Source organism: Eretmochelys imbricata, chromosome 6 (assembly GCF_965152235.1).
Source record: "Eretmochelys imbricata isolate rEreImb1 chromosome 6, rEreImb1.hap1, whole genome shotgun sequence".
NCBI lineage: Eukaryota > Metazoa > Chordata > Testudines > Cheloniidae > Eretmochelys > Eretmochelys imbricata.
In genome coordinates this window covers 104,839,353-104,969,215 of record NC_135577.1, presented here as the reverse complement: position 1 = coordinate 104,969,215, position 129,863 = coordinate 104,839,353, and the positions used below count along the sequence as shown (strand labels likewise).

General features: G+C 45.9%; 3 protein-coding genes and 1 pseudogene across 3 annotated transcripts; all 4 read left to right on the top strand.

The window, feature by feature from the left end:
• The first annotated feature begins 46,641 nt into the window (after positions 1-46,641).
• Positions 46,642-53,059, top strand: LOC144266877 (alpha-1-antitrypsin-like). The gene is made up of 4 exons (XM_077820423.1): positions 46,642-47,314; positions 47,840-48,110; positions 50,780-50,927; positions 52,856-53,059. The coding sequence occupies exons 1-4, from the start codon at positions 46,642-46,644 to the stop codon at positions 53,057-53,059; spliced, it is 1,296 nt and encodes a 431-aa protein (XP_077676549.1).
• Positions 53,060-65,054: 11,995 nt separating this feature from the next.
• On the top strand, positions 65,055-72,547 carry LOC144266876 (alpha-1-antiproteinase-like; annotated as a pseudogene).
• Positions 72,548-86,320: 13,773 nt separating this feature from the next.
• LOC144266875 (alpha-1-antitrypsin-like) lies at positions 86,321-94,567 on the top strand. Its single transcript, XM_077820422.1, has 4 exons — positions 86,321-86,993; positions 89,287-89,557; positions 92,267-92,414; positions 94,364-94,567. Exons 1-4 carry the CDS (start codon positions 86,321-86,323, stop codon positions 94,565-94,567), a joined length of 1,296 nt encoding a protein of 431 aa, XP_077676548.1.
• Positions 94,568-108,422: 13,855 nt separating this feature from the next.
• Positions 108,423-116,692, top strand: LOC144266874 (alpha-1-antitrypsin-like). The gene is made up of 4 exons (XM_077820421.1): positions 108,423-109,095; positions 111,020-111,290; positions 113,267-113,414; positions 116,489-116,692. The coding sequence occupies exons 1-4, from the start codon at positions 108,423-108,425 to the stop codon at positions 116,690-116,692; spliced, it is 1,296 nt and encodes a 431-aa protein (XP_077676547.1).
• Positions 116,693-129,863: the final 13,171 nt, after the last annotated feature.

The window sequence follows — 129,863 nt, the reverse complement described above, 5'->3', positions numbered from 1 at the left end:
ACATTGTCAATTACTCATTTTTGCAGTTACTGAATAAAATAAATGTTGGGACCTAAACTTTTCACTTGTGCTGACTTTTAGAGAGTCTCCACTCTCTTGCCGTTATGTTTTGTACATCTTTTTAAGCCATGTGACAGGGTCAGGCCAGATGGCTACAGGAGAGTGATCCTACTGGGATCCAGGAAGTGGGCAGGCTTTCCTTCCACTGCTAAAGGATCTCCCCCAGCCTAAGAGGGGGATCCACAGGACCTGGACACCTGCTCTATCGCCGCATCCCTCTGTCGGCTGGCGCCCCGGGTGTAGTCACGGCGGAAGAGCCGGGTGCGCACCTTTCCCAGGTCCCACCACCGCCGCGCCGAGGCAAAGGCACGCTGCTGCCCTCGCCAGGCCAGCCAGAACTCCCAGAAGGATGCCACGAAGCCCACATCCTCCAACAAGCTGTTGTTGAAATGCCAATAGGCCGGTGCCGGCCTCTCCGCGCAGAGGGAGGCTGTCATGGTGGCTAAATGATGGTCAGAGAATGGGGCCGGCCGGATACTGGAGGAGTGGGCTCGTGAAAGGTGGATGCGTGATAAATAAATGTGGTCCAACTGGGAGTGGCGCGATTGATGGGCCTCCACCCGGACAAAGGTGAACGTGAAAATGTCATCCGGGTGGTGGTCGCGCCAGACGTCCACCAGGGAGTGGTGTTCGACTATCTCCTGGAGGACATCCGCGGCAGCCGGGCACTGCTCGGTCACCGAGCAGTCCCGCTCCTCAAGGGTAGTATTAAAGTCCCTGTCCAGGACCAGGCACTTACGAGGATCCAAGGTGCCGAGGAAGGCGGACGCCTGCTGAAAGAAACGCAGCCACTCCGGGCCCGATGTTGGGGCATAGACGTTAACGAGGTTGACCACGAGCCCCTCCATACGGACCCGGAGGTGCAGCAGACGGCTCGGCACAGCCTTGGTGACCCCCAGCACCTCGGGCCATAGGTCAGGGGAGAACAGGGTCGCCACTCCAGCCGTATGAACTGTGAGATGGCTAAAGGAGACCTGTCCCCCCATTCCAGCCGCCAGCTGTCTTCGGCGGCTGGATCCTTATGGGTCTCCTGCAGGAAAACCACAGAGTACCTCCCCTCCCGAAGGAAGGAGAGAACCTGGCACCTGCGGAGACCCATCTTACAGCCTCGGGTGTTCAACGTTGCGATGGGGAGAGGTGCCATGAGGAGGGCTGGGGGGGGATCCCCGCCGGCAGGGACACTCGCGGCTCCCAACGGGCCGCGCAACAGTCTGTGACCTACCCCATAGGTGAGTAAGGAGTCACGGAAGAGGCGGACCCGCTGGTAGGCCGCGGCAGCCTGCTTCCCGGTCCTTTTACCCTCCCCCATGAGGGCCCTCGTGGCCCGGAGGATTTGATGGAAGTCCCCCCATCGCTGGAGAGCGAGCTGCACCTTGTTACGGGAGCCACTGACGTCCCCAAGGAACTCCGGGAGCTCCTTTCTCAGCGTATGGGGGGCCGGGGTCACTAGCCCCCGGCTTTCCTCTGGAGGGATCACTGACACAGCCCCATGGCCCACCAAGACAGGCAGGCAAGGGGCGGACCCCCAACATGGCACCCGATGGGCTGGCGCCACGCAGCCCCCCTCAAACTCCAGCTCAATGGGGGTGGCGAGGGAAGATAGCAGCCCCTAGTGAGTAGGGACAGGGAAATAGAGAGGCCGCTCCCTGGAGGCTATCCTCTGGGAGTGAGGAGATGACAGCCCCAGGGGCGGCAATGGTATCACGGGAGGTGGAGGGGACAGGGACGGCATTGGCATCAGGGGAAGGGCAGGGATCGGGAGCAGAATCAGGGAGAGGGGCAAAGGCAGGATCCTGGGCCCCAGTAGCCAGGCTGCTGGGAAATGGCCCTTCTTGGTCAAGCTCAGGAATCTGGGGGGTAGGAAGGCGGCCCTCTGTGATATCAGGCTCTGGCTTCATGGCTGGTGTAGTAGCCACGGCATCAAAAGGTGGACAGCCTTCAGAGGGGTCCCCGCCCAGGAAGGAGGTCGTTGCCCCGCGCCCACGAGAGACATCCCATGGGGCTCGGGTCCCAGCCGCATGGCACCGGCGGTCGACTCGGTGGGCTCGGCAGCTGTCAGCAGGGTGCCACCCACAGCCGGGCAGATGGAGGAGCCCAGGGAATCCTCGGAGGTGGAAGCGGAAACAGCGTTTAGGGGGAGGAAGCATGGAGAAGGGGGGGCCAGAGTGAGGTCACTCAGATCAAGGCGCGCTGGCAGAGGGTTGTCCTCCCCCTGGGTGACCGGGATCAGACCCAGGGCCTCGATCTCCTTGTAGATGGAAGGGAACTCTCCTTCCACCACCCTGAAGTTCTCCCCGCCAGTGCCCAAAGTGACGCTTGTCTCGGGGCTCACAGGGGCTCCAGATGATAACAGGGCAGGAGGGGCTCCATCGGGGGCCTTGGAGGGAAGGGACTCCAAAGGAGGGGGGTACTGCCCTCCTGTGCTGCCACGTCTTCCCCAACCAGTACTGGTGGATGGAAAGCACCCGCGGGCAAGGCAGAAGGCTCGGCATCGGTGCCCCCCTTTCTGGTCTTCCGGGGGGTTTCTGCATTGGCGGAAAGGAGCGGAACTCGAGCCTTCCGCTTGCCCCGCTTCCCCTGGACTAGGGCCCAGCCCTCCATGGCATCATCCAGGGGCTGGCTAACAGGGGTCAGGTCGGCGGGCAGGGGCAATGGCTCAAGGACTGTGGGAGGCAGCGGTGGGGCGGCATGAGGGAGGGAAGATTCCCCCTTGGGCGGGCTCGCTCCCATGCTTGGCGGTATCCCTGCCACACCCTCCTCTAGGGGCCCTGCTGGATTGCAGACAGCAGAGGCGGGGCTCTCCCGCTCATCTGGGCGCGCTGAGGGGAGCACCCCTTGGGCCCGAGTGGGAGCACTGGTGGACTGAGTAGGAGGAGGGGCGGCTCCGGGCAGCCAGGGGCGCTGGCAATGATCGGGCCGGGACTCTGGGGGCTAGCGCCCTGCCAGGGCTTGGGGGTCCTGGATGCACCTCCTTGCCAGGCCAAGGGGCAGTCCCTCTGGACGTGCCCCATTGCCCAGCAGAGGTAGCACCAGGCCTCCCCCATGGAATAATGCCCCCGGTAATGGGCCCCTTGGTAGGGGACCAAGAATGACCCCTCAAACACCTCTCCGCCATGCGCCGCCGGCAGCAGTTGAAGCTGCACTTGCCAGCAGAACGAGAGGACGTGACAGAGGGTGGGTTCTTTGCAGCCCAATGGGAGAAGGCTCACAATGGAGATGGGTTTCCCCAGGGTAGAAAGGGCAGGTGACAGGGCAGCATTGGGAAGAAAGGGAGGGACAGATGTCAGGACCAGGAGGACACCCAGGTCCTCTAGTGGCTCTAGGGGGACGAACACGCCCCCCACCGCCAGGCCCTTCTCCACCGCCTCCTGGGTGGTGGCCTCCGATGCTGAAAAGAAGACAACCTTTCTGTACATTTTGGAGGCCACCACAATGGCCGTGGGTCCCACCACCCTCGCCTCCGCCCGCATGGAGGTCTCCACGTGGGGCGAGGCTGGCACCAGGAGGCAACGGACACCGTACTTCCTGGTCAAGGTCGGGAAGGGGCCCCAGCTGCTATAAATGGTAGCAGAGACGGTGGGCAGGAGAGATGATGTAGCGGCAGGCGGGGGGGGGGGAGCTGCCACCACTTGGGCGTACGCCCTGGGGGCTGGGGGAGGGACACCCGCAGAGCTGGTGGAAGGAACAGTGGGGAGGGACGCTGCGGCCAGTGGTGGCGCCGCGGCAGGGGGGCAGCCCCTACCATGGAGGGCCTGGTCTATTTTGCGGGGCTCTTACCCTTCTTTTTTCCCTGGCCTTTCCCGCCAGCTGGGGGGGTTCCCCAAGGTCAGAGGGGGCGAGGGACGTGACAGCAGCGGAGGTCATCTTGGTGTCCACTGCCGCCGGTGCCCCAGCGGGGGCAATGGCAGGTGGTTCGGCTGTGGCAGCGGAGGTGGAGGCTTGGGGGGGGCCAACGGGGTAGCAGGTAGGGAAGGGGCGGTGGGGTTTTCTGGAGGGGTCCCACCCATCTCGTCCCCCACCATCATGAGCAGGGAGGGAAGGGGAGACACCAGAAGGAAGAGGGGAACGGGGAAGCAGGTCGACCACTCCTCCCTGCTAGGCTTCAGGCAGGGAAGGAGGGCCCCAAAAGTGGTGGGCTGGATGGGGGGGCAATCAGGGGTTAGGGGTCAGTAACCAACACTGGGTGGAATTCCGGCTCCTCTAGCTGCACTAGGGGAGGGGGGATACAACAGCATTGGGGGTGCAGTGAAGATGGTTTAAACTAAAATGGGGAGTGGCACAAGGGCATGGGAGGGGGCATGGGCACATGGAGCAAAGGGGCTAAGCGGGCTGGAGGTAGGACAGGTAAGCCAAGGGGCTAGCTTCAGAGCCTGGGGCAGGGCAAACAAATAAAGGCTGCAGAGCGAAACGGGCGGGGCAGGCAAACAAACCAAAGCTAGTAAGGGGGGCTGAGGCAAAAGGGTGGGGCAAAAGGCTGCAAGGGGCAAATGGGGCAGGTAGCAAGGGGCAAAGCTGTGAGGTGGGCAGTCCGGGGGGGGGGGAGCACATGTGCCCACGTGCGCCTGCAAACAGCCTGCTGCTTCTGGCCCAAATCAGGGCATGGCAAGCTAAGCAAGCAGCTGAGTCCAGAGGCAGGAGCTGAGGCAGATGGTATACAGGCAGTGGGGGTGGTGGAGGGGGCGGTGGTGGTGGTGGTAGTGGTGGGGGTTGGGGGGGACACAGATGGATCGGGGGGGCAGCTCTACACCACACCCCCTGTGTCCCTACAAACACAATCAAGACCCCTACCACAAGAGCACAGTTTGAAAGTTACTCAGTTCCAAAGGCTCCCTCCACAGTGGTCTGCAAAGTCTCTAGGTGCTCCCCCACGGGTCCTCTTCTCCTCCTCAGGGCTTCAGCAGCTCCAGGCAGTAGACTCCGCAGCAGCAGCTCCAGGTAGCAGAGAACGGGGGGTGGTGGTGTCTGGCCTAGCCAGGGGAGTAGCTGGAGCAGCAACAGGGAGAGCCCAGGGCCTAACAGCAGCAGTATCAGCAGCAGGAGCAGCAGCCCTCTTTCTTCCTTCTCCCTCCAGGCCAGAGGGCTACAGGAGAGTGATCCTATTACGATCCAGGAAGTGGGCGAGCGAAGCCCGTCCAGTGCTAAAGGATCCCCCCGCAGCCTAAGAGGAGGATCCACAGGCCCTGGACACCAAATAAATCTGGGGAACAACTAATGAAATAACAGGGACAGGAGTGTGGTCAAAGGGTCAAACGAAGGGAACCGGACAGGGACACCGAGCAGAGAACCCCGGACAGCGCCCACTTCCCCCCAAAGGCGTCAAGGGAGTTGGTGGACGCCGCCCAGAGGAACTCTGCCTGGATAAGTGAAAGGACCAAGGATCGGAAATAGGCCCCACAGTCACAAGAGACTCCATCGGCCAACTTCCTCACTCTGGTTTTACAGATGGCCATTTTAGCTAGGGCCAGGAGGAGGTTGACCAGGAGATCCTGTGACTTTGTGGGGCCACAGATAGGGAGTGCATAACAAAGAAGCTGAGGGGAAAAGTGCTACCAAAAACGTAATAAAATATTGGTGAGGAGCCGGAATAGGGGCTGCAGCCTGGAACACTCCAGATATATGTGTGCCAGGGTTTCCCTCATGCTGCAAAAGGGGCAAGTGTCTGGGATAGAGATGAACTGTGCCAAGAACAGGCCCATGCTCACGGCTCCGTGAAGGAGCCGCCAACTGATATCCCCGTTACAGGAGAGTGATTTTTTTTTTGAAGCAAAAGATGTTTTTATTTGCGTAACATACTTACAAAGTAAAAACAGCAGCATATGCAATGTGTAACACAGCAACCAATCACAATTGTTTTCTCATTAGCTTCAGGGGAGGGAAGTGTTCAAGCTTGCCCGGGCCCAGAGCAGGGGGTTTCATTGACTCTCGTGGTCTTCCACCCCCTCGAGTTACCTGGCACCACGCCTGAGTGTCACCAACAATTCCCTCCTCTGAAAGCACCCAACAAGAGGGGCAGGCTGTGGGGTGGACAATCCGGGGGGGGGGGGGGAATCACATGCACCCACGTGTGAAAGAACCTCTCTAGGTTGGTGGTGTCCGCAGCAGCAATGGCTGGGGCTGGGGTCCCTTACTCTCTCCCCCAATCAAAGGGTCAGACAAAGGGACCCAGACGGGGACACCGAGCAGAGAACCTTGGACAGCACCCACTGCTCCTCAAAAGCATCAAGGGAGTCGGAGGACGCCGCCCAGAGGAACTACACCCGGATACATGAACAGACCGAGGATTGGAAAATGGCCTCACAGTCACAGGAAACTCCATCGGCCAACCCATTCTCTCTGGCTTTATAGATGGCCATTTTAGCCAGGGCCAGGAGGAGGTTGACCAGGAGATCCTGTGACTTTGTGGGGCCACAGATAGGGAGTGCATAAATAAGAAGCTGAGGGGAAAAGTGCAACCAAAAACGTACTAAAATATTGGTGAGGAGCCGGAATAGAGGCTGCAGCCTGGAACGCTCCAGATATATGTGTGCCAGGGTTTCTCTCACACCGCAAAAGGGGCAAGTGTCTGGGATAGAGGTGAACTGCGCCAAGAACACGCCCATGCTCACGGCTCTGTGAAGGAGCTGCCAACTGATATCCCCATTACAGGAGAGTGATCAAAGGGAGAGCTATTGGTCCCCAATTAACCAGGTCCCTTTTCCCTGGGTAAGGGAACAGAGAAGGTTTTTTTTTTTTAAAAAAAACAGAAAAGAATTTTATTGTGTAACACTTACAAAGAGTTACCAAAGAAAACAAAACAAACTATGCAGCAAAACAACGCAAACAGAAGGTATAACACAGCAGCTTTCAGGAGGGAGAAGTGTTCAGGCTAGCCTGGGCCCAGAGCGGGGGGGCTTCCTCGACACTTGTGGTCTTCCACCCCCTCAAGTTACCTAGTGCCGCGCCCAGTGTCACGGATTATCCCTCTCCTGAGAGTGCCCGGCAAGATGGGCACGGCTGCGGGGTGGGCGGTTTGGGGGTAGGGAGGGTAGACACCCATGTAGTATAGGACCCCCTCCTAGATGACAGGAATGATGGTATCCACAGCGGCAATGGCTGGGGCTGGCATCTCTCACTCTTTCCCTCAATCAAAGGGTCAGACGGAGGGAACTGGAAGGGGTCACCGAGCAGAGAACCCCGGACAGCGCCCACCGCTCCTTGAAGGCGTCAAGGGAGTCAGTGGACGCCGCCCAGAGGAACTCCGCCCGGATACGTGAATGTACTGAGGATTGGAAAAAGGCCCTACAATTGCAGGACGCTTCATGGGCCAACCTCCCCTCTCTGGTTTTATAAATGGCTGTTTTAGCCAAGGCTGGGAGGAGGTTAACCAGGAGATCTCACGATTTTGTGGGGCCACGGATGGGGAGTGTATAGATAAAAAGGTGAGGGGAGAAATGAAGCCAGAAGCGCAATAAAATATTTGTGAGGAGCTGGAAAAGGGGCTGCAATCTGGCACACTCTAGATATACGTGCGCCAGGGTTTCCCTCACATTACAAAAAGGGCAAGTATCCGGGATGGGGGTAAACCGTATCAAAAACATGCCCGTGCTCACAGCTCCGTGAAGGAGTCGCCAACTGATGTCCCCGACGGGCCTCGGGACTAAGGTGGAATACAGGCTGGCCCACCGAGGTTGCTCACCCTCCAAAGGTGGCAGGAGGTCCCGCCACTTTGTATCAGGGCGGGACACCAGGGTGTGGGCGTGAAGGATGTGAAGCGTGAGTGTGTATAAATATTTCCATGGTGCAATTTGAAAACTGACCAGCTGCAGTTCATGTAGCCGGCTTGCAGTGAAAGGGTGAGGGGTTTGTTGGGATCATCAGGGTAGGGGCCCAATGGAAAGGTCCGGCGGGCCTGGGGTAGAGGATGGGCGGGGTGCGCCCTCGGGCAAGGCTCGGGTGACATAAGCCCGAGTAGCAGGGGTCAAGGCGGCCTTCACCTCCTGAAATACGTGCCGGGGGATACGAGGGCTGGAGAGCCCCATGCACCGAGCGAGCATCAGGGGATCCAGCCAGTCTCTCCGGTCGTAGTCCAGGAGGTCTCCGACCCTAGTGACTTCCGCCAGGACCAACCTCTGGAGCACCGAGCGGGACTCCGCCACCTGCACAAGGAGTTGGGGATGGTGTAGCAGGGGCTCCATGAGGAGATCTGCTCCCACGGTGGCCGCCATGGACCTGGTCATTAGAAACAGTTTCCAGGTCCGGAGGAGGTCCTGGTAGAAGACCGGCAGCCCGGAGAGGTCTCGCGGAAAACCTCTCGGACAAAGATAAAAGAGCTGCCGGTCATATCGAAGCCCTTGGAAACGGCGCAGGAAGGCGTGCGCCAGTATGCTCCATGCCGAACTACTTGCACTATAAAAGAGCCTCTGCAGGGCCTGGAGGCGGAAAACGCGGACCTGAGTGTACAGACACTTCAGGCCCTGCCCTCCTTCCTTCAGGGGTAGATGAAGAACTCCAACAGGGGCCCAGTGCATTCCTGACCAGAAGAACTCTAGAATCAATCTCCGGAGGTGGGTCAGGAAACCCGGGGCCGGGGCCAGGGTGTTGAGCCGGTACCAGAGCGTGGACAGGACTAGTTGGTTAAGCACCAGTGCTCTCCCTCGGAGGGAGAGACATCGGAGTAGCCTCGTCCATCTCCGGATCCGCTCTATCACCCCGCCCTCTAAATTTTGCCAGTTCTCTGGCGGGGAAGGATGTGTGGCGGAAAGGTAAACGCCGAGATAGATCAGTGGACCCGCACTCCACCGGATGGTCTGAAGTGCGGGTGGGAGGGAGCTTACCTGCCGCCAGTCCCCCACCGCCAAGCCAGAGCTCTTGACCCAGTTGACTCGGGCGGAGGAGGCTGCCGAATAGATGGCTTGGCATGCCTCCACTCGCGCCAAGTCGCCCGGGTCCTGGACCACGAGGAGTACGTCACCGGCGTACGCCGACAGGACCAGCCGCAGCTCCGGCTCGCGCAGCACCAACCCTGTCATCCTCCTGCGGAGGAGACAGAGGAAAGGCTCGATCGCCAGAGCGTACAACTGGCCGGAGAGGGGGCACCCCTGCCGCACCCCTCGCCCGAAGCTGACCGGTTCAGTCAGGGTCCAGTTTAGCCTAACCAAACACTCCGCGGAGGCATACAGCACCCGGAGAAAACTCACAAACTGAGGTCCGAATCCAAACGCCTGCAGAGTGCTCAGGAGGTACCCATGGCCTACTCTATCGAACGCCTTCTCCTGATCAAGAGACAGGAGGGCGAATGACAGACCATCTCTCCGCCCGAGTTCCAAAAGGTCTCGGACTAGAAAGAGGTTGTCAAAAATGCTGTGACCTGGGACAGTATAGGTCTGGTCTGGGTGGATCACGTCCGCCATCACAGACCCTAGCCGCAGCGAGATTGATTTCTCTACAATTTTGTAATCCGTGCTAAGGCGTGAGACGGGACGCCAGTTTTGTAAATCGCGGAGGTCCCCCTTCTTCGGCAGCAAGGCGAGCACCGCTCACCTGCACGACAGAGGGAGGACCCCGCTCTGCAAGGACTCAACCCAGATGGTGACTAGGTCTGGGCCGAGGATGTCCCAGTACGCGCAGTAAAACTCCACAGTCAGCCCGTCCATGCCCGGAGATTTACTGGTGGGCATGCGACGGAGGGCTTCCGAGAACTTGGCCAGGGTGAGAGGCAGCTCTAGTCCGTCTCGGTCACCCACGCTGACTGTGGGGAGTTCCTCCCAGAGCACCCCGCAAGCGCCAGGATCGGTCGGATCCGGGGAGAAAAGGCTTGCGTAGAAGTCACGGGCCCTCCCACACATCTCCTCCGGATCCGTGATGGGGGAGCCGTCTTCCGCAAGAAGGCAGGTGACATGTTTCTTGGCCCCCCTCGTTTTCTCCAGGGCATAGAAGAAGCCGGAGCCGCGGTCCATCTCCCGAAGGAGGCGGATGCGGGACCGAACGAAGGCACCTCGGGCCCGGTGGTCCTCCAGGGCCCGGAGCTCCTCCCGCTTCTCCCGGCACGCTCCGCAGAGGGACGGGTCCTCGGGGTTGGCGGCCAGGCGCCTCTCCATCTCTAAGACCTCCCGTTCCAACTGCTTCTATCGCCGCATCTTGCCGTCGGCTGGTGCCCCGAGTGTAGTCACGGCAGAAGAGCTTGGCACGCACCTTCCCGAGATCCCACCTTCGCCGCACTGAGGGAAAGGCACGCCACTGCTCTCGCCAGGCCAGCCAAAACTCCCGGAAGGACGTTACGAAGCTCTCGTCCTCCAACAGGCTGTTGTTAAAGTGCCAATAGGCCGGCCCCGGTCTCTCTGCACGGAGGAAGACTGTTACGGTGACTAAATGATGATCGGAGAATGGGGCCGGCCGAATGGCGGAGGAGCAGGCCTGTGAAAGATGGAAACGGGATAAGTAAATACGGTCCAACCGAGAGTGGTGTGACCGATGGGCCTCCATCCGGACAAAGGTGAACGTGGAGGTGTCATCTGGGTGATGGTCACACCAGATGTCCACTAGGGAGTGATATTCAACTATCCCTTGGAGAATATTCGCGGCGGCTGAGCTCAGTTCGGCCCCTGAGCGGTCCCGTTCCTCGAGGGTGGTGTTAAAGTCCCCTCCCAGGACCAGGCACTCATGCGAATCCAGGGTGCCGAGAAAGTCGGACACCCGCTGATAGAATTGTGGCCGCCTGGAACTCATTTGCGGGGCATAGATGCTAACAAGATTGACCACGAGCTCCTCCATACGGACTCGAAGGTGAGGCAGGTGGCCCGGCATGGTCTCAGTGACCCCTAGCACCTCGGGCCGTAGATTGGGGGAGAACAGGGTAGCCACTCCAGTTTGCCAAGTCGCGAAGTGGCTAAAGTATACCCCGTCCCCCCACTCCAGCCGACACCTGTTCTTGGCGGTCGGGTCCGTATGGGTCTCCTGCAGGAAAACTACAGAATACCCCCCTTCCCAAAGGTAAGAGAGCACCTGGGACCTGCGGAGAGCCATCCTACAGACCCCTGGTATTCAGGGTCGCAATAATAAGAGGTGTCATGCGGAGGGCTGGGGTGGTGGGGGTTTCTTGTTGGCGGGGGTGTTCAGGGCCCCCGGCGGGTTGCGCAGCAACCCGTGACCCATCCCGTGGATGAGTAGATCGTGTCGGAAGCCGCAGGCTCGCTCGTAGGCCGCAGCACCGCGCCTTCCTTGCCCCCTGCCCTCCTGTATAAGGGCCCTTGTGGCCTGGAGAATGTGATCAAAGTCCCCCCATAGCTGAAGAGCCAGCTGTGCCCTATTGCAGGCGCCACGGGTGTGTTCCAGGAACTTCCATAGTGCATGCCGCAGCTCATGAGGGGGTGGGGTTACAATTTCCGGGGTGTTCCCTGGTGGGACTCTTAATATAACCTCGTGGTCCGCTAAGGCGGGTAGATAGGGTGCGGACCACCGACGGGGCGTCTGACACGCTGGGGTTATTAAATTCATTTCACGCCTTGGGGTGGAGGGGGATGGCAGGGAAAAAATTGCCACTCTTAATGGGTCACGGCTAGAAAGTGCAAAGACTGCTCCCTGGGGGGAATCTGTGAAAGGCGGAAAGGAAATAACCCCAGGGGCGGCATTAGCATTGCAGGAGGAGGGGACTTGGGCAGGGACAGGGGTGGGGGCAGGGGCAGGGGTAAGGCTGTGGGGTTCAGGAGGCAAGCAGCTAAAGTAAAGTGCCTCCTGAGCAGAGTCAAGGGTTAAGGGGTAAGGGAGGGGGCTCCCAATAATGCTAGGCACTGGCTCCATGGTGGTCTTAGCGGCCATGGCATCAGGTGGTGGACCACCTTCTGCAGGGTGCTCGCCCGGGAAGGCAATTAGGGGGAGGGAGCATGGGGAAAGGGGGGCTGGGGTAAGGTTGCCCAGCTCGAGGCCAGCCGGCAGTAGATCATCCTCTCCTTGGGTGACCGGGGTCAAATCTAGGGCCTCAATCTCCGCATACACGGGGGAGAGGCCAGCTCCTGCTACCCCGGGGGCCTCTCCTCTAGGGCCCGCCTCAACGGTCGCCTCGGGGTCCGCGGGGGGTTCGGGTGGTATCCAGGCAGAAGGGGCGTCCTCAGGAGTCTCGGAGGGGAGGATCTCCCGTGGAGGGGGGATTCTGCCCTCCAATGCCAGTCCGTCTTCCCCTCCCGACACCAGCGGATGGATCTCACTCGTGGCTGTAGCGGGAGGCTCAATATCAGTGCCTCCTTTCCTGGTCTTCCGGGGGGCTTCCACGTCAGATGGATTCAGCGGAGCTCGAGCCTTCCGCTTGCCTCGCTTCCCCTGGACTAGGGTCCAGCCCTCCATAGCGTCATCTGGGGGTTGGTTAGCAGGGGTCGTGTCGGGGGGCGGAGGCGATGGTTCACGGGTTCGGGGGGGTAACGGTGAGGCAGCATGAGGGGTGGGGGTTTCTCCTTGGGGCGGGCCCTTTCCTATACCCGGTAATATCCTTGCCACACCCTCCTCCATAGGCTCTGCTGGATTGGTACTAGCAAGGGTGGAACTCCCTTGCTCGCCCGGCATTGTAAGGAAGGTATCTCTTGGGCCTGGACGGGAGCAGCGATGGATCGAGTAGGAGGAGGGTTGGTTTCAGGTGCCGGGCAGCCAGGGGAGTTGGCAGCAACGGGGCCAATGTCCTGCCGGGTCTCGGGGGTTTTGGGTGCCCCTCCCCCCCCGGGCCAAAGGGCAGTCTCTGCGGACCTGCCCCGCTGAGCGGAAGAGGTAGCACCGGGCCTCTCCGGTGGAGTAAAAGACCCGATAGCGGGCTCCCTGGTAAGGGACTAGAAAAGACCCCTCGAGCGCCTCCCGTCACACGCCCCTGCCGGCGGTAGAAGCTGCACTTCCTGGCGGAACGAAAGGACGTGACGGAGGGTGGGGTCCTTGCAGCCCAACGGGAGAGGGCTGATGACAGAGACAAGTTTCCCCAGAGTGGAGAGAGCGGGTAACAGGGCAGCATTGGGTAAGAAGGGAGGAACGGAGGTGAGGACGAGGCGAACGCCCAGGTCTTCTAGGGGCTCTAGGGGGACAAACACCCCCCCCACCGCCAGGCCCCTCTCCACGGCCTCCTGGGCGGCAGCCTCCGAAGCTAAGAAAAAAACGACTTTCCCATACATCTTGGAGGCCGCCACAATAGCCGTGGGTCCTACCACCTTCGCCAACGCCTGCACGTATGTCTCCACGTGGGGCGAGGAGGGCACCAGGAGGCAACGGACACCGTGCCTCCTGGTCAAGGCGGGGAAAGGGCCCCGGCTGCTGGTGATGGTAGTGGAGGTGGGAGGGGTGAGATGACGAGGCGGCAGGCAGGGGGGAGCCCGTTGCCGCCCGGGCATACGTCCTGGGGGCCGGGGGAGGGACAATCACAGAGCTGGTGGAGGAAAACGCAGGGAGGGGCGCCATGGTTGATGACGAGGCCACAGTGGTGGGGGCAGCCCCTGCCATGGAGGGCTTAGTGATTTTAGCGGGGCCCTTTCCTTTCTTCCCGCCCTGGCCCTTCCGGCCAGCTGGGGGGCATTTCCTAGAATCTGGGGGGGCGGTGGGCGCAGCAGCAGCAGTGATCACCCCGGTGCCTCCTGCCGCCGGTGCCCCAGCCGGGGGGGGGGGGGTGGCAAGTATCTTAACAATAGTGGGGGGGGGGACCTCGGGCAGGGGGGGAGGTGGGGGAGGGACAACTGATTTTATTGGAGGGGCCTCGCCCCTCTCATTCCCCGCCATTGTGAGCAGGGAGAGAAGGGGAGACACCGGAAGGAGGAGGAGGGAGGGGGAAGTGGAGTAACCGCTCCTTCCCGCTGGGCTGCAGGCAGCGGGGGGGGAATGCCCAGGGGGTTGGACGGGGGGGGGAAGCAAAATCGGGGTCCGGTAATAGGGGCAAGCTGTGGGATAAGCAATCTGGGGGGGGGGGGTGCAGACCCACACACGTTTGTCCAAAGAGTCTCGGTTGGTCGGCTGTTATGCCCGGTCCGGAAGGCAAAGTTCAAAGCGAACAGCTGGATCCGAAGGGAGATGGCAGGTTGCCAGCAGGGACGGACGGCGGGGGGGGGCCGTAACAGTTGTAGTAATGGTGGGGGGGTTAGGGGCACCGATGGATCGGGGGGGGGGGCTCCGCACCACACCCCCTGTGACGCCACAAACGCAAGTAAACCACAGTCAAACTCCCCACCACGAGAGTATAATTCAGAAAATTACTCAGTCTTATGGCCCCCTTCATGATGATTTATAGCTCTCCTGGATTATTTCTCCTGTCTTCTGAAATCTTCTTCTCCAGCTGTGTTGGCTGTGTTCCAAGGCCTTCGGCATGCTGAGAATGTTGTAAAGTCCGAGCTGCTAGCAAAACGGCTGGGTCTGGGGGTTTCCACTCCCCGCTCCGGACAGCAAAATCGGCAATCTTCCCCCCCCTCCTCCAGGGGCTCAGCTGAGGCAAATAGCTGCACCCAAAAGCAGGCGTGGGGGGGCGGGTGCTGGCGGCAAGCTGAGGGCCGACAGCACATAGACGGGAAAAAAAAAAACAAAGAATAAAAAAAAAACAAAAAAAAGCGTCTGGCCCAGTCGCGGGGGGGACTAAGGCAGATGCAAAAAGAAAGAAAAATCCAGGTCAGGGGGCTTTAGGAAAGAATAGAAAACAGATAGCTGAGGAGCAAGCAAAGGACGTTCCGTTTCCCAACAGGGGAGGTTCCAGAACAATCAGGAAGCTTCTGGAGACAATTAAGACAGACAGGCTGATTAGAACACCTGCAGCCAATCAAGAAACTGCTAGAATCAATTAAGGCAGGCTAATCAGGCCATCTATTTTTAAAAAAGGAGCTCACTTCAGTTTGTTGTGTGTGTGTAAGGAGCTGGGAGCAAGAGGTGCTAGGAGCTGAGAGTGAGAACGAGAATGCGGACTGTTGGAGGACTGAGGTGTACAAGCATTATCAGACACCAGGAGGAAGGTCCTCTGGTGAGGATAAAGAAGGTGTTGGGAGGAGGCCATGGGGAAGTAGCCCAGGGAGTTGTAGCTGTCGCACAGCTGTTCCAGGAGGCCCTCTAGATAGCTGCATTCCACAGGGCCCTGGGCTGGAACCAGGAGTAGAGGGCAGGCCCGGGTTCCCCCAAACCTCCCAACTCCTGGTCAGACACAGGAGGAGTTGACCTGGACTGTGGGTTCATGAAAGTGGCCAAACTGAGGGCTACTGTGAATCTCTGAGGCGAGCAAAATCCGCCAATAAGCGCAGGACCCACCAAGGTAGAGGAGGAACTTTGTCACAGCCAGTTAAGCCTTTCAATGATGGTGACACCACATTAATATAGCAGCATCTCTGGCAAGTGTCTGGGTTTTTAAAAAAGAAATAGTGAGCGAGCAGATCTTTTCTCAGATGGAGAACGAAGAACAAGTTTTTACTTACTGGATTCTTTTCTTTATCTCATCTCCCTTTCACCCAGTCCCCCCATGAACTTGTGTTTATTAGGTTTACATATGTTTTCAACAAATATTTAGAAAGCATCCAAAAATATTGTGTTTGCAGATCATAAACTTTTACCGTAAAAGAACCTAAAGGCCCATGATAAAGTTATTCAGCTATTTTAGTATTCATAAAATACCCTGGCAAATTTTGTATTGTGCACTTGAAATCTTATGGAGACAACATAAATATAAAAGATTTTTTGGATTTTTTTTACACCAGGATCAGATTCTGGTATGACTACTCGTACTCTGATAACTGAGACAAAGTTTTCATGTTTGGTGAGTTTTCCTATTGGGAAATCTAAAATCATTGTAGCCAATTAGTTCTTTTTTTCATCCATTTATCATTGTATTACATGATGTTATGGTCTACTCTCATGCTATTTCCTATATAATCACTGTATGCTAAATAGATTTATATTGCAGGATTATAAAAGTATAGGACTGACAAGCATTTAGGAGTGATGAGTGTGCATTAGGTAAAGCATGGCTGAAATGCAAGGCTTACAGAAGGAGACCTGTAAGATTTTTAGCTTAGCCAAACCAGGCCATAGAGAATGCTTGACAGAGTGAGTGACCTAGGAATAACCCTGTGCCCAAAAGGTCACAAGGTTATTGCATAAGATGCGCCAATAGGTGATGTTATGGAAAAATGGATTGCAATAGGCTGCAATGTATTGTCCAAAACCACAAGACACCTGATTGTAACATCTTTAAATGTCTGTCTGACCGCAGGGTACATGTTGTGCATAAATGCTAATAAGAATAAGAGGAACTATGAACAATCTATGAAAAATGGGGCATCCCCATCGGGTGTGGAATTACAGTTAAGGGAAAGTGGGCTGACACCTTTGTGTATATGCATAAGGTGTTAGGCTTAGTTAGAATTACAATATATAAAAGGTTCGCCAGTTGGGTAAAAGTGGGAATAGCCACAGGAAAACCCCAGCAGGAACTATCCCTCTACTGATGACGGTTGGTGAGAGGTCCACTGGAGCCTAGCATATCTTTGAGGATGTGAATATGACTACACTGATGATTATTGTATAGGTTTTGTAGGATTTCTACATGGGTAATTGTAACTTTACTTATCGCTTCATAAAGTTTGTAGTACAGATCAGGCTTTATACTGGTGATTGTGCCTGTGGTCATTATCCTTGGCCTTTGTGTGTTCCTAGAGCCTCCAAATCTGAGAGAAGCGCCAGAGGCAATTTCACTCTGAGCTTGAAACTGTAGCAACCAGAGCCAAACCCATGATGGTGTAATACAATATCTTTAAATTCACTTTAAACAAAATAAAAGGCTACACCATATGCCACAGGGCAGGTATAAGGGATATGGGATATAACCCTTCCCCTCCACATCTTGTTTTCTTACTCAGATCACCACTCGTTGACCAGCGTATGGCTGGTTAATATACTTATCACATTACCAATAGGTATTATTCACACCACACACATTAATATGCATTAAGAACACTATCAACATATCATATTGTATATATTTATTTGTAGCAGTTGTATGGCCTGAACGGGCTATGTCCACCTGTAATTCTGTTCCCTTATGCTAAGTACCTCATAATTAAGGTTAAGTTTTAGTCACGGGTATTTTTACTAAAAAGTCATATACAGGTCACGGGCAGTAAACAAAAATTCACAGCCCGTAGCTTGTTCATGATTTGTACTATATACCCCTAACTAAAACTTGGGCCAGGGCTGCTCTGGGGGGGGTGGTGGTCCGGGGGTTCCAAGGGTGCACAGAGGGTGGCCTAGGACCCCCACTGGTGCTGGGGGGGGGACAGGTGGTGGTGCATGGCCCAGGACCTCCACTGGTCTGCGGGGGAACAAATGGCAGCGCATGGCCCAGGGCACCCGCTGGTGGGGGAGGGGGGGAAGGGATAGGCAGCAGCAGCACATGGCCTGGGACCCCTGCTGGTGGCGGGGCTGGCAGGCTCCCTACCCAGCTCCGCGCAGCTCCTCAGAAGCAGCCGGTCCCTGCAGCTCCTAGGGGGAAAAGTCCAGGGGAGCTCCGCGCACTGCCCCCACTACGATGCCAGCTCCACAGCTCCCATTGGCCAGGAACCATAGCCAATGGGAGCTGTGGGGGCAGTGCCTGCAGGCAGGGGAAGCACGCAGCGCCTCCTCGCCCCTCCGCCTAGGAACTGCAGGGACATGCTGGCCGCTTCTGGTGAGCCCCAGCCCCGAGGCAAGTGTTGTCCTGCACCTCAACCCCCTGCCCCAGCTCTGAGCCCCCTCCCACACCCAAACTGCTGCTGCTGGCCCAGGGGCTACCCGAATGCTCGGGCAGCCCTGGAGCCAGCCCCACCAGCTGCTGCCGAAGTCACAAAGGTCACAGAAAGTCACGGATTCCATGACGTCTGTGACAGACATGAAGCCTTACCCACAACCCCTTGCATTAACTGAAGTAAGCTTTGGTTTAAGTAGATAGGAAAACCATCAGGATCAAGATACAAGTGTTCAGTCCTGCTACCAGCCTATGAGGTGCCTTCATGCCCTTGGTACCTGGAATACATGTGTTCAGAACAAAGAACTAAGGGGTACACCATTGGTACCAGAAAAACAAGGTCAAAAGACCTTGCCTAGCCTCAGATAATACATACAGTGCCTTTAGACTTGTAAACAAATTGGGTACAAAAAGGATAGCTTTAGAGGTGTGACTTGGGGAGCACATCTTCTGGATAAAGTGCTTTAACAGCGCAGCATGAGATGGCTTCCCAGAAACTGGTGTCATATTGAACCTTTCTTCCCTGTACTATACATCGTTGACTTTTAGCAATAAACCCGACGGATATTGGGTTATTTGGTCCTTGAGTATATTTCATTACTAACCAAAGTGTGGTCACGCAGTTGGCTATGAAATATATTGACCCCCTGGTGAACATTTTAGCAGGAGATTAATTAGCAATACAGTTCAAACTGACCAGTTGCCTCAAAGAGCTGTATGAGTTGACAGAATGAGATGAACAGAAGACACTTTCCTCCACTGAATGTTCAGTCCCACCATGGAACCCCTGTTCTCATCCTGGCTTGCTACAGACATTCCTCCTCTATTATGGCGTCTACCCATTCCCTTTAGCCCTGTTGTCCACAGCAGGGGAACACACCAAGACAGTCCCCAGCTGCACATCTTCCTCCAGTCATCTAGTAGGGATTTCAGTGACCAGCAGGTAGGGATTTCAGTGTATTTGTTTAGCTAAGACCTTTATACCTGCACTGTTTCTCCCATTGCATGGGGAATGCATGCTGCACTCTTCCAAACGGGAGCAGAGCTACTGCTCGGGTATACACGCTGCAGATCCCCAGGGGGAATTCCACCACACGCTTCCATGGCCATGTCAGTCCCCCCTTGCCCAAAACACCCTACCAAGTGGCAAAAGACTTGGCCTGGCCCTAGAAAGACAATGACTCATATTTAATATGAAGAAAGGCACATGCAGGACATCCATAGACAGCAATGATTAGATCCAGCACATCTTTTTCCAAGGCCCTCTCTCCCCTTGGAGCAGGGCTGGTTCCCCTACTATGGTAGCAGTTCCTCTCCCACCATAGCTGCATGCTCTGGTTCACTCACTGGGAATTAAAGCTGGAGGGACATTTTTGCCACTGGATTTTAGTCCCTGTCTCAGGGATGCTGCTGCTCCTGATGGTACGCTCCTTGTTTCCACCGGACCGCTTATAACGTGCTGTTTGCATACAGAGGGTAATGCAGGCCTCAGGTCAACAAACAAGAAATTGCCATCTACACAGCCCTCTGTTTGCCTAGGAAGAGGCTCCATTTTGTACTGAGGGAGTGTAGTGTGGGAATATAACACCATCTATCCAGGGTAATCTTACTGCCAGGTATTGTTGGCAGCAACAAGGGCTGGGTTCAATATCTATTTTGAAATTACAAAACAAAACCAACTTGAGCCTCCATCCAGAAATTGGGATCGCTGAATATATCCCCTGGGTACCCTTAATGGCAACACCACTCGCAGCACTGAGTCTGTGTATCAAACGAAGACACCTTCTAGTGAGGGGAGAGGGAACAGCAATAGTTTGGGAAAACACAGCAACAAGGAATTGACAGTATGTGAATAATAAGTTAAACGCCCACCCCGCCCCCATAGTTACTCCATCTCAGTTTCCCCAGCGGCGAGTGGGAATGTCTAGTGAACAAATTCAGCACACCATGTTCCCTGGTCTGCCACTACACTCTTACTCTCAGTTTGTTGATGGGGGTTGGTGACATTCCAGAATCCAGGGGTGCCACCCTTCGCCCTGACTTTGCCTGTAGCTGCAATGCTGCCTTTGGACCATGTTGCTGCTCTACCTGTCCTGTCTGGTCTGTTCACATGGTTCCATGACTACCGAGCCCAACTCTTAGTGATTACAGCTCTAGGGTTGTTGGGCAGGGGGCACGGGCTGCTACATCATCTCTCACCACACTGTCTGTCTTCAGGTGGGATGCCACATATGGATTCTGTAGCTCTATCACCTAGCCCAGCTCTTAGTGATTTCACTGGGTTGTGGGGAGGTGCTCACAAAAACATCTAAACCCCTCCAGCAGAGCACCTATCCAGCAGCCACTTGGCCCCAGCAAGAGCCAGGGGAGAGCAGAGAAGGAGTAACGTCCTGCCTCCCCTTTCTCCTAGTTCCACTTTCTAGAGAGGTTTTCAAGAGTGCCCAGGAATAGTGAGAGCAAGAAGGAGCCACTAAACTAAACATGACTCCAGGACTTCCCCTTTCTGGCTCAAACCCGTCAAGTTCAAATGAAAAACATAAAATGGCCCAGCCATAAAAGCCCTCATTTCTATTGGCACTGGTCCCTAGAGCGCCTTCACGAGGCCAGGGTGCAGCAAACAAACTGTCCACTACTATTTTCAACATGAGCCCCATGACCCTGGCTTTAGACTCTGGTGCATTTTTACAGTGCATGGGCAAAAGTCGAGCAGCTAGCCCAAGATGTCAAAAAATAAAAATCTAACTTCCCTGTTCTTTGCTCTGCAGCCTCTTGGATGATTTCTAATTGCTCTGTTTAATAGAAACTATTACACTTAATACTATTTAGTAACATTAAGGATACATCTGTATGTGGTGCTGGGGGTGTGATTCCTAACGCACATGGCTCTATCTACATTAGCACTCTTGCAACTAGTTCACTGAAAATAGCACTGTAACTCTATCCATATGAACCCTAACCCTAGCTCCAAGTCTCCTACCCTAACCATTGGCTGGGGACCCTTCCCCATAGACACCCTAATGCTAGGGTAGGAAGCCCTAACCATAGGAACCCTATTCCTAGCATGGCATGCACTACCTATATGAACCCTAATCCAAGCTCAAAGTACCTTACCAATAGGAATCCTAACCCAGGAAGGTGAGCCTTACCCATAGGAACCCTAACCAATGGCTGGCAAGCCCTACCCATAGCAACCCTATCCCTAGGGGGGCAAGCCCTACTCATATGAACTGTAACCCTAGGGCAGGGAGCCCTACCCCTAGGACCCCCTAAGGCAGAGAGCCCTGCTTATAGGCATCCTAGCCCTAGCTCCAAGCACTCTAACCACAGAAACCCTAACCCAAGTGCAGGGAACCCGATCCATAGGAACCCTGACCCTGGGGCAGGGAGCCCTACCTATATGAATCCTTACAAAACCTTCAAATACTCTAACCATAGGCATGATAACCCTAGTTCCAACTACGCTAGCCATTGGAACCCTTATCCTATTGAGGGAACCCTATGCATGGCAGCCCTAACACTAGGTGCCTTACCCATAGGGACCCTAACCCTAGGGCAAGAATCCAAGTACCCGACCCCTAGAAATCCTAACCCATGAGCCACTAGGAACCCTAATCCTAGTGTGGAGATTCATATCCATAGGAATCCTAAACCTAGTGCAGGGATGCTTAACCATGGGAACCCTAACCCTAGCTCCAAGTATCATACCCCTAGGATCCCTAACTATAGTGCCAAGTACCCTAACCACTGAACACTAATCTTAGCTTGGGGAGTCCTACCCATAAGAAACCTATTCCTAGGAAGGGGTGCACTACCCATATGACCCGCCCCGCCCACCCAAGCGCCAAGCACTTGACCCACATGAACCCTAATCCTAAGGTGGGGAGCCCTAAATTTAGAACTGCCCCCCCAGCCAAAGCTCTAAGTAACCTGCCCACAGGAAGCCTAAGGCAGGGAGCTGTACCAATAGGAACCCTAACTCTAGGATGGGAACCCCTACCCATATGAACCCTAAAAAAGGCTTCAAATTTCCAAACTATAGGGACCCTAACTCCAACTGCAATAGGCATAGAAATCCTAACTGTAGGGCAGGGAGCCCTACCCACAGGCACCCTAACTGTAGGGTGGGGCCCCCATCCATAGGCAACCTAACCCTTGTTCCAACTACCCTAATCATAGAAAGCCTAACCTTAGGAGAGGGAGCACTACTCATAGGCAACCTATTCCTAGTACGGGGAGCCTTACCCTTAGCAATCCTCACCCTAGAGTGGGGAGCCATACCCATAGGAAACCTCAGCCTAGCGCCAAGTACCCTAACCACAGAATCCTAACCCTTGGGCAGGGAGCCTCACACATAGGAATCTAACTACGGGGTGGGAAACCATCTCCATAGTAATCCTGACCCTACGGTAGGAGCCCTAACCCTAACTAAAGCTCCAAATATCCTTATCATAGGAACCTAGCCCCTGCACCAACTACCTTAGCCATAGGAACCTTAACCCTAGCGGCTTCTTCTAGTGCTTGCTCATGTCCATTCAGCTTAGGCATGTGTGCTCTCCACATGATTTTTCCCCACAGCAGTAGCCAAAGGGGACCGGCTCCGGAGCCCCGTGGAGTGGCATGCATATGCGGCAGTATATAGGGCACCACCGGCTCCCCCTACCCACAGTTCCTTCTTGCTGCCTTGGTGATGGTGCTGGATCTGTTGCTGCTTCAGCTAACACAGTTGCTTTCTTGTTCGTACGAACGTGTTAATTCGTGTATATAGTTTTCTCTTAGTGTTAGTAAATCCCTAAGCTCTAGTTAGAGACTTCGGAGGTCCCAAACAGGATTTTGCCTCGGGACAGGGCATGCCCCGGACCCCAGGCTTTAATCCTTGTGATCGCTGCAAGAGGCCCATGTCCATTAGTGAGCCACACAGCAGCTGTCTGCGTTGCTTGCACAAAGGGCACATTAGTGAAAAGTGCAACATTTGCAAGTCCTTCCAGCCAAGGACTAAGAAGGAGTGCGATATTTGTTTGAGAGTGCTCCTTATGGAGTCAGCCTGCACCCTGGCATTGAGCACTGTGACCTCGGTATGCAGCACCCCACCAGGCCCATCCACTGGCCGGCGATGGTCCCCATCTGTGGCTCCAACCAAGAAGCCCAAGAAGACAGTGCGAGGTTGGTCTCCAAGCTCCTGCAAGGGGAAGGATAAGACTGGGTGCAAGCAAGGTCCCATGCCAGGAAACTCTTCATCCCAGTAGGGCTCTCGGGTCCAAGCTGTGGTTGAGCAGCATAGCCCAACGCGCTCCCCGCCAGCTACCCTGGATAGTGGCAGAGGCCTCCACCAGCTCTGGGTACCATCCATCCCGGAGGCCCTGCAGGCTGTGCAGAAGACCATGTCCCTCACAGTGCTGCCCACACTGGCTCCTGTGGTTCCCCGATCATGTGGTAAATCCACATTCAGACCTCCATGGTCCCCACCTCAGTGGCACCATTCCCCATCATGGGGGACATCCCACAAGCGCTCACCCTCCTGTAGTTGCCAAGCCTCTGACCGTGAAAGGCAGGTGCAGTGAAGCCCCATTTGGTCCCTGGTCCTTGGACATGGGCTGAGAGGCTTGAGGTGCAGCTTGCCAGCTCTGGGCACAGAGCTCTGGAGGCACGCACCCCCCAGGCAGGAGTACCGGTTCTGGCACTCGCTATCTCTGAGACCATGGTACTGCTCCAGGGACCCATCGAGGGATTGACTCTACCATTACTCAGACTGTCACCGATCCCCAAGGAGGGCATCACTGCATATGGGTGCTTCCTGGCACCGGGCCCGTTCTGACTCCCGGTCCTGTTCCTCATCCTGGTACTGTTTGTCAAGCGCGAGACGTAGATGGCCGGCTCCAGGCCGTCGTGGATCCATCAAGCGCCACCGGTCCCCAAGACCTTGTTCCAGATCGGTCTCCAAGTGGATTTATTGGCATTGGTTGGGGCACAGCCATCGTTCCGCTCTGTCCTGGTCGACTGGGAGTGACCGCTCAGGATCCAGCCCTGTTCGGAGTGAGATTCCTTGACAGTCGGCACCAAAACCGGCCCCGTGGCTGGAGTCATGGTACCCATGGAACCTGTCAGGGTTCATCCAGTCCTCCCAGGCCACCTTCTCAGCGTCAGGAGCCTCAGAGAGATCAGTTGCCTCTCTCTCCCACCCTTTTCCGGTGCATGAAGCCTCGGGCAGGAGGACCTCGCAAGTCCAAGAGGGAGTAGGGGAGCAAGCTACTGGGCCACTAATGGTTGTGGAGGACCCTACAACACCAGCATCCTCCACATCATCGCCAAGCAAGGCTATAACAGGGCCCCCCTCTTGGTTCTTCCGGATGACGCTAAAGCGCACCAGGAATTACTGAAATGGGTCACCACCAACCTGGGTCTTCAGGTGGAGGAGTTAGAGGAGCCCTCGGACTCTCTCTTCGATGTCCTCTGCTCCACGGCACCAGCCAGGGTGGCTTTGCCCCTTCATGAAGGGGTGTCAAAGATCACCAGTGGCCTGTGGCAAACTCCTTCCTCCCTGCGTCCCATCTCCAAGAGGACTAAGCACAAGTACTTTGTGCCATCCAAAGGCCACAAGTACCTCTACTCCCACCCAGCTCTCAACTCCCTAGTGATGGAGGCAGTTAGCCACAGGGAGCAACAGGGTCAACCCGGGGCTACCCCTAAGAATAAAGACTCCAAGAGACTAGACTTGGTTGAGCGTAAGGTTTATTCGTCCTCTAGTTTCCAGTGGAGGGTGGCCAACCATCAGGCCCTGCTGGGACGCTATGACTTTAACATGTGGCAAGCCATGCCAAGTTTGAGGGCTTACTTCTGAGGCTTCTAGGAAGGAGTTCCAGGCAATCATGGAGGAGGGCGATGCTATGTATCAGGCATCCTGGCTGCTCCCCTTTGGCTTGTCCACGGAGGCTCAGCAGTTGATGCAAGACCTTCCCTTCGATGGGCAAGCCCTGTTTACAGAACAGACAGACAATAAGCTCCATGGCCTCAAGGACTCCTGCACAACCCTTAAAATGCTCAGCCCGTATGTTCCCATCCCTGCCTGCAAGCGGTTCAAGCCGTAGCAGCCTCACGCCAGGGCAGCCCCCTTGCCAGGAGCCTCCCCATAAGAAATCCATAGGCTACAAGCAATGTCCTAGCCACTAGCCTTCGCAGGCTTCTCAGCTGAGCTCAGCCCGCAATAAGCAGATGGGCAAGCACTCATTTTGAGAGCATGCCTGAGGGCGACCTACCAGATTGTTCCCAGGATCCTTCCTCCCCTATTTTTGCCAACCGCCTTTCTCCTTTCCTCCCTGCGTAGGCATCTATAACATTGGATTGATGGGTCCTCAGTATGGCGGTGTGGGATTATACCCTTCAGTTGCTTTCCACCCCTCCTTCCTACTCCCCCCATCCCTCTTCAGGGACCCTTCTGACGAGAATCTCCTTGCACAGGCGATAGAGGAGTTACTGCAGCTAGGTGTGCTGGAGGTCGTTCCTTCAGAGTACAGGAATAAGGGATTCTATTCCAGTTACTTTTTAGTCCCAAAGGCCAAGGGGAGTCTGTGACCTATCCTGGACCTGCAAGAGTTGAACCGCTTCTGAGTGAAGTTAATGTTGCTCTGGGTAGAGGGCTTGGAGCTAGGGTTAGGCTTCCTATGGGTAGAGATACCCACAAGACAGTTACCTTTTTCTGTAACTGGTGTTCTTCGAAATGTGTTGCTCATGCCCATTCCACAACCCGTCCTCCTTCCCCACTGTCGGAGTTTCCAGCAAAAAGGAACGGAGGGTGGGGTGAGCCAGAGGCTCCCTATATACTGTGGCATATGCACACCACTCCAGGGGGCGCCAGAGCCAGTTCCCACGGATACTGCTGAGGGAAAAAATTGCCGGTACTGGTGCATGTGGCGAGCACACACACCTAAGTTGAATGGACATGAGCAACACATCTGAAAGAACATCAGTTACAGAAAAAGGTACCTGCCTTGTGTATATCTCTACCCATAGGAATCCTAACCCTAGCTCTACGCACTCTACCCAGAGAAACATTAACTTTGGCTCCCTAACCATCGAACCCTAACCATAGGGTCGGGAGCCCTACCCATTGAACCCCTAACCCTAAGGCGGGGAACCATACCCACAGGAACCTTAACCCAAGGGCTAGAAGCCCTACCCATACGGAACCTAACCCTAGCTCCAATACCTTAACTATGGGAATCCTAACCCTACTGCATAGATACGTACCCATAGGAATCCTAAACCTAGTGCAGGGAGGCCTACCCATGGGAACCCTAACCCTAGCTCCAAGTATTATACCCCTAGGATCCCTAACCAGAGCTCTAAGTACCATAATCAGAGGAACCCTAACCTTAGGGCAGGGAGCACAACCATATCAACCCTAACTTGAGCTCCAAGTACCCTACCCATAAGAACATTAACCCTAGCGCCAAGTACCCTAACCATAGAAACCTAACCCTGGGTGGAGGGTGGGGCGGGAGGGGAGGTGTGCTACCCATAGGACTCCCTAACCTTAGGGTGGGGAGCCCCACCTATATGAACTAAAGCTAACTCCAGTTACCTTAGCCAAAGGAACCCTAACCCTACGACAGGAAGCCCAACCCATAGGAACCTTAACACTAGGACAGGAAGTTCCACCCATGAAAACCTTAGGGCAGGGAGCACTACCCATATCAACCCCAACCTGAGCACCAAGTACCCTACCCATAGGAACCCTAATCTGTGGGCAGGGATTCCTACCTGTAGGAACCCTCAACCCCGGGTCCAAGTACCCTGCCCATAGGAACCCTAACCCTAGGGCAGAGAGTTATATCAATAGAAATGCTAACCCTAGCTCCAAGTCCCCTAACCCCTAAGAACGCTAACCCTAGCTCCAATACCCTAACTATAGAAGCCCTAACCCTGGTGCAGAGATTTGTATCCATAGGTATCATAATCCTATTGCAGGGAGGCCTACCTATAAGAAACTAAGCCTAGCTCCAAGCATCCTACCCCTACAATCCCTAACTATAGCTCCAAGTACCCTAACTATAGGAACTCTTACTCCAGGGTGGGGAGCCATATCCATAGGAACCCTAACTCCAAGAACCCTAATCATAGGAACCCTAACCTTAGCACAAGGTCCCTACCCATAGGAACCCTAACCTTTGCTCCAAGTACCCAGAGGACTCCCTAGCCTTAGGATGGGAGCCCTATGCATATGAACCCTAAAGCTAACTGCACCTAACTTAACCATAGGACCCCTATCCCTAGAATAGGAAGCCCTATTGATAGGAACCCTAACCCTAGCTCCAATACCATAATTATAGGAACCCTAGTCCTCGTGCAGAGATTCATACTCCTAGGAATCCTAAACCTAGTGTGGGGAAGCCTACCCATGAGAATCCTAACCCTAGCTCCAAGTACCCTATCCAATAGGAACCCTAACCCTAAGGTGAGGAGCTGTACCCGTAGGAACCATAACTCTAGGGTGGGGAGGCCTACCTATAGCAACCCTAATCCTAGAGTGAGGATTGGAACCCTTACCCTAGGAGGGTGAGCCCTACTCATAGGAACCCTATCCCTAGCTCCTATTACCCTAACCATTTTGTTAGCATGTGTTGCAGCTTCGGCTAGCCACCCAAGAACATACCATTGATTCTGGGGAGGTACATACTCAGGGCAGCAGCCCAAGCTGCCACCCTTTAGTGCGCTAGCTCGAGCAGATCTAATGCAGATATGTCTCTATGCAAGCTAGGAATCACATGACAAGCTACAGTCCAGACATAGCCTCAGAATAAGCAAGGAACAGTGCATATCAGATGGATGCAACAGGATCCTTCTGAGTTGCAGGCAGTACTGCCACAATTCTCCAGCATATTTATCCAACCCAGTCCTGGAAAGAGGATTTGGCCCCAAGTACACAGAAGTGCACAGGGAGAGGAAGTATGGTCTAGTGATTAGGGCAGAAGTCTAGGACTTGAGAGGGACCACAGACTTCTTATGTGATTTGGGCACATTACTTAGACTCCAACTCAGTTCCCCATCTGTAAAAAGGGGATAACAGCACTTCCTCACCTCACAGGGGTATTGTGAGGATAACTACACTAAAGAAAATACCATCCTGGCCACTATGGATGTAGAAGCCAACATTCCACACAAAGATGGACTACAGGCTATCAGGAACAGTATCCCGATAATGTCACACAAACTTGGTGGCTGACCTTTGTGACTTTGTCCTCACCCTCAACTATTTCACATTTGGGGACAATATATACCTTCAAGTCAGCAGCACTGCTATGGGTATCCACATGGTCCCACAGTATGCCAACATTTTTATGGCTGACTTAGAACAACGCTTTCTTAGCTCTCGTCCCCTAATGCCCCTACTCTACTTGCACTACATTGATGACATCTTCATCGTCTGGACCCATGGAAAAGAAGCTTCTGGCTTCTCAGCTTCTCAGCTAGGGACACTCAGAGCATGGGGTTGCATCCCTGACCATCCTGGCTAATAGCCATTGATAGACCTAGCCTCCATTAATTTATTGAACCCTGTTATAATTTTGCCCTTCACAACATTCACTGGCAACTCAACTACTTTGTTGATGGGGCCCAACAATTGTGTTAATAAACCTTGGCCAGCTGGTGCCTGAGCAAATGTTCATAACTAATCTCTTCAAATCTAATAATTGCTAAAGTAATTGAAAAGGATGATGAAATCCTTCCTCTTTCTGTGTTTGTTACTTGCTGGACTTCATGAGGTTGTCATCATTTCAATGGCCATGAAGATCATAAGGCCACAAATCCCAAGGAACGCAGTCCCCATATTGAAAGCAATGGTACAAATGAAAACATGGTCCATCTCAAACAAGCTCCTAGAATTGCTGACTTTGCATTTAGATGCTTGTGATAAATGAAAGGAGTGGGAAGTAGCTCACTTTTATGGACACCCAGACAGCCAGTTAGCTATAAATCCCTCTTGGTAGTTGTTCTCTACTTGCTTTACCTGTAAAGGGTTAAAAAGTCTCCCTGCACAGGTAAAAGGAAGGGAGTGCGCACTTAACCAAAAAGGCCAATGGGAGGGCTAGAACTTTTTAAAATTGGGGGAAAAAACACTTTCCCTTTGTCTGTCTGTGTTGTTCTCCTGAAGAGCAGAGACAGTGCTGGAACAATGCTGTAAAAAGCTTTGGGCCAGGTATGAAAAATCACCAGATCATACCTAGAAACTACTCATTTGGAACCCCAGATATGTAAGTAGATCAGGAAATGTCTAGGAAAATGCGATTAGGTTTAATCTCTTTTGTTTCTTTATGGCTTGTGGACTCCTCTGTGCTAACCTCAGGTGCTTTTGTTTTGCTTGTAACCTTTAAGCTGGACCTCAAGCGAGCTATCTTGATGCTTAATTGTTTTTTTTTAAATCTAGCAAAAAGCCTAAGTTCCAAATGTATTTTCTTTCTTTTTGTTTTTAATAAAATTTACCTTTTTTTAAGAACAGGATAGGGTTTGTGTGTCCTAAGAGGTTTGTGCATATGTTGCTTAATTAGCTGGTGGCAACAGCTGATTTCCTTTGTTTTCTTTCTCAGCTCTTCTCCAGGGGTGGGTGGGTGAAAGGGCTTGAGGATACCCCACAGGAAGGAATTCCCAAGTGCCCCTTCCTGGGTGCTCAAAGGGGTTTTTGCACTTGAGTGATGACAGCATCTACCCATCCAAGGTCAGAAAAAAGCTGTAACCTTGGGAGTTTAATAAAAGCCTCGAGTGGCCAGTATTAATTTTTAGAATCCTTGCGGCCCCCACCTTCTACACTTCAAGTGCCAGAGTGGGGAATCAGCCTTGACAATGCTACAAACAGGTTACTTCAGACCTAGGTGTAACTGGCAAAAATATTTTCTTTTCTCCAGTGAGCTCTCCACTGCCTTTGTGATGCTGACACTCGGAACTAAATCTGCTACATTGAGTCAGCGTCATGGAGGACTCACTTTTAACCTAACAGAGATTGAGGATCAGGAGATACATGAAGTCTTTCCTCATGTCATCCACAAGCTAAACCGTCCTGACAGCAAGATCCAGCAAAGTATGGAAAATGCCTTTTTTTGTAGATGAGAACTTGAAATTTCTACAGAAGTTTTTAGAAGACCTCAAAAGCTTGTATGAAGCAATTTTCTCCACTGATTTCAGGAATTCCAGAGAAGCCGGGAAACAGACCAATCATTACATAAAGAAATCTCAGGGGAAAACTTTCAAATTGGTGAAGGATCTTGATCCATTCACTGTAATGGTTCCAGTTAACTATAAACACTTTGAAGGTAAGATTTATAAGATGGATCTTGACTACAATGCAAGGTTTGGTGACTGATATATATAAAGGAAATGGTAATTTATTTTTAACAGGACACTGTTGAGATTGTTAAACCTATGTCTTCTCATAAATGATACAATAATGTTTTCTTTCACTTTGTTTCTTCATACATCGAGAATCAGGTGAAGAAGCAGAGATACAAGTTGCTGGGATTATATGTGAGATCAGGCCATAAGCCAATAAGTAATAAAATAGCGAGAGATGTCAAGAGTAACAAGAAGGGTTTCTTCAGGTATGTTGGCAACAAGAAGAAAGCCAAGGAAAGTGTGGGACCCTTACTGAATGAGGGAGGCAACCTAGTGACAGAGGATGTGGAAAAAGCTAATGTACTCAATGCTTTTTTTGCCTCTGTTTTCACTAACAAGGACAGCTCCCAGACTGCTACGCTGGGCATCACAAAATGGGGAAGAGATGGCCAGCCCTCTGTGGAGATAGAGGTGGTTAGGGACTATTTAGAAAAGCTGGACGTGCACAAGTCCATGGGGCCGGACGAGTTGCATCCGAGAGTGCTGAAGGAATTGGCGGCTGTGATTGCAGAGCCATTGGCCATTATCTTTGAAAACTCGTGGCGAACCAGGGAAGTCCCGGATGACTGGAAAAAGGCTAATGTAGTGCCAATCTTTAAAAAAGGGAAGAAGGAGGATCCTGGGAACTACAGGCCAGTCAGCCTCACCTCAGTCCCTGGAAAAATCATGGAGCAGGTCCTCAAAGAATCAATCTTGAAGTACTTGCATGAAAGGAAAGTGATCAGGAACAGCCAGCATGGATTCACCAAGGGAAGGTCATGCCTGACTAATCTAATCGCCTTTTATCATGAGATTACTGGTTCTGTGGATGAAGGGAAAGCAATGGATGTATTGTTTCTTGACTTTAGCAAAGCTTTTGACACGGTCTCCCACAGTATTCTTGTCAGCAAGTTAAGGAAGTATGGGCTGGATGAATGCACTATAGGGTGGGTAGAAAGCTGGCTAGATTGTCGGGCTCAACGGGTAGTGATCAATGGCTCCATGTCTAGTTGGCAGCCGGTGTCAAGTGGAGTGCCCCAGGGGTCGGTCCTGGGGCCGGTTTTGTTCAATATCTTCATAAATGATCTGGAGGATGGTGTGGATTGCACTCTCAGCAAATTTGCGGACGATACTAAACTGGGAGGAGTGGTAGATACGCTGGAGGGGAGGGATAGGATACAGAAGGACCTAGACAAATTGGAGGATTGGGCCAAAAGAAATCTGATGAGGTTCAATAAGGATAAGTGCAGGGTCCTGCACTTAGGACGGAAGAATCCAATGCACCGCTACAGACTAGGGACCGAATGGCTAGGCAGCAGTTCTGCGGAAAAGGACCTAGGGGTGACAGTGGACGAGAAGCTGGATATGAGTCAGCAGTGTGCCCTTGTTGCCAAGAAGGCCAATGGCATTTTGGGATGTATACGTAGGGGCATAGCGAGCAGATCGAGGGACGTGATCGTCCCCCTCTATTCGACATTGGTGAGGCCTCATCTGGAGTACTGTGTCCAGTTTTGGGCCCCACACTACAAGAAGGATGTGGATAAATTGGAGAGAGTCCAGCGAAGGGCAACAAAAATGATTAGGGGTCTAGAACACATGACTTATGAGGAGAGGCTGAGGGAGCTGGGATTGTTTAGCCTGCAGAAGAGAAGAATGAGGGGGGATTTGATAGCTGCTTTCAACTACCTGAAAGGGGGTTCCAAAGAGGATGGCTCTAGACTGTTCTCAATGGTAGCAGATGACAGAACGAGGAGTAATGGCTTCAAGTTGCAGTGGGGGAGGTTTAGATTGGATATTAGGAAAAACTTTTTCACTAAGAGGGTGGTGAAACACTGGAATGCGTTGCCTAGGGAGGTGGTGGAATCTCCTTCCTTGGAAGTTTTTAAGGTCAGGCTTGACAAAGCCCTGGCTGGGATGATTTAACTGGGAATTGGTCCTGCTTCGAGCAGGGGGTTGGACTAGATGACCTTCAGGGGTCCCTTCCAACCCTGATATTCTATGATTCTATGATTCTATGATTCTATGGATGCATGTGTGCTCTGGTGTTCATTTGTCCATCTGGTTATTATCTAGGCCAAATCAAACTTGATGGGAAGTCTTCTGCATTGTCCGAATGGTACTGAGCACTGGCACTTAAGAAGGGAAGAGGAGTGTGGTGGCTAAAGCATGAGACATTCTCTGGGACGTTGGGCAGGTCACATAATCCTCTGCACCTCAATTTCCTTATCTGTAAAGAGGCAATTAAAATACTTCCCTATCTCATTAAGCCATTGTGAAGGTTAAAGGTGACCCTAAAAATAAAAAGATACTGGACTTCTGCCCGTGTTTGTTTCCTTTTCATAGATAAAAATGTCCCGAAAGGGTTGCCTAATACAAAATATTCACACCTTGTCTCCCCTGGAAGGCTCTATGGATGATTGGAGAGCTAGTAGGTTTATAATTTCAGAGATACCAAGTTTCAGAGTAGCAGCCGTGTTAGTCTGTATCCGCAAAAAGAAAAGGAGTACTTGTGGCACCTTAGAGGCTAACAAATTTATTTTTAAATTTGCATTCGATGAAGTGAGCTGTAGCTCACGAAAGCTTATGCTCAAATAAATTGGTTAGTCTCTAAGGTGCCACAAGTACTCCTTTTCTTTTTTTAGAGATACCAAGGAAGTTTAACCTTAATAAATGCAGAGGAAAAGCGATACTAGGGCATCCTCCAACAAAAACCAGGGGAGGAAGACTTGACATCTCTGGTATTTCTAAGGTAAAAACTAAGGAGAAAGACAAGAAAAAGTACCTCTCAGGCCTTCTTTATGTAAGCAATGATGGTATCATCCTAATGTATTTTCTGTCATTTGTAGAACACCTTTAATTCATTAATGGTGCTAAAGCCTTTTGTTATCCTTGGAGAGAAGAGACTGTAGAAATGCAAAGTATTATTATAATTAATCTATTGAGTTTTTGTGGAGAGCTGCTACCTCTAAAATTACATACAAGAAATCACTTAGCCATTAAATTCTAAGCAAATTCCTCTCTCTTTTTCTCATGCAGAATCATAAGTAAATTTATTCCGATTTTAATTAAGCTGGCTATGCATGTAAACCTTATTTTACATACTTTGATTTATAAGATTATTCCCAGGTTCTAAGTGCTTTTTAAATTTCCTTAGAAACACAAAGATACCAGGATATTTTTTGAAATGGAAATTTGCTTTGTTTGATCTTATCATCCTTATCAGAGCTATGTGAATAATGGATTTTTTGGTTTGCTGGCAATTCTGAAAAATTGGGGAAAAAATTGTTTTGGATCAAACCAAAAATTAAATTTTTCAAAGTTGCTGGTAAATTGAAAAGTGTGTGTTTATGTGAGTGTGTAATTTTGGGTTCAATAAAATGTTTTATTTCAACAAAATCAAAATGCTTCAATTTTAAAGGAAATTTTGAAACAAAATAACATCATGGACTAAAAAATTGGTACATTTCATTTAGAAAATATCAAAATGTGTAAAAAATCATTTTTAAATTTTTTTGTTTGTCTTGTTTTGTTAATTGAAACATTTTGGCAAAACTGACATCAATTTGTGAATTGTTTCGATGTTACTAAATCTGCAATTTTTCCTGAAAAAACTTTTGGTTGAAAGATTTGGCTGAAAATCTTTTGCCCAACACTAGAGTGGATATCCCTTTTTAAATTTATAATTTGAGTAATCTCTCTGGAATCTCTGGGGAGCCTGAGCTGAACTTTTCAAAGGTGAATGTGTAATTTCTGATTCAACAAACAGTATAACTAATTTAGCAAAAAATCACACTCTTAAACGAAATACTTATGCCAGAACAAAAGCTGTATGTGTAGACCAGGCCTAAGAGGAGAATCAGGTACACTGTGCTTAACTCTTGCAGCATTTTAACAAATCTTTGACATACCAGTATGTACAAAAGTGTAGAAAGTAAACTGCACACCAGCAAAAGTCAATAAGACTCATGGCTGATCATCAAAACCAAATTCAGCACCACTTAAAAAAAGTTACCGCACATAAGCTTGTATATGGATTTAGTACCTTTTATATCCACTTAAGTAAGCATCTTAAACTCTGCTGTAAACAGAGCAATGCTCATACATACCTATTTTCCCCTCTATAAAAGGGAAAAACATATTTACAATCCTTAGGAGACAGGCACCAGAACTGAGAGCAGGGCAACTGTCTTTCTCGTGCTGTCAATATTTCTCCTGCTGGAACCCAGGCAGCATGTGGAAAAAGGAGGATGGAGCAGACATAGAAGGGTGAGGAAAGGAGCGGGGGAGCCTTTCATGCTTTGTCAAGGTATTGGATAATTATAATTTTGAAGACCTGTTAATTAAAATTACAATGTGCTACAAAACATAGATAGTTCCCCACACAGAGTTCATTAGATTTTTAGTACCAATCATCTCTTTGTACAATTTCCTAAAATGCATTAAAAATAGAATGTGAACTAACTGGTCGTGTGGACAACAATCTCTCTTTAAGGGACAAAACCAAATGGCTTCCCATTAAATTTAGTTCCCATTTCAGCCAGACGTCCTCTGTCAGAGAATTCAGTTCTGTTCATCCCCTGATGGCTGCCTCTGTCAGATTTGCTATACAGAATTGACTGTTTTCTATATTTGCCTCAAATTCACCCATAAACTAAACTGCATATAACATGAATTCAAAATTTCAGGAAAAATTAATCCAGTACTTACAGTAATTCAAAAGGATCCTGCCATGCCAGGTGATCTGCTCTTCTCTTTGCTGTATTATTTACTACTAAACAGTATTAAGCACAGTAAATACAATTCTTATCAAATAAAAAATATCATAAAGAATATAGAGTAAACAATAAGGCAGTTCGTTTTTTTGAACACCTAAAGCCAGATGCCCACTGTCCATTACAGAATGGAACCAATGCTAAGGGCATCATATAGACGGGAGCAGTGACTATGCTGTTTGCTGTTCCCCAGCTTTTCGGTTTGCATATGCGTAATTAGAGCTTCACTGAAATGAGAAACCCATGCACACAAGCAGCTGCCTGAATACTATGGTTCCCTGACATAGGCACTAAACTTAATTTCCGAAAAGCTACACAGGTGAGGATTGCTCAGATGAGCATTATCGTCCAGAAGACAGGATTGGTAGGTTCCGCATTGGGAGAAAGGGAGCCAATAGCATAGAATCATAGAATCATAGAATCATAGAATATCAGGGTTGGAAGGGACCCCTGAAGGTCATCTAGTCCAACCCCCTGCTCGAAGCAGGACCAATTCCCAGTTAAATCATCCCAGCCAGGGCTTTGTCAAGCCTGACCTTAAAAACTTCCAAGGAAGGAGATTCCACCACCTCCCTAGGCAACGCATTCCAGTGTTTCACCACCCTCTTAGTGAAAAAGTTTTTCCTAATATCCAATCTAAACCTCCCCCACTGCAACTTGAAGCCATTACTCCTCGTTCTGTCATCTGCTACCATTGAGAACAGTCTAGAGCCATCCTCTTTGGAACCCCCTTTCAGGTAGTTGAAAGCAGCTATCAAATCCCCCCTCATTCTTCTCTTCTGCAGGCTAAACAATCCCAGCTCCCTCAGCCTCTCCTCATAAGTCATGTGTTCTAGACCCCTAATCATTTTTGTTGCCCTTCGCTGGACTCTCTCCAATTTATCCACATCCTTCTTGTAGTGTGGGGCCCAAAACTGGACACAGTACTCCAGATGAGGCCTCACCAATGTGAGGCAACCTGATCTCGCCTGCCCTTGCTGATGAGAGGAAACTGTTCCCCGGAATCAATAAAGAGAGGCTTCTTCACACATCTGATTGGAGAGCCACATTACTGGGGTTCGATGTCCACCTGGCACTGCAATCCTCGTCCCCATTGTCTCATCTCTAGTTATCAATATCCACCCAATGAGGAGTCAATGGAGATGCACCACACTGAACCCTGTTCCACAAGAACTATTTGCCCCCTCCCATATGTTTTCACATAGAAGAATGTGACTGGGACCCTAAATTCCTGTTTCTGCATGTCCTGTATGTGATCTTGTCCATATTAGACATGACAGTCAAGCTCTTATTGTGATTTAAACTGGAATTTTAACTATTTCCTTTACACCAAAACTCTAACACTGGGCCTTCTGATTATATAAAATGCTACAACCTGCAGCACCACTCCAAGTAGTCTGCAACGAGCACAGATAAATATGTAAGCTCCAGTCCTGCAAGGAGTTACACATCTACTGAACTTTAAGCATGTGAGTAGTCTCACTGAGTAGTCATGTGCTTAAAGACAAACATGTTTTTCAATCTTTGCTAGATCAGGCCATAAGCCAATAAGTAATAAAAATAAAAAATTCAAAAGAATGACATTTCAAAGAAATGGAAATGTTTCATGGAGACATGTCAATTTGTTAGAATTTGTATATGTTTCAATGAAAAGTTTTGAATTTTTTCTAATATTATTTACTCCCATCTCACATTTTTTTGGTAAACTTTTTGCCAACTTTTTTTCCAGCATGTGAGGGGATAGAGGGAGCAGAAAAGTGAAAGAAAGTGAGATTTTTCTCCAGGAAATTGAAATTAAGTTTTGTGTATTCTTTTGAAAAAATTCTTTTAGAAAATTATCAAAAACCCCCAAAAATGCATACAAAAGTGAATGAAACAAGAAAAGTATTAGAGTATAATTAACTCCTATAGTTAGTTCATTATAGTCTAAGTACCCAGGCAGAGATGCACCAATCCTGCCAGGAAGAGTAATCATTTCAGTAATCTGAACAGAATAAATCATTGGGAATTGTTATTTTGGGTTATGGCTAACTGTAGAACTCTACTGGCAAGAGAAAGAGGTCTACAGATGCCTATCCCTGCCACCTTACTAAGGGATATGATGGATTAGTGTCCAGAGCCTCAGCTGATATAAACTGACCTGGCCCTATTGGTTTCAGTGGAGTGAGGCCAATTTACACCAGCTGATGACGTAAGTCTACTATTTAATGGAGGCTCAACTAAGGTTTTTATTCATACTATGGTTTAATGTAGTGTAAGAATTAGAGAGAAAAATATGTGTGTTGATTCTATCCCATCACATTTTCACCACTCAAACATATGCATACCATTTTTATTTGTCTATACCCACATGGAAAACTCTTGGATTGACTCACAAACAAGTCTCACACTCAGACTGATTCAAAGCTGACACTCACTGACTTACTACAATAAAGATAAAAGTGATGCAAGACAGAATTTTTTTGAATGCAGAAGTTCTGGTGTTTTATTTTTTAGATTGTAGGCTACTATGAATCATGCACTTACATGTGTCACAGGTCACATGACTATATTTTCATTCATAGTCATGGATATTTTCATCACCTTTATGCTCAGTCATACAAAAAAATGAGACTCATGCCATGTATTATCCTCCAATGTGAACCTAAAATATCGCTTTTATTTCATCATTATTACCTCTTCTTTTATGTTGTGGCCAATGTTTGCAAATTGTCATCACTTAGCAATTTTATATTGTTGGCCATGAATGATTAAATAACACTGTCAGAGTTGCCATACAAATAAAACCTGATTAATTTAGAAGTAAAATGATTTGATTTCAGATTGTTTAAAACTCCTTCGTACTCAAATGCCAGAATAAAGAGTTGGGTGAAAATTGTTGATTTGAATGGAGTTTGACCTAATGGTGTACCTAAGGCCTTGCCTGCACACAAAAATTGTACCTGTTTAACTACAGCAATATTCCTGCAGTTGATTATGGAAAAAAAACTAGACTGGTATAAGCACCTTTCGTACAGGTATAACTGCATCCATGCGAGGAGGGGTTAGACTGCTGTATCTATATTGCTGTAGTTAAACAGGTACAATTTTTGGGTGCAGGCAAGGCCTTAGTTACATCATTGGGTCAAACTCCATTCAAATCAACAATTTTCACCCAACTCTTTATTCTGGCATTTGAGTTAAATAGCTGTTAACAAAAGGAAACAGGTACAAAGGAGTTTTAAACACAACTCTGACACAAACTGAGGGTGAGGCTTTTCAACTCTTCAACTGCCTTTGCGGAAATCCTGGGATTGGTTCTACCCCAGCCTGGATCCTGCCATTGACTGCAGTATTCTCAAGGCTGCTCTAAACTCTGATGGCTGCAAATGGCCTCGATGGACTGTTCTGGTAACCTGGATGCAGAGATGCCCCAGCCATGCTCTGTACATTGTGCGGCTAACGCAGGAGTTACTACAGCACCTCTGTGCCACTCCCTGTATACAAGGAACAGAAATTAGGCCACTGAAGTAATGAGGGGGCATTTCTTCAAAGACAACAAAATCCATAAAGGAACACCCAGGCATTATGCAAAGACTCATCTCTTCCCAACATGTTCAGTCTTCCCCAAACACACTATTCACACAAACAAATGTAAACAGCCCTCAGTTGTTGCAAAAGCACTGTCAAATCTCACTAATCATGGAGCATGTCCTCAAGGAATCAATTCTGAAGCACTTAGAGGAGAGGAAAGTGATCAGGAACAGTCAGTATGGATTCACCAAGGGCAAGTCATGCCTGACTAATCTAATTGCCTTCTATGAGGAGATAACTGGCTCTGTGGATGAGGGGAAAGCAGTGGACGTGTTATTCCTTGACTTTAGGAAAGCTTTTGACACGGTCTCCCACAGTATTCTTGCCAGCAAGTTAACGAAATATGGGCTGGATGAATGGACTATAAGGTGGATAGAAAGCTGGCTAGATTGTCAGGCTCAACAGGTAGTGATCAATGGCTCCATGTCTAGCTGGCAGCCGGTATCAAGCGGAGTGCCCCAAGGGTCGGTCCTGGGGCCAGTTTTGTTCAATATCTTCATTAATGATCTGGAGGATGGCATGGATTGCACCCTGAGCAAGTTTGCAGATGACACTAAACTGGGAGGAGAGGTAGATACGCTGGAGGGTAGGGATAGGATACAGAGGGACCTAGACAAATTAGAGGATTGGGCCAAAAGAAATCTGATGAGGTTCAACAAGGACAAGTGCAGAGTCCTGCACTTAGGACGGAAGAATCCAATGCACCGCTCCAGACTAGGGACTGAATGGCTAGGCAGCAGTCTTGCAGAAAAGGACCGAGGGGTTACAGTGGACGAGAAGATGGATATGAGTCAACAGTGTGCCCTTGTTGCCAAGAAAGCCAATGGCATTTTGGGCTGTATAAGTAGGGACATTGCCAGCAGATCGAGGAATGTGATCGTTCCCCTCCATTCAACATTGGTGAGGCCTCACCTGGAGTACTGTGTCCAGTTTTGGGCCGCACACTACAAGAAGGATGTGGAAAAATTGGAAAGCGTCCAGCGGAGGGCAATAAAAATGATTAGGGGACTGGAACACATGACTTATGAGGAAAGGCTGAGGGAACTGGGATTGTTTAGTCTGCGGAAGAGAAGAATGAGGGGGGATTTGATAGCTGCTTTCAACTACCTGAAAGGGGGTTCCAAAGAGGATGGATCTAGACTGTTCTCAGTGGTAGCAGCTGACAGAACAAGGAGTAATGGTCTCAAGTTGCAGTATGGGAGGTTTAGGTTGGATATTAGGAAAAACTTTTTCACTAGGAGGGTGGTGAAGCACTGGAATGGGTTACCTAGGGAGGTGGTGGAATCTCCTTCCTTTGAGATTTTTAAGTTCAGGCTTGACAAAGCCCTGGCTGGGATGATTTAGTTGGGGATTGGTCTGCTTTGAGCAGGGGATTGGACTAGATGACTTCCTGAGGTCCCTTCCAACCCTGATATTCTGTGATTCTATGATTCTAACTGACACAAGTTCCTCAGTGTTATCTGAATGAGCTGTTTTAACAGCTTTTTTTTAAATTTTTTTTTTTGAACAGCGAAATAATCAGTATGGGACAAAATGTTCTATTTCCGGTACCTATGATAAAAAAGAGATCTGGGAATGGGCATGACAGAGGTGTTCACTGACCACACTGGTCTGTCTGGAATCACTTGGGAGCTAGAGAGCTGAAGGTTTCAAAAGTAAGTTTGTAATTTCTGTTGGTAAGAAGTGGATTTCTCTGAAGCTGTGATTATATTTTCATATTATTAAAGGGTCTGCTCCTACTGCCGTTGCAAATGTTGGAATTGCTCCTTCTGCATTTCAGGGAGCTCCAAGGGACATTGTGTCTCCATACATAGGTACAATGCCTCCTAGCAGGTCTGTTGGAGCTGTACAAATCCACACCATGCCCTACCCAGGACACATTATATTTGTCTGCTATGTTTCTTATACTGTGCTGTTCCCTATAGTATGAGTATAGTATCTTTTTCCTCAGTGCAATTGCAATTGCAAAAGTAACTGGCATTGTCTTTTCATGTTGTTGTGCCTGATCCTGCAGTCCTGATGTAGATGAAACTCCTATGAAAGTCCTTGAGAATTTTTCTGGACTAGTCTAGTGAGATCTATTTTCCACTAATCCTTTTCTTACCCTGCTCTTTCCTTACTAGTTGGCTTTCTGAAGAGCTTTGCTTTACAAAATTAGTTTATCCCTAGCCATTGTTCACTGATCTCTTCAAGGGTCTATTTGCTTAGGAGGTTGTCCACAACGTCCTGCTTAATGTTCTTCAGAGAGGAGCTGAGATGGCTGGAGCCACTATAGTGGATTTTAAGACTAATTCTCTAACTTTCTCCTCCTACTATTACATTCAACAGGCTCTTCCTAATGATGATTATTACCCCACATCCTCTTTGGGGATAAATCATGAGCCCTACTGACAAATAATGGATCAGCTTTTATATGTCAAGTGCTGACATTAATGGCTGGCTGAATTCCCATGAGCAAGTACAGACCATGATATGCTAATAACTATATCTAAATTTTATCAGATATTCCTCAAAAGTAAAATACTAATGTATAATACTAATACTCCTAGGGTATGTCTTCACTGCACAGTTAATGTGGGCTTTTACCTGGGTTTTAGCCCAAACACCCCAACTTCCACTCAGGAAAAACTCTGACCCAGGCTTGGATGTGCTTTAAGCCCTGAATAGCTTATGCTGTTTGACAATGGATTAGAACCCAGGCTCTGGTTTAACTTAGCTCACTTTGCAGTGGGGGCATAAGCAAAATCATTGGAGTGATAATAGTCCTCCAACACCCTTCCCACAATTCCCCTGAAGGATAGACAAGTTCTTCCACAGTCGACTGGGAAAGAACCCTGGAGTGTTTCAGCACAAAGAGCCCAGGGATATTCTCCCAGACACACACAGGGGATTTCCTTGACTGAAATCCAAAGCATACATTATAAGAGCCCCAGGTAAATCATCTACACTGGCAAGTTTCTGCACCACAAACGTACCAGAAATGCTGGAATTAAACCGCTATTGCGTGTCCACAGTGCTCCTTGTGACTCTGGAGCACATCCATTTTAGCAGCCCTTGCAACAGCAAAGACCAGTGCATTGTGGTAGCTATCCCACTATGCAGCTAGCCGCAGGGTGTTTTGGAAAGGGTTTTCAATGCCTCATGGGGCAGGCACAGCAGGTCTCCCAATCCCATTGTTCCATGGGCATCCTACTACATTGCCAGCTGCTTTTCAACTGAAGGCAGGTTGGTGGTAACAGGGAGTGTGTGTGGACGGGGGGATAGAGGCAGTGTGTTTTGGGGGACAGAGAGTGTGTCAGCATGCTGTCTTATAAGTTCAGACAGCAGCAGGAAGCAACCAGTGCTGAGGCAGGGGGAGTGGGAAACCCTGACATCAGCCCCTGCCTCCCTCCCTGGGCTCTCTGCACAGCAATCTCTCTCTCTCTCTCTCTCTCACACACACACACACACACACACACGCCTCTGTGTTCAACAGCACAAGCATTCCACATTAATGGCTTGCTGTGTGTCCCAGAGTAGATCAGCACAGCACACAAGGGATGTCAGAAATGGTGCTTTGAAAGGGGAGGGGCGAATGTCTCCAGGGCAGCCGAGTTCAAAACAATGAGCAGAGTGGGCACTTGAGGCATTGTGGGACAGCTCCAGAGGCCAATTACAGCACAGAAAGCAATCCAGTGTCTATATGGGCAATAGATGGAGACTCTGCACAAATAGCTTTACGACTCTCGTCGAGGTGGGTTTTTTTGCAGCGCTGCAACTGAGGAGTTTCTGCGCACAAAATGGCTTGGCCGTGTGTACACGTCTGCAGTTTGAGAGCAAAAACCTGCTTTCCTGAGCAGAAACTTGCCAGTGTAGACAAGCCCTTAATAAAGAGGCCTAATTTCGTCTCAGTTTTGTAATTTGGAGTCAACAAATATGTTACCCAAACTTCACTGGAAACTGATTCCTGATAAGGTTTCTGCAGGATTGTGGTTTAAATTGCAAAGTTTCTCAGTTTACTTGTGCTGTCCTCAAGTCCTAAATTTCGGGTTATTTTGTATCTACTTTATCAGCCCGTTCACCACATCAGTGGCTGTTCCAGGGCAGGTACTGCCAGTCTGTCTCTTGATATTGCCAAGTACTGTCCACTCCCTGTGCTTCCGGCCCAGCACCTGCTGCTGGTCTGGAGTTGCAGACTGAGCTAAGCTACCAAGCCAGTTCCTTTCAAGTTCTATCTCTCCAGCAGGTTCTTTCATACATTTGCTATTCTTTTCTACTAATAGTTCACCCCCATTTTCTGCACGCTCCAGCTTTCTGCTGGTCCCTCCCATAAAACAAAGGAAGTTCCAGAAAAAAACAAAGGAAGTTCCAGAAAAGCTCTCCCCGAGCACAAGTGGACTGGGGGACTGGTAAACAACAACTGAGGTCACAAACTTCTAAAATGTACCAACTGAGGAATTGCTTCATCAGGATGTTAACTATGGGTGACAGCTACTGTTATTGAATAAAGAAACATTGCAACCATTCCCCAGCTAATATGTTCTGTTCCCATTTTAAATACATGGTGCCAAAGAACATAATTCTAGAATACACATAGCCATAGCTTCAGCAGTCAGAGAATAGCTGGCCCTACCTGAAATCCTGAAAATGTTATCAAAGCTTTGATATATCGTAAATGTACTTATCTGTCACCTCAAGCCTGGGCTAAGCTAAGAAGGAGAATCAATTACTTTATAAGTCATTGACCTTCTGCTCTGTGCTTTGATCTGGAGTCCACATCACCTCGTCAGTAACCACTGAATTACCACTGCTTTACACAAGCAGAATCCCCTGGAATTGGGATCACTAGTGAAGGGCCTCCCCTCTTTCTCTCTCTCTCTCTCCCTCTCTCTCTCGTGCGCACGTGCACGCACACACACACACACAAAACCTACATTAAAAACCATTATTAAGGCTGCAAAGTCAAGGCCTCAGAAGTCAGATGATGCCAGAACTAAGGTTGCCCATGTAACCTTAATTCAGCCCCAATGTGAGCATGAATTATGCCACAGTTTTTAATTATGTGATTGCTTATTATTTTTACACTCATTCCTCGTCCTCATTCAGTCTCAGTTACTGTCCCTTCTCTGGTCCCTTGCCCCAGTCTCTTTGTCCAGCCAATCCCAGTTCTCCTCTAATCCCAGATCCTTGTCTCCTCTTCCCACTGCCCATTCTCCAGTGGTTCTTAGCCCCTATCTCCCCCTCCCACCAGTTCCTCATCCAATCTCATTGCCCCTCTCCTAGCCAACTGGCTTCCAGTCCTGCCATTTTTCTCACAGATTCCTAGTCTTGATTTTGGGCTCCCAGTTCCAGCCTCCTTGTCCTTCCTATATTTAAGTGATTTTTAATGAGCTAGAACAGTGGTTCTCAAACTTCATTGCACTACAACCCCCTTTACTACAAGACCCCTGTAGGGGGGACCGAAGCCTGAGCCTGCCTGAGCCCTGCTTCCTAGGACAGGGCCCAAGGACTTCAGCCCCAGGCAGGGGCCTGTAACCTGAGCTCTGCTAGCCACAGCTGAAGCCCTCGGGCTTTGGCCGCAGGCCCTGGGGCTTGGGCTGAAGCTTTAGCAAGTCTAACGCCAACCTTAGCACCCCCATTAAAACAGAGTCATGACCCAATTTGGGGGCCCAACCCACACACAGTTTACGAACTGCTGAGCTAGACAAAACTTTGTATTCTTTGTCCTCATTTGTCCACACATCTGGGCAGAGTTTCATTCATAGGCATTGGCTGACTCCTTAACTCCTTCATAGAGCAATAGACATTGTCTGATTGGTGTCTCATACTGGCACTCTTTCATTATACATTTAGCCCCGCTCTCCAGCCTTCCATCTTTGCTTGCTGTCTTCCACTTCCTCTATCCCTTTGTTGCCCCTAGCCTCCATTTGAGGGAGGGAACATTATTGTCCCTCTGTGGCCCTGCAGCAATTTGACTATGTGAGGAGCCACTGAGCACTTCTGAAAATCCCACCCAGGTGAGCAGTTAGGACCTTTCACATGCCTGTCCACGAGCACACAATCCTTTTAGAAAATGAGTCTCCAGAGAGTTATTTTAAAATAAACACGTGGGCAATGCAAACTACCAAACTGACCATAGAAAACCATTGGAAAATTCTGACACTGGTGTAAAGGACACCAGTAATCCTAGTTCTAATCACACTAGCCATAGATTTGCTCTCAGGTCTAATGTGAACAAGGTCCCAGGCAGGAAATGCGTGAACAGCAAAATCTGTGGAGGGGAGAAAAAAAATCACTTGTGAAAAGGAGTAAAAAAGGCCCAGACTGGGAGTTAGGCACCTAAATATCTTTGAGGATCTGGGCCAAAATGACCCATCTTACATTTATTGTCTCCTCTACCGTATGAGAATGGGGGATATATTAAAAAAGGAGAAGGATGCAGCTTGTAGTGCGACTCGGAAATTTGTCCCCAATCCGTCAGAGGCTTTCCAGTCAGACACACAAAGAAAGCTGTGTGCGTGGATTCCAGGGTACAATTTCCCCACTCCAGCATGGCTGTCTCCCATGATGTGCTGTCACTGAATTCCTCATCTAGGGAGCACATTCTGATCTCTCTGCTGGGAGTTTATGATCATCTGAACCCCAATAACGCGTTCAGCTTTTAGACCCTGGCCCAGGAAAGCATATTGTGAAGAGTGGCCACTCCTGGGCAAAAACACTTCAGTGCCGGTGGAGCTCCAATCACATACTGTTTGCATAGGGAGGCTTCTGCAGGCAAGGGGGCCAGCAAGAAACCCTGTTCCTTCTGCCCTCTGCCGTCCCTGGCTTGTAGCTCGAATCTGCACTGCATGGGTGAAAGGTGGGCAAAATGTCCCAGAAAAACAAGCTTCATCATTGTTTGCTCTGCATCCTCTCTCCTAATTTTTATTTGATCTGATTAATGATTAATGGCGAACACTGCTGTTCAGCAATAATTAATAGAGCAAGGAGCAGTCCAGATCAGATGGACCCAGTAGGATCCTTTGCAATGTACTGTGAGTACTGTCTTACTTTTTCCTTGGATCCCTTTGATTTCTGATTATCTGTATTATATGCACTTTAGTTTATGGAATTATTTAGTTTCCATGGGGGTGACTTTGCAACAGGTAAAGAGAACACCCTGTTCTGTTTAAAAAAAAAAAACAAAAATGCACAAAACACTCAAGGGGCCAGTATAAATTCCTCAAGGGGTGGAGGAGGGAGCTAGGACAAAGCAACTGCAGTTTATATTTTAAATGATGGGAAACTATCAACATTTTGACTAAAATGGCAGAAAAACATACTAGGAAGCCATGTAGACCTCTGCAGAGAGATTATTGCCAGAGATCCATTAATGACCCTTCCATTGTATTTGCCTTTTCGGAAACTGTACCAAAAATAGGTTTCAGAGTAGCAGCCGTGTTAGTCTGTCTTCGCAAAAAGAAAAGGAGTACTTGTGGCACCTTAGAGACTAACCAATTTATCTGAGCATAAGCTTTCGTGAGCTACAGCTCACTTCATCGGATGTCATGGGCAGTAGAAACCCAAGCATGAATTCTGTAGGGAACACTGCACCTTGTGTTTTATAGCATATTTTTATTGAATTAGCAGTTTATAATGACTTGGTAAACTGTGGAAGGCAAATATAGCAGCAACAGCAATCCTGAAGTGTAGATTATAAAAGTAAATTCTGTTTGTAATCCAAGTTTTACTGGGAAAAGGTGTTCTGAAAGTTTTCAGTCTTTTGCAAGTTTATATGAACCTTAATACGATCTAAGCTATCTCATTTGAGAGAGCATGTGATCTCATAACAAATTTATCAGGAAGCATATATTTCTTCTGAGAGTTATTGGCATCTGAAATGTGAAATCTTGAAAGTGAGCCTTTTACATTTTTGAGAAAGGAATCTGTTTCTAGATCCATGCCCTGCTGTCATTAGTCCTGGCTCTTTGTGACAGATTAAAAAGGCCATATACAAACATTTGTGTCTTGGAAAGGTGAGTTCTATGAACTGGCCTGGAATGTGATATCAGTGGGACAAATTCATCCATAGTGTAGCTCCAGTGGATTCCATGACAGGTGTTAATCACTGAATAGTAAGCAACAGATCTCATAGTACACAGGAAAAAAGGAATACTTTTCTTAACTAACTTCTGTAAATCTAAATATTTTACAGAATAAATCCAAAGGAAAATGAAGCCCACCCTCTCTGTGTGTTTGTTACTGACTGGACTTCAAGCAGTCAGTCATTGTCATCGCCAGCCTGATCACCGCAATGACTGGGATGGTCATAAAGATGCATCCACCAGGGAACACAATTGCCCTGTTGAAGAAGTTTATCCATGTGAAAGCAAGGCCTACTTCAAACTGGCCCCCAGCAATATTGACTTCGCATTTAGATTTTACAAGCAAGTTATATCAGAGGCAGCTGACAAAAATATTTTCTTCTCTCCCATAAGCATCTCTACTGCCTTTGCAATGCTGGCACTTGGGGCTAAATCAGCTACTCTGAATCAGATTCACAAAGGACTCACCTTTGACCTGAACAAGACTCAGGAAAAGGAGATACATGAAGGCTTTTGCCATCTCATTTGTGCGCTAAACCGTCCAGACAGGGAGATCCAGCTGAATATGGGAAATGCCCTTTTCCTAAGAGAGACACTGAAACCACTAAAAAAGTTTTTAGAAGATGTTAAAAACTTTTATAAATCAGAAGTTTTTTCTAGTGACTTTAACAATTCTACCAATGCTGTGAAACAGATCAATAATTACATTGAGAAGAAAAGCCACGGGAAAATTGTTGATTTAGTCCAGGATCTTGATCCACTCACTGTAATGATTCTCATTAACTACGTTTTCTTTAAAGGTAAGAGCTGTTATAACGTGGGCGTTTACTGCAACCATGAGCTATGGAAGGTTGACTAAAATCTAGGACAATAAAATTTCAATTTATATTTTAAATGAAGGGACCCTGTCATCATTGCTGGGCCTGTTAATTGCTCTATCTGGGAAATACTCCAATCTGGAAAGTCATTCTATAAGATTGCAAATGTGTTTTTTTCCTCACATAAGAGTGGAAGAAACTGATTTTGAAGCAAATACCTACAATTCTATGCAACATATATTAATCTGATGGATATATACAGGCTCAGTTTAGACATGATGTTCATAACTGTATCAGTTAATAGTGGCCTTTAATCATCTAAGAGAATAACACTAAAGCCTAGCTTCATAAAATCGAGAGGTGTATCAACTTATAAAACAAATTTGCTGTAAATAAAGGTGCAGGATCAGATCCTGTGGGCTTAGTGCACTTGAATTAGTCTGATTCATACTAATATTTCCTTTTTGCAGTATATTCAATTGCATTCTCTTTCTCTTTTGCCATAAGCCGATTGGGAAAAGCCCTTTAATTATTTTTACACAAAAGAAGAGGATTTTTTTGTGGATGGGGAAACCTCTGTTAAAGTTAATATGATGTACCGCAAGGGCAGTTACAAACATCACTATGATAAGGAGCTGTCTTGCTGGCTGGTGCAAATACCTTACAGCGGAAAGGCTGTCGCATTGTTTATTCTGCCTGATGAAGGAAAAATGAAGGAGGTGGAAAAAGCTCTCATGAATAAAACTTTGTCTAAATGGAAAAAGGCCTTCAAAGAAAGGTAATCTTTTAGCTACAGCTACATTAAGAAATGTTTTACTGCAACAAAGGAGGGCAACAAAAATGATTAGGGTTGGAGCACATGGCTTATGAGGAGAGGCTGAGGGAACTGGGATTGTTTAGTCTGCAGAAGAGAAGAATGAGGGGGGATTTGATAGCTACTTTCAACTACCTGAAAGGGGGTTCCAAAGAGGATGGAGCTAGACTGTTCTCAGTGGTACCAGATGATAGAACAAGGACTAATGGTCTCAAGTTGCTGTGGGAGAGGTTTAGGCTGGATATTAGGAAAAAACTTTTTTACTAGGAGGGTGGTGAAGCACTGGAATGGGTTACCTAGGGTGGTGGTGGAATCTCCTTCCTTAGAGGTTTTTGTTAAGGTCAGGCTTGACAAAGCCCTGGCTGGGATGATTTAGTTGGGGATTGGTCCTGCTTTGAGCAGGGGGTTGGACTAGATGACCTCCCGAGGTTCCTTCCAACCCTGATATTCTATGATTCTATGAAATTAGGACAGAATCTCACATGAAAACAAACTATTAAGAACAGATAGTTCAGCTGAAATCTGCAGACAGAGGGCCCCTTAAAGAACAGGCCTCCCTTTCCTTTCATGAAAAGGGGCAGATGGGAAGGATGATTTAGTGGATAGGACCTTGAACTATGACTCAGGAGACCTGTGTTCAGTTCCTGGCTCACCCACAGATTTCCTTGGGCAGGTCACTTTATCTGATGTTTGCCCAGGTTCCCCATCTGTAAAATGAAGATAATACTTCCCTCCCTCACAGGGGAACGGTGAAAATAACATTTATTCATTAATTGTGAGGCACTCAGGTAGTGTAGTGATGAGGGCCATACACAGTCTGTTGCTTCTGTGGCAGGATCAAGGTCTGCATGGGGACTAGGTGAGTTCTCACCAGGTGAGAAGCAGAATACTATGCTCTCCCAATGATCCTGTGATGATTATATAGAAAACGTACTAGAGCATGGGGGTTCTGTGATGGGCAGGGTATGGAACCTTAGTCCAAACTTACCCTCCAGGGCAGTGGTTCTCAACTGTGGTCCATCGCTTGTTCAGGGAAAGCCCCTGGTGGACCGGGCCGGCTTGTTTACCTGCCACATCCACAGGTTTGGCTGATCACGGCTCCCACTGGCCGCGGTTCGTCGCTCCAGGCCAATGGGGGCTGCGGGAAGCGGCGTGGGCCGAGGGATGTGCTGGCCGCCCTTCCCGCAGCCCACATTGGCCTGGAGTGGCGAACCGCGGCCAGTGGGAGCCGCAGTTGGTTGAACCTGCGGACACGGCAGGTAAACAAACCGGCCCGGCGCACCAGGGGCTTTCCCTGAACAAGCGGTGGACCACAGTTGAGAACCACTGTTCTAGAAGTATGTCTACACTGCAATAAAAATCCGTGGCATGGAGTTTCACATCCTGTGTCAGTGACTTAGGTTCGTGGGACTCAGGCAGAGCTGGAGTGTGGACTGTGACTGGACTGTGTGTGGACTGTGGCTGCAGTCCAGACTCTGAGACCCAACACCTTGCAGAGTCTCAGAGCTGACATATCAGCCTGAGGGTCTACCTGGGCCAGCTGCAGCCATGCTGTGGATCTTTTATTGCAGTGTAGACATACACTTAGGTTCCTCCCGTGTGTTTTACTTGGGGGGAAAGGTGACCCAGGTCTAAGTTACACACACCAAGTTGTCACTCTCTGTACTGACTGCAGAGGCAGTGTGGTCCAGTGGGAAGGCACTGAGCAGGGAGTCAGATGACTGGGGTCCTTTTCTGGGCTTTGCTACTCATCTGCTGTGTGACCATCTCTCTGTGCCCCAAGCCAAGTCTACACTTAAAACTTAGGTCGACATAGCTTTGGTGCTGAGGGGTATGAAAAATCCACAAAGTGCTGCAGCTATGCCAACCTAACCCTCTGTGTGGACACAGCTAGGTCAATGGAAATATCCTCCATCAACCTAGCTACCATCACTTGATGCGGTGGAGTTCCTACAGTGATTGACAAAGTCCTTCTGCCTCTGTAGGCTGAGTCTAACTATTGGGTTATAGAGCCATAGCTACAGTACCACAGCTAGGCTGCTGTAGCACCCATAGTGTAGACATGGCCTCAGTTTCTCCATTTGTAAAATGGGGCTAATGATACTGATACTGAGAGACTTACCAATGAATTCCCTGATAGTGGGGAGTATGCATCTGGCACAGGCACCTTTGCCACCACACCTTGCCACAGGTTTCCTTATGTCCCTGGACAGGGGACTTGTTGAGACTTGTATGTGGCATGGCCAGAATACTACTCCACTCTGGCAATTGCCAGGTGGCAGATGGCCTATTGGAGCACCTTAACCTGCTGCCCGAAATTAGAATACTACCAAGGCTTCTCTAATCTACACTAGGCCCCGGGCCATCATAAAATAGCTCCAGAATGTGTGAACTACAGTGGAATCTTGCATAAAGTGGTATAGTTGAGAATATAGGCCTTGGACAAGGAACTCTCTTCCATAGATACTCAGTCCTTCCTCAAACACACTGTTCAAACCTGCTGGTCAAATACAGCACGCAGACTCTTTAACAGTTTGAGAGGAAAATACAAGTGCCACCAACTTGACCCTATTCTGTAGTGGTCTCTGAATGAGACGATTTGCCAGAAATTTTCTGTATTTCTTTTTTAACAGAACAATATATCTGCACATTCCAAAATTTTCTATTTCTGGTACCTATGACATAAAAGAGATATTCCAGAAAATGGGTGTGATCGATGTGTTCACTGACCAAGCTGATCTGTCTGGGATCACTGAAAAGTCTGAACTAAAGGTTTCAAAAGTAAGTTTGTAAACAAAGATGGTAACAAATGGATTTGTCTGTTCCTACAAATGTTACATTTATATTTTATAACATTGAAGGGTTTGATCCTGCTCTCATTGAACTCATTGGCAAAACTCACTCCGACACCAGTGGGTACAAAGAAAAGGGGACAAAGAGAGTCTGTCTCTGCTAAAATTGAGAATTAACATGCTTAGAAGGGATTACACATGTGTACAGAGGCTGGAGGACAACAGGAAAAGACAAGTACAAAATAAAATAATATTTTGGCCATTATATAGAATTATTAAAAGGTAACAAATTGGACTTGGCAAAATATTCTCTAACTCTCATTAGAGATAGGCTTGGAAGTAGAGTCCTATGCGGATACAAATTTATATCCGCAGATGCAGATATCTGTGGATATAAATCTCTATCCGCGGAATCACAGAGCTCTCCCAGGAACTGCAGCAGCCAAAGGAGCAGAACGTGGGACTGCCGCTCCGAGGAGCTGGGGCCCCACACTAGCAGCTCCTCCGGTGTGGCTGTACTGCCTGCAACCCTGCCCCCATCTCTTCCACACAGCTGTCTGCATCTCCTGTCTGGGGGCGGGCATGCTGCTTGAACACAAGAGTGCAACCAGGGACAGCTGCCGGTGAGCCTGGTGCCCACTCGCAGTGGCCGAGACTGGGGGTAGTACAGCCGACCCAGAGGAGCTGCCAGCGCTAGGCGCTAGCTCCTGGGAGCAGCAGCCCCACGTTCTGCTCCTTTCGCCGCTGCAGTTCCCGGGAGAGTCCTGCAGTTCTGTGGATATCGATTTATATCCATGAATATCTGCATCCATGGATATCAGTTTGTACCCGCACATGGCTCTACTTGGAAGGACTACATTTTTATCAATAAATGTTGATTTAACCATAGTCACACAAACCAATGAAAAAAAAATTTCCATCAATGATAATCTAAATTAACGGCTAGGCAGAGTAAGAAAAAATGTTCCTTGAGAATGTATAAGAGAATGATTTAAGGATATTTACTTTGTATGTTTGGACATGTGATGTTGACGATTTGTGTTTCAATGGTTATAAAGGGATAACACTTTGAATCTCAACATTTACTGTCACTAAATAATTATTATCGGCCCCCCGCCCATAATTTCCTGCAACTGTGAAAATGTAAATGAATAAAAAGAAAAAAGCGTAGAAACTTGTAATTTTGCACAACTATGAAAATGTAAATAAATCAATATAGAAAAATGCTTAAAAATAAACTGATATTATCCATCAACATTATTTTTAAAAAATCTCGTATTCTGCCAACCATCAACATAATGCCTCACCAACATCTTTGAATTCTTTGGTGGGGGGCTCAACACACATGTACACAAGGGTGATCCAGTGGGTATAGTGTGCTTTGACTTTCAGGAAGCCTTTAACAAGGTCCATCACAAAAGGCTCTTTAGCAAAGTAAGCAGTCATGGGATAAAAGGAAAGATCCTCTCATGGATCAGTAACCAGTTAAAAGGGGAAAAAAAGAGTAAGAATAAATCATCCGTTTTCAGAATGGAGGGAGGTCCCAAGAATCTGGACTGGAACCAGTGATGTCCAACATCTTCATAAATGATCTGGAAAAAGGGGTAAACAGAAGGAGTTTTTCTGCCAGCATACTAACACCGCCTCAATGTTAGCTAAGCCAACAGAAGCACTTTTATCAGCTTAGCTACCTCTACACTGGCATTGCTATATCTGCTAGGAGGTGTGGGTTTTTCACATGTGCGGCCAACCTACCTATTCCAGCAACACACTTTGCAGTGTAGACTTGGCCTTACCCTAGCTGATTCTTAACAGTTGATTTTCTAAAGAACGGTGTTTTAAAAGTAAACAAGTTTATCTCTTGCTATTATTCAGGGCTCAATAGCCAATGTAATGTTTTGCTTCATTTCCTTGCAGGTCATTCACAAGGCTGTATTGAATGTTCATGAGAATGGCACTGAGGCTGCAGGAGTCACTGTCGTGGAAATTTCATGGAGGTCTGGTCAAATTTCTGCTCCTCCTCGAATTAAATTCAACAGGCCCTTCTTGCTGATGATTTTTGATAGGCATACCCGCAGCATCCTCTTCTTGGGGAAAATCATAAACCCTAGTGGAAAATAAGTGATCAGCTGCTGATCATGTGTGCAGTGCTTCCACGTAGTGCTGGCAAAATTCAGGTGATTCAGCAAAGGACATGCACAGTGCTAGGGACTGTATTTAGACCATTATTAACGTACATTCCTAAACCCACAAAACATGAATGTAGCATTTCCTTGCCTATAAACAGCTGATATTTCTTCCTTGCTGTGTACAACTTACATCATAACAAATCACCAATAATCTAAATAAATCTGATTTCCTTTCCCCTGTTTTGTAAGTAGTCCTTACTGAAAGGCTCCTGTGCGGTCTTTAAGATACAAAGGGCTTGGATACAAAAACAACTAGCCCACCATGAGCTAGGGTGTGAATCTACCCTGCACTAGCCTGCTGTGGACTTACTGTCAGTGTGCACCCTGCTGACATGCATTAACAGTTTGTTAATAAAAAGAAAAGGAGTACTTGTGGCACCTTAGAGACTAACCAATTTATTTGAGCATGAGCTTTCGTGAGCTACAGCTCACTTCATCGGATGCATACCGTGGAAACTGCAGCAGACTTTATATATACACAGAGAATATGAAACAATACCTCCTCCCACCCCACTGTCCTGCTGGTAATAGCTTATCTAAAGTGATCATCAGGTTGGGCCATTTCCAGCACAAATCCAGGTTTTCTCACCCTCCACCCCCCCCCACAAATTCACTCTCCTGCTGGTGATAGCCCATCCAAAGTGACAACTCTTTACACAATGTGCATGATAATCAAGTTGGGCCATTTCCTGCACAAATCCAGGTTCTCTCACCCCCTCACCCCCCTCCCAAAAACCACACACACAAACTCACTATCCTGCTGGTAATAGCTCATCCAAAGTGACCATTCTCCCTACAATGTGCATGATAATCAAGGTGGGCCATTTCCAGCACAAATCCAGGTTTTCTCACATCCCCCCCACCCCCATACACACACAAACTCACTCTCCTGCTGGTAATAGCTCATCCAAATGACTTTGTCCTTACCCATAACTATTTCACATTTGGGGACAATGTATACCTTCAGATCAGCGGCACTGCTATGGGTACCTGCATGGCCCCACAGTATGCCAACATTTTTATGGCTGATTTAGAACAACGCTTCCTCAGCTCTCGTCCCCTAAAGCCCCTACTTTACTTGCGCTAAATTGATGACATCTTCATCATCTGGACCCTTGGAAAAGAAGCCCTTGAGGAATTCCACCATGATTTCAACAATTTCCATCCCACCACCAACCTCAGCCTGGTCCAGTCCACACAAGAGATCCACTTCCTGGATACTACAGTGCTAATAAACAATGGTCACATAAACACCACCCTATACCGGAAACCTACTGACCGCTATTCCTACCTGCATGCCTCCAGCTTTCACCCTGACCACACCACACGATCCATCATCTACAGCCAAGCTCTGCGATACAACCGCATTTGCTCCAACCCCTCAGACAGAGACAAACACCTACAAGATCTCTGTCAAGCTTTCTTACAACTACAATACCCACCTGCAGAAGTAAAGAAACAGATTGATAGAGCCAGAAGAGTTCCCAGAAGTTACCTACTACAGGACAGGCCTAACAAAGAAAATAACAGAACACCACTAGCCGTCACCTTCAGCCCCCAACTAAAACCCCTCCAACGCATTATTAAGGATCTACAACCTATCCTAAAGGATGACCCAACACTCTCACAAATCTTGGGAGACAGGCCAGTCCTTGCCTACAGACAGCCCCCCAACCTGAAGCAAATACTCACCAACAACCACATACCACACAACAGAACCACTAACCCAGGAACTTATCCTTGCAACAAAGCCCGTTGCCAATTGTGCCCACATATCTATTCAGGGGACGCCATCACAGGGCCTAATAACATCAGCCACACTATCAGAGGCTCGTTCACCTGCACATCCACCAATGTGATATATGCCATCATGTGCCAGCAATGCCCCTCTGCCATGTACATTGGTCAAACTGGACAGTCTCTACGTAAAAGAATAAATGGACACAAATCAGATGTCAAGAATTATAACATTCATAAACCAGTCGGAGAACACTTCAATCTCTCTGGTCACGCAATCACAGACATGAAGGTCGCTATCTTAAAACAAAAAAACTTCAAATCCAGACTCCAGCGAGAAACTGCTGAATTGGAATTCATTTGCAAATTGGATACTATTAATTTAGGCTTAAATAGAGACTGGGAGTGGCTAAGTCATTATGCAAGGTAGCCTATTTCCTCTTGTTTTTTCCTACCCCCCTCCCCCCCAGATGTTCTGGTTTAACTTGGATTTAAACTTGGAGAGTGGTCAGTTTGGATGAGCTATTACCAGCAGGAGAGTGAGTTTGTGTGTGTATGGGGGTGGGGGGATGTGAGAAAACCTGGATTTGTGCTGGAAATGGCCCACCTTGATTATCATGCACATTGTAGGGAGAATGGTCACTTTGGATGAGCTATTACCAGCAGGATAGTGAGTTTGTGTGAGTGGTTTTTGGGAGGGGGGTGAGGGGGTGAGAGAACCTGGATTTGTGCAGGAAATGGCCCAACTTGATTATCATGCACATTGTGTAAAGAGTTGTCACTTTGGATGGGCTATCACCAGCAGGAGAGTGAATTTGTGTGGGGGGGTGGAGGGTGAGAAAACCTAGATTTGTGCTGGAAATGGCCCAACCTGATGATCACTTTAGATAAGCTATTACCAGCAGGACAGTGGGGTGGGAGGAGGTATTGTTTCATATTCTCTGTGTATATATAAAGTCTGCTGCAGTTTCCACGGTATGCATCCGATGAAGTGAGCTGTAGCTCACGAAAGCTCATGCTCAAATAAATTGGTTAGTCTCTAAGGTGCCACAAGTACTCCTTTTCTTTTTGCGAATACAGACTAACACGGCTGTTACTCTGAAACCTGTCAGTTTGTTAATGTGCTTTGAGCTCCTTCCAAAGGGAGCTAGATCAGAATGCTCTAATGAAGTGTTGACACACGTGAGCAGGGTATACATGGACAGTTAGACCACAGCAAGGTAGGGCAGGATAGATTAGCAACCCCAGTTTGCCATGGTCTAATTGTTCGTGTAGACAAGACTAAAGTCTCTCAGATGAGTTGATCTTTCCTGTACTCCTTAATTTTTTGGGGAAGGGGGACTAGTCTGTTTTATCAACGTGATTAACTGACTGGTGATGATTGTTCCCAGCATCCTGTTCTTCGATACGGCAAGGAATTCCTGGTCTGGTCTCTTCTACTGTGGGTCCAGGTGCTGGTCTGAAGTTGCAGATTCAGCTACTGGGTTAATTTTCTTTTGGGGTTTGTCTACACAGGGAAAAAGCCTGCAGTAGCTGGCGTACACTAGGTAATGCACACTAGGCACTCTGCACTAATTCCCTGTGTATAGACTCTTACTGTGGACCAAGATCGGGTCTACACTACAGACCTATGTCATTTGTAACTACATCGCTCAGGGGTGTGAAAAATCCATGCCCCTGAGTGACGTAGTTATACTGACCTAACTCCCTATGTAGATAGCACTATGTTGGTGAAAGAGCTTCTCCTGTTGACATAGCAACCGCCTCTCGGGGAGGTGGATTAGCTACGCCAACAGGAGAGCTCTGTCCTGTCAGCCTAGGAGCTTTTTCACTTAAGTGCTGCAGCAGCTCAGCTGCGTTGATACAGCATTTTAAGTGTAGACCTGCCCTAAGCATTCCTTTGTGGGCATTAGCTTAATGCCCTTTGGAAGCGTTCTAAGCTAACTGAGGGCACCCAGTGCACTGGAGGAGTGTCATTCCACAGAGAGTTAGAGAGGAGAAGACCGTGCACTTTAAATTCACACCCTAGCTTACTGTGCACTAACTTCCTCATATAGCCAAGCCCCTGGTCTGCACAAGAAAGGGTTTGTCGGTATAGTAGCTATTACTGGCATTTCCGCATATGCAAACCTCCACCCGCAGTGGAGACAGCGTATACAGGCAAAAGAGGTGGGTTTTTTTGGCCAGAATAGCTTATGCTACTTCCCCAAATGAAATAAACTGTAGCAGCAAAAAATTGCTGGTATAACTGTGTCCACACAAGGGCTTTTTGCTGGTATGTTATTAAATCTTATAAAAATTCACACCCTTAAAGGATATTATTATACCGCCAAAAATTTCCACTGTTGACCAGCCTTATTCTCTCCAAAAGTTCTCGTTTTGCCTACCAACAGTTCACCTCTGTCGTCACATATTCTAGCTATCTTGTTAGTCTTTCCTCTAAAACAGAGGAAGGTGGAGACAAATTATAACTCCACAACACCTGTTCTTGTGCAGCACACTGGGGCCATGGAACTTTCTTAGGGACTTCTAAACTACTTTTAAACTCACAGAAGTAACACAGACTCACATACAAAATGCAGATACTGTCTGAGGAACTGCCTTTCCAAACGTTAACTGCATTATTGCGACTGTTACTGACTAAAGAAACATTGGGACCTGAAATTTTGAGTCTGGAACCTGCCTGAGTCTAATTTTTTTGCTTTTGTGTTGTATCATTTTTCAGTAACTTTTAATCAATTAATGCCATTTTAAGATATTAGCAACATTACAATTTTCAGTGTCAAAGCCTCTTTGAGGTTCTCGTTATTCTAAAGCAATAAATTAATACTACTATTAATGAACTGTAGAGTCTGCTGATAAGGTGAGTCCAGAAATTTTGTACAGCAAACAAGGATCAAACATCGTCACTGAAAATTTTCTTTAAACTTTGAACAGATCAATATGGTCATAGATTAACACAATTTGTTGGGGAAGAGTCAACATGGCTTTTGAAAGGGAAGCCATACCTCACCAATCTATTAAAATTCTTTGAGGGGGTCAACAAACATGTGGACATGGGTGATCCAGTAGGTATATTGGACTTGAACTTTCAGAAAGCCTTTGACAAGGTCCTTCCGCAAAGGCTGTTAAGCAAAGTAAGTGGTCATGGAAGAAGAGGGAAGCCCCTCAGATGGACCAATAACTGATTAAAAGACAGGAAACAAAGGGTAGGAATAAATGGACAGTTTTCACACTGGAGAGAGGTAAATAGTGGTGCACCCCAGGTATCTGTACTGGAACCTGTGCTGTTCAACATATTCATAAATGATCTGAAAAAGGGGTAAACAGTGAGGTGGCAAAATTTGCAGACAATACAAAATTACTCATGCTAGTTAAGCCCAAAGCTGACTGCGAGGAGATACAAATGGATCTCATGAAACTGGGTGACTGGGCAATAAAATGGCAGATGAAATTCAATGTTGATAAATGCAAAGTAATGCACATTGGAAAACATAATACCAGCTATACATATAAAATGATGGGATCTAAATTAGCTGTTACTACTCAAGTAAATTTTTTGGAGTCATTGCAGATGGTTCTCTGAAAACACCCACTCAATGTGCAGCAGTAGTCAAAAAAGCTAACAGAATGTCAGGAACAATTAGGAAAGTGATAGATAATAAGACAGTAAATATCATAATTCCACTACATAAATCTATGGTACATCCACACCTGCAGGCAGTTCGGTTGCCCCCATCTCAAAAAAGCTATGAAAAGGTACAAGGAAGGGCAACAGAAATAATTAAGGGTGTGGAACATCTTTCATATGAGGAGAGATTAAAAAGCCTGGGACTTTTCAGGTTGGAAAAGAAACGACTAAGGCGGGAATATGCTATAGGGCTATAAAATCATGGATGGTGTGGAGAAAGTGAATAAGGAAGTGTTCTCGACTCGCATAACACAAGAGCCAGAGGTCACCCAATGAAATTAATGGCAGCAAGTTTAAAACAAACAAAACAAAGTATTTCTTCACACAATACACAGTCAACCTGTGGGACTCTTTGCCAGAGGATGTTGTGAAGGCCAAGCCTATAACAGGGTTCAAAAAGGAACTAGATAAATTCATGGAGGATAGGTCCTTCAATGGCTATTAGCCAAGATGGTCAGTGATGCAACTTCATGCTCTGGGTGTCCCTAGCCTCTGACTGCCAGAAGCTGGGAGTGGCCTTGCTTGAATGTATAGGAAGTAAGTTGTCATGGGAGACTTTGAATCCAAATTATCTGTGTTACGGGATTATTTCAGTCACGTCCGAGTTACCTTGTAGCAGCTATAGACAACAACAGCACTTTTCTGTATACTGATTTTGGAATCTTGTTTTACATGCCAAAACCAAAATTAAGGCAATGATCAAGCTCTCAGATATGACAATGATATGATTGAGAGATATACAGATAGTTAAGCTCTCAGAAATCACCAGAAGTGGAATGTACAGCCTTATCTGTACAGAGCCTGCACCCCCAGCTGGATCCCTCACCCTCTCCCACACTCCAACTCCCTGAGCCAGCCCAGTGAAAATGAGCGAGTGAGGGTGGGGAGAGCGAGCGACAGGGGAGGGGGAGAGGGGGCGGAGAATGGAGTGAGCTGGGGCGGAGCCTCGGAGGAGGGGCAGGACAGGGGGTGGAGGAAGGGTGTTCAGTTTTGTGCGAGTATAAAGTTGGTGATCCTCTATGGCTGACAGGGGATGAGTCACTCAATGATTGCCAGTTTTGTGTATTCCCTCTGAAGCATCTGGCACTGGCCACTGTCAGAAGACAGGACACTGGGCTAGATGGACCATTGGTCTGACCCAGGATGGTCGTTCTTATGCCATAACAACTGGAGCAGGGAGCTGGGCCCAGCCCTGCAGCACAACAACTGCTGTGGTGTGGGAGGCTTGTTCTCCAACCCATCCCCCACCACCTTTCCTCCGCACTGGGCCAGGATTAGGGTTGCAGCGCTGGGCCAGAGGTTACCGCTATGGATGGTCAATGCCCCTTCTGCCATTTAGTATGGTGCACCCATTGGCTCAGGAGGCTACATCTACCTTAATCTAGGGAGGGATTTGGGAAGGGGATGTCCCCACCACCTCTCATTGATGTACCTGGGCAAGTTCATCTTAAGCTGCTGCTCCCTGATCTATCCTCCGACTGTAATAGTTGGCTTACTTCCTTGCAGCCCCTTCACATGACCCTGCTGAATGCTCATGAGAATCGCACTAAGGCTGCAGCAGCCACTGCTATGGAAATAACATTAGAGGCTCGCCTCCTACCATTAAATTCAACAGACCCGGCCTGATGATTGTTGATCAAACCACCCACAGCCTTCTCCTCATGGGGAAAATCATGAACCCTGCTGAAAAACAATAATGTATCCATTGTTATACACGTTGCAGTGCTTCTACTAAGTGGTGAGTGAATTCCCATGATTCTGTGCATGTTCAGACCACTAGATACTAGTAATCATAACTGAACTGTAATTAACATGTCATCCTGGACAAATACAATATGAGTGTGACAATTTTTACCCCACAAACAGTTTGATATTTCTTCCCCTGTCAAAAAACAAATTGGAATAAGGAATCTGTTATTCCTGCTCCAAAAAGCTTTGTTGGCTTAGAAATTAGATTCGTGTCATGGAAAACTCAATTACCCAATCTCTGATAACCAAGGAAAAGGCCTGGTAAGGAAATGGTATTTGACATACAGTGCACATTATCAAAATAACCAGTCCTACTACCAGAGTCCCCCTGGCCTGCACAAGAAAATCCCTTCCACTTGCAACACAGAAATAAACACAGTGCACCCCATGTCCTCTAACTCACTCTCTAATGCAGCTTTACCATGAGATTATTAACAATATTGTTTTCCCACAGGGGGTATTTTTATTATCTATGTAAATGAGGAAATGGTTAGCACTAAAGAGGTGGGGTTATTTGGTTTATGTACTTTTTTGGCAAATTTCAGAGTAATAGCCGTGTTGGGCTGTATTCGCAAAAAGAAAAGGAGTACTTGTGGCACCTTAGAGACTAACCAATTTATTTGAGCATAAGCTTTCGTGAGCTACAGCTCACTTCATCGGATGAATACTGTGGAAAGTGTAGAAGATCTTTTTATATACACACAAAGCATGAAAAAGTACCTCCTCCCACCCCACTCTCCTGCTGGTAATAGCTTATCTAAAGTGATCACTCTCCTTACAATGTGTATGATATTATATTATGATATAATGTATGATAAGTTGGGCCATTGGCCCAACTTGATTATCATACACATTGTAAGGAGAGTGATCACTTTAGATAAGCTATTACCAGCAGGAGAGTGGGGTGGGAGGAGGTACTTTTTCATGCTTTGTGTGTATATAAAAAGATCTTCTACACTGCTGAGTTCTCACCCCAACAGACTCCTCCAAACCTCAGCCCAGGCCTTGGCAATGCCCTCTATATGAGGCTTGAGAGGAAGTTCTTAGAAGGCAACTTTAAGGCTGTTTTCTGGTATGTCTGCACCAGAAGAATTCATCCCCATCCGGAAACAGGAGTTTAGAGCTCTGTTAAGCCATTCTGGCCCTTTTACCTAGTTTAAGGGAGTTGGAGCAATGCTGAGGATGTCATCCATTAAACGTTAATCTCACTGATGCCTTGAAGTGGCAGGAATAGAGCTGTTTTAACTCTTCCCCTTGCCAGCAGCACTTTGTAATTAAACAGACACATAAACACTCCAAAGAGGTATGCAGTGTAAATTGGTCAAACTTTCTGTGCTGTCACTCATGCAGCAGAGAGTATGGTTTTACCCTTGCGCATTCGTATAAATACAAAATATGTTTGTCACCATTAACACCCATTGGAAGACACCTGATGAAAAGATACAAAGGGAAGACGAGTAAAGAAACATACTGATATGTCATTGTAGGGAAAGAAAGAAGTGAAACTGTAGAATAGCCAGTAGTCTGGTGGTTAAGGCCTAGGAGGTGAAAGACTAGAGATCAAATCCCTTCTTCAAACTGAGCAGATCAGGGAGTTGAGTATAGGTTTCCTCTATCCTATGTGGGCACACTGAGCTACTAGCTTATTGTTGTAAATCTAGTCCTAAGTGACTTACAAGCACAATGCCTGAAAACCCCATCCATAATTTATAACAACCAGAGTCATCATTTGAAATATAGGCCTGATCCTGCAAACTCTTCTCACTAAAGCCAGATAAGAGCTGGCCTAAAGTAGTTTTATTGAATTATAGTTGTTATTGTTCCAATGTGTTTGCTCTTGTTAATAATATGGGGGATTTCACTAATGAGTAAGCAGATGGTTGCTTTTATAAAAATTGAAGAGGTCCAATGTTAGAGATCTGGTGTAAAGGAAATCAGTAATTCCAGTTCTACTCATATTAATAAAAGATTGATTCTTACAGCTAACATGAGCAAGGATTCATGAAGGACATGCTTGCTGAGGATATTAGAAAACTGATCAATCCACTACAGTGGAAAAATTCGGCAGAGGAAGAGTCCATGTGAAACCTCAACAGGTTGAGGGTGGTGTCTCTTTTCTGCATCCTCCTTTCAGCTGCAGATTCATGTGAGAGAAGTGCAGGATGCAGCATGTGGTCCCAGTGTAAGACTGGGGATTCACAGGAAAGTCTGGCTTCAGCCATGTAGGTCTCCAATCAAGCCATACAGAAAAGTCCCTTGGTCCAGATTCCAGGATCCCTGAAAGAGTGGCTGACGCCTGTGCTGTCATTGGCTCCCCCACCACAGCTGTATACTCTGACCCCTGCTGGTTTAAACATGGTAATGAGCTTTATGGCTTTTGTGCTTTGGAAGTGCATGCTGGGATACTCACCTCCAACGTGTGTTTGCACAGGGAGGCTTACAGGCACATAGAAATATCATAGCCACAATTACCCTCTAGCTGGACTGCATGACCCTTGGCTTTAGTCTGCTCTTTGTGCATAGATGGTGGGCCCAGGAACCTAGATGTCCAGGAAAACTAGCTTCATCAGCATTTTGTCTGACCTCATTGATAATTTTACTTTGACCTATGTAATATTTAATAAGGGGGCAAGGTGCTTAATACTGTTCAACAGTATAAATAACGGAGCAAGGAGCAGTGCAGATCAGATAGATACAGCTGGATCCTTCTGAATGTACTGTGAGTACTATGTTCATTTTTCCTTAAAGACACTGTGTTCATGTTATAAGGAGTTTAGTTTATAGAATCATTTCATTCTCCTATGGGTGATTCTGTAATGGCCATAGAGAACAATCTGCTCTGAAGCATGGCCTGTCTTATGCAGTCACTCAGGGTAACAGCAGAAATTGGTACCCTTGTGAGATGGTGCTCTGACTAAAAGTCAAACACTATTTAATGGTAAATGTTGAAGAATAGTTCAGTGCAGTCCCTAAAGTGTGGCTATACTCTGAATAGTGACTGTAAAAAGACATTGTAGGGCCACATGTTTAGCAGACCACTGGCTCCAAATCCAATGTGCTCAGTTTACAAGCAATGTTTTTTTCCTTGTAAACTGCTAGCCCTGTAAAATCATACAGGCTGGAGAGTCAGGCTGAGCCTGCTCCCTGCTAGGGCTCTCTGTCATGCAAGCCACCCCAGATTGGGGAGGGATGTTTGGGAAGGATGTTGCTGCACAGATAAAGTACGTTCTGAAGCCCAAGGAGGGACACAGCTGTGAGTTACTCTCCTTGTACATCTTGGAGTTTCAGTAGCCACACCGTCTGATAACTGGTCAGGTTATTGAGGTTCAGGAGTGGGAAGGGGTAACTGCTTAAACAGATAATGTAATTGCTGAGCTGTGAGAGTGGCCCTGGAGTGACTCTGCCCCCTGTGCGGGAGGATTCCTTTACCATTCTTTTCACAGAGCTCCCCAGTCCTAGATACCAGTTTGTGTGATTGCATAGTAGATGTAGCCCTATAGATTAAGGCAGGTGGATAGGCCTTTGCAACTAATGCCTGTGAATTTTAGAACTCGGGCCTTTTTTCCCCCTTGAAAGAAACCTAGAAGTTGTGGGCTTGTTTCCAAAAACATTTCAAAGAGTCTGTGTGAAACTGCTGCATATGCCCACAGTTACTATGCTTTGGTTTGCAGAGAAAAACATTGAGAATTCATGTCAGTTTTGCCTCCCTGTTTCAGTCAGAAAAAAAAAAGGAAATGAGAAAAAAGATCAAAACGTCTTGTTTCAATGTTTTCTAAGCAAAACATTTAGATTTTTCAGTTTACAACAGCTTTGTTTCAAAATGTACTTTAATTTTATTATTAAAATATTTAAAATGCTCAAAATCAGACAAGAACATCTTGACTGGGAGCCATTTTTTACAATTTTGACTTGCTGAAAATTTAAAAAAAAAATTATTTTTGGTTTGAATTGCCAGTGAAGCACAAAAAAAAAAAAATCTGTTTATGCAGATCCAGTTGCTGGGGTCATGGATCTCCACTATTCCAATGTGACACTTGTATGAGATAAAGTAGCCCAGCTGCTACTCTAACCCATATGTTGCCCAAGTTGGTTCTGATTCAGGGAGCTGTAACTAGCTCCCCATGACTGTTTGCTTCATAGGTCACAAGTGGGGCTCAGGAATAGGGGAGAACTGAGCCCAGTATGGTTTTTATTGTTACAGAATCATTAGAAAGGTTTTGATATAGCTGTGCTGTTATAGAAAGACAAACATCATTTGATATGCACCTTTTTACAAACCTATTAATACTAACAAACATGATGGTTCTTAAAGACAAGGGTGGGTGAACTGTTTCAGAGGAAATAAACTGTTCCAGACATGGTCCCTCTCTGTCCACTCTATTCAGATTCAGATTAAAAATGTCATGCCTACCTCACTTGTTCCCTTTCTCTGACTTCAAAGATGGACATAGCTGTCTCACATCTGACTGTCTAATAAGGCCAATCCCCTTTCCTTTCCATAAGCCTCCAGTTTCTTGAAGGCTTACTGACTTGAAGGGAGGTGGGGAGAAATATCTGAGAATTGCAAGAAAAGCAAGGGGAAGGACCCTCTCTAAATGCATCAGTAATAGCAGAGTGAGACAACAGGAAAAATAATATCTGGAAAATAATCACTAGGTCTAATTTTACATGGAAAAAGAACAATTTCATTACACTAGTCCATAGATATAATGACTTTCATTCTTTCTTCATAGAGTTGTTCCAAAGGAAAATGAAGCCAACCCTTTATCTGTGTTTGTTACTTGTTGGACTTCTTGCTGTTGTCCATTGTCATGATGACCCTGACCACCATGATGACACAAAGGCCCAGGAACATCATCCCAGTGTTGAAGGAAATCCTAAAAGCAAACCACCAGCTTGTTCCAAAATAGCTCCCAGCAATGCTGACTTTGCACTTAGATTCTACAAGCAGGTTACATCAGATTCAGTTGAGAAGAATATTTTCTTCTCTCCTTTGAGCATCTCCACTGTTTTAGCCATGGTGGCTCTAGGTGCTAAATCAACCACACTGACTCAGATTCTGGAAGGACTCGCCTTTAACCTGACAGAGATTGAGGAGAAGGAGATACATGAAGGTTTTCATGATCTCATTCACTTGCTAAACCGTCCTGACAGTGAGGTCCAGCTGAATCTGGGGAAATGCCCTTTTTGTTGATGAGAAACTGATACTGCTACAGAAGTTTTTGGATGACATCAAAAGCTTATATGACGCAGAAGCTTTTCCCAGTAATTTCCAGAATTCTCCAGAGGCTGAGAAAGAGATCAATGATCGTATAGAGAAGAAAACCCATGGGAAAATTGCAAACTTAGTCCAGGGTCTTGATCCACTCACTCTAATAGTTCTTGTCAACTATGTTTACTTTAAAGGCGAGACATGTTATACCAATGACTACTTATTGCCAATATAAACTTTCAGTGTCTGACTTGTAATCTGAAACAAAACACAAAAATCCCCAATCATTTTAAAATGTATTTAACAGATTGTTAGGCCTATTGAAAATAATTATGTCTGGAAAGCTTTTCCAGGAGGATTATATGAAAAAATGTCAAAACTTGGTATCTGACATTAGGCCCCTTAAGTCATAATTAGGCACCTAAATGTAAGTGGTGACATTATTAGAACTACTAGACTCTCTTTGAAGTCAATGGGGGCTACAGTGCTCAGGATATCTGAAGACCAGGTCAGTTGTGACTGGCTTTATGTATTCACGTTCGAAAAATTTGTTCTGACATTCATTTCATGATCCAATATGAAATATGCAGAAAAATTAACGGCTAAGCCTCTTCGTGAATTGTTGTAATCACATGCACGTTCTCATTCTGGTAGGAGATGGTGGCCGTACACCTATCAGATTATGGTGACTTCTTGTGCTGTTATATAAGGAGAGAAAACAGCACCTATCCATTCTTTGCAAAAAAGAGTAGGGACATTTTCTTCAAAATCTTGCAGTGTCTGGAATCCAAATTGAATGTGTATTTGATAAACAACTTTACATAGTGATTTGTCAGATATGTTGAGCAAATGTACACAGAACACATGAAAAGGTGATTTTAAGGCCTGGAAATCAACCTGTTAAAATGGAATGGTATTCAGCTGAACAGTAACTACCTCCTAAATCTTGTTAAAGTTGTGGGAAAAAAAAACCCTGGTATTTTAGTTAATCCTATCAAGGGTGGGGTGATTCTGTTCTCAATATAGCAATGACTGAGTCATGATGATTTAAAAGTAAATTAGAAAACAGCGTAACCATTATCTTCTATGCAAGACCAGACTTGAGTGGGTGTCTCAGGCATTGCCCTGGTAATGTGTAGTGGAGGGAAAGGATGGTGCTATGGCTAAAATATGAGTTCTGATTCCACCTCTATCACAGACTCGCTGTGCAACCTTGGGCATGTCACATAAGCTCACTGTACCTTGGTTTCTCCATCTGTACTGTGAAGATAGTAATACCTCCTTTGCAGGGGTATTCTGAAGCTTAGTTCCTTAATATTTTTATAGCTCTTTCAGAGGCTCTAAGCTATGGAAATGCAAATAATTTTGTATTTAATTTGTGAGATTTAGTCCAAAACTACTTGTTCTAGAAATCACAAGAGAGAAATCATGTTAACAGCTGCTCTATTTATGGAGACACATAAGCTATCAAAGGAAAAATATTCTCCCTTTTTCTCTTCAAGAACCTAAATAATGATGCATTGCAACACCTAAATTCCCCATGTGAATCTTGCTCTAAAAGTTTAAAACTCATAGAAAAAAAACATTAATTACCTGTAAATTGTCAGAAAGCAGCCTCATGTGGAACTGCCTCAAAAATACAACTCAGAAGAAAATAACAGGATTACTTAATTTCATTTCATGGTTTTCTTCAGAACTTTTAACAGCCCATACAAAGTCTCAACACATTAGAGGTGCCCATTATACTATTGAAAGAGTCTTACTAACATGATGGGAAACAAAAATCCCCTTAGGAAAATTGACTTTGAGTTACCTTGAATCTATAAATATAGATTCATTATACTTGATTTAGTGTGGTTTATACTAATAAATCCTCTTTCACACTATAGTCCATTGCATTCTTTCACAGCCTACTGGAAAAATCCTTTCAGTGATTCGCTCACCCATAAAGCAGACTTTTTTGTGAATAGGAAAACATGATTTAAAGTAAATACGATGACCCGAGATGGATATTATAACAGTCACTATGATAAGGAGTTGTCTTGTCAGCTGGTGGAAATACCTTATAATGGAAATGCTATAGCATTATTTATCTGCCTGATAAAAGAAAAATGAAGCAAGTGGAGGATGCTCTGTTGAAAGAAACTGTGTTTAAATGGGTAAAATCACTTGAACAAAGAAAAGGAGTACTTGTGGCACCTTAGAGACTAACCAATTTATTTGAGCATAAGCTTTCGTGAGTTACAGCTCACTTCATCGGATGCATAAGTGAGCTGTAGCTCACGAAAGCTCATGCTCAAATAAATTGGTTAGTCTCTAAGGTGCCACAAGTCCTCCTTTTCTTTTTGCGAATACAGACTAACACGGCTGCTACTCTGAAACCTGTCACTTAAACAAAGGTAATGCTTATTTTCTGCTTGGATGTTTTACTGTAGATATAGAATAGAATCCAAATTGTAGACAAAATTAAACTAGGTGCCACAGTATCATTATATTGGCTCATTGGAGGTTTCAGGGATGCAATGGCCATAAAGAACTAAACAAAAATAAAGCTGTGATGCTTTTTACTTTCAACAAGTAGGCACTGCCATAGAAATCAGGATGGTCTTGTGGTTAAGGGACAGGACTGAGAGTCAGGAGATCTAGGGGCTATTCCCATTTCTGCCAGAGACTTTCTACTTATTCTTGAGCCCTTACCTTTACACTGCCACAGTTACACCATCCTTAAAAAGGTGGAGGATGACATCTAGCTGCCATTGTAAGACTTAACTCACTGATATTTGTAAAACACTTTGACACCTTGGCTGGGACTCATGCTTTTGTATCAAATGACAAGATAAAAAAACAGGGTAGGCCTGATTCTGATCTCACACCTATTTTACAGTGGTGTCACTCCATTGACTTCAGTGAGTTATTCCTGATTCTCACTGATGTAAGTGAGAACAGAATCAGGTCCAGGGAATGTGGCTATAACGTCTGCCTGGAGTTCAGCAGGCTATTCCACACAAAGACTTGATCTGGAAAAATGTACGCTAATTCAGCAGGAAAAAATAATCCAAGATACAGATGTTCAAAGGGAGGGAGGTAGCTGGAAATCAGTATTGCTGAAGACAATGTAGGTGAGAGCAGAAAGAAATGAGAAATAAATTTGCAATGTGAGGTGACAGCAAAAGTAAACCAATGTAATATTGAGCTGCATATGCAGAGATTCCAGGGGCTACAGAGCACTGCTGAGATTGCGTGTACAGTGAAACATAATTCAGTGCTGGGCACCTTAATTCCAGAACTATGTCAATGAGTCTTGGGAAATCAGAGAAGTCAGAAAAAATAAACAGTGATTGGAGAGAAGAATTTTAAGAGGAAATGCATAAATATGCACAATGCAGGCAAATGACGACTAAGGCTGATGACAGCATTGTAAATACCCATGGGAATTTATTGGGCCCAATACAAATTCTACTTGTTCACCATTTATCATGATGCAGGTGTTGATATTTTACTTGCACACCCCAAATTTCATTGCTCTGGGCACACAGAGAAATAGCAAACATCAAGCAGAGACAGGAATTGCTTAGTGATACAGGCTCTGGTCCAGCATCATTAAAATCAATGGGATTTCTGTTGTTGATTCAGTGCCTGCAGCAGCAAGTAGTAGGAGTGGTAAGCAAAGGAAAATTAGGCGTGAAATCAAGGAAAGGAAAATGTAATCCAAATATCATGAAACATTACTTAACAAAGAGGCCTGAGGAAGGGTCTCCCTAAGGCAGTGTTTCCCAAGCTTGGGATGCTGCTTTTTCAGGGAAAGCCCCTGGTGGGCCGGGCCGGTTTGTTTACCTGCCGTGTCCGCAGGTTCAGCCGATCGTGGCTCCCACTGGCCGCGGTTCGCCGCTGCAGGCCAATGGGGACTGCGGGAAGCGGCGCGGGCTGAGGGACGTACAGGCCGCCGCTTCCCATAGCCGCCATTGGCCTGCAGCAGCGAACCACGGCCAGTGGGAGCCACGATTGGCTGAACCTGCATACGTAGCAGGTAAACAAACCGGCCCAGCCCGCCAGGGGCTTTCCCTGAACAAGCAGTGTCCCAAGTTTGGGAAACACTGCCCTAAGGACATGACAGAATTTTAAAAAAGAATTAGAACTGGACAGGATAAAGAACTCAAATGTATATTGTAAGGTTGAAACCTTCATTGTCAGGGAGCAGGGCAGGGGGAATAGACAAGATGGCCAAAATGGGTGTTTTCCATCTCCAACTTCTTTGATTCCTTGCCATGAACAGTAATAGTCTGTTGAATAAAGATATTGATGCAACCTTATGGAATGGATGTTTTGGAAAGGAAGCAATTTCTCAAGTGTTCCTCGCTGCCCAGAAGAATGATCAGAGGGATTATGAGAAGTCTCATCTCTTCAATAGATTCACGATCCTCATGTACTATTCCAAAGAGGGAAAACCAGAGACTAGTATCAGGCTGTGTAACGGGTTTAGAGGCCGAGCCGATAGGAAGGTGGCAGATGGTTAGAACATCCCCCCTCTGTCCCATTGGGCTGTAGAATAGCTGCAGAGCTGCTCCATAAAAACACCTTTCAGACTCATGCTCAGTAAGCTCTTGGGTGCCCCCCCCAAAGGGTGAGAAATAGTAGAATCCATGCAGTGGCAAGTCCCTCCATCCCAGATGCTGCACCTCAGGAGGAACCCAATCCTCTGTACTGCTGTAAAAGGAATTTGCACTGAACGGGGTTGTTTACTATATAGAGGTACCACATCCCTACATGGCCCTCCCAATTCAGCCTCACGCTTCACGGAAGAATGGTGTCAGTTATGCTGACAAGGGTTTCTCTACAGCCAGAGCACTGGGGACTGGATTTGCTCCCAAAAGAATGTAAAAAATGCCAGTGGACTTCTTTGCATTCCCAAGAACTATTTCAGGCATCGCTATCTAGCAGGTACTCCACAGGGTTATCTTATATTGCCTTCAACAGAAGAATAGAACTGTACATTCCAAAATTTTCGATTTTGGGCTCCTATGACATCAAAGAGATATTCAAGAGATTGGGTGTGATCGATGTATTCGAGGACCATGCTGATCTGTCTGGAATCACTGAGAATCCCAGGCTGAAGGTTTCAAAAGTAAGTTTGTAAACAGAGGTGGTGTAAATGGATTTGTCTGCACCTAACTCACCCTCACCCTGGGCAGTGTCTAAGCTATGTTCAGTACAGCTTGGCATATGGTCATCATTACCCTCATGCTATTTTTAAACACTGATAACTATGGAGCTGGTAGATAGGTCATAAATATGGATACAATTTTGTCACAGTAAAATTATGCATCATTCACAGCACAGTCATGGTAAAAAATAGGTAATTTTGCACAATGGTCAGAGCAACAGTGTGGACCCTGCTGATGCACAATAACAGTTGTTCGTTCATCTTTGAAATGGGACGAAGTCGAAGCAAACTAAAACTGTTAACCCAAAGCAGTTGATCAAAGTGAATTAACCACCTGTTTGTGTGGACCCTGCTGCTGGGCATTGACAGTTGGCTAAATTACTTTTGTCAGCAACTGTAACATTAACAGTTCATTAGTTCACTTTTATCTATTCCCATTTCAAAGAGGACTAGATCAAACTGAACTAATAAACTGTAATGCTTGGCAGCAGGGTCCATATAAATGTTAAAATTCAAGGGACCACAAAACGTCATCACTGTCCTGGAAAAGTTGAAATAAAATGGCAAAACTCAGATTCCTTGACAGTGGTGACCAGAGTGACATAATCACATTCTTAGTCATAAACTAGAGCAGCCTGATGGTTGTTCAAACTCAGGCTGTCTATTGAGAGGCCCCCAAGGGGCCTTCCAATGTCAAGGGCTCACTGGGCATAGAGGAACTTTAGCCATGCCGCTTATCCCCAAGACTTGCGCCTTAGGACACAGGCTGGGAAGACTATCCTGAGATTCATCCATCAGCTGGTTATGATGTCATCAGTTGCTGAGGATTTGGCCCATTGTTTTAAAATGTGTATATTTTATAACTATAAATGACCTAATCCTGCTCCCGTAGAGATCACTGGCAAGACTCCCAGTGCTATTAATGTAGGCAGGAGTGGACCTGAGAAAAGCTATCTTTCCTAGAAAGAAGCAATAACTTGCTCATCACAGATAACGTTTGTTCATTACATCTAACACTGTGGTAAATTTTTAATATTTCCAGACACTATGAAGACACATGAGTGCACACAGAAAAAGAGTTTAACTATTACTGACAACTAAAATATAATAACCCACAATAATCTCCAATTTAAACCAACATTGGCAAAGAATATACTTTAGATCACATTAGGCACAATACAGAGAGTTCCAAATACAGAACTTTTTACAAAGAAATCAACCACTATTTGAACTTAGACATATGAATTGATACCTGGAGCTCAGCTAGCTGGTTCCTTTCCCTCTGAGGTCATCATTTCTCCTGAATCTAATCCAATTTTCTGCTGTAAATTAATTCTTCACTAGACATCTATTTCAGATTCTGAGAACTATTCGTCTGTGCTGAGGAGTAGTGAAAAGGAGAGTCCCTTTGTAGTGATTTGATTCTTCCAGCTCAGTCTTTTAATATTGATGCGCCTAACCCAGCAGTACTTACTTACACAGACAAAGCTCCCAATGAACGCATTGGGAATGCTGTCTGTATTTCTTCCATTGTGCTCCATCAGTCCTGCTCTTATTGGGCCCATGTCTTAACAGCTGATTTTCCAAAGAGCTCTGGTTTAAAAGTGAGCGTGTTCATTTTCAGCCACTGCCCACTTTTCTGTGCTTAGACTGTAACGTTTGCTTCGTTTCCTTGCAGGCTGTTCACAAGGCCCTGCTGAATGTTCATGAGAATGGCACTGAAGCAGCAGCAGTCACTGTCATAGAAATGGTTCCTACATCTCTTCCTCCGGTCATTCAATTCGACAGGCTCTTCCTGATGATGATTATTGATCGAAGCACTGATAGCTTGCTCTTCCTGGGGAAAATTGTCAACCCTACTGAAAAATAATCCGTCACTGCTGTACATGTCATACCCCTTGTACTTACGGCTGGTAAATTCTGATGTGCTCATGTACATCAGCTGACACTAGTAACTATATAAAAATGTTGATTAACATATATTTCCAAACAAATAAAGCAGGAATGTGATAACTCCTTACCTACAAACAGCCTGGTATCTCTTCATCCACTAGAAAGCGATTTGTGCAAAGAGTTACACTGTTACCCACCCCAAAGTCTTTGTTGGTTTAGGATTAAGTGGTTTTTTTTTAAAGTGCTAAGCCCACCCACATCCTGGAAAAACAAGGTAAACGTCCAGTTGAGGGAACCATATTTTAATACTTTACACAAATTAATTCCATAGACCACCTGAGGTTTGACTCTAAGCAGGAGAGCTAAGAACATAATTCATTCTGACTGTAGACAAGTGAGACTCACTGGTGTGGTGCCTCCTGCTGGTCGTCTCAGGAATTAGCTCTCCAGTGTACAGAGCGCCTCCTACTGGCTGGTGTCTCACCTGCCTCAGGCCCCCATGTCCCTCCCAGACCCGGCTGCCCCTTTACCTCAGGGTTCTTCCCCCCAGCAGTAACCCACAGTCTGGGTCTCCACTCCCAGGGGAACCTCCAACCCTCTATCCCCACCTCACCTTAGTGGCTACTGCCAGTCATCATCTAGCCCCTGCTCGCTGGGGCAGACTGCAGTCTGTCATGGCCACTCATCATTGGCAAGGGGGTTGGACCAGCTGCCTCTGCCTATCTCTGGGCTGCACCTCCCAGCCCCAGTCCCTGCAGAGGCCTTTACCAAGGCCTCAACCTGGGGAGTTGCCAGGCCGGAGCTCCCCAGCTCCTCTGGCCTTTCCCCAGCCCTGCTCTACTGCAGGTACCCTTTTCTCCCTAGCAGCTTGGTCCTACTCTCTCCACAGCTAGAGAGAGACTGACCCAGCTCCTCCCTGAGCCCTTATAACAGGGCCAGGTGTGGCCTGATTGGGAAGTGGCCCCAGCAGTGGCTCCTTCCCCAATCAGCCTAGCCTTTTTTCTAGGAGTGGGGTAACTGCCCCGCTACACTGATAAGGTGTACTCTCGCTAGCAATGACTCTGGAAAGGACTTTGGGGGTCATGGATAACCAAGTGAATATGAGCTCCCATTGTGACGCTGTGACTAAAATGGCTAATGTGATCTTTGGGTGTGTTAGGAGGGGAATATGAAGCAGGCGCAGGGAGGTGATATTACCTCTGAATATGTCATTGTTGAGACCACTTCTGGAACTGTGACCTGTTTTGGTGTCCACACTTTAGAAGAGATACTGAAAAGCTGGAGAGGGCTCAGAAAAAAGCTACAAGAATGATTTGAGATCTGGAAAACATATTTTATTATAAGAAACTTCCGCCTCCAATGTCCATCCAGGATCCCTCCTTATATTTGGAGAGGGCAAAGGGAGGGGGAGACTGGGAGCTTGCAGCAGTGGCAGAAGTCCAGCTGCCAACTCAGCTCCTCTGGCAGCTGCCTCAACCTATAAATCTTTTGAGGTCAATGAATCATAGCTTGTTCTTCATACTGGGACTTGCAGGCTGATGGCCAGAAGCTCAGTATATGAGCTGGAGCCAATAGAGTGTTACTAGAAGTTGGAGGTAGTAACAATAATGGGGCCATGAATGTTTGGGACTGTCATAAATATAAAGGGAAGGGTAAACCCCTTTGAAATCCCTCCTGGCCAGGGGAAAGCTCCTCTCACCTGTAAAGGGTTAAGAAGCTAAAGGTAACCTCGCTGGCACCTGACCAAAATGACCAATGAGGAGACAAGATACTTTCAAAAGCTGGGAGGAGGGAGAGAAACAAAGGGTCTGTGTGTCTGTCTATATGCTGGTCTTTGTCGGGGATAGACCAGGAATGGAGTCTTAGAACTTTTAGTAAGTAATCTAGCTAGGTATGTGTTAGATTATGATTTCTTTAAATGGCTGAGAAAAGAATTGTGCTGAATAGAATAACTATTTCTGTCTGTGTATCTTTTTTGTAACTTAAGGTTTTGCCTAGAGGGGTTCTCTATGTTTTTGAATCTAATTACCCTGTAAGGTATCTACCATCCTGATTTTACAGGGGGGATTTCTTTATTTCTATTTACTTCTATTTTTATTAAAAGTCTTCTTGTAAGAAAACTGAATGCTTTTTCATTGTTCTCAGATCCAAGGGTTTGGGTCTGTGGTCACCTATGCAAATTGGTGAGGCTTTTTATCCAACGTTTCCCAGGAAAGAGGGGGTGCAAGTGTTGGGAGGATTGTTCATTGTTCTTAAGATCCAAGGGTCTGGGTCTGTAGTCACCTAGGCAAATTGGTGAGGCTTTTTACCAAACCTTGTCCAGGAAGTGGGGTGCAGGGTTTTGGGAAGTATTTTGGGGGGAAAGACGCGTCCAAACTGCTCTTCCCCAGTAACCAGTATTAGTTTGGTGGTGGTAGCGGCCAGTCCAAGGACAACAGGTGGAATATTTTGTACCTTGGGGAAGTTTTGACCTAAGCTGGTAAAGATAAGCTTAGGAGGTTTTTCATGCAGGTCCCCACATCTGTACCCTAGAGTTCAGAGTGGGGGAGGAACCTTGACAGGGACAGAGATGGCCATGGCGCCTGCTCCCCACATAGGTGTTCATCCCCCAGATATCCTCCCCTCTGGCTTTCTTACTCTCAATGTCTTCTTCCTTCCCTTCTTAGGAGTGCCCCACAGAGGCACACATACTTCGCGCACCATCGCACTACCATCTGCTCTGAGCTGAGGCAGGAGCCCCAAACTGGCTACCCGCTATGCCATCCACACACCCACTTCTCTGCTGCCCAACTCCATTTCTCTCACTGGTTCCCTGCACCTTCTCTGTTGGTCAGTACAGCTCCCTGGCTCTGACAACTCTGTGCTGAGATAATGAAACAGCGTATAGCTCTGGAGGATGGAAGTAGCCTCCAGCAAATTATATTTCCACTGGCTTTCCATTCCAGAAAAGTAAACTGTCGTTGAGAGTCAGTTGCACTTAATGATCAGTTACAATATGTCTCTGGAGGTCACAAATGCTTGGCAAAGACACAACTAATCATTATATGAATTCATATTCAGCTCAACATAGATCTATGACTATATATGATATATAGATCACATGGTCTTAGCATGCAGAACTCTAGCACCAGAATAAAGACCTTTTCTTGCATTGCTAAAACATGCTAGCAAGATTTCTGTTGTCCACTGTGTACTTTATGTAAAGTAACATACATCCAAGTTTAACCATAACTTAAAAAAAAAGCATAAGTACTTTAATGCATGTCCCAGACAGACTCTTACATATTTTGCTGAAGTGGCAGTTGGAATACAGTGGCTATATCCCAGCCTCTTGATTGCAAGATTTTGCAGTTTAAAAATAAGAGTAACTTCCAAACAGGTGTGCAGTGCAAATTACCCCATCTGTCTTCCCAGCCATACTTGACTAGTGCAGGCATGCACACACTGGCAGAGCAGACACTCGGAGCTTACCCTGTACATCTGAGGTGTCCTAATAAGCACACTTTTGAAATCTCTTTAGGAAAATGTACACAGATGTCACTCCTGCAGAAAGGGGTTGATATCTTATTGTGGGAAAAGAAAGTAAAAAAACTGTCTAGAGCCATCCTCTTTGGAATCCCCTTTCAGGTAGTTGAAAACAGCTATCAAATCCCCCCTCATTCTTCTCTTCCACAGACTAAACATCCCCAGTTCCCTCAGCCTCTCCTCGTAAGTCATGTGTTCCAGTCCCCTAATCATTTTTGATGCCCTCCGCTGGACTCTTTCCAATTTTTCCTCATCCTTCTTGTAGTGGGGGGCCCAAAACTGGACACAGTACTCCAGATGAGGCCTCACCAATGTTGAATAGAGGGGAACGATCACATCCCTCTATCTGCTGGCAATGCCCCTACTTATACAGCCCAAAATGCCGTTAGCATTCTTGGCAACAAGGGCACACTGTTGACTCATATCCATCTTCTCATCCACTATAACCCGTAGGTCCTTTTCTGCAAAACTGCTGCCTAGCCATTCGGTCTCTAGTCTGGAGCGGTACATGGGATTCTTCCGTCCTAAGTGCAGGACTCTGCACTTGTCCTTGTTGAACCTCATCAGATTTCTTTTGGCCCAATCCTCTAATTTGTCTAGGTCGCTCTGTATCCTATCCCTACCCTCCAGCATATCTACCTCTCCTCCCAGTTTAGTGTCATCTGCAAACTTGCTCAGGGTGCAGTCCACGCCATCCTCCAGATCATTAATGAAGATATTGAACAAAACCGGCCCCAGGACCAACCCTTGGAGCACTCCGCTTGATACCAGCTGCCAGCTATACATGGAGCCGTTGATCACTACCCACTGAGCCCGACGATCTAGCCAGCTTTCTATGCACCTTATAGTCCATTCATCGAGCCCATTCTTCTTTAACTTGCTGGCAAGAATATTGTGGGAGACCGTATCAAAAGCTTTGCTAAAGTCAAAGAATAATACATCCACTGCTTTTGCCTCATCCACAGAGCCAGTTATCTCGTCATAGAAGGCAATTAGATTAGTCAGGCATGACTTTCCCTTGGTGAATCCATGCTGACTGTTCCTGATCACTTCCCTCTCCTCTAAGTCCTTCAGAATTGATTCCTTGAGGACCTGCTCCATGATTTTTCCAGGGACTGAGGTGAGGCTGACTGGCCTGTAGTTCTCAGGATCCTCCTTCTTCCCTTTTTTAAAGATGGGCACTACATTAGCCTTTTTCCAGCCATCCAGGACCTCACCCAATCGCCAGGAGTTTTCAAATATAATGGCCAATGGCTCTGCAATCACATCCGCCAACTCCTTTAGCACTCTCGGATGCAACGCGTCCGGCCCCATGGACTTGTGCTCATCCAGCTTTTCTAAATAGTCCCGAACCACTTCTTTCTTCACAGAGGGCTGGTCACCTCCTCCCCATGCTGTGCTGCCCAGTGCAGTAGTCTGGGAGCTGACCTTGTTCATGGAGACAGAGGCAAAAAAAGCATTGAGTACATTCGCTTTTTCCACATCCTCTGTCACTAGGTTGCCTCCCTTATTCAGTAAGGGCCCCACACTTTCCTTGACTTTCTTCTTGTTGCTAACATACCTGAAGAAACCCTTCTTGTTACTCTTAATATCTCTTGCTAGCTGCAACTCCATGTGTGATTTGGCCTTCCTGATTTCACTCATTTACTTACATGGAAAGATGGTTTCTGATAGGTGAGTGCTTTTAATCTAGTGCACAAGGTATAATTAGTTCTAATGGCTTGAAACTGAAGCTAGGCAACTTCAGATTAAAACTAAGTGTGACAGAGCTTCCTCTCCGCCTTGGTGGGTTCCACACTTCCTTTTAGAGGTGGGCTGGGTACTCCTCTTTTCCCCACACACCTGGGTAGAGGGGCAGGGAAGCCTCTCAGTCTCTGGGAGCCTGAGGTGTAGTGGCAACAGACCAGACACCCGGTTCGGTTTCTCCCCTCTGGCAGGCTCTCTTCCCTCAGACCTCTGGGGCCCAGAAGGGCCGTCCATCCTGTTGGGCAGGGTTCCTTCTGGCCTTCACCTCTGCACCTGTGTGGCTTCTCTCCAAATGCTTGTCAGCATCTGCACTGCCCAGCTCTCCAGTAGCTCACTTTCCTCCCTCAGCTCCTAACAGGGGGCCTTCTCTTGCTGGAGGGGAGGCTTTTAACAGGTTCTGGCAGACCCTTGATTGGCCCCAGGTGTCCTAATTAACCTCGAGTAACCCCTGTTCAGTTACCAAAGGGAAAAGGACCTTCTTATCCTGGGGCTAATATATCTGCCTTCCGCACTCTGCTGTAGTCATCTGGCCTGACCCCATCACATATCCCTCCCCCCTGCTCAACACCATGAGGTTGGGCAACTTGGGTCATCAGACAGTGTACCCGTGACAGGCCATTCGCATTGCTGTGGGGGCTTCCAGCCCTGTGTGGAATGCGGAAGTGGAACAATTGGAGGGACAAGAAGCACCTGTGGCCATTGCATTCTTCTCTTTGTTCCATTGCAGCCATTGGAAGGGGGCATGGTCGGTCACAAGGACAAATCGCTGGCTTAGCGTGTAATATCGTAGACTTTCCATGGCCCACTTGACAGCAAGACACTCCTCTACTACTGCATATTTCTGATCCCTTGGAAGGAGTTTTCTGCTAAGATAAAGGATTGGACGTTTGTCCTCTCTGACCATCTGTGACAAGACAGCCCCCAAAACCACTTCGGATGCATTCGTCTGTAAAATGAATTCTTTATTAAAGTCTGGGACTATGAGCATGGGGTTACTGCAGAGGGCTATCCGCAGGTCTGTGAACACCCCCTCCACCATGTCGGTCCATTTCACCACGTTAGGGACCTGGGCCTTTACCAGGTCCATCAGGGGACTAGCTCTGGTGGCGAAGTGGGGGATAAATCACCGGTAGTACCCCTCTACACCTAAGAACACTCAGACTTGTTTTTTCCGGTTCAGTCGGGGTCAGTTTTGGATAGCCTCCATCTTATTTAGTTGGGGTTTTACTATGCCTCTTCCTATGATGTATCCAAGGTATTTGGCTTCTGCTAGCCCTATGGCACACTTGGCCAGACTGGCTCTGAGGCTGGCCTGCCTTAGGGTGTTCAGCACTGCTTCCACCTTTCCCAGGTGGGTCCCCAGTCTGGGCTATGGATGATCACATCATCCAAGTATGTGGTGGTGTAACTGGCATGGGGGAACAACAGCTTTTCCACCATGCTGGAAGGTGGCTGGGGACCCATGCACCCCAAAGGGGAGAACAGTGTACAGAAATAGCCCCTCTAGTGTGGAAAAAAGCTGTCTTTTCTTTTGCTTGTTTGGCTGGGGGATCTGCCAATTACCCCTTTGTCAAATCCAGGGTGGATAGGGAACCAGGCATTGCCCAGTCAGTCAACTAACTTGTCTATGAGGGGTATAGGGTATGCATCAAACTAGGATACATAGGCTCTGCCAGTTCGGTGGTGTCGTGGTTGGTAGCAGCCTCGGGTCCCTCTTCTGCTGGAGCAGCCTCCCTATCTGCTGCCCATGTCTGTATGCCTACTAGGGCAGCCTTTTGGCCCTGAGTCAGGATCCGGATTCCCAGGGCCTTAGCTGCCCTCATTTCCTCCTTGGTTTTTCTGACCCTCCCAGGAACGGGGAACAGATCTTTAGACACCTCAGAGAAAATTGGCAGGTGGCATTCTGCTTTGGACAACTCATTAACTTCAGAATCCCCTCCTGCCTCCAACCCCTCTGGTGGGAGCAAGCTTCCAAACCCAAGGAAATCTTTCCCTATGAGTACGGGGTATGGGAGTTTAGGGACCACTCCCATTGTTACCCCAGTGATGCTTCCCTGGATCTCAATCCAGGTTGTCCGAACTCCTGGGATCGGGGCTGATCGTTTGATTTGGAACCTTCTCTGGGTGATCGGGAAAGTTCCCTGGCCATCATCTGTCTCTCCAGCAGTGCAACCACCTCATTGTAGGAGGAGGGGTCATTCTGGCCTACTCATGCACAGAGAGGTCCGATGGCAGTCCCTTCATGTACTGGTCTATGACCAGAATCTCCAGAATTTCCTCTGGAATACGGGCCTCAGGTCGCAGCCACTTCCATGCAAGGTGGGTGAGGTCGAATAGTTGGGACCTCAGAGGCTTGCTCAGTTGGGACCTCCACTCATGATACCTTTGGACCCACACCACTGCTGTCACCCCTGATTGGGCCAGGAACTCTGCTTTCAACTGGGGATAGTCGGCCGCTGCTAATGCAGGCATGTCATGGTAATCTTTCTGTGCCTACCCGGCAGTGTGCCCTGGAGGGGAGTTATGGACCATCCCGGGTCTTACCTCTCTGGTCACCCAAATGGAGTACAATGGGCCAGAGAATGTGGCCAAGGATCTGCCACGGCAATAACACTTTCCTCTACTGCAGCTCTAGTGTTACCATGAGGTTTACTCTTATTCTCACAGTCTTCTTTCTCTCCGCCCCACATGCTGACACACCTTTACTCTGGCTTATTCCCTCACTTTGGAGTCCTTGCAGCTCTGCTCCCCAAATCTCCCCCTGTGAAACTGTCCTTCACCAGGTCCTTCCCTGATCCTGTACCCTCTCCTGGAATGTCTCCCAAAGTTTCCCAGTTCCCCAGTCCCCAACAAGATCCTCCCCACCCAAGACCTCCCTGTGGCTCTGTCTCACCCATATTCCCTTTGACCAATGTCTCCACAAGTCTGGCTCCAATCATCCCCTCCTGAGGCTTCATCCTGCCAAAGTGTCTCCCTGAGTTCCTGTGTCTTCTGCTCCCACCACTGTGGAGGAAGGAGAAGGACCTGCTGATGGGAAGGGAGCCATGGCTCAGGTTCTCCTCTGAAGGCACTTCAACCCTCCCTGCTCTGCATTCAAAACCTGGTAGAAACCGAAATGTAGGAACATAGGAACTGCAGACTGGATCAGACCTGGGGTTCTGAAGGAATTGGCGGCTATGATTGCCGCCATTGGCCATTATCTTTGAAAACTCGTGGTGAACGGGGGAAGTCCTGGATGACTGGAAAAAGGCTAACGTAGTGCCAATCTTTAAAAAAGGGAAGAAGGAGGATCCTGGGAACTACAGGCCAGTCAGCCTCACCTCAGTCCCTGGAAAAATCATGGAGCAGGTCCTCAAAGAATCAATCCTGAAGCACTTGCATGAGAGGAAAGTGATCAGGAACAGCCAGCATGGATTCACCAAGGGAAGGTCATGCCTGACTAATCTAATCGCCTTCTATGATGAGATTACTGGTTCTGTGGATGAAGGGAAAGCAGTGGATGTATTGTTTCTTGACTTTAGCAAAGCTTTTGACACGGTCTCCCACAGTATTCTTGTCAGCAAGTTAAGGAAGTATGGGCTGGATGAATGCACTATAAGGTGGGTAGAAAGCTGGCTAGATTGTCGGGCTCAACGGGTAGTGATCAATGGCTCCATGTCTAGTTGGCAGCCGGTGTCAAGTGGAGTGCCCCAGGGGTCGGTCCTGGGGCCGGTTTTGTTCAATATCTTCATAAATGATCTGGAGGATGGTGTAGATTGCACTCTCAGCAAATTTGCGGATGATACTAAACTGGGAGGAGTGGTAGATACGCTGGAGGGGAGGGATAGGATACAGAAGGACCTAGACAAATTGGAGGATTGGGCCAAAAGAAATCTGATGAGGTTCAATAAGGATAAGTGCAGGGTCCTGCACTTAGGACGGAAGAATCCAATGCACCGCTACAGACTAGGGGCCGAATGGCTAGGCAGCAGTTCTGCGGAAAAGGACCTAGGGGTGACACTGGATGAGAAGCTGGATATGAGTCAGCAGTGTGCCCTTGTTACCAAGAAGGCCAGTGGCATTTTGGGCTGTATAAGTAGGGGCATAGCGAGCAGATCGAGGGACGCGATCATTCCCCTCTATTCGACATTGGTGAGGCCTCATCTGGAGTACTGTGTCCAGTTTTGGGCCCCACACTACAAGAAGGATGTGGATAAATTGGAGAGAGTCCAGCAAAAGGCAACAAAAATGATTAGGGGTCTAGAACACATGACTTATAAGGAGAGGCTGAGGGAGCTGGGATTGTTTAGTCTGCAGAAGAGAAGAATGAGGGGGGATTTGATAGCTGCTTTCAACTACCTGAAAGGGGGTTCCAAAGAGGATGGCTCTAGACTGTTCTCAATGGTAGCAGATGACAGAATGAGGAGTAATGGTCTCAAGTTGCAGTGGGGGAGGTTTAGATTGGATATTAGGAAAAACTTTTTCACTAGGAGGGTGGTGAAACACTGGAATGCGTTACCTAGGGAGGTGGTAGAATCTCCTTCCTTAGAGGTTTTTAAGGTTAGGCTTGACAAAGCCCTGGCTGGGACGATTTAACTGGGAATTGGTCCTGCTTCGAGCAGGGGGTTGGACTAGATGATCTCCTGGGGTCCCTTCCAACCCTGATATTCTATGGTTCTATGATTCTATGATTCCTGTAGTCCAATATCCTGTCTCAGACAGTGGCCAGCACCAGATGCTTCAGAGGAAGGTATAAGAACACTGCAGTGGGTAGATATGGGGTAATCTGCCCCCAACATTAGGACTCATCCTGATCTCTAGCAACTAGAGAGTGACTTAAACCCTGAAGCATTAGATTTAATATCCCTTCCAAATTTTTGGAAACATTTACTGTTATAATGCTAGCTATTCTTGTTATCTCTATAACTGTGCAATGCCATTTTGAATCTTGTTACGTTCTTGGCCTCAACTACTACTTGTGGCAGTGAGTTCCACATTCTAATCACACACTGTGTGACAAAAATATTTTCTTTTATTAGTTTTGAATTTCGTATCTTTCATTGTCAATCAATCTCCCCATGTCCTTGGGTTCTGAGACAGTGAAAACAAAAGCTCACAATCTACCCTTTCTAGAACATTCATCATTTTCTATATGTTTACCAGCCCCCCTCTTATTCGTCTCCTTTCTAAGGTTAACAGTTCCAATCTTTTCATTCTCCATATAAGTGGAATGTACTGCCTCATCTGTGCTCTCTGCATGAAAATCATGTTATTTCAGAGTCTGCATAAACCTAACACTGTAGTAATAATTGTATCATAGTATATTCTGAGAACAAATGTATTATGATCTGTCACAGGGTTCACTCACCACTGGTGACGCCTCCTGCTGGCTATCCTGGGGATTATCCAGCTTGTGCTCCCCCTTCAGCAGTGTCTTCTCCTGCCTTTTCTTGCTATGCAGCCCTCCAGGATCTGCAGTCTCCTCTTCATGGCTTGGCCCTCTGGCCAGGTCACTGAAGTCCTCCCTTTCCAGAGAATTCACAGTCTTTCCAGATCAGCTGTCTGGCTGACCTCTCCAATGCTCTGTGCCACTCCCCAGGGGCTGGTAGGGAATCCAGGCCTGCCCGTTATACCAAGTTCTAGCCCAGGGACCCTGTAATAAGCAGCCACAGTCCTTGTACAGTCCTACATCTCTGCTGCTGTTTACCTGGGTTTCTTCCTATATATATGGCTTCCCCCCTCTCTGGGTTGCCCTTCAACTCCTTCCACACAGGGACTGACTGCAGCCTTTCTCCCTGCAGTTTTTCCCAGCAACAGCAACCTCCCTACACTGCAGCCAACTTAAGTTGCATGAGGAAAATACTGGATTTATTAATTAAGTGTAAATTGTCAAGAAGCAATAATCTGTTCTGGAACTTTAACAGATACAGGGGTTTTAGTTAAACAGCACAAACTGCAAGAACTTGATTACGTTACTTTATTTAAAGATACAGATTTAAAGAAAACCTCAATATCCATTTATTTATTTGCTGTCAGGGTCCAGACCTTCTTGGAACAGGTGCTGGCCTGCACCCAGACCAGCCTCACTGTTAGGCAGCTAATGAGCCCAGCTGCACTGTCTTAGAATGGATGGAGTAGCCACAGTCCCTGAATGGCTGCTGCTTTAGCAGACTTGCTTATACGCTTGGCCCCCGAGTCAAGCGGGAGGTGCTCAATATATACCATGCATCTTGCAGCCTTGCTCCAGTTTGCTTCCAACCCCTGCTCTTGCTCTGTTCTAGCCCCTGTTCCTCTCCAGTCTCAGATATCTAGCTTCAATCCGCAGCTTTGCCTCTGGCTCTTGCTCTGGCATTTGGCTTCCGTCACAAGAGACACATTGAAAAGATCAGCTCTTCCTAGGCACACATGCCCCTCTTTCTATTGGTGCTCTAATCATGAAGTCTTTCCATACAGAGATTTCCACAAGTTTGGAGGTGTGAGGCAAGCAAACAGCACAGTCACCAGTGGCCCCCTGCTACCTCCTTCCATAAATATTGGCTCTATTCTCCATTTGACCCTCCATGCCAGAAAAGCAGTTTCATCACTGTTTGCTCTGCATCCTTCCTAATAACTTCTATTTGCTCTGTTTAATGTTTAATAGAGAACACTCAGCTTAATAATGTTAATGCAATATAAATAAAAGGCGAGGAGCAGTGCAGATTAGATGCATCCAGCAGGACCCTTCTGATTGTACTGTAAGTATGGCCATATTTTTTCAAAGAGGCTTGGAACTCCTATTAGCTGTGTGAAATGCAGTTGATTTTATGGGATTTCATTCAAGTATGGGTGACTGTATTCACTATACCTGTTACAATTTATCCTGTGAGTGGAGCCTTCCTTAAGACCCCAATGAGCCAGCAGAAATTGGTGCGCTAGTGGAAACGGTCTTTGAATGAAGGCATTTTTAAAAACAAATTATGGGGAAAATCTGGGACGAGATTAATCTAGTGCTTTAAGATATGGCCTGAGTACACCAAAAATGTGTGGGATTTCCTAGAATGTGTTAGCCAGCATTAGAGCAGTGGAACCTGGGATTTTCCCTTCTGCAGAAAATTCTGACATTAAAAAAAAAATCATTCTGAATCAGAAAAAGTCAAAAGTTTGAATTTTCCCATGAAACAAAGTTCCCCTACCCCCCAAAAAAATTCTTTTTGGTCATCTGAACTGTTTAATTTTGATAAAATTAAAAGATTTTGTTTTAATTTTGACTTTTTGGTATTAGTTTCTTTTATATTGTTTTTATTTTACCTTATATGGTTTTATAAAATAATATGAACATAAAATAAAATACAAAACCATTTTAAAAGCATAAAAGAAAAGAAAACAATGCAAAAATATAAATATAGACTAGAATAGAAATTTTAAAAACATTTTTTATTTCTTTTCTAAATGAAACTTCATTAGAGTTGACATAACCCTTTGGAACGCTTCTATTTTGATGAATCAGCATTTTGTAGTGGAAAAACATTCCATTCAAAAATTTCAACCAGCTCTAGCAAACACATTTTAACATGGTTTAAAACTCTCACATTAACGAAGCAAGTTGGTCTTTATATACTAGCTGGCTGAGTTGAAGCCTAATGGGAAACCCGTTTCCTCGGGACAGATAGAGAGAGAAAAAAGAGGGGACAGCATAAAAAACAAAAAAGGGCAAATCTATACATTTTTGACACATGAAGAACCTGTAGAGCTGATGTATTCCTGTTATTATGATGCTACAGAAAGCTCGGGACCATTTGATATCCTCTTTTGGTAAAGCTCACCAAATTACAGTACTCAAAGTCAGGGGTGGGTGACTTAGTTTTGATGTTCCAGACAGGGTCCTTCCCTATAAACTTTTTCAAGCTTTAGATAGCAGGCCATGTTGTCATTTGGATCCAGATTCTACTGCAACACATTGAAGTGTGTGCGTGTGTGGTGGAGTAGGGGGGGACTATCAAGGAACCGGTTCCAGTTCCCTGATTGCTGCTGTCAAGCCCTAGCAGAAGTTACACCTGCAAAAGTGCAGCACCAATTTGTGCCACAGGCATAAGGTCCCTAATTCATCTTACAGCAGCAGAGGAATATCATAGTGGATCTCCATTCTGCTAAAATCTCTCACAGCCTCCTCTCATCCCACCCTCTTTCATAACTTCCCCCATCAACAAAACACCTCTACTCTAGGGTGGGGGATGTCTGAGTGGCACAAAGAGGATGGTGCTAAATGAAGAATCCAGCCCAGAGTCTTCTTCTACCACCCCTCCCTTTTTCCTTTCTCTGATTCCCAACCTGGCCTGGGCTCCCAAGCCCTGTGACTCTCTGGTCAGCCCCACTCCCTTTCCCCTCAGAATCTCCCAGTTGCCATGACAGGAGAGAGAAAAATAACCAATGGATCACAAGTAGCACAGTGAAGGAGGGAACATTTCGATGACTAATGACTATTCCATTCTTTTGTTTTTCAAGGGAATAGTTCCAAAGGAAAATGAAATCCATCCTCTGTCTGTGTGTGTTACTTGCTGGGCTTCATGCTGTTCTCTTGTCTCATCATGTACCTGACCACCACAATGACCAGGATGGTCAAACAGATAATAATCCCCCACCGCAGCTTAGCCCAGTTGGAGGCAAAGTCGTAACTGAACACATGACCTTTATGAAAGTTGTTGCTAGCAATACTGACTTTGCATTTAGATTCTACAAGCAGATTAAATCAGAAGCAGCTGACAAGAACATTTTCTTCTCTCCTCTGAGCATCTCCACTGCCTTTGCAATGCTGACGTTAGGTGCCAAGTCAGCCACTTTGAGTCAAATTCACAAAGGACTCTCCTTTAACCTGACAGAGATTAAGGAGAGGGAGATACATGAAGGTTTTCATCATCTCATCCGCATGTTAAACCATTCTGACAGTGAGATCCAGCTGAATATGGGAAATGCCCTTTTTGTAGATGATCGACTGAAACTACTAGAGAAGTTTTTGGCTGACGTCAAAAGTCTGTATGAGTCTGAAACTTTTCCTAGTAACTTCCAGAATTCTGCCGAGGCTGAGAAACAGATCAATGATTGCATCGAGAAGAAAACTCATGGGAAAATTGCCAACTTGGTCAAGGGTCTTGATCCACTCACTGTAATGGTTCTTGTCAACTATATTTTCTTTAAAGGTAAGATGTTCTACAGATGGGTTCATGACGCACATACAGGCTATGGAATGCTGACTGGGATCCAAGACAAAAAACCTGCTTTTTTTAAATTAAGGGGCACTGTCAAGGTTGTTAGCTCTATGAGATCACCCAGGTTGACACTGGTCCCTTTTTAACTATGTTAAACCTTTCCATGAAAGTTTATAGCCAAAATGTCCAATCTGTGTAGTTAAAGTTAGGCACCATATTTAGTCACTTGAATAAAAGTGGCCTCGTTAGCAGGCAAGCTGAGCACTTGCTTATTTCTACATAGTCACTAGGAGCTGTGAGTGCTCACTACCTCTCTAATGCAGGTCACTTTAATTTTACCATCTAAATATGAAGTTAAAGAAGGACAGCGTATTCCCCAATTCTGTGCATAGTCTTTGGAGTACAGACTCTTTTCTCTGACATTTTGCAGTACCTGAGACACTCAGTTAATGGATAATGGCTGATCTGCTTTGCACATTTAGTTGCCAGATACTCATTCAAGTCTTCCAACTGAATGCTCTATAAATGGTATCCAGGAACTCTGAAAGGGTCTATTTCAGACCTGGAAATTATCTTGAATCAATATTAAGCTGATGAACTGAGCAGGAAGTTGTCCTGTGGGACACTGATGAAGTAGCTTACACAGAAGGAAATAGGCTTTATTCCAGAACCATAGAAGTCAATGGGAGATTTACAATTTCCTTCAATGGAAGCTGGATCAAGTCTATAATGCAGAGGAGTAGGCTGACTGACACATGTAGCGAGCCTTACGCTGCAGATATTGAGCAGGAGAAACTTAAGTTGCGTGAGGAAAATACTGGATTTATTAATTTAGCATAAATTGTCAAGAAGCAACAATCTGCTCTGGAACTTAAACAGAAACAGGGGTTTTAGTTAAACAGCACAAACAAACTGCAAGAACTTGGTTACTTTACTTTCTTTAAAGATACAGATTTAAAAAGAAAAGGAGTACTTGTGGCACCTTAGAGACTAAACAATTTATTTGAGCATGAGCTTTCGTGAGCTACAGCTCACTTCATCGGATGCATACTGTGGAAACTGCAGCAGACTTTATATACACACAGAGATCATAAAACAATATCTCCTCCCACCCCACTGTCCTGCTGGTAATAGCTTATCTAAAGTGATCATCAAGTTGGGCCATTTCCAGCACAAATCAAGTTTTTCTCACCCTCCACCCCCCCACACACAAACTCACTCTCCTGCTGGTAATAGCCCATCCAAAGTGACAACTCTCTACACAATGTGCATGATAATCAAGGTGGGCCATTTCCTGCACAAATCCAGGTTCTCTCACCCCCTCACCCCCCTCCAAAAAACACACACACAAACTCACTCTCCTGCTGGTAATAGCCCATCCAAAGTGACCACTCTCCCTACAATGTGCATGATAATCAAGGTGGGCCATTTCCAGGACAAATCCAGGTTTTCTCACCCCCCCCCCCACCCACATATACACCCAAACTCACTCTCCTGCTGGCAATAGCTCATCCAAACTGACCACTTTCCAAGTTTAAATCCAAGTTTAACCAGAACGTTCCGGGGGGGAGAGTTAGGAAAAAACAAGGGGAAATAGGCTACCTTGCATAATGACTTAGCCACTCCCAGTCTCTATTTAAGCCTAAATTAATAGTATCCAATTTGCAAATGAATTCCAATTCAGCAGTTTCTCGCTGGAGTCTGGATTTGAAGTTTTTTTGTTTTAAGATAGCGACCTTCATGTCTGTGATTGCGTGACCAGACAGATTGAAGTGTTCTCCGACTGGTTTATGAATGTTATAATTCTTGACATCTGATTTCAATATCCATTTATTTATTTCCTGCCCCTTGAGCCCTGATGATGCCCTGGCCTCTGACCCCTGAAATGTGCACCTTCAACACAGAAGCCATGCATGTGGACCAGGCCCACCCACGCCTCTCAGAGGCTGAGAAGCAAAGAGGCCAAACTTCTGGCATGTGTCAACACTGTAGGGGGAGCAGACACTTTGCCTTTAGATACCCTGCAAAGGTCAGACCAGCTTCAGGGTCAGGAAATGCCAAGGGCTATTAAGAGTTAAACGACATTTCAGTGCACCGGACAGGCTGCATGCTTTTCAAATGGTCTGGCTAGCATGTCACAGTTCAAACATATCATTGCTCAAATGAGTTTGTAGATGACCTAATCCTCAAAAATGAACTTGCCACATTTAAATTAGTCTGACACACATTAGTAATTCCTCTTTTCCAGTATATTCAATGGCATTTTCTTTGTATTTGTCATAAGCTCATTGGGAAAATCCTTTCAGTAATTTGAATACCCGGGAAGATGACTTTTTTGTGGATGCCAAGACATCTGTTAAAGTTAATATGATGAACCGTGACAAAGATTATCGCACTCACCGTGATGAGGAGCTTTCTTGCTGGGTGGTTGAAATCCCATACAAAGGAAATGCTGCTGCATTATTTATTCTGCCTGATGAAGGAAAAATGAAGCAGGTGGAGGAGGCTCTGTTGAAAGAAACTGTGTCTAAATGGACAACATCACTTCAAGAAAGGTAGCCTTGTAACTGCTGCTATATGCATATATGTCTTACTGTAGAATAGGGTAGGATCCCTCATCAAGACAAAACATCACATTAAAGGTTGGATTGTCCAGCCCTCAGAAAGGGGCAGTGCATAGCCCACTATCTTAAGATGGAGATTGAAAGGCTTGTTGCCTCAGACACCCCCCCACCCACGCAGCACAATGCCTCCCAGAGAACCCATCTTGCATGTGGAAGTAACTTGCTACACCACCTAGTTTATCTGGAACCTATTTTGGCAGAGCACTGCCTTTTCACCACCACTTCCAGTCCAACTACTTCGGGGAATCAGGGAAAGCATCTCCAATGTAGCCACTGCAGTGCCTGGGAGCTCTGATGGTGGTACCCTAGGGAGACCATATTTCCCTATGCTGAATATGGGACACCTGATAAAATTACTCGTATTCAAGCGAGTTCAATGGCAATCAGTCAGAACTATGCAGTACAAACATTCAAATTAACATCAAGTTGTCTGAGCCCCTATCAAAAAGAAATATTGCGTCGTTGGAAACTTTTTTATTTACTTTCTTATCTTTAAGGTTTTAGGGTTCACACAGGAAGGGTGACACACACACACTCCGGTACAACTCTTTCACATAGGAGGGTTGACCGACCGACCCAACCCTCCCTGCCCAGCGCTCTCTGCCATCCATGCCTGGCTGGGCCCCCAGGACAGACCCACCTCTCCTGGTACCTGGAACCCTTCCTGGGCAACACATGGGGGGGCACCCAGAGTCACATGTCCCCCCTCCCCAGATTTCTGCCAGGGTTCACATCAAATGTGGCCAGCAGCAGCCTTTTGGCACTGTGCAGGAAGGAAAGGACGGGAGCTGCTTCCAGCCGCAGGGCAGGAGGAGATGCGGAAGGGATGACCTGGCCCGTGTCTTTGCAGAGCTGATCTCTTCCACTATCCCCGCCGTTCCCTGTAGCTGGAAGCAGCTCCCGTCCCTTCCTGCCTGCATAGTGTTGAAAGGCAGCTAACACCTACAGGCTTCTGCTGGCCAACAACATAACCCAGCAGCCTCTGACAGGAAGGGGTTAAGCCTTACAGCTTCATTGTGCACCAGGGCCCAGGGAACCTGACTGCTGGGGCTTCAGCGAACCCAGCCAGAGAGGTGGCTCAGGAAGGGAGGGTGCCTAGGGGATGGAGCAGCCCCATGCTCCCTGGGGCCAGGACCCGGGGTGGGAGGGCAGGTGAAGAGGGTGCTGTGAAGCCTGCAGGGTCGGGGCATGAACAGGCTGGAAATCGCTTCCCCCTGCCACTCCAGAGCTTAGCCAAGGGTCAGAGAGGCTTCCCAGTGCCAGCACTGTGTGGGGCTTTGGCACATGCAGAGCTTGGCTCCTCCTGACCAGTGCCCCGGGCCAGAGGGTCTTGGGCTTTCCCGGGGTGCCAGCCCAGCCAGAGGCAGTGGGAGAAGGAAGGAGCCTGCAGGCCAGGCTGTTGGTGAGCTAAGGGCTCCGACCAGGGGCTGGTTCTCCACACAGCGCTGGGAGCAGGACGCACTCCTCCGGGGTGGATATGGAGGAGCAGCAAGGCAAAGCAGCGAGAGGACAGTGAGAGGGGAGCACGTAAAGGGGCGATGGGTGGGTAGCAAAGGCGACACATAACCGGCCACCGCCTGGCGCCTGCCTGCACACATCAGCCACTGCAGCTCGCAGCACGCAGCCAGTGCTGGCTGGAAACGGGATAGGGGGTGGGGCCCTGTTGGCTGGGGGCTGCGCCGATGGACCAGCAGGGGGAGCAGCTGGCCCCGCATGCTTCAGCTTTGCCCCACCACTAGCCTTGCACACCCACCCCCAGACTTGCACACCCACCCCATCGTAGGCCACTGGACCTCCCTCCCACTCACTGCTGGTTGGCGGACGGCTGGCGAGCAGGGATCTAGCCAGCAGCAGGACTCACCAGTACCGATGGGAGGGAGACAGAAAATACAGGACAATTTGCCTGTTTTTAAGAAAAAGTCAGGGCACTTGCAGGAGGGCTTAAATAGGGAACTGTCCCTTTAAAAACAGGATGTCTGGTCACCCTAGAGTACCCCTAATATGCCACAGAAGGTGCGGGAACCCTTGCTTCTCCTGGATTCCCCCATGCAGCCATGTTAGACGTAGGGACAATCCAGCCTAAATTAAATAACATGGTTTACTTTTCTCTATACTGGAGTCAATAATCCATCCTATTGTTTTCCAAAACTCACAGAGAGCCCATATGTAGCTAAACAAACAAACAAACAAAAAAAACCATGGGATTGTAATTTCTTTGTGCCTCTGATATTCCACCTGTAAAATGGGACAATAATATTTACTTTGCAGATGGTGGCATTGTGAAGCAAATTCACTGACATTTGAGATGCTCAAATAGAATGCTCAAGTTGCAGTGGGGGAGGTTTAGATTGGATATTAGGAAAAACTTTTTCACTAGGAGGGTGGTGAAACACTGGAATGTGTTACCTAGGGAGGTGGTGGAATCTCCTTCCTTGGATATTTTTAAGGTCAGGCTTGACAAAGTCCTGGCTGGGATGATTTAGTTGGGGATTGGTCCTGCTTTGACCAGGGGGTTGGACTAGATGACCTCCTGAGGTCCCTTCCAACCCCGATATTCTAATATGTGATAAAACTGCAAATCTTTAAGTGTCCAGCGATTTGACAACATTTTACCAGAGTTTTGTGTTTCTTTTTGAACAGAGAAATCAACCTATACATTCCAGCATTCTCTGTATCTGGTACTTATGATGTGAAAGAGCTGTTTCAGAAAATGGGTGTGATCGATGTGTTCACTGACGAAGCTGATCTGTCCGGAATCACGGAGAAAGCTGAACTGAAGGTGTCGAAAGTAAGTTTGTAAAATAGAGCTGGTGCTAAACTGGCTTGTCTACTCCTATGACTTATATTTTATCTTTGTAAATGACCCAGTCCTGCTTCCAAAGAGGTAATTGCAAAGAGACTCACTGCCAGCAACATAGAGAGGACAGGGCCACAAATTAGTGTATTTTCTAGAATTAAGTATTTGTTTGCCTATTACAGTTAATACAGAGGTACTCTGAGCACACTTCATCTTCTAGGATATTGATGTAGAACTAAATACCGTCCAGGAGGTGTACAGAGAAAAGCATGCCACATATACAAGTGCAATGTCAACTATTGCTAACATAAAATAATTCATGAGTAAAGATATATGACAGTGGTTTGCAAACAGGGACTAGAAACAGGACTGCATTACGGTGAACTAGGAACCTTTTAGCTCCTGTCTGTAGCCTCCACACAGGGGAGTTACAGTACAGCACTTTGGTGCAGACTGCTATTCATACCCCACAGTAATTTGACCTGCGGGACAGTGTAGAGAAGCCCCAAGTGAGTCACCCAAGGTCACAGAGGAGGTTTGTGGCACAATCCTTCCTCAGCGACCTTCCTGATACCTTTCCTCCCATTGAGTAACACTTTACTCCATGAGTAGCCACATGGACCCCAGATTGTGGTGCCACTCACAGTAAGTAAGAGTAGCAAAATCTCACGCTGAGTCAGTATAAGGAAAAATTCCTTTGTGTTTCATTAGGAACAAGGAAGAAAGAGTTCTTAGTGTATTTCAAAAGTCTCAAGTAAAAGGAACAAATTAATATTTGGACTATGAAATATATATTCATACTACCCAATACAAAAAACATATAAGGCAAAACCACACAAGAGGGGTCAATTACCTGGCTCCTTTGCCTCCTATATCATTAGTCACCATTCATCTTGAACTGTCTTCAGGTTTCTTCTGAAAACTAATTCTCTGCTGCATAATACTATTCATTATTTTTGAGTAGGGCTAGATAAACATTTTCAACAGAAACTTTTGGCAAAACTATAGATTTGGAAACACTGGAACATTTTGGAAATTTGTGTTAATTTTGCCAAACTATTCATTTGGGGGGAGGGAATTCTTATAAAAATAAAAACATTTTGTTAACTTTTTTTCTAAACCAAACCCTTTGGTTTGGGGATTTGTTTGTAACAAGTTTTTGTTTCAAAATTTCCTTTACTTTTAGCTTACAAAATATTCAGAATCATTTTTAAAATGGCCAAATCAGAAAAGAAACATTTTGATTTTCCTAAACAAAATGTTTTGTTCAACAAAAAATAATTATTTTCAACATTTTGATTTTGCCAAAAATGTTTGAATATTTCTTTTTAGTCCAATCCAAAATTAAACTCTTTCAACATTTTGAATTTGTCAAAAAACCAAAACATAAGAACATAATCACACCTATACTAGATCAGACCAATGGTCCATTTAGTATCCTGTCTTCCAACAGTGGCCAGTACCAGGTACTTCAGAGGGAATGAACAGAAAGGCAATCATCAAGTAATCCATCCCCTGTCATCCACTCCCAGCTTCTGGCAGTCAGACGCTAGGGATGCCCAGAGCATAGGATTGCATCCCTGACCATTTTGTCTAGCAGTCATTGGTGGACCTATCCTCCAGGAACTTGTCTATTCTTCACCCAGCTCTGTTTGTGAGGATGAGATAACTCTTCTGTTGTGCTCCACAGAGGCTAAGGGAGCCCCACTTCATAAGGTCAGAGAACAAGAGATGAGATTCATTCAGCTCCATCTGTAAAAAATAGTTGGACCTAACCCTTCCAAATATACATAGACAAAACACCCATTGAACTCAGTCTTGTAGTTATTCTGAGTTTGTTTCAATAGTCTATTTTCTTGAGATTTGGTTTAAAAGTTCATCTCCAGATGTTGCTCCATGTTCTATACTCACATTGTAATCTTTGCTTCATTTTCTTGTAGGTTGTTCACAAGGCCCTGGTGGATGTTCATGAGAATGGTACTGAGGCTGCAGCAGTCACTGTGGTGGAGATTGCATTCTTTTCTGCTGTATTTCCTCCTCCTCCTACCATTAAATTCAACAGGCCCTTCCTAATGATGATTCTTGATAATCCCACCCGAAGCATCCTCTTTATGGGCAAAATCATAAACCCTACTGAAAAATAACTGCCCAGCCACTCTTCATGCCCCAGTGATTTAAATGAGTGGTGCGCAAATTCTCATGTGCATGTACAACAGACAACTTGGTCCTAGTGACTGTGACTGAATTGTAATTGACATAAATTCCATACAAATCAAACAGGACTGTGGTGTCTTCATGTCTACAAGCAGACAGTCTGGTACTGTGTACTGGGCATGTATTATAAGTGGGGGGAAATGGGACAGTGAGGTAAGAGCGGGGGAGGTCACAGGAAAGTGGTTTGAAAGGGATAAAAAAGCGTGGTGGAGACATCAGAGGGAAAAGTGCTGCTTGATCCCCTCTTCCACTCCATCCCCGTTTACAGAATAAAGAACTGGGGCACTTCACAGGATGGGAGAAGATTGAATGTATCCTTCTCTGGCCCCTACATGGTTCTCTCCTAGTCCCAAACTCTCCACCTCCAATCCAGATTTCCTCCCATTATCTCCCACTACATCATGCCATCCTCCCCCCAAAACAATTCAACAATTCATTCCATTCTCTCTTACACTCAACCATGCCAACCTAGGCCATCCCACTCCTGGGATTTCCGCAGCTCCCTCTCACCCAGCTCCCAGCTCAGGAACACCCACCATACACACCTGTCCCTTTCAGGCTGAGAACACCTCTTCTCCCTACCAAACCCCTCCCAACCCCCCTCGCAGCAGCACCTCTCAACTCTGAAACCCTTTCCCTCCGCATGCTCCAGGGCTCAGAACACAAATGTATGCAAACCCTGGGATAACTTTTCCTGGGGGTTGTAACTCTTCCCCTTCCAACCTGACAGCCACCAGCGGCTTAGAATCTCCTTTCCCCCACAGCTCATATATCCCCGCATCAACTTCCCCTTCTTGCTGGACCTAGGGAAGCAGGAGCAGAGACTTCAATGTGTCCTATACTCTGAATAAGTCTCCCAGAAGCCTGGAATCCCTGATCTGTTCTCCTTCCTCACAGCAAGCAGCTCATGTGCTGCAGGAAATCCACAGGCTTGGAGATTGTGGGGAGCACAGCAGAGTCCCATAGACACTAATGTAAAATAGACCTTAAACAGACTACATTGCTTGAGCTTTGCCCCTCTCTTTGCCACTTGCTGACCGGGCCAGGAGACTCTAGGGGCAGGCAGCTAAGTGAACTAAAGCCTCATGATTCGGGGCAGATTCAGACCCACCAGGAGTCCCTGTGACTGCAAGTGATACTGCTTCCTGCAATATGTCAGCCACTTCATCCACTGGGCCTCCACCATCAAGTGGACAAAGTCTGACACACAGTGAAGAAGCCATCTAATGAAGTAACCTGTTACCTAGTAATACAACAGTCAAGCGATTCCAGTATCACAGGCAGGTGATGAGATGCAGTCAGAATATTTCCAGTGCAGTTCTCCCTTAGTCTGTAATGAAAACAGCTGGAATGGTTTAAACAGGATGTCAAGTCTTACCAGTTATAAAAACATGACAATTAACTTGTCATAAATATAAAGGGAAGGGTAAACCCCTTTGAAATCCCTCCTGGCCAGGGGAAAGCTCCTCTCACCTGTAAAGGGTTAAGAAGCTAAAGGTAACCTCGCTGGCACCTGATCAAAATGACCAATGAGGAGACAAGATACTTTCAAAAGCTGGGAGGAGGGAGAGAAACAAAGGGTCTGTGTCTGTCTATATGCTGGTCTTGGCCGGGGATAGACCAGGAATGGAGTCTTAGAACTTTTAGTAAGTAATCTAGCTAGGTATGTGTTAGATTATGATTTCTTTAAATGGCTGAGAAAAGAATTGTGCTGAATAGAATAACTATTTCTGTCTGTGTATCTTTTTTGTAACTTAAGGTTTTGCCTAGAGGGGTTCTCTATGTTTTTGAATCTAATTACCCTGCAAGATATCTACCATCCTGATTTTACAGGGGGGATTTCTTTATTTCTATTTACTTCTATTTTTTATTAAAAGTCGTCTTGTAAAAAACTGAATGCTTTTTCATTGTTCTCAGATCCAAGGGTCTGGGTCTGTAGTCACCTAGGCAAATTGGTGAGGCTTTTTACCAAACCTTGTCCAGGAAGTGGGGTGCAGGGTTTTGGGAAGTATTTTGGGGGGAAAGACGCGTCCAAACAGCTCTTCCCCAGTAACCAGTATTAGTTTGGTGGTGGTAGCGGCCAGTCCAAGGACAACGGGGGGGAATATTTTGTACCTTGGGGAAGTTTTGACCTAAGCTGGTAAAGATAAGCTTAGGGGGTTTTTTCATGCAGGTCCCCACATCTGTACCCTAGAGTTCAGAGTGGGGGAGAAACCTTGACATAACTCAAAGTAGACATTTGAATGCTGTGGATTATTTGCATTGCAGCTTCTCTTTTGAAACCCATCGTTGGCTTCTTCCTGATACTTTTTTATTGTCTGCTTTCCCGGGAACTGTCTTCCTTGGTCCCATCCAAAGCCACTGTCTGCTTCCTGCAGATTCACCTGAAGACTTCATAAACACAGGCTTAGTTTGTAAAGACAGTCTCATTCTCAGCAAACCATACTAGGAGATCACAGTCTTACTGCATCTCCAAATTACCAACCTCCAAATGTGCAGCAAACACTGGATCTACAATTCTCTACTCCACTGACACCACTGATTGATGGGGAAGGTGACTGATCTCTTCCTCCAATAGTGGCTAATGGAATATCCCATTTTCCCACCCAGATTTGTCTCCTAAGCCAGGCTTGTAAATTCAGAAACTCTGCCCTTGCAGAAAAAATGGAAATACTGGAAGATTTCCAAGCATACTACATACTAATAATGCTTGGCTTTTATATAGTGCTTTTCATTCATTGATTACCAAAGTTTTTTCACTCTTTTATGTGAGAGAGATGTGTGTTCTCTCCTTATTCCTTATGGCCTTGCTTATAATAAGGTCCATTGATTCCAAGGCAGAAAGGACCACTGTGATCAGCTAATCTGACCTCCTGTATAACACAGGTCAGAGACCCTCTCCAAAATAATTCCTAGCACAGATCTTTTAGAAAAGCATCCAATCTTGATTTTAATATTGCCAATGATAGAGAATTCACAATGATCCTTGGTAAATTGTTCCAACAGTTAACTACTCTCACCATTAAAAATTATGCCTTATTTCCAGTCTGAACCTGTCTAGCTTCAACTTCCAGCCATTGGATTGTGTCATACTTTTCTTTGCTAGACTAAAGAGCCCATTATCAAATATTGTTGCCCTTGAAGCTACTTCTAAATTGTAATCAAATCACTCCTTAACCTTCTCCTTGTTAAGCAAAATAGATTTAGCTCTTTTGAGTCCATCACTATAAGGCACGTCTTCTAATCCTCTAATTTAATATCCTTCTTGAATTATGGACACCAAGACTGGATACAGCATTCCAGCTGCAGTCACACCAGTACCTAATACAAAAATTAAATGACCTCTCTAGTTCTACTTGAGTTTCTTTTTATGAATCCATCTTTTTACATATGTATGTAGCCCTTTTGTTCACAGCATCCCAGTGGGAGCTCAGGTTCAGCTGATTGTCCACCATGCCCCCCAATCTTTTTCATAGTCACTGTCTCCAAGGGCAGAATCCTGCATCCTCTAGGTTTGGCCTACACTCCTTGTTCCTACATATTTACATTTAGCTGTATTAAAATGAATATTGTTTGCTTCAGCCCATCTTACCTACTGATCAAGATTACTCTCTATCTCTGAACTCTCCTCTTCATTATTCACCATTCCCGCAATTTTTGTGTCATCTCCAAACTTTATTTGTGATGATATTATGTTTTCTTCCAGATCATTGATAAAAATGTTATCTAGCTTGAGGCCAAGAACCAATTCCCTACTGGACCCCCCTAGGAACACACTTGCTCTGTGATGATTCCCCATTTACAAATTACATTTTGAGACCTGTTAGTTAGCCAGTTTATAATCCAGCCCCTAAAGCCCCTGCGTTAATCTGGCCCTGACCGCCAGGCTCACAATCCCCTTTTCTCCACAACTCTAACTTCCACTCCCATACCCAGAACCTCCATCCTCAACTCACACTTGTTTCTGGATACAGAAAAGAAGGAGCAAAGGCAGCAGGAAGGGACTGTGGCTGTAGGGAGCCCTACACTCTGATAAAATGTCATAGAAGCCTGGAAATCCTCCTCTGTTCTCCTCTCTTTATTGCTTGTAGTCCAGGTGCTGCGGGAACTCTAGGAGCTGGAGACTGCGAGAAGCATTGCAGAGAGCACCTAGATAAACAGCAGCCTAGACACTAGGGGCAGCTATGTGAGTCCATCCTCACAGATTTTGAGCAGTTTCAGCCGCACCGGGAATCCCTGGGACTGCAAATGATACTGGTTCCTACAGTGCATCAGCCATACAACACAAAGTAGCTCACAGCTGTGCCATTATTGGTGGAGTCTGGCTCCTTTAGCCACACATGTCCACTTGCATTTTATCTCAATGTTGTAATTCAGTCAACTCATAAATCACCCAAACTCTCCTGGAACAGAACATTCCAAAAGGCTTCTGTGAGATCTTTGCTTAAGATGCAAAGTGTCTCATTTGCGTTGTTCTGACCTAGACTCTTTACATAGGTTGTGTCTAGAGGGGAGGGAGGGAGGCATAGATGTTGTATCTTCTGAAGCTGATGTTCCAGCCAGCCACACAAACTCACTGTCTTAGCCCACTCCTGCAGCTTCCCTTTTGAAACCCAGCTTTCTCACTGGCCAGCTGTGGCTTCTTCCTAGTTGTCCTTCATTGTCTGCCTTTCCTGAGAACTTTCTTACTTGCTCTCATCCAAAGCCACTGTCTACTTCCTGAAGATCCCCCAAAGGCTTCACAAACACAGGGTTAGTTAATTGAGACAATCTCTCTCCAGCAACCAAACTAGGAGATCATTGTCTTACTGCATCTCCAAATTACCTACCTCCAAATGAGGAATGAACACTGGACTTACAATTCTCCACTCCACTGACATCTCTGATTGATGGGGAAGGTAACAGATCTCTTCCTCCAATAACAGCTAATGGACTATCTAATTTTACCACCCAAACTGGTCTCCTAAGCCAGTGGTTTCAATCTGGGGTACAGTCTGCAAAGGTCTTCCAGGGAGTACATCAACTCATCTAGATATTTGCCTAGTTTTACAAAAGGTTTCATAAAAAGCACTAGCAGTCAGTACAGACTAAAATTGCATACAACTTGTTTATACTGCTCTATATACTCTACACTGAAATGTAAGAACAATATTTATATTCGAATCAATTTATAATTATATGGTAAAAATGAGACAGTAAACAGTTTTTCAGTAATAGTGTGCTTTTGTATTTTTATGTCTGATTTGGTATGCAAGTAGTTTATAAGTGAGGTGAAACTTAGGGTCTGCAAGACAAATCAGACTCCTGAAAGTGGTACCATAGTCTGGAAAGGTTGAGAAACACTGTCCTAAGCCATGCCTGTAAATTCAGCAGCTCTGCCCTTGCAGCAGAAACACAAATAATGGAAGATTTGCAAGTCCAGTACATACTAATAATGCTTCACTTTAGAACATAGACCAGAGACCTTTCCCAAAATAATTCCTAGAGCAGATCTTTTAGAAAAGCATCCAATCTTGATTTTAAAATTGCCAATGATGGAGAATCCATTACAGCCCCTGGTAAATTGCTCCAATGGTTACTTACTCTCACTGTTAAAAATGTATGGCTTATTTCCAGTCTGAATTTGTCTAGCTTCAAGTTCCAGCCATTGTCTTGTGTCATACTTTTCTTTGCAAGGCTAAAGAGCTCATTCCCAAATATTTGTTCCCCTTGTAGGTACTTCATAAATTATGATCAAATCACTCCTTAACCTTCTCTTTGTTAAGCTAAATACATTGAGGTTTTTGTTTCCATCGTTATAAGGTATGTTTTTTAATCCTTTCTAATCCTCTAATTCAATATCCTTCTTGAATTTGTGGAGACCACTACTGGATACGGTAGTCCAGCAGCAGTCACACCAGTGCCAAATACAAAGATAAAATTACCTCTCTGGTCCTACTGGAGGTTCCCCTTTTTATGTATCCCAGGATGACATTAACCCATTCGGTCACAGTGTCACACTGGGAGTTCCTGTTCATCTGATTATCCACCAGGACCCCCAGATCTTTTTCAGAGTCATGGCTTCCCAGGAATGAGTCCTCTATCCTTTAAGTATGGCCTACACCTTTTGTTCCTATATGTACACATTTACATTTAGCAGTATTCAAACGTATATTGTTTGCTTGCCCCAAGCTTACCTAGTGATCACGATTACTCTCTATCTTTTCATTATTCACCATTCGTCCAATTTTGTGTCATCTGCAAACTTTATCAGTGCTGATTTTCTTCCAGGTCATAAATAAAAATGTTAAATAGTGTAGGGCCGAGAACCTACTGCTGCGGCATCCCATTTGGAACACACCTGCGCTATGATGAATCCCCATATAAAATTACATTTTGAGACCTGCCAGTTAGCCAGTTTATAATCCACATAATGTCCGCCATGTTAATTTTAAATTGTTCTAGCTTTTTAATCAAAATATCATGCAGTACCAAGTCAAACACCTTAGAGGACTCTAAGTATATTGCATCAACACTATTACCTTTATCAACCAAACTTGTAATCCCATCCAAAAAAAGTTAAACTAGTTTGATAGGGTCTATGTTAACTGGCATTAATTATATTACCTTCCTTTAGTTCTTTATTAATCAAGCCTTATGGCAGCCTTCCATTGTCTTGCCCAGGAATTATGTCAAATTGAAAGGCCTATTATTAACCAGGTCATCCCATTTAAGCTTTTTAAATACTGGCTCAACATTAGCTTTCTTCTACTCTTCTGGAACTTCCCCGGTGTTCCAGGGTTTATTGACAATAAACATTTATGGTCCAGTGATCTCCTCAGCCAACTCTTTTAAAATTCTTGGATGCCAGGTACTGGACCTACTGATTTAAATTTTTCTAATTTTAGTGGTTGCTGTTCAACATGCTCCTCAAATACTAGTGAAGTGGAAAGACTGTTATTATCATCATATGAGGTGACTACATTATCTGCTTCCCCCCAAATAATAGAAAAGAAATATTTATTCAATGCTTCTGCCTTTTTTGCTATTACTATTTTTTGCTATTACTATTGATAAATTCTACAGTTTCCATCTACAAATGGACCAGTTTCATTGCCAAGTTTCTTTTTGTTCCTAATATGCTTAATAGACATTTTCTGATTGCCCTTAACTCTGCTGGCTATACATTTCTCCTTCTAACCTTTTGCTTCTCTTGTACATTTTTTACAGTTCTTAGCTTCTAACTTATATTCATTATTATCAGCTTCACCTTGTCCATGGTTAATTTGATTTCCTTTCCTTCATCAGAAATCAGCTTCCATTGAATACGGGAATTAAAATTTCCATTAAAGAAAAGCCACATGAACTCAAAAATCTCTACAAGATTTTAATGTAAGTCTTCATTATATTTCAAATTTTAAACATACACCTGATGTCCCTGGCTTTGTGCCCTCATGCCTGGTTCTCTCCTCGAGGGAAAGTTGGAAGACACAGTCACCCTAACAATCACAGTCAACATTTCCAACTCTGAAAATTCATATTAATTAAGAAAAAAATTAAATGTATTTAGTTAGTTTATATTCCTGTTGGCCCCATATGATATTTCCTTTGTTAATACTATAGAAGATTTTGATAACTGGGCACCATATGATTGTTTTGACACAAGTTTAAGAGGTCCAGTGTTAGCAGTTGAGAGTAATAGAAAACAATAAATCACATCAATAAAACATTGACTCCTTTGTCTAACATGAACAAGGTCACATGCAGGACATGCACGAACCACAAAATCACGGACACAGAAATCTGGCACCCACCAGCCATAAAGGCGTCTCTTTCTGTGGATTCCATGGCCCTTTTTTTCATCTAGAATCATAGACCTCTCCAGTGCTGTGCTGCCCTTGGTGCCCCACAATGACTGTGCATTCTGATCCCCTCTACCGGACATTAATGCTGGTCCTTCTAGCAATAAAACTGTGGGGGTTTCCTACTGACTGTTAGTCTCACTCCAAGGGATGAATTATAACCAATTAGTTCAATGGTCAATGTATATGCTATTTCATATACAATCAATGTATATTAAATAGATTTCAGAGTAGCAGCCGTGTTAGTCTATATCCTCAAAAAGAACAGGAGGACTTGTGGCACCTTAGAGACTAACAAATTTATTTGATCATAAGCTTTCGTGGGCTACAGCTCACTTCATCGGATGCATAGAATGGAACATATAGTAAGAAGAGATATATATATATGCATACAGAGAAGGTGGAAGTTGCCATACAAACCGTGAGAGGCTAATTAATTAAGATGAGCTATTATCGGCAGGAGAAAAAAACTTTTGTAGGGATAATCAAGATGGCCCATTTAGACAGTTGACAAGAAGGTGTGAGGATACTTAACATAGGGAAATAGATTCAATATGTGTAATGACCCAGCCACTCCCAGTCTCTATTCAAACCCAAGTTAATGGTATCTAGTTTGCATTTAATTCAAGCTCAGCGGTTTCTCGTTGGAGTCTGTTTTTGAAGCTTTTCTCTTGCAAAATTGCCATCTTTAAATCTTTTACTGAGTGGCCAGAGAGGTTGAAGTGTTCTCCTACCAGTTTTTGAATGGTTTCACAGTAGCAGCCGTGTTAGTCTGTATTCTCAAAAAGAAAAGGAGTACTTGTGGCACCTTAGAGACTAATAAATTTATTTGAGCATAAGCTTTCATAAGCTACAGCTCACTTCATCAGATGCACGAAAGCTTATGCTCAAATAAATTTGTTAGTCTCTAAGGTGCCACAAGTACTCCTTTTCTTCTTGTGGTTTTTGAATGTTATGATTCCTGATGTCATATTTGTGTCCATTTATTCTTTTGTGTAGACACTGTCCGGTTTGGCCAATATACATGGCAGAGGGGCATTGCTGGCACATGATGCCACATATCACATTGGTAGATGTGCAGGTGAACGAGCCCCTGGTGGCGTGGCTAATGTGATTAGGTCCCATGATGGTATCACTTGAATAAATATATGGACAGAGTTGGCATCGGGCTTTGTTGCAAGGATAGGTTCCTGGGTTAGTGCTTTTATTGTGTGGTGTGTGGTTGCTGGAGAGTATTTGCTTCAGGTTGGGGGGCTGTCTGTAAGCGAGGACTGGTCTGTCTCCCAAGATCTGTGAGAGTCGGGGATCATTTTTCAGGATAGGTTGTAAATCTTTGATGATGTGCTGGAGAGGTATTAGTTGGGGGCTGAAGGTGACAGCTAGTGGTGTTCTGTTATTTTCTTTGTTGGGTCTGTCCTGTAGTAGGTGACTTCTGGGTACTCTTCTGGCTCTGTCAATCTGTTTTTTCACTTCAGCAGGTGGGTACTGTTTTAAGAATGCTTGATAGAGATCTTGTAGGTGTTTGTGTCAGTCTGAAGGATTGGAGCAAATGCGGGAGACAGACCAGTCCTCACTTACAGATAACCCCACAACCTGAAGCAAATACTCTCCAGCAACCACACACCATCTTAATTAACTAGCCTCTTACAGTTTGTATGGCACCTTCCACCTTCTCTGTATGTGTATATATATATATATATATATATCTTCTTACTATATGTTCCATTCTATGTATCCGATGAAGTGGGTTGTAGCCCACGAAAGCTTATGCTCTAATAAATTTGTTCGTCTCTAAGGTGCCACAAGTACTCCTTTTCTTTTTACTAATTAGATGTAAATTGTAGGATAATAGATGTGTAGGACTGATAAGTATTTAGGAGTGATGAGTGTGTTAGGTATATAAGTAAAGCCTAGCTGAAATGCAAGGCCTACAGGCTGAGACACCTAAGACTATAGCGTAGCCAGACTAGGCCATAGGCTTAAAAATACTTGACATGAGTAGGTGACCTAGGAATAATCCTTTGTCCCAAAGCTCACAAGATTACTGTGAAGATGTGCCAATAGGTGATTGCAATAGACTGCAATGTATTGTCCGAGACCACGAGATACCTTATTGTAACATCTTTAAATAACTCTTCTGACCGCAGGGTACATGTTGTGCATAAATGCTAATAAGAATAAGAGGAACTATGACCAACCTATGAAAAATGCAGCACCCTAACATTAATGGGGATAGAAATACAGATAAGGGAAAGCGGGCTGACTTTATGCATATGCATAATGTGTTACACATAGTTAGAATTACAATATATAAAGGGTTTCCCAGTTGGGTAAAAGTGGGAATACCCTTGGGAAAACCCCAGCAGAAACTGAAAAGGAGTCCTTGTGGCACCTTAGAGACTAACCAATTTATTTGAGCATGAAAGCTCATGCTCAAATAAATTGGTTAGTCTCTAAGGTGCCACAAGGACTCCTTTTCTTTTTGCGAATACAGACTAACATGGCTGTTACTCTGAAACCAGCAGAAACTATCCCTCTACTGATGATCATCTGGTGAGAGGTCCATTGGATCCTGGAACATCTTTCAGGATGTGAGTCTGACTACAGTTATAATTATTGCATAGGTTTTGTAGGATTTCTATATCATGGATAATTGTAATTTTACTTATTGCTTTAATAAAATTTGTAGTACAGATAAGACTTTGTACTTGTGATTGTGTCTGTTGTCATTATCCTTGGCCTTTGTGTGTTCCTAGAGCCTCCAAATCTGAGAGAAGTGCCAGAGGAAATTTCACTCTGTTGATCTTGAAACTGTAGCAACCAGAGCCAAACACATGGTGGCGTAATACAACATCTCTAAATTCTCTTTAACTATAAACAGTGGGCATTTGACCCTCCATGCCAGAAAAGCAGTTTCATCTCTGTTTGCTCTGCATCCTTTCAGATAACTTCTATTTGCTCTGTTTAATGTTTAATAGTGAAAACTCTGCGTAACAATATTAACGCAATATAAATAACAGGCAAGGAGCTGTGCAGATTAGATGCACCCAGCAGGATCCTTCTGACTGTACTGTAAGTACGGCCATATTTTATCCAAAGAGGCACGGGTCACTTGCTGGAGGATTCTCTGCTCCTTGAAGTCTTTAAACCACGATTTGAGGACTTCAATAGCTCAGACATAGGTGAGAGGTTTTTCGCAGGAGTGGGTGGGTGAGATTCTGTGGCCTGCGTTGTGCAGGAGGTCGGACTAGATGATCATAATGGTCCCTTCTGACATTAGTATCTATGAAACTCACTTTAGCCAACTGATATGCAATTTCTTTTATGGGATTTCACTCAAGTATGGGTAACTGTTCACTATACCTGTTACAATTTGTCCTGTCTGTGCAGCCTTTCTGAAGACCGCAATGATCCAGCAGACATTGATGTTCTAGTGAAAATGTGCTTTGAATGAAGGCATTTTAAAAAAAATTATTGGGAAACCTAGGGGCTAGATTAATCTAGTGATTTTAAGATATGGCCTTGCTATACCAAAATATGTGGGATTTCTTAGAATGTGTTAGCCAGTGTTGGAGCTGGTTGAAAGTAGAAAGAAAAGGAGGACTTGTGGCACCTTAGAGACTAACCAATTTATTTGAGCATAAGTATTTGGTGAGCTACAGCTACACCCTCATCACAAATCTTGGGAGACAGGCCAGTCCTTGCCTACAGACAGTCCCCCAACCTGAAACAAATACTCACCAGCAACCACACACCACACAACAGAACCACTGACCCAGGAACCTATCCTTGCAACAAAGCCTGTTGCCAACTGTGCCCACATATCTATTCAGGGGACACCATCATAGGTCCTAATCACATCAGCTACACTATTAGAGGCTCATTCACCTGCACATCTACCAATGTGATATATGCCACAAAAATTGGGGATTGATCCTGCTTTGAGCAGGGGGTTGGACTAGATGACCTTCTGAGGTCCCTTCCAACCCTGATCTTCTATGATTCTATGTGCCAGCAATGCCCCTCTGCCATGTACATTGTTCAAACTGGACTGTCTCTACGTAAAAGAATAAACGGACACAAATCAGATGTCAAGAATTATAACATTCATAAACCAGTCGGAGAACACTTCAATCTCTCTGGTCACTCGATTTCTGACCTCAAAGTGACTATCCTTCAACAAAAAACCTTCGAAAACAGACTCCAATGAGAGACTGCTGAATTGGAATTCATTTGCAAATTGGACACAATTAACTTAGGCTTGAATAGAGACTGGGAATGGTTGAGTCATTATACTAAGTAAAACTATTTCCCCTTGTTTATTCCTCTCCTCCCGCCCCCCCCCCCGCCATTCCTCAGACTTTCTTGTTAATTCCTGGAAATGTGCTAGAAATGGCCCACCTTGATTATCACTTCAAAAGGTTTTCTCTCCCCCCACCCCACTCTCCTGCTGGTAATAGCTCATCTTAAGTGATCACTCTCCTTACAATGTGTATTTTTTCATGGTCTGTGTGTATATAAAATCTCCTCACTGTACTTCCCACTTTATGCATCCGATGAAGTGAGCAGTAGCTCACAAAACTTATGCTCAAATAAATTGGTTAGTCTCTAGTTTGAAAGTAGGACTTTCCATTCGGTGGAATATTCTGACATTTAAAGAAATCATTCTGAATCAGAACAAAAAATTAAGTTTGAATTTTCCTTTGAAACAAAATTCTCCTCCCCCAAAAATTCTTTTCAGTAAACTGAAGTGTTTAATTTTGATAACATTAAAAGTTCATGTTTCTGTTTTGACTTTTTGGTATTAGTTTATTTTATATTGTTTTTATATTCATATTTTATAAAATATGAACATATAAATATACAAAATAACTTTAAGAGCAAAAGAGAAAAGAAATATAAAATCACTTGATTTTTTTCTAAATAAAAGTTCATTAGAGTTGACATAATCCTTTGGAATTTTTCTATTTTGCTGAATCAGCAGTTTGTGGCAGAAAAATGTTCCAGCTGAGCAACTTTAGCAAACACATTCTTACATGTTTTAAAACTTTAGCCTTAACAAAGCAGGTTATTCTTTAGTACATACAAGCTGGTAGAGTTGTAGCCTAATAGATAGAAAGAGACAGATAAGCATAAAAAACAAAAAGGGCAAGTTTATCAGTTACTGACATGTAAAGAGCCTTTAGATTTCTTTATTTGATTTATTCCTGTAGTTATGATGCTACAGAAAGCTCAGCACCATTTGTTATTCCCTTTTGCTAAAGTTCATCAAAATTACAGTACTTAAAGTCAGGGATAGGTGACTTAGTTTTGACATTCCAGATAGGGCACTTCCCTATAATGTTTGTTCAGCTTTAACAGTGGACCCGATTCTCAGTTGAATCCAGATTATACTGCCACACAGGGAAACGTGAGTGCTAGGTGGTGGTGGTGGTGGTGGTGGGGTGCTAGCAGAAGTTAGAGCTGCAAAAGTCCAGCTCCAATTTGTGCCACTGGCACAAGGTCCCTAATTTATCCTAGGGATGCAGTGGACGATCATCACAGTGGAGCTCCATTCTACTAAAGTCTCTCCCAGCCTACACTCACCTGACTCCCTTTCATACACTCTCACACTACAAAACACCGCTACTCTAGGATGTCTGAGTGGCACAAAGTGGATGATGCTAACTGAAGAATCCAGCACAGAGTCTCCTCCTACCACACCTCCCTTTTCCCTTTCTCTGATTCCCAACCTGGCCTGCACTCCCAACCTCAGAGACTCTACCGTCAACCCCACTCTCTTTCCCCCCATAATCTCCCAATTGACTGGAGGGAGGAGGACTTGCCATGAGGGGAGAGAGAAAAATAACCTTTGGATCACAAATAGCACAGGGAAGGGGGGAACATTTCCATGACTAATGACTATTCCATTCTTTTGTTTTTAAAGGAATAGTTCCAAAGGAAAATGAAGTCCATCCTCTGTCTGTGTGTGTTACTTGCTGGGCTTCATGCTGTTGTCTTGTCTCATCATGTACCTGACCACCACAATGACCAGGATAGTCAGACAGATAATAATCCCCCACAGCAGCTTAACCCAGTTGGAAGCAATGGTGTAACTGAAAATATGACCTTTCTCCAAGTAACTCCTAGCAATGCTGACTTCGCATTTAGATTCTACAAGCAGATTAAATCAGAAGCAGCTGACAAGAACATTTTCTTCTCTCCTCTGAGCATCTCCACTGCCTTTGCAATGCTGACATTAGGTGCCAAGTCAACCACTCTAAGTCAAATTCTCCAAGGACTCTCCTTTAATCTGACAGAGATTGAGGAGAGGGAGATACATGAAGGTTTTCATCACCTCCTCCAGATGTTAAACCATCCTGACAGTGAGATCCAGCTGAATATGGGAAATGCCCTTTTTATAGATGATCAACTGAAACTACTAGAGAAGTTTTTGGAAGATGTTAAAACTCTGTATGAGTCTGAAACTTTTCCTATTAACTTCCAAAATTGTGCCGAGGCTGAGAAACAGATCAATGATTACATAGAGAATAAAACCCATGGGAAAATTGCCAATTTGATCAAGGATCTTGATCCACTCACTGTAATGATTCTTATCAACTATATTTTCTTTAAAGGTAAGATGTTCTACAGATCAGTACATGTTGCACATACAAGCTATGGAATTCCGATAGTGGTCTAAGACAAATAAACTGCTTTTTTCTCAACTGCTTATTATGTCTATGAGATTACCCAACTTGAGACTCATGCCTTGTCAACTTTTTTAAGCATTTCCAGGAAACTTATAGTCATCCTAATTGAAAATTTTGGTTATAATTAGGCACCTAAATCAAGGGCACTGGAATCTTTGTGGGGGGGGGGGAGCAAAAGCCAAAATGGATTCCTGTGGCCCTTCTCCCCTAATCCTGCACTCCCTCATGGTCCTAGGCCCCTCCTCACATAGCACCCCCAGGGCCTCTAGCACTTGATCCTGCCAATCTCCTACCTCCTGTGGCTGCATGTAGGTCAATGGGAACCAGTCGCACAGCCCATGCTCCTTCTGTCCTTTCCACCAGCTACTGTCTGGCACCTACAGCACCATGATCAGCTCCCCTGACAAAACACAGCCCCTACCGGCACTGCTTCCCCCCAAACTATGCCCACATTAAAAAGTGAGGGGCATGGCTCTCCCACTTTCAAAAGTTGAGTGGACAGGCTCCATGCCCCCCCAGTTCACCTAAATCCATATTTAGTCACCCGAACAAGATTATAACTATGTTATTAGGCATGCCAAGCAACTATTGCTTGGAAGTGAATGGGAGTTACAGGTTCTCCTCACCCCTGTAATGCAGGCCAGTTTAATCGTACTACCTAAATACAGAGATAAAAAAGGAAAGAATCCAGAATTCTATTTTTTTCACTGATGTTTTGTTGTCCCTGGGGTGTTCCCAGAATGGACAATGGTTGATCTCTGCACATTTATTTGCCGGATACTCATTTAAGTATTATAACTGAAGGCAATATATTCTACCAGTGGTACCCAGGAGCCATGAAAAGGTGTATTTGAGACCAGGAAAATTTCTTGCCAAAATGGATAGCTATTTAACTGAGGAGAAAGTGGTCATGTGGTACTCTGGTGAGGCAGTGTATAAGAAAGGCAATAGACACTGATCCTGTGCCATAGAAGTCAATGGGTGCCATACCACTGACTAGAGCGGTGCAGGTCAGGCTTATAATGCATAGGAGCAGGCTGGAACTAGCAGAATTGTGGGGTAGGTCCTACGGTAACATTTTAAACTTTGGTTAATTTCAGTCAACTCTATAAAAACACATCCTTTTCAGCAGCTTGGAAAGCATGTGCTTTCCCATTTGTGGCTAGTAAGCTGCATCATCTGTGCTAACATTTTACAAGAAACAGAGAATCATAGAATATCTGGGTTGGAGGGGGCCTCAGGAGGTCATCTAGTCCAACCCCGTACTCAAAGCAGGGCCAATCCCCAATTTTTGCCCCGGGTCCCTAAATGGCCCCCCTCAAGGATTGAACTCACAACCCTGGGTTTAGCAGGCCAATGCTCAAACCACTGAGCTATCCATCCTCCCCAAGGAGAAGAAAAGGAAATTAAATATAAACAAAATTTCAATTTAGCTCCCTCTTACAGACCCATGTCTCGAGATTTATACTGCGAGGCGTGAGTAGAAGAAATTTAGGTAAAATGAAAAAGAAGTTAGATTTATTAATTAATTTAGAGCTCTATCAGATTGAGGGGCCTCAGTTTAACAGCACAGAAAGTTATAATACTTGGTCACTATTCTTTTCTCAAAGCTACAGATTTAAAGAAAACCACAGTATTAGTTCATTTCACTTGTTTGGCTTTCATCAGGACTACTTGCTATTGAAATTGTCTGGCTAGCTGGCCGCAGGGCAAATGTCCCGTTTTTCAAACGAGCTTGCAGTTGACTTAAACTTCAAATATAGACTTGTTACATTTAAATTAGTCTGATATGTGTTTGAAATTTCTCTTTCCCAGTATTTTCAATGGCATTCTTTCTTTTTCTCATCAGCTCATTGGGAAAATCCTTTCAATAGTTTGTTCACCAAGGAAGATGACTTTTTTGTGGATGCACAAACATCTGTCAAAGTTAACATGATGAACAGTAACAAATGGTATAACACATACCATGATGAGGAGCTGTCTTGCTGGGTGGTTGAAATCCCATACAAAGGAAATGCTGCTGCAGTATTTATTCTGCCCGATGAAGGGAAAATGGAGCAGGTAGAGGATGCGCTGTTGAAAAAAACTATGACTAAATGGACAAAATCACTTCAACAAAGGTAACCGTTTAACTGCTACTACGCCTAGGTATATTTGCTGTAAAATAGGCTAGAATTGGAAATGAAGAGAAAACATTCCATTCAGGGCTAGGCTGTGCCTATAGATACAGCCCTAAGACTGGGCAATGCATTGCATACTGCCCTAAGGGAGAGCACTGGAAGAATTAGTGCCTCAGACAGACACCTCTGAAGTACAATGCCTCCCAGAATGCCCCTCTTGCTTCAGCTCTTTTGGCTAGAGAGCTGGCTGGAACATGGGGCACAAAGCCATTCCTCTGCCCTTTCTGCACCCCCCCACTATGACGGAATGCACCAGTGTTCACACCTTATACACTATTGTAATAATCTTTGTACAAAACATGCCTTGTGAAGTATCATTTGAAAACGAATGACTTTCTGTAAGTTATATCACTGTTAAATCTACATACAAGATTCTATGTAAAGTTATGAATTTCCCCTGAATGACGTTGGTATCACATGTTCATACCCACATAGCCCTATTAGGCAGGAGTGGCTAAGCAAGTCTATCTTAAATAAAGGAATGTGGGTTTACCTCAATTTACATCTAACTAGTACATAAGGTCCTTGAGACAGCAAGAGAGAGACAAGGCAAACCTGCATTTCAACATACACGGGGGAGTAAAAAGAGTATGGGGACACCTTCACTCACACCCCCAAACTCTCATGGCTTTCTTTACTGTTTAAATAAACTTTGCTGTGAGGGGTAAGCCTCAGAAGAATCTACTTCAAAGAGAGACTAGACTATAGAAGTGGGGGGCAAAAACCAGGGATTCTTTCTCTCTCCCTTTTCATCTCTCACTCTTTCACCTAAGAAGACAAAAGAAACCAGCTGTTTGGACTTTGGGGGCAGATCCTGACTTAAGTATTTGGTCAGCGATGTTGCTGGGAAAATGTGGCAAGAATTTTACCTGGAACCATGTTTGTTAAGTTTAGTTACTAGAAAGAGTTTTCTCTTTATTTCTCTTGTAACCATTTCCGACTTTAAGGCCTTATTCTTGTACTCACTTAAAATCTCTCTTTGTAGTTAAATAAAGTGGTTTCATTCTTTAATAAAAACTAACCCAGTGTTGCATTCAAACTGAATTATTTGGGTAACTCCATTTAGAGTAGCAAATTGTTGGAGATTATTTCCTTACAGCAGCAACAGACCTAATATATCTGAACTGTCCAGGAGCAGGGTGGGCAGTGCAGAACACACATTTTTGGTGGAAAATTGAGGACTAGAAGTGTGTGAAGGTCACTCTGCAAGTAGTAAGCAAGGCTGCTGGAAGCCAGAGTGTGTCTGCTGTGCTGCTGACAGGCTGCTGGAGTTGGACCGGCTGGACCAGGGCTGTGGCTCTACACAGACACTCATGCTGCCAGACTGACTGTGAGAGACCCAGGATGGAAGCTACAACAGCAGAGCACTGTGAGGCATCCAAGGTTGCAGGGCAGGTGGTAACAGAGCCCCTCACTGGTCTGAATTGCACCCTGGAATGTGCTACTCTCCCAGTCCAATTGTTTCAGGGAGCCAGTGAAAGAATCCAGTGTAGCCCATGCAATCCCCTGGGAACTCTTATGGGTGTACCCCTGTTATGCCACACAAGGTGGGGACATCCCTACTTCTCCTGCATTCACTTGAGCAGCTGTATTATAGGTAGGGACAATCCAGCCCTATATAAGGTAATGCACTTTACTAGTCTCTATATCGGATCAAATAATCCAAACGATAGTTTTCTAAAACCAGCACAGTAGTCACATGTAGTTAAACAAAAATAAAACTCATGGGATTGTAATTTTGCTGTCCATTTGCTGTAAAATGGGACAATAATATTTACTTCCCAGATTGGGGCATTGTGAGGCAAATTCATTGGCAGCTGAGATCCTTGAGTGCTCTACATTATCGAGCTGTAAATATTTAAGTATCCAGCCATTTGACAATAGTTCACCAGAGTTTTGTGTTTCTTTTTGAACAGAAAAATTGACCTGTACATTCCAGCATTCTCTGTATCTGGTACCTATGATGTCAAAGAGCTGTTTGAGAAAATGGGTGTGGTCGATGTGTTCACTGACAAAGCTGATCTGTCTGGAATCACTGGGCACTCTAACCTGAAGGTGTCAAAAGTAAGTTTGTAAAATACAGATGGTGCTAAATGGAATTGTCTCTTATTTTCTTTTGAAATGACCAATTCCAGCATCCAGTCAGGTCACTGGTAAAATGCTTAGCCAGCAAGGACAGGCGAGACAGAGCTGTAGCATAAGGAGGACAGACCCACAGATTAGCACTTAGTCTTTCCTCAAATTAAGCATTAATTTGCTTATTATAATGAATACACAGGCTCTGTGAGCTTACTTGACCTTCTGGAATGTCCTGTAAAGTCAGTACCATCAGGGAGGGAAAAGGACAAAAGGAAAGGGAAAAATGCAGTTGTAACTATTGTTAACATAAAATAATTAATATGTAAAATGGTATGGCAAGAGTTTGCAAATACGGAATCTTATTCTATGATAAGTATTTATATGACCCCTCCTTACTGTAGTAGCTAAGCATCTCATAATTTTTAATGTATTTATCCCCACAATATCCCTGTGAAGTAGGGATTTACAGATGAGAAATGAAGTACAGGAAGGCTCAGTGACTTGCTCCAGGGCACACAGGAGGTCTGTGGCACCATCCTTCCCAATACTTTTACACTTACTGAGTAGTGCCTTATACAATAAGTTGGCAGATTGACCGTGGACTATGGTGTCACAGAGTAAGTATCAGAATTTTGCCATGAATCAGTAGAAGGAAATAAGAGAGAGAAGGTTGATGAGGTAATGTCTTTTATTGAACCAACTTCTGCTGGTAAAGGAGGAAAGTTTTCAGGTTTGATGCAGCTGTGCCTCAGGTCTGGATAAGGTCCGGACAAGGTTGGACAAATTCAGGGTGGGATAAATTAAGCATAAGGATACACACATGCTGTAGGAGACTACTTAAAATGAAGTGAGTAATTAAGGGTTAGCAAGGAACAGGGTGTGTTAGAAATCGTTGTAATGAGACAATACTACATATTGCGATAGACGTGTGTAGGACCCATGGATCTTGAAATTATAAAAAAAAATTACAAAAACACCTTTTCACCTGTGGGCAAACACAAAGGGATCACTCCATATCTGATCTCTAAGCCCTCATGCTCAAAGGAAACCTGCACAACACCTTTAAAAGACAAGCCTGGTAAACTAAATTCATAACTTTGCTGGATACAAAGAACTATGGACTTACAGATGAATTGAGCAATAAAATCAATGTAACACTTTGAACATACCCTGCTGCTTGCTTCCCCTTAATTGGCCACTTCATTCTAAGTGGTCTGCTAGAGCATGTGTGAACCCTTTATGCTTAACAATCTCTCCTACCTTGTATTTGGCTGTGACACTCTGGTTACCTTCTCCAGATCTGACAAAGAGCTCGGTGGAGTTCAAAAGCTCGTCCCTTCTACCAGCAGAAGTTGGTCCAATAAAAGCTATTACCTCACCTGCCTTAACAATGAGGAGTCCTTGTGGCACCTTAGAGACTAACAAATTTATTTGGGCATAAGCTTTTTTGGGCTAAAACCCACTTCATCAGATGCATAGGGTGAAAAATTCAATAAGCAGTATATAGATTACAGCACATGAAAATATGGGAGTTGCCTTACCAAGTGGGGGCTCAGTGCTAACAAGGCCAGTTCAATCAAGGTGGAAGTGGCCTATTCTCAACAGTTGACAAGAAGGGGTGAATATCAACAGAGGGAAAATTACTTTTTGTAGTGCTAACGAGGCCAATTCAATCACTGTGGACGTTGCCCGTTCCCAACAGTTGACAAGAACATGTGAGTATCAATAGAGGGAAAATTACTTTTTGTAGTAACCCAACATCTCCCAGTCTTTATTCAGGCCTAATTTGATGGAGTCCAGTTTGCAAATTCATTCCAGTTCCGCAGTTTCTCATTGAAGTCTGTTTTTGAAGATTTTTTGTTGAAGAATTGCCACTTTTAAGTCTATTATTGAGTGACCAGGGAGATTGAAGTGCTCTCCTACTGGTTTTTGAATGTTACAATTCTCGATGTCTGATTTGTGTCCATTTATTCTTTTGCATAGTGTCCCTAGTGGTGCCCCTAGCCTGTGTTTGTCAGAGGGTGCAGATGGATGGCAGGAGAGAGATCACTTGATCATTACCTGTTAGATTTACTCCCTCTGGGGCACCTGGCATTGGCCACTGTCGGCAGACAGGATACTGGCCTGCCTGGATTTTTGGTCTGACCCAGTGTGGCCATTCTTATGTTCTTATGCATAGAGACTGTCCGTAAAGACTCCCATCTTTTCATGTGCTGTAATATATATACTGCTTACTGTATTTTTCACTATATGCATCTGATGAAGTGGGTTTTAGCCCATGAAAGCTTATGCCCAAATACATTTGTTAGTCTCTAAGGTGCCACAAGGACTCCTTGTTGTTTTTGCTGATACAGACGAACACAGCTACCACTCTGAAACCTCTCACCTGCTTTGTCTCTCTCATACCCTGGGAGGAACACAGCTACAACTGCAAACTGCAAACAATGTAAGGAAATACTAATTTGAGTTGCATTAAGGAGAACAAAGTGAGAGTTAGTTCTTAGTGTAGCTCCAAAGAGTAAAAGAGATAGGTTCACATTTGCACTGTAAAATACCAATTCACTGTACCCAAGAGAGAAATGTATTAGGCAACGGTACACCAGGGAGGTCAGCTACCTAGCTTCTTTCCCTCCTATGTTGCTTGTCACCATTCATCTTGAATTGTCTTCTATTTTCTGCTGCAAAGTAACTCTCTGATGCATAAAGGCACTAGAGTTGTTTGTGATGATGAGACAATTCTTCAGTAATGTTAAACAATTAATTAAGGGAGTCCCCCTCTTTGTGGATGAGCGAACAAGGGATTTGACACATGCAATTTAATCTATTCATATTGTTGTGCCTGACCCTTCCGAAGATTCATAGGCAAAACTCCTATCGAAATCAACGATAGTTTTGCCTGGATTGGGAATGTAGGGTTGGGTTATGTTTTGTGTTGTCAGTCCTGTACTCATTCTGTTCTTCTTTCTTAATAGCTGTGGTTTAAATAGGAGCAAGTTCATCTCCAGCTGTTGCTCCCTGTTTTATGCTCACACTGTGATCTCTACTTCATTTCCTTATAGGCTGTTCACAAGGCCGTGGTGGATGTTCATGAGAATGGTACTGAGGCTGCAGCAGTCACTATCGTGGAAGTTACATACACGTCTCTTCCCTTCCCTCAACCTCTTACCATTAAGTTTAACCGGCCTTTCCTGATGATAATTGTTGATAAAAATACCCAGAGCATCCTCTTCATGGGGAAAATTGTAAATCCTACTGAAAAATAATTGTACTCTCACTGTACATGTCCTAGTGCTTCAAAGGAGTTGTTTTTAAATTCCCAGGAGTATGTGCACGTACCACAGACCACTTGGTGCCAGTGATTGTAACTAAATTGCAGTTGACCTAAATTCCAAGCAAATAAAACATGAGTGTGGGGTAACTCCTTGCCTACAAACAAACAGCCTGGTATTTCTGTGAATTGGGCATGTATTCGTAAACATCTCAGGTAAATGGGAGAGAAAGCCTTTATAACTAGGTGACCAGATAGTAAGTGTGAAAAATCAGAATGGGGGTGCGGGGAATTGGCACCTAAATAAGAAAAAGACCCCAAAATTGGGACGGTTCCTATAAAATCGGAACATCTGGTCACACTACTTGTAGGTGATGCTGATAACGAGTGGGGGCTGCAGAGTACAGTCTAGCCTAGCTTCCTCCATTCCATGCCCCTGTGCGTTAATCGTATTTTCTAACTGACAAAAGGGACACTGAGGTGTGGAAGTGGGAGGTCACAGGGAGCTGGTTTGTAAGCATAAGGGAGGTTGGTGGAGATGTCAGAAGTAAAAAAAGCTGCTCAGTCCTCTCTGCTGTCCTACCCCTTCCCCTTTTCAGAATAAAAACTGGGGCATTTCACAGCTAAACAGCAGGATGGAAGAAGACTGAATTTCTCTCTCTGTGACCCCTTCTGGTTCTCTCCTAGTCCCAAACTCTCTACCTCCAATTTAGTCTTCCCCACTACATCATGCCCACCAACCCCACCAATTCACCAACTGATTCCATTGTCCCTTACACTCAACCTTGCCTGCCTAGGCCATCCCACTCATGGGATCTGCTCAGCTCCCTCTAACCCAGCCCCAGCGCAGGAACACCCACTGTACCCACCTGTCCCTTTCAGACTGAGAACACCTCTTCCTCCTACCAACCCCTCCCAAGCTCACAGCAACCCCTTTCTGCTCTGAAACCCTCTCCCAACTAACACCACCTGGGTCAAAACACAAAAATATAAAAAACCCTTGGAGACCTTTCCCAGAGGTCATAGTCCTTCCCCCTCCAACCTGACAGCCACCACCAGGCTCACAATCCCCTTTTCTCCACAACTCTAACTCCCACCTCCATGCCCAGAACCTCCGCCCTCAATTCACACTTGTTGCTGGATACAGAAAAACAGGAGCAGAGGCAGCAGGGAGGGACTGTGGCTGTAGGGAACCCTTTACTCTGAATAAACTTCACAGAAGCCTGGAAATCCTCTTCTGTCCTCTCCCTCTATTGCTTGTAGCCCATGAGCTACACGCAGGATCTCTAGAAGCTGGAGTTTGCAAGAAGCATTGCAGAGAGCAGCTAGATGAACTGGAACCTAGATCCTAAGGCTGCTAGGTGAAATCCAGCCTCATAGAAATCCCTATGACAAGAAATGTTACTGCTTCCTGCAGTACTTCAGCCATACAACACAATATAGCTCACAACTGTGGCATCATTGGTGGAGTTTAGCTCCTTTAGCCATTTATGTCCTGCCACTCCTGACAGACAGAGTCACTTTCACTTTTTCTCAATGTTGTAATTCAGGCAACTCATAAGTCACGCAAACTCCCCTGGAACAGAAGATTCCAAAAGGCTTCTGTGAGATCTTTGTTTAAGATGCAGTGTCTCACTTGAGTAGTTCTGGACTAGACTCTTTACACTGGTATATGGTCACTAAGGATAGGCTGTGATTAGAGGGGCGGGAGGGAGGCATATATATTGTATCTTCTGGATCTGATGTTCCAACCAACCATACACACTCAGTGTCTCAGCCCACTCCTCCTGGTAGCTGGCCAGCTGCTCCTCCTCCATCTACTGGGTTTCCACAATCAAGTAGATCAAGTCCAACACACAGTAAAGATGCCATCTAATGGGATAACCTGTTATCTGGTCATTCGAAAGCCAAGCAATCCCATTATCACAGGTAGGTGATGAGATGCAGTCAGAATATTTCCAATGCAGTTGCCCCTTAGTCTATAGTCGTGATTTTGAAGCCTGCAAATTCTTACTTAAAGGGCAGGGAGGGAAATCAGGCTTTTAATTTATTTATTTAGATTATATTCCTATTGGCACCATGTGATTTCTTCCTTGTGAACAGTATAGAGACTTTGATAATTGGGCAGCATGTGGTTGTTTTGATATAAAATCAAGAGGTCCAGGGTTAGAGGTTGAGTGTAAAGGAAATCAGTAATCCACCTTCCAGCCATGCTAACAAAAGATTGACTCTTGGGTCTAACATGAACAGGGCCATATGGAGAAACCACAAAATCCATGCCTGAAATCTAGCCTCAGCCTCCTGGATCTCCAATCAGACATAAAGAGTCTCTCTTTGAAGAGTCCATGGCCCATTCTTCACCTATGGCACTGAGGACAACTCCAGTGCTGTGCTGCCATTCGCTCCCCCACCATGTCCACACACTCTGGTCGGACTTAGTGCTGGTCCAAACAGCAGTCAACCTGAGGGGTTTTTGCAACAGTTAGTCTCTGTAAGAGACGCATTGGGTAGTGTAGCTGTTCCTAGGCACAGATTTCTATTGGTGCTTTCTGATAGGCCCATATAGGTCCACGTAGGTGAGGAAAGTGTTTATGTGGGCTAGAGAGCTTCATTAAGATACGAGGTAACGCCTGACAGGCCTAAAAACAAATGAGACCCAGCTGGGGAGGAGCTGAGTAGTTGCTATAAAGAAAGCAAGTCTAGAGCAGAAGAAAAAGAAAGATGGCAAAAAAAAAATTGGATAAACAAAAAAAGGGGAAGAATATTTTTTTGAATTGTGCCCTAGAGCTGAGGATAAGGATGTACTTCAGGGGTTGGTACTGGTAGGAAAAATGAAGTGATTTTGTTTAGAGTACGAACTGGCCATTGTGGCTTGAACAAAAATCTTTTTCAAATAAATGGACACAAAGGTGGACTATGTCCACTCTGTAAGGTGGAAGAAACAATTGAGCATCTTTGATGAGTATGTAAGGGCCTCGATAAAGAAAGGGGAAAGCTTTCTGAGGGATTCAAATGTCTTAAGGTAACAAAAGTTACATTATGTTATTTAGTAAAAATGTCAAGGAAATGGGGTAGTATTAGAAAGGTGTTTTTATATTATCTGAAGGATACAAGGCAGAGTGAGAGAATATAAACCGCTAAGTATTTAGGAAGTACAGTTGATGATGGCCATTCAGTCAAGTCTACTTCACCATGAGGAAAAAAAAAAAGAAAGAAAAAGAAGAGAGTTGCAGGGAGAGAGAAAAGAACTTTGCAGTCACTCTGTTGATAATAGAATGTGGCAAGACTGAGGAGAACAGAAAGACTCGTGTTGGGGACAAAGCCCCGGAAGGGGCTGGGGGAAAGGCCTCAAGAAAAGCCTGTGCTAGGAAGGAGGCCAGGGAGACATCAACAAGGGATGTAATGGAGTGGACTTGGGCTCTTATCCTAGAGTCCCTGGACTCAAATGTGGTGGAGTGGGAGGGCCTGGGTTCCCCTACTGGTCTCCCAGAAAAGGTGGTCTAGAAACACCCTGACCAAGCTAGAGAAGAACTATTGGGATTGGAGTCAGGCCTCCCCAGGGAGAAAGCCCTATGAGGCGTCACTCTGCACAAGAGTAAGAGGACGATCCTCCAGAGTCCAGGAAGGGGAGAAGAGTCTGCAGTGGTCTGGGAAGGGGCTAAGAATTGTTTGTCTGAGTTTAATTTATCAGACTCTTTGGTATGTCTACACTGCAGCTGGTAGCATGTTTCCCAGCATGAGTAGAGAGATATATTACTTATCCTTGGTGACTTAATTCCAATTAGTCAAAGTAAAGCATGTTCACATATAGAAGACAATGCTACTAACTACAATTAATGTATATTTCCACAGAGATAAGACATTAAGGGCCAAGTTTCAGAGTAACAGCCGTGTTAGTCTGTATTCGCAAAAAGAAAAGGAGTACTTGTGGCACCTTAGAGACTAACCAATTTATTTGAGCATGAGCTTTCGTGAGCTACAGCTCACTTCATCGGATGCATACTGTGGAAACTGCAGAAGACATTATATACACAGAGACCATGAAACAATACCTCCTCCCACCCCACTCTCCTGCTGGTAATAGCTTATCTAAAGTGATCATCACGTTGGGCCATTTCCAGCACAAATCCAGGTTTTCTCACCCTCCGCCCCCCCACACACAAACACACTCTCCTGCTGGTAATAGCCCATCCAAAGTGGCCACTCTCTTTAAAATGTGTATGATAATCAAGGTGGGCCATTTCCAGCATAAATCCAAGTTTAACCAGAACGTCGTGGCCCAACTTGATGATCACTTTAGATAAGCTATTACCAGCAGGAGAGTGGGGTGGGAGGAGGTATTGTTTCATGGTCTCTGTGTATATAATGTCTTCTGCAGTTTCCACGGTATGCATCCGATGAAGTGAGCTGTAGCTCACGAAAGCTCATGCTCAAATAAATTGGTTAGTCTCTAAGGTGCCACAAGTACTCCTTTTCTTTTTGCGAATACAGACTAACACGGCTGTTACTCTGAAACCTGTCATTATGCAAGGCACTGCATTTAGCCTTATGGAGTGGAAATCTATCAACTGCGTGAAAAAACTTGTACAGATACAGACAGACATCATCTTCCTTTCCAAATGCAAACAGATGGACATTGTACCAAAAGGACTGAAGGTAACAAATCCATTACAATCTACATACCACACAGACTATGCTGACAGCTTGTGCCACACGCTCTCAAAGAAACTGCGGAACCACCTGATCAACATCCTCTACAGCAAACAGGGAAAGATTAAGAATGAGCTCTCAAAAATGGATACTCTCATAAAAAAACAACCTTCCACACAAACTTCCTCGTGGCTGGATTTTACTAAAACTAGACAAGCCATTTACAACGCACACTTTGCTTCTCTACAAAAGAAAAAGGACACTAAACTTTCTAAACTACTACATGCTACAAGGGGCCACAGCAATGGTTCCCTCAACCCACCCAGCAATATTGTTAACCTATCCAACTATACTCTCAGCCCAGCAGAAGCAGTTGTCCTATCTCGGGGCCTCTTCTTCTGCCCCTCTACCCCCACGAACATGATACAGTTCTGTGGTGACCTAGAATCCTATTTTTGACGTCTCCGACTCAAGGAATATTTCCAAAATACCTCTGAACAACATACTAATCCACAGAGGCCTCCCTAACAACATTACAAAAAGAAGGATTCTAGGTGGACTCCTCCTGAAGGTCGAAACAGCAGACTGGACTTCTACATAGACTGCTTCCGCCGACGTGCACGGGCTGAAATTGTGGAAAAGCAGCATCACTTGCCCCCACGACCTCAGCCATGCAGAACACAATGCCATCCACAGCCTCAGAAACAACTCTGGCATCATAATCAAAAAGGCTGACAAAGGAGGTGCTGTTGTCATCATGAATAGGTCGGAATATGAACAAGAGGCTGCTCGGCAGCTCTCCAACTCCACTTTCTACAAGCCATTACCCTATGATCCCACTGAGAGTTATCAAAAGCAACTACAGCATTTGCTCAAGAAACTTCCAGAAAAAGCACAAGATCAAATCCGCACAGACACACCCCTGGAACCCCGACCTGGGATATTCTATCTACTACCCAAGATCCATAAACCAGGAAATCCTGGGCGCCCCATCATCTCAGGCATTGGCACCCTGACAGCAGGATTGTCTAGCTATGTAGACTCCCTCCTCAGGCCCTACGCTATCAGCACTTCCAGCTACCTTCGAGACACCACTGACTTCCTGAGGAAACTTCAATCCATCGGTGATCTTCCTGATAACACCATCTTGGCCACTATGGATGTAGAAGCCCTCTGCACCAACATTCCACACAAAGATGGACTACAAGCCGTCAAGAACACTATCCCCGATAATGTCATGGCTAACCTGGTGGCTGAACTTTGTGACTTTGTCCTTACCCATAACTATTTTACATTTGGGGACAATGTATACCTTCAGATCAGCGGCACTGCTATGGGTACCCGCATGGCCCCACAGTATGCCAACATTTTTATGGCTGACTTAAAACAACGCTTCCTCAGCTCTCGTCCCCTAACGCCCCTACTCTACTTGCGCTATATTGATGACATCTTCATCATCTGGACCCATGGAAAAGAAGCCCTTGAGGAATTCCACCATGATTTCAACAATTTCCATCCCACCACCAACCTCAGCCTGGTCCAGTCCACACAAGAGATCCACTTCCTGGACACTACAGTGCTAATAAACAATGGTCACATAAACACCACCCTATACCGGAAACCTACTGACCGCTATTCCTACCTACATGCCTCCAGCTTTCACCCTGGCCACACCACACGATCCATCGTCTACAGCCAAGCTCTGCGATACAACCGCATTTGCTCCAACCCCTCAGACAGAGACAAACACCTACAAGATCTCTATCAAGCATTCTTACAACTACAATACCCACCTGCGGAAGTGAAGAAACAGATTGATAGAGCCAGAAGAGTTCCCAGAAGTCACCTACTACAGGACAGGCCTAACAAAGAAAATAACAGAACGCCACTAGCCGTCACCTTCAGGCCCAACTAAAACCCCTCCAACGCATTATTAAGGATCTACAACCTATCCTGAAGGACGACCCAACACTCTCACAAATCTTGGGAGACAGGCCAGTCCTTGCCTACAGACAGCCCCCCAACCTGAAGCAAATACTCACCAGCAACCACATACCACACAACAGAACCACTAACCCAGGAACCTATCCTTGCAACAAAGCCCGTTGCCAACTGTGCCCACATATCTATTCAGGGGACACCATCAAAGGGCCTAATAACATCAGCCACACTATCAGGCTCGTTCACCTGCACATCCACCAATGTGATATATGCCATCATGTGCCAGCAATGCCCCTCTGCCATGTACATTGGTCAAACTGGACAGTCTCTACGTAAAAGAATAAATGGACACAAATCAGATGTCAAGAATTATAACATTCATAAACCAGTCGGAGAACACTTCAATCTCTCTGGTCACACAATCGCAGACATGAAGGTCGCTATCTTACAACAAAAAAACTTCAAATCCAGACTCCAGCGAGAAACTGCTGAATTGGAATTCATTTGCAAATTGGATACTATTAATTTAGGCTTAAATAGAGACTGGGAGTGGCTAAGTCATTATGCAAGGTAGCCTATTTCCCCTTGTTTTTTTCTACCCCCTCCCTCCCTCCCCCGACATTCTGGTTAAACTTGGATTTATGCTGGAAATGGCCCACCTTGATTATCATGCACATTGTAGGGAGAGTGGTCACTTTGGATGAGCTATTACCAGCAGGAGAGTGAGTGTGTGTGTGTATGGGGGTGGGGGGGTGAGAAAACCTGGATTTGTGCTGGAAATGGCCCACCTTGATTATCATGCACATTGTAGGGAGAGTGGTCGCTTTGGATAAGCTATTACCAGCAGGAGAGTGAGTTTTTGTGTGTGTGTTTTTTTGAAAAAAAAGGGGGTGGGGGGTGAGAAAACCTGTATTTGTGCTGGAAATGGCCCACCTTGATTTTCATACACATTGTGAGGAGAGTGGTCACTTTGGATAAGCTATTACCAGCAGGAGAGTGAGTTTGTGTGTGTGGTTTTTGGAGGGGGGTGGGGGGGTGAGAAAACCTGGATTTGTGCTGGAAATGGCCCACCTTGATTATCATACACATTTGAAAGAGAGTGGTCACTTTGGATGGGCTATTACCAGCAGGAGAGTGTGTTTGTGTGTGGGGGAGGGGCGGAGGGTGAGAAAACCTGGATTTGTGCTGGAAATGGCCCAACGTGATGATCACTTTAGATAAGCTATTACCAGCAGGAGAGTGGGGTGGGAGGAGGTATTGTTTCATGGTCTCTGTGTATATAATGTCTTCTGCAGTTTCCACAGTATGCATCCGATGAAGTAAGCTGTAGCTCACGAAAGCTCATGCTCAAATAAATTGGTTAGTCTCTAAGGTGCCACAAGTACTCCTTTTCATTAAGGGCCAAGTTTTCAAACCTGCTTTTCCACAGTTGCCACTAGTACATGCATAAGTTTGTGCATACAGTTTTGACATGTAAGAGGCCAGACCCTCTTCCATTGAAGTCAATGATTGAACTCACATTGGTTTCTATGGGAGTGGCCCCTCTCTTGTGTGTGATAGAATTCATATATGCAATCCCTATTTTGAAATGAAAATCATAGAATCATAGAATATCAGGGTTGGAAGGGACCTCAGGAGGTCATCTAGTCCAACCCCCTGCTCAAAGCAGGACCGATCCCCAACTAAATCATCCCAGCCAGGGCTTTGTCAAGCCTAACCTTAAAAACTTCTAGGGAAGGAGATTCCACCACCTCCCTAGGTAACGCATTCCAGTGTTTCACCACCCTCCTAGTGAAAAAGTTTTTCCTAATATCCAACCTAAATCTCCCCCAATGCAACTTGAGACCATTACTCCTTGTTCTGTCATCTGCTACCACTGAGAACAGTCTAGAGCCATCCTCTTCGGAATCCTCTTTCAGGTAGTTGAAAGCAGCTATCAAATCCCCCCTCATTCTTCTCTTCCACAGACTAAACATCCCCAGTTCCCTCAGCCTCTCCTCATAAGTCATGTGTTCCAGTCCCCTAATCATTTTTGTTGCCCTCCGCTGGACTCTTTCCAATTTTTCCACATCCTTCTTGTAGTGTGGGGCCCAAAACTGGACACAGTACTCCAGATGAGGCCTCACCAATGTTGAATAGAGGGGAACGATCACGTCCCTCGATCTGCTGGCAATGCCCCTACTTATACATCCCAAAATGCCATTAGCCTTCTTGGCAATCAAGTGAAAATTTAGTAAAAGCAAGCTCTGTTTTTAAAAACTCTATCATATCTGTACCCCAATGATAATACACAGAGCTCATGCACACATAAAAAGGTAATATTTTCAAAATTTGTCTCTGTTATGCATTAAAAGCCTAGCACCATGTTATTGTATTAACAGTGCAAGGCATAAAATGGTTATTAGCCTTCCATAACTGTTGTTCTTCGAGATGTGTTGCACATGTCCATTCCACTCTCAGTGCGTACGTGCCCCAAGCAGTCGCCGGAAATTTTTCCCTCAGTAGTACCCGCAGCTCAAACACCCTTTGCTGACACCTGCCAATAGCGCTGGTATAAAGCGTCCAGCCAACCCCGCACCCCTCAGTTCCTTTTTTTCTGGAAAATTCCGAGGTAGAGGAGCAGGAGGGTGGGTCCTGGAATGGACACATGCAACACATCTCGAAGAACAACAGTTACGGAAGGTTAGTAACCATTTTTATTCTTGGAGTGAATGCATTCCACTCTAGGTGACTCCCAAGCAGTTGAAAAGGTAGAGGGATCAGAGTTCATGGACACACAGACTGCAGAACAGCGCGACCAAATTTGACATCATCTCTGGAATGCTGAGTGATGGTGTACTGGGAGAAGAACATATGATCAGGTCACTGCTTTACAAATGTCCTGAATAGGGATCTGCGCTAAGAATGCTGCTGAGGATGCTTATGTGGAATAAGCAGTCAGATTAGCTGGTAGCAAAACACCTGCCTGATTGTAACAAGTGTGAATACATGATGTGATCCAGGATGAAACTGTGTGAAGAGATTAGGAGACCTTTCATCCTGTCAGCCCCAGCTACGAACAGTAGGGTGGACCTATGGAAAGGTTTAGTTCTTTCTATGTAGAAAGCTAGGGCTTGTCTAACATCCAGTGAGTGAAGGCATTGTTCACTCCTAGTTGGACACGGCTTCAGATAAAAGAGAGGTAGGTAGATTGCCTGATTGTTATGAAACTGCTAAACCACTTTCGGGAGGAAACTTGGGCGAGGACATAAATACACTTTATCTTTAAAGAAGACTGTCTACAGCAGCTCTGATGTGCAGGCATGCAGTTCTGAGACCCATCTGGCCGAAGTGATGGCCACTAAGAAAACCACTTTCCAGGAGATGTATAATAAGGAGCAAGCTGCCAAAGGTTCATACAGAGGTCTCATATGCTTCGAAAAGACCAAGTTCAGGTCCTGGCAGGAACAGGTTCTCTTACTGGGGCTATCAGAATAATCTGGCCCTGGTCTGGCATGATCTTTAGCAGCACTCTGTGCTCGACTGTGAAGGCGGCAAAGGCATAATAAAAATGTCCCATCCAAGGGAAGTAGAAAAGCGTCCATGATAGAATCCAGACTGTGGCCTCCTAGGGAGCAGAACTGGTGATACTGTCTGTTGTACCTCTTTGCAAGTAGGTCTATCGGGGGAGTTTCCAACTGCTGGAAAACATCTCTTGCCACATCTGGGCAAAGGGACTACTTGTGGTGACTGGTGAAAGACGTGCTGAGGTCATCTGCCAGCTGCCAGAAGATAAGAGACCTTGATGATGGAGTGGGCTATGCAAAACTCCCATAGCTGCATTGCTTCTTGACAAAGGAGGGAAGAGACAGCTTCTCCTTTCCTGTTGACGTAAAACATGTCTGAAGTGTCCATGAGAGCAAACAAGTTTCTGCCTGTAATGTGGGACAGGAAGGCCTGACGGGCCAGGCAAACTACTCTGAGTTCCCTGATGTTCATGTGGAGTGAAAGTTCTGCCACAGATCAAAGACCCTGAGTTCTGAGGGGCCTCAGATGAGCTCCCCACCCTAGTGCTGACACATCTGAGACCAGTGTCATATGGTTGAGGGCATATAAAGGGGAATGCCCTCACAAACCATGAGCGGATCCAACCACCAATTGAGGGAGACAAGAATCAGTGGAGGTACCCTGAGTGTCTAGATGGTGGTGGTTTGGTGAGTACACTGAGGCCAGCCACATCTGGAGGGGTCTGAGGTGCAGCCTTGGGTGTTGTACCACATATGTGCATGAGGTCATGTGACCTAAAAGTCTCACAATTTTGGGCTGTTGTGATTGGATGACCTTTGAGGTGTGTTGTCAGGGATCTGATTGATTGGAAATGTACCTCTGGGAAGTAGGCCCTGGCCTGAGTCAAACACTGCCCCAATGAACTCTATTGTCTGCATTGGATCAATGGTAGACTTTTCTGCATTTATCAGAAGGCCTAGGGCCTTGAACTTCAACTGGATGAGTCAAACATTGGACACTACTTAAACCCTGGACTGGCCCTTGACTAGCCAGTCATCTAAATAAGGGTAGACCTGCATCCCTAACCTCCTCAGGAAAGCTGCCACTACTGCCATACATGTTGTGAACACCCACGGAGCTGCAGACAGGACGAAGGGATGGATCGTGAGTTGGTAGTATAGATGGTTTATTACAAATCTGAGGAACCTTCTGTGACCTTGGTATATCGATATATGAAAATAGGCATCTCTTAAATCGAGGGCAGCATACCAATCACTAGGATCCAAGGAGGGAATAATGGATGCAGAACTTTATTTTCTTGAGATAGTTTTTGAGCTGACATAGGTCTAAAATCAGTCTGTGACGTCCTTTGACTTTTGGGATTAGGAAATAATGGAAAGAGAATCCCTTCCCTCTTAAATTCTGTGGAACTTCTTCCATGGCTTCCACCGGAAGGAGAGATTGAACCTCCCAGACCAGAAGTTCTTTGTGAAAGAGATCCCTGAAGATGGACGGGGAGGGAGGGTGAGAAGGAGGAGTAAAAATAAACTAAAGGGCATATTCCACTTCTACCATGCTCAGTACCCAACCATCTGTGGTGATACTGGACCATGCACTAAAGAAGTGGAAAAGGCAGTTTGCAAACAAAGGAAAAACATGGTCTGGCATCATGGGAACTGATACGGCCACAGAGAACTGCTAGGGTGAGTCCAGGCTGCAACAAGGAGTGAGGACAGGAAAGTAAGGGACACTGAAGCTAAGGTAAGGCCCCCAGAACACCAGTTTACTTCCTTAAAAGGCCACACCACCTTCCTCCCAAGAAAACAAACAGACAAACAAAAAAGGCAGCAAAGAAATTAAACAGCCATTAGCACAGGGGTGTGGAAGCTGAATCTCTCCCATCCCAAGAGAGTATCCAAGTCACTGACCTGCAGAGTCGTTCTATCATGAGCTCTCTTCCTGCTTTAATGACTATTTATTTATACACAGCTTCAACAAGAGAGACTGAGAAAGCTTCATACCAGCATACCACATAGCCTAGCAGCTAGGGCATTTACTAGGAGATGGGAAACCCAAGTTTAAATTCTATAGCCCCATCAGACAGGTGCCTCCCTCCAGCTTGGATTTAGGCTCCTAACTCCCCGTGAGGTGGGGGTCTTAGGCTACACCGTCTCCTCAGCATTTCTGACTGGCTTGCTGATTTTTGTGACCCCTTTCTTTGAGGTACCTAACTCTCCCCAGGCATTGCAGAGGTAGCCTGGTTGCCTAATTCAGGGTTCTGAATTCCACTAGATGGAAGGTTTTAGAGTAGCAGCGTGTTAGTCTGTATTCGCAAAAAGAAAAGGAGTACTTGTGGCACCTTAGGGACTAACAAATTTATTTGAGCATAAGCTTTCATGAGCTACAGCTCACTTCATTGGCTGTAGCTCATGAAAGCTTATGCTCAAATAAATTTGTTAGTCTCTAAGATGCCACTACTACGCCTTTTCTTTTGACTCGATGGAAGGGCACTAGTTCCACTAGTTGTGAATGCCACTAGGTGGAACTGCCGAGCCCCGTGGCAGAGGTGAGCTTGCAGGAGGAAGTTGAAAGAGGACAATGTTTTATTTGGGAATGGTAAGGGTGTCAGAGTTTGCACTCCCCTTGCATGTCTCTTGTTGATAATACAACTCCTTTGTTGGGGGAGGGGAAGCAAAGGGGGAACAGAGAAATTTAAAACCCCCAGAACAACATGGCTTTCCTTCAACCAGACTAGTGAAAGAACCAATGGAGATCAAAATAAAAATATAACCCCAAGAATATGTTTAAAGCACCTCGTTCAAGACTGAAGCAGCAACAGAATCACTGAACACTCCCTGCCATCTTACAGTTCACAGAAGGCAATAACTGAGACCAATCACACACAGGAACAAATAAGACAACGTACACCTTTGTGACACAGGAAGACTTATTAACATACCCAGATAACAAAAAAAGAGAAATGTACCAAGTATAAACTAGCATATATTTTGGGTATTTTCCAAGCCCTCTCTTCTTCTATGCAAAGAAGTATTGTCAAGAATCAAAGAGGCTATTTGAATCTGGAGAAG

Excerpts from the sequence above, each read along its gene's own strand:
- LOC144266877 (XM_077820423.1), top strand. The coding sequence starts at position 46,642 with ATGAAGCCCACCCTCTCTGTGTGTTTGTTACTGACTGGACTTCAAGCA. Across the intron at positions 47,315-47,839 it reads TAACTACGTTTTCTTTAAAG|CCGATTGGGAAAAGCCCTTT; the intron begins GTAAGAGCTGTT and ends TTTTGCCATAAG. Across the intron at positions 48,111-50,779 it reads AAAAAGGCCTTCAAAGAAAG|AACAATATATCTGCACATTC; the intron begins GTAATCTTTTAG and ends CTTTTTTAACAG.
- LOC144266875 (XM_077820422.1), top strand. The coding sequence starts at position 86,321 with ATGAAATCCATCCTCTGTCTGTGTGTGTTACTTGCTGGGCTTCATGCT. Across the intron at positions 86,994-89,286 it reads CAACTATATTTTCTTTAAAG|CTCATTGGGAAAATCCTTTC; the intron begins GTAAGATGTTCT and ends ATTTGTCATAAG. Across the intron at positions 89,558-92,266 it reads ACAACATCACTTCAAGAAAG|AGAAATCAACCTATACATTC; the intron begins GTAGCCTTGTAA and ends CTTTTTGAACAG.
- LOC144266874 (XM_077820421.1), top strand. The coding sequence starts at position 108,423 with ATGAAGTCCATCCTCTGTCTGTGTGTGTTACTTGCTGGGCTTCATGCT. Across the intron at positions 109,096-111,019 it reads CAACTATATTTTCTTTAAAG|CTCATTGGGAAAATCCTTTC; the intron begins GTAAGATGTTCT and ends TTTTCTCATCAG. Across the intron at positions 113,415-116,488 it reads CTAACCTGAAGGTGTCAAAA|GCTGTTCACAAGGCCGTGGT; the intron begins GTAAGTTTGTAA and ends ATTTCCTTATAG.